General features: G+C 37.0%; 1 protein-coding gene and 1 non-coding gene across 3 annotated transcripts; both read left to right on the plus strand.

The window, feature by feature from the left end:
• Positions 1-28,892: 28,892 nt before the first annotated feature.
• TSC22D2 (TSC22 domain family member 2) lies at positions 28,893-76,791 on the plus strand. Of its 2 annotated transcripts, XM_057739552.1 has the most exons (4): positions 28,893-31,847; positions 43,404-43,475; positions 74,071-74,122; positions 75,066-76,791. In XM_057739552.1, exons 1-4 carry the CDS (start codon positions 29,908-29,910, stop codon positions 75,324-75,326), a joined length of 2,325 nt encoding a protein of 774 aa, XP_057595535.1. In that variant the 5' UTR covers positions 28,893-29,907; the 3' UTR covers positions 75,327-76,791. The 2 variants fall into 2 exon arrangements, with proteins under 2 accessions (XP_057595535.1, XP_057595536.1); XM_057739553.1 differs by lacking the exon at positions 43,404-43,475 and having other exon boundaries at positions 75,066-76,772.
• Positions 76,792-85,014: 8,223 nt separating this feature from the next.
• LOC130856264 (U6 spliceosomal RNA) lies at positions 85,015-85,121 on the plus strand. The gene has a single exon (XR_009054542.1). It is a non-coding gene; the product is annotated as a U6 spliceosomal RNA (small nuclear RNA).
• The last annotated feature ends 51,701 nt before the right edge of the window (positions 85,122-136,822 follow it).

The following is a 136,822-nucleotide window of genomic DNA, read 5'->3' on the forward strand; positions in this document are numbered from 1 at the left end:
GTGCAACATGGCCAAAAAAAGGGAAAGGACAAAAAAAAAAACAAAACAAAAACGAATACATAAATGCATAAATATTTTCATATAGTGACAGGGGCTATGAAAATAATAAAATGGTGTAATGTGCTACAGAGTGAGAAGGGAGGAGAAAGACAGCATAAGGTAAAGTGATCAATCATGGCATTTGAGCAAAAAACTGATGCAGAGCTTGTCATCCCTTGGAATATCAAGGGTAAGATTTTTCCAGACTGAGGGAAGAGTAAGAGCTTGTAAATGTTTATAGAAGGAGGGAAGGGATTGGTTGGGATCTAGTTCAAGGATGTAAAGGATACACAAACTCCTCTCATATAGAGACCAGGATATACTAACTTTTCAGTACAGGAATAAAAGGCAGACAAAAACACCGAAATTATCAGATCTATCTTAGACTTGGGGTTTTTTTTGGGAGGGTGGTAAGGGAGGAGCTGTCAGGAGCTGGCTGAACTGGTGACCTTAGGGTGAAGTAGATTTCTATAAACCAACATTTCCTGAAGAATGTTCCAGAAACATTGGACTAGACCCTGGAGTCACCCTGAAGTCTCAGTTTGGGAAACACTTCTCCTCTTACACTGCTTCTCCCCATCCCCTACGCCCCCACGACCTGAGCACTCACAGAGCCTTATTAAAGACTCTGAATAACTCAGCATTTGGGAAACCTGTTTAACTTTTATTCTTCAAATTAATTTAACCACTGTAGGTGTTTTGTTGTTTTGTTTGGTTTTAACACAATACTACTTAAATCCTGCAGGTGAGTATTTTGTAAAACACATTTTGGAAAGCTCTGGTCTAAATCATTCTCCACAACCCACAAGCCTTGCTGTGGTAATTTCTAGCTTCCAGTTCCATTTTGTTCAGTGGAAGCAGTAAATAAATAAGGGGATATGACTTTTGAAAAGATACAATAGATAGTTCGTTTGCAAGTGTGAAAGTAAAGAATGCAAGAGTCTCAATAAATCTAATTTCACTACATTTATTAACCTTAAAATGATTTCAACATAATTAAAAATGGTTAGTGCATGTAAGGATAAATATGTGTAAATACATACTAATATAAGTTCTACGAAAAATGAGGAGGTTTAATTACTAAACGTTAAAATCCAATTTGAATGCTTTTTTAAGCACTGCAGCTTAGTTAGACTTTAAATTAAAATTAATTTCTGCTCAGCCAAGTGCAAAAAAAATTAAATCTACTCATCACAAACCCATCTCACTTATTTTGATTACAAACGTTGAATTAAAAATCAAATACATTAGACTTCATAATAATATAGATATTTAATAGAGGGAAAAATCCATGTCATAAGCTAATTAACAATGCTGACACTCTCCCAGTAGCTAAAAATAAGACTAATAGCAAGTTCCTCCAATACCAGGCTGTATTATAATATATTTAAAGTCCATTTGGCTGAATTTATGTTTCCTGATTAGATTTATTAATAAATCTAATTGTGCAAAATTGTTGTTCCAAACATATGAAAATGTTAAATTTCAATCATAAAGTTCACATACATATCATCAGAATATACAGAACCCACTTCCTAAGTATTACCGCTATCTTTGTCAAATAACTCTTCATAAGTTTCCATTTTCTAATACCTTTAAAATTATGAGTCATCTCAAATAAAGTTTCGACCTCAAAATAAGTCGCTGAGGGAATGAATGCTAATAGCGTAATAACAATAAACATTAGAAGGATAATTTATCCTCAAACCAAGTTTCCTCTGGTAAGTGTCAAATACGTTGTTACTTTCCCAAAACCGGTCTTCAGAATTTAAAAGAGAAGCTTAATTATTCAGCTGATTAAAATACAACTAATTAAAATAAGACTGGTACATTGTGAACTAGAATTAACCCAAGCCCCCTAAAATATTGATTTATACAGGCTTCCAGTCAAAATTCACTTTTTAAAATCTACCTGTTATTTGGCTCATAATAGTCATTTCAGAATTATAACTAAGAGGTTTTTTTCTTTTTCTTTAACCATATTTTAACAAATGCTTGGCTGTTTTCTGTATCTTGATATTTTTTTTTATAGAATATAGTACTGTAGCACTTATTGCAGTAATTCCTTTTGGAAGTCACTCAGGCTAAACATCAAGGAAGAATATGTAAGAAAATGCTCAATTAAAATGCTCTCTCAACTGGTTAAACGGCATATGTACATATGGCAGGCATGAACCCTTGTAAAACTCACATTGTTTAGGGAAGGGCTGGTATCTTCAATAAATGACACTGGGTCTATTAGATACACAGATAAAAAAGGAAAAAAACAGTCTTGATCCTCTACCTCAAACTACACATAAAAATCAACTTTAAATGTATTATAGATCTGAATGTAAAAGGTAGAATAATAAGACTTTTAGAAGACAATATAAGAGAATATCTTCATGACGTTAAAATAGGGCAAGATTTCTTAAACAGAACACAGAAAGCACTAACCATAAAAGAAAATATTGATAAATTGGATTACATTAAAACTAAGAACTTCTATTCCATAAAGAGTCACCTTTAAGAATGAAAAGTTAGGGACTTCCCTGGTGGCGCAGTGGTTAAGAATCCACCTGCCAGTCCAGGGGACACGGGTTCGATCCCTGGGCCAGGAGAATCCCACATGCCGCGGAGCAACTAAGCCCCTGCGCCACAACTGCTGAGCCTGTGCTCTAGAGCCCATGAGCCACAACTACCGAGCCTGCATGCCACAACTACTGAAGCCTGAACACCTAGAGCCCGTGCTCCACAACAAGAGAAGTCACTGCAGTGAGAAGTCCGTATACCACAACAAAGAGTAGCCCCCGCTTGCTGCAACTAGAGAAAGCCCGTGCAGCAATGAAGACCCAACACAGCCAATAAAGAAATAAATTAATTATTTAAAAAAAGACCGAAAAGGTAAGTCACAGTGTAGGAGAAGATATTTGTACGACATATCCAACAAAGGACTCCTCCAAAAATATAAGGAACTCCTATAAGTCAATATGGAAAAACAGACAACTCAAGAGAAAAATAGGCAAAAGACTTGAACAATCATTTCACAAAACAAGATATTCAAATGGCTGGTAGACGTATGCAATGAAAATTAAAACCACAATAAGATACTACTATTCACCCATCCAAGTGACCAAAATTTTCTTGGATTTCTTTAAGTGAACATATCTCCATTGTAATTTAAAAAAAGATGAAAAAGATATTTATTATCCATATGTTTCTGGAGAATTTATACAAAAAGAACAAATACCTGGGCCTATCTCTCTAGGCAAAAGAAGAGTTTCCAGCAATTACCTTCAATGACCTGGACTTTTTACATTGAAGATACCAAGTATTGGCAAGAATACAAAATAAATGGATCTCTTCGACATTATTGGTAAGAGAGTAAAATTGGAAGAGCCACTTTGGAAAACTGTTCGGCATTATCTAGTACAGCTAAACATATGCCTCACCTATAACCCAACAATCCATTTTTTGGAGAGAAAAGATTGCATATGTCAACCGACAGGTATGTACAAAGATGTTCAAAGCAGCACTATTTATAATAGCTTGGGAGGAGCAAACAACACAAATTCCCATAAAAAATTGAATGGTTCAATAAATTGTGGTGTAGGCAGACAATGGAATACTACACAACAATTCAAATGAGCAAAATATAGCCATACAGAAAAATGGAATGAAACTCACAATCATAATGATGAGAAAAGCTAGACAAAAACAAACAAAAAAACTACACACTGCAGTTCTTATAAATACTTTATAATATACCATATATTTTATAAATATACGAGGGTAAGTCAAAAATTATCCACACTCTGGTTATATTAAAACTTCTGTTGGCTGCATTGTCTTATCAGTGCTTTCTGTTCAAGGCTACTGTCTCCCCAGTCACTGCTGTGAAGGTGTGAATGTGTTACATCAGTTCATTTGTAACTGCAGTGCGAGCAAAAATGGATGCCCCACTTGTGATTTGCATGAAAGAAGAGCAGTGTGCAGTGATTCTTTTTTTGTGGTCTGAGGGTGTACCTGTTGCCGTTATTTATGGAAGACTTTGTGCACAGTACGGAGAAAGTATTTTATCGTGAAGAAGTGTGTATGAATGGATAGAGAAGTTCAAGGAAGGTCACACAAGTAGCCATCAAGAAGGAGCCGGATGCCCATCCACATCCATGGCTGATGACAACATTGTGTGTACAAGTGAAATGATTCTGTTGAACAGCTGAGTGACAGTGGATTATGTGGCAAATCATTTGCAAATCAGCCATGGTTCTGCCTATGAAATAATCCACAACAGACTTAGGTTTTGAAAAGTTTGTGCAGAAGCCTAAACTTCGGGTTAAACGCAGAGGGCTTCCATCCAAGGACATTGTGATCTTGCATGACACTGCACATCCTCACACATCTGCCCACACTGTCGACACTCTGCAAAAACTTCATTTTGAGGTGTTAAAGCATCCTCCCTATATGGAGGATCTTCCTCCATCAGACTTTCTCCTGTTTGGTCCCCTGAAAGCAGCCCTACAAGGATGAAGTTTCGCTTCTGATGAAGAAGTGAAGACAGTGGTGCATTTGCGGCTTGCAGCTCAGCATAAAATATTTTTTAATGAGGGAATACAAAAGCTTGTTGACAGATGGACAAAGTGTATTGAAAAGCAAGGAGATTATGTCAAAAAATGATGTATTTGTCTTCTCTAAAAGTTAATTACAATAAATTCTACAGCCAGAGTGCAGATAATTTTGGACTTACTCTCATACCATTTGTATACAGTTCAAAACTGGGCTGGGGTCGGGGGATGGAATCTACCTTTTAGAAGTCAGGTTAGTGGTAGCACTTGAGATGGAGCACAGTACTTGCAAGTGGGGGAGAGGGAGGCTTTGGGGTGCTGGTATGTGTTCTCTTGGTTAGATGGATACATTCACTTCGTGAACATTCATCAATCTGGCCACTTACAATTTGTGCGTTTTCTGGATATTATATTGCAATAAAACTTATACTTTAAAAATCCTGTTGTGTACATAGGAATGGGTCTATCTTACAGTGTTAAATGAAAAGAAGGGTTCAGAGTAGAATGACCACCATGGTCCCTACTGGGGGAGAAAGAGAAAGGAAGAAAATGTATGCGTGGAAAGTGGCTGATTGGATGGATAAGCACCAAATATTAACAGCAATTCTCTTTGAGGGTTGGTCCTTTTTATTTTTGGTACTTTTCTGGATTTGCTTAAGTGAACATATTACCATTGCAATAAAAAAGATAAGTTTATCTATACTTACCTTCCAGGATTTACGCAAAAAGAATAAACCAAATTTATCAACACATAAGCCTTGTCTATATAGGCAAAAGCAGGAATTTTAAGCAATTGCCATTAACGGCCTGGAAAATTGACTCAAAACATCAACCTGATGGGAAATGTGTATTATGTGAAATATATTATTAAGGAGCTGGGAAGTAAACTTGGATAAATATGGTCAACAAATGACTGTCTCTTCAACATCAGGAACTTCTCGCTTTAGGAAGTATCTGAAAAACTGCCTCATTTTGCTCATAAAATCCTAGCATGTCAATAACTCCTCTACCATTTCAAATATCTCATCAGAGGTCCAGTGAAATACATTCTTAATGCAGTAAGGCATAGGATAATCCAGCTCTCTTCTAACAGAAGAACTGGATGAAAGGGTACGTGTCCGCCCCCACCGCACCCCCACCTTCCTCCTCCTCCCCTGCTGCTGTCTCTTCTTCCACGGCTCCCTCTCTCTCCTCTCATCTTCCTAGGAATGCCTTGCTCTGCCCTGGTGCCTCCTCCTTTCCCTCCCGTGCCCAGTTTGGTCTCAGTCCTGGGGGTGCAAATGGTACTGACAGGTCCTAAGCTTAGCTCTCCTAGTGTCCTTGAAACACCGGCTGAGCGGGAGATTTGCCTCTTGTCGCTCTAAAATTGGAAGTGCAAAGAGAGAAGAGAAAGTGAACAATTATCAGTTTCTTCTCTCTCTCCCAGCTCCAGCCCCTCCCCCTCATTTCTCCCACCCAAGCCCAGCTATAGGGCAAGATGAATGCAGCTGCTAGCGCTCCGATGCCAGCAGTTTACACGGCCCAACACTTTTCACGTGGTAGGTCACAGAGCCGTAGGGGAAAGGGAAGTGGTGATGCAATATCGAATGGCCATGCTAAGGGTGGGGGACCAGAAAGTTAAGAAGAACACAAGATGCAGACAGTGGGATGGAGCTTGTACCCAAGTGGCTGAGAGTGACCCTTCTCACTACAGCAACAGAAACTGCAAAGCAGGTGCCCTGCATATTATGAAAAAGAAACCAATAAATGGTTGTACAAGTGAGATTACATATACCTAGGTTACTTGAAAACCCTGAAATTCTCCAAATATCAGGGATTCATTACGAAGATAAATGCTTTAGGGACTTTCAGAGCAACTCATATATTTAAAAAGAGTATAAAAACTCAAGAAAATAAATAGACATCCCAGAAATTCCCCCAACAGAAACTCTGAAAGCTGCATCTAGAATTTCCATTTCACGGAGACAAGGAGGTAGGGTGGTTTCCACTGGGCCTCAGAGAAAGGAACAGAAAGGCCGCTTCCTCCCAATCTGCAAATATCTGAAATACCCCGCACACAGGATTGTGATATGAGGCTGGAAGACACAGAGCACGCAGGATGAGACTTCAGGCCAGAGCCAGGAGATCAAGAATCCGCTCACAAAGGAGCAAGGGAAGCTGCTTTTTTGGCTCTGCTGGCACCCCAGTCCCCCAGAACAGAAAGAGTCCTACAGTAAAGTAGGACTGTGCTGTGGCCAGGCTGCCTGGCAAAACTAGGTGGTGGGGTGAGAAAATGGCCTGAGGGCACTGAGGTTTGAGCATTTGATGTCTGAGGGGGACTTGGGGTGAGGCAGAGAACAAAATGATTTGATAGGAAAACCATGACAAGGTGGAAGAGGGGATGCCAACTGCAGGGAAGTGATGGTTGAAAGGTTGAGAGACAGACTTTGAGGGGTAAAGGAAAAGAGGGGAAGGAGAGAGGGGAAGGAGGAAAGCAGCCCCAGAAGGAGCAGTATTCACTGCAGAACACAATCTGAGGCCCATATCTGACATTGTTCAGGCCCAAGAGTTGTGGTTTGAGATGCCCTTGTTATACCAGGCAGAGTTTTCTTTTCAAATAAGTGAATCAAAAATGATCCAAAGAGTTTTTGTAAACGTTTTGTTATAGGAAATTGAACATGCAAAACAAGCTAGCAGAATATAGTAATGACTTTCATGTACCCATTACTCTGAATCAATAATCATCAAATCCCAGCCAATTGTGCTTCATCTACCTCTATCCACATCCCCCCTTCACATAGTAGGTTTTTTTTAAATTATTGTGGTTAAATATATTTTCATATTAGTTTAAAGCACATTCCATAAATATTGCATTATGTATCTCTAAAAAACAAGGATTCCTTTTAACTGCAATATCAATATTATACCTTAAAAACAATTTCTTAATACCAGGAGATATTTTGGAGGCATTTCTACATGAAAGTCTCTCCTGTTGCTGTATGCAAAAGCACTTGTGCATTTTAGAAGAGCTTAGAAGGGTAAGAATGAATTTTACCATGAGAAGGGGCCAGGAGGTGAAGCTGGAGCGGGAACTCTGGGAACAGCAAAGATCCAGCAAAAGAGACTATATCTGATGGTTTTTCATATAATACTGCCCTTTCTGAGGCTATGAAATGGGGGACAAACATCCTGCAGGACTTCATACATAGCTCTATAAAACTCTGCAGCAAATCTGTAGAAGCAAAACGCCAACATTTGAGCTGTTTTGATGACCATAAAGAATCAAGAGGGACTTCCCTGGTGGCACAGTGGTTAAGAATCCACCTGCCAATGCAGAGGACACGGGTTCAATCCCTGGGCCAGGAAGATCCCAAATGCCGCCGAGCAACTAAGCCCTTGTGCCACAACTATTGAGCCGGCGCTCTAGAGCCCTTAAGCCACAACTACTGAGCCCATGTGCTGCAAGCACTGAGCCCATGCGCCTAGAGCCCGAGCTCCACAACAAGAGAAGCCACTGCAATGAGGAGCCCGAGTACCACGATGAAGAGTAGCCCCCGCTCACCGCAACTAGAGAAAGCCCAAGCACAGCAATAAAGACCCAATTCAGCCAATAAATAAATAAAAATTAATTAATTAATTAATTAAAAAAGAATCAAGAGACCTAAGCAATGGGAAAAAGGGTCTTTTCTATTTTGCCTGTCTCAAAGGTTGTGAAGATTTTGATGATGCATCCCCAACCTAAAAAAAAGTCTATTGTATTAAAATAGCATGTGCATCATAAAATATTTCAAAAACAGATATCATTAGAAGATGAGATTCAAAAATAAAGATAGACATTCTCATATTTTTCCCATAGCCTAACAAATCATCTTAGGCTCCTCCCTCCCATTTAGACCACTGCACTTGACTGTCAGTTTTCCCAAGAGCAGTCCTGAGTGGGTGACAGGGAAGCCAAGTTTAGCAGGTTGAAAATGACCCTGGGGAATACCTGTTCAAAGAACAGTACAGGTCAGTGGTCTCAACCCTATGGTACATTAGAGTGAGCCTGGGAGGTTTTAAGAAAGGTAGACACCCAGGCCCAACCCCATACCAAGCAAATTGGTAATTCTGGAGTGAAGTCTGTGGTTTTCTGTTTGTTTGTGTGTTTCCTTGCTTGATTGTTTTTAAGTACTCCAGGTGATTCTAACGCACAGGCAGAGTTGGAAAAGTCACTGCTATAAGTGTTTAAAAAAATGGTTGCTTAATGTAAGAATATTAGCTCTGATTTTAAAGCATTCTATTTACTATTTCTCATTTAAGACTGGGAAAAATATTTTACTCTACATTAAAGAAAGGGTACAGGATAGTGAGAAGAAGAGAAATGCAGGGAAATTTTTAAGTAAAAAAGCATACCTAGTAAAATAATAGTGAGGTTCTCTCAGAAAAGGATGGTTTCCATTTCCATATCCCAGATTCTAATTTATTACATCCTAAACTGCTCCAATTTTGACAGACCTTATTTTCATTTAACCCAAAACACTCATCCTATTAGATTGATAAAATTATCTAATGACTATTTCAAATTGTAATCATGGTTATTTCATATGTCAAAATAATTAATTCTGGCCACTTAAATCTTCTGTTTAATCAAGTTTCTCTCTCAGTTGGGAAGGAAAAAGAAAAAAGAAAAAAACCTGACCTCAAAAAAATAAAAAGACACTTTCTATCTCCGAGGAACTGACTTCATCAAATTATCCTGGAGGGAAAAGCAAGTACAAAATGTGAACTACAGGCAGCTGGAAAGCAAAATTGTGTACAATGAATGACACACCAAATCCTGCAGGGAAATATGCACCACAATACATTATTTCCTGTGGCTTCCTGCCTGAGGAACACTGAAGAACAGTAAAAATTCTTCCAGAAATTATTTCCTCAGCTGTCTCATCGATGGATTTAGCATGGGTGTTTGGTCAAAATGTTAAATCATGGTCAAATCCAAACGTAAATTTACCAATGTTTATATATCTAGTCACAAGGGCCACTTGGTTCCTTAAAATGAAAGTTAGAAGTAAGTTGCACTGGATTCCATTTTATCAAAAGCCTGGAATGCTGAAAATGCTGTGACAAAGCCATCAATTCATTCATCTGAGTGAAAAGCCTATAACATCACAGGCCTTAATGTTCACATCCTTCAATTTCACCGTTTTAGCAATTCCACAGAAGTTATATAGACATGATCATACGTGCTAGAAGTAAAGTTAATTGTCTTCTGGAGGATACTTAAAATCAAATGGGCAATCTAAGTTTATTTTATGATGTTTAAAGAGATTACAACGAGCCGGTTCCACACATAGCTTCCATGATAAATTCTGGGGAGTCACGAGAGGACTGTTTGATGGTAGCAGGTATCTAACTGTAGATGATATTGTGCATTAGACGGGCCAGAGGAAATCTTCATTTAACTAGGGATAGCTTGTCACAACACACTCCAAGTTAGAACAGATAATCATTCCAATAATTAATATATTTTTCTAATATGACATAGTGCTTCTGATTCCTTACATTCCCCTCCTTGACATGCTGATTGCCACAGCTCAAGAATTCCGTATCTCCCACGTAGACTGCTAGCTACTCTCGTACTTCACTCTAGCCCAGCCTTATCGTTATCCGTGTTTTCCTGACAATCCATCTTGGAGCCTGTCTCTCCTGTTACTTACCTACGGGATGTTTCCTTACCTCCATCACCCTCCCATATTCACTCCTTCTAGCCACATGGAGCCTCATGCCATTCCCCACACTGTTTGGTTCTCAACTCTATTCTTTTACCATATACCATTCTTTTGTCATCCTTCACAAATGTCTTCAATGTCCCTTTGCCTGACTGGCAAGCTCTCACGAGGCTTTCAAGACTAAGTCAAAACCTCACCTCATCTGTGGGAACTTTTCTGAAAAGCCCCAGAGTTAGTCTTACTAGTTTTTGTGCTGTCTTAACCTTGGTACACAGTTTTATTTTCATCTTATCATCATTGTCTATTTCCAAATCTAGGTTCCTCTGTGTCCACCATCATCTCTAAATAGAAAATGAGATCCTCTGGGGACTTCCCTGGTGGTCCAGTGGGTAAGACTCTGCAATCCCAATTCAGGGGGCCCAGGTTTGATCCCTGGTCGGGGACCTAGATCCCACATGCATGCCACAACTAAGAATCTGCATGCCACAGCTAAGAATCTGCATGTCGCAACTAAAGATCTTGCATGCTGTAACAAAGACCCCGCATGCTGCAACTAAGACCCAGCGCAGCCAAAATAAATAATAAAATACATAAATATAAAAAAAAGAAAGAAAGTGAGATCCTCCAGGCCAGCTACCCTGTCATAGTCATATGGTGTCCCCAGATTGCAGCAGGTGCTCAATTCAAGGAACCGATGAATCTAGTTGATAAATTATTGAAAGGATTTTTGTTCCTGTTTGAGGTAGAGAAAAATGGAATAATACAAAGAAGAAACTCAATGCTCTTTCACCTAGATCAAAGATGAGAAATCTATTTTATTGTGAGTGAATTCTGGAAAAATTAAAATAGTTACTGGCTGCATTTTTTAAATTTATATAAGCTGAAAATATTTTTATTGACTGAAAGAATTTCAGTGTGAAAATAAGCACTACTGTCATAGGCAGTGAACTGTTAATATCTGTCAAGAGCGTATTTGATTCAAATTATTAGTGCTCTGCCCTTCACAACAACACAGAGATGGGTGGTGTTGTCGTTTAATCTTTCAACTGGAAATCCATTTCAGGCAGAATCACAAAGCTGAGTAAGTGGCAAGTGGCTCTTCATCAACCAGGATCATTTATTCTTGGCATCTGGATTAGGATGACAATAGGACCACGTGGTCCTTATTCCTTAGGAAGACTTTTCTTCAAAGGCTGACTCTTCTTTGCCATCCTCTCTCTGCAAGGGGCCTCTTCAGCTTCTCTTCCCAAGTGGATTCTTCTCCACCCTTCCACCCCTCCGCCCTTGTGAGGCAGGTGCTAGAGTTAATATTGAACAAGGGAAAAAAAAACAGTTGCTCTTTAGCTACCTCACATAAATAATACCTTAAGGGAAATACCTGTATCTATGAATAGTTGTTTATAAACCATGATTCACAGGGTCTCAAGGGATTATGTAACAATTTGGGAGACTGGTTGGATGGGACATGTTTGACTAGTCCATCACCTACAGACCTTGACCATTTCTGAAGTCTTCTCATGGTACTAGGCCACAAGTAACACATAAACACTCAAGTTATATCTACAAGATATTAAAATAGCTATCTAATTTGAGCAAATCTGTTATTTTCAAAGCATATCCATTTAGAATGGGAGAACTGGTTGTTTTGCATCATTTTAAAGGTAAAACAAACAGGACAAAGCACTGGCTTTGTAAACACACAGACCTAAGGTCAACTCCAGCTCAATCATATGCTATTTATGTGACCTCAGAGAAGTTACCTTACCTCTCTGAACTATAGTTTCCTCATAGCAGTGCTGAGTGAATAGATGAATTATATTTATGAAGCATTTGGCAGATATTCAAAACATATGAGTTCCTTCCCCTCAGAGATAGTAATCTTCTCACAGGTGCAAAGCAATAATAATTTGAATATTTGCATGTGTGTATATATTTATGTATATATAATTTTAATTCTATACTTGATTGTATTAGAGTTGAGTAGATGTCATCATAATATGATTCAAATTATTAGTGCTCTGCCCTTCACACCACTCCTTGGCCAGAGCCCCATACAGCTATAAGGAACCCAGAAGATGAGCCAGGGCGATGCCACTAGGGCCTTACTCCATCACTGCATATAAGTCATGTCAGACTGTTGAGTGTGAATTGTTAGCTCCACGCAGCTCCAGGAAAGGAAACACCTCATTTGTTTAGAAGCTCCTTTAGATCAACCCTTACTAGAACACAGCATTCGCCAAAATCCTGACTTCACAAATACAAGCAGTTAGCTATCACTGTAAGAAAAGACAAATTTCCTCAAATTTGAATATCACTAGGTAACCTCTTAACTATATTTTTTGTAGTTAATTTAACTTCTTTTTTTGTTTGTTTTAATCCAAGTGATATATGCACATAGTTTAAAGAATCCAATTTATACGGTTTGCTGCTAAAAATAGCAGGCCCTTGTACCTCCCATCAGCACCTTTCTCCCTGAGGCAAAGGCAACCATATTCAACGTTTTTAGCTACTTTGTTTTATTTGTTTGATTAATTGGTTGGTTGATGTTTTTGGTGTTTACTCCCACAACTTTAAGTATGCTATATTTGCCTATATTGCTAATTTGATTTCTGAAGTGCAGGCATATGCTAGGACTTCTCGCTGTGGAATATAATACATAGCTTTCTCCCATCACCCCCTCCCTTCCCATCACACACTTCCCCCTCCTCAACTCTACATCATTCAATATCACCAGATCATAATTTTGGCTAGATTAATTATGTGTTTATTAATTATTAAATTATTAAATCTTAGTGTTTATGTTAGAGTTGGTATATAAGTGTTATTTATAGGTAAATTCTGCCATTTGTATACTATAATTCTTCTTCCTTTCTTTTTGGCTCCAACCTGTTTCCTTGGAGTTGGTTTTTGTTTGTTTTGTCAAATATTCTGCGTACTATCATAAACTGAACCTCAAACTTTCCATCAATTTGTTGAACCTTTTCTCTGAAAATGTTCAAATGCATTAGAAATTCTTTCATTTTCACTTTCTTAAAGAAGTCTCTCCTCGAACCTTGTAACCTACATCAACAAAACGGATTGTTCTGGACCAGGTGCACACTGGCCACCCAGGCTGTCCCCTCCCTATCTCCTAGGGACTCCCTTTGCCTGTATCCTGGATCCATTGTCTTCTCCTATCTTGCTTCATCCCCTCATTTTGGTGGAGCACATCTGGAGTAGCTCTGAGAATGGGTGTAAGAGTGGTAAACATTTTTGAGAATTTACATGACTAAAATTCAATTTGTTTTCTGTTTTTACTTTCCCAAATTTTTAACCTTTAATTATTTTCTATATCCTCTGAATCTCATCCCCTTTGTTAAAAATCTCTTCAACTGGTAGGCCCAAGACTCACAGGAGTATTCCAGTAAGAGTCTAGAGAATGTAATGCAAGAAATACTTTGTGATTTCTGAATTTGTACTCTAAACTCCTTTCTGTCACAGTTGCACATTGCAGTTATTGTGCATTTGTCTTTCCTGCCTGCATGTGTTCCTATTTAGGATTAACAAACCTCAATTTTGCCAAGGTCATTTTGAATTCCATTCTTATATTCTGAAGTGTTAATAACCCTGTTACTTAGCATCAGCCATAAACTGAGCTTCATAAAATCATCCAAATTACTAATAAAGTACACATAGTACTTCTAGACCCAAAAACTTGCTGCCATCTCTTCTAATGGCTAATTGCAAAGGATTCCAAACCATTAAACAATAGCAAAGCTTGATACATATGACATAATTGTTTCTTCATAAAGAAAAGAATACTTTGATGGTTGAGTTTTAAATCTGGGAGATTTATCCCAATACTTTTGTAAGGGTGTTCAGCTTCTGCTTTTCGAGGCAATCTCTTGCCTTATTTAAAAAATTAGGGGGTAAATAATTCTTTTTCCAGACCTGAAGCATTCATTCTGTTAATACTAAACAGATATAATTAAAGAGGCAGCAAGGCATAGTAAAAGAGCACTCACTTGAAGATTGAGAGGACTAATATTACTAGTGTTTCTCTATGATCCAATATTTGTTGGAGGTACTGATAATCCAATATCTATTGATCCAACAAATGTGTATTGAACACGCATTATGTGCAGGTACTGTGGTAGGCACTGGGGCTACAGAGCAAAAAGGACAGACGTGGTCCCAGCCTTTGTTAAATCGAATCACAGATACTGAGCAAATAATAACAAGTTGATCATTACAGTAACTTAACCTCTGTGAGGCTCAGTTTCCTCATGAGTAAAATGAAAATAGTACCATCTCATCAGTTCAAATGAGGTAATACAATAGAAAAACTTTATTAGCTCTCTTTTTCTCCAGACAAACTACAAACATGTACTAGCTATGATTTCCTAGGGGCAGGGAGCATACCTTACTCATCTTTGTAACCTCAGCAAGTAGGCAGTGCTTGTCAAAGTTAGCAGGAGCTCAGCATGTGTGAGGAGCAAATGACAACTCCGAAAGAAGATGAATCTATATTTTCACACAATTACAAGTCTTCATTTTCTCACCAAGGTTATCCACCCATTTGTGAATTAATGAAGTTTATGTAGTTCAAACCCAGAAAGTAATTTTATAGCAAAATGTTTCCATTTAGCATGTATTCATCATTAAGGAATATATGTTTGAATAACTGAAATAACATAAGATTTAAATTTTCATCTATTCCATTTCATATAGCAAGCAATTTTCCCTAAAATAATTTCTGATGGTGGAGTGCAGTTTCAGGAGTGTTTGACAAACTTATTTGAGATTTTAAAAGCACCTAAGCAGGACACTCAAAACAAGTCAATTTCTTTACATTTCAAAATGAAATGTTAAAAAAAAAAATTTTTTTTTAATTTGACTCTCAGGCAAAGTTTCAGCCTACAGAAAAAAATTTTAACTCCACTAAAACACATTCAAATAAATGTATGGAAATGTCAACTGACCTCCTTCCCAGCAAGTCTTCAGGATTAATGGACTTTAAATCTTTGGACACCAAAATTTGTATAGCAGACAGAGAGTTTTACCATGGAAGGTAATTCCTTCCATGTTGGCTTTATTCTCCCAAAGGGCCTAAGGGATAAACTGTGATTTCTGTTCTTCTCACGGAATCACACAGCGGAAGGGCTGGAAGGGGGTGTAGGAATTGTCTGGTTCAGCCTACTTATTTTTCAGAGGAGGAAAAACAGAGGCCCAGAGAGGTAAGATGATTTGCCAGTTGCACAGCTGGGGTTAGAACCAAAGTCTCCTCTTCTCTGGGACAGGAAGTAGCAGCAGTCTGCTGAAAACATTGCCTGGTATCCCGGGAATTTGCTTGTCTGCTGTGTGGAGATAGTCTGACCCCGAAGAGTCTAATTCCAAGACAGTTACACATACATTTCAGCTAAAGATGCATCTTCAGTTTAATTGAAATAGAATGACAGACCCAACACCTCCAGTTGTTTTGTTTAAGAATAGAAAAATAAAATTCTTTATCTTGCATCATGAAAGCTCTACTCCTTAATATAACTGTACAGAAAGTTCTCCAGGGAGCCTTACTCAACCACAGCAGAGGTTCTCAACACATCAGCCTGAGTGACTGGCATACCCCAAAGCCTGTGATGGTCCATTACTTCTTTCACATGGCAAGGAACTATCTCCCACCTTCTTCCTTCCGGACTCAAGAACCTCACTAACAGCAACTTTTCTCCTCAAATTCATCCATAACAGGTTTCACCCCTTTCTCTTGCACTCTCCTCCCACTCTCATGAGAGCTCAGAACAAAAACAAAACCCCAGAAAGAAGTTCCTCTTCACGAGTTTGGGAACAGCTAACCTGGTGGTTCGTAAATTATCAGATGGCGTCATGGTGAGAACACGGACCTGGACTCAGATCCAGTTCAAACGTGGCTCTGATTTTTAACTCTTGAGGAAGTCCTCCATCTCTCGCAGGCCCAGCGTCTTCATCGCCAAGCTAGAGGTGATGACGCTTACCCCGCAGCATCGTTGTAGACGTCCAGTGAAGAACATGCCTGGCACGTGTTAAATACTCATTCTTTACCATCTCTCTCTGTTGCTCACTTTTTCTCCCTTTTCAAGGAATCCCGCTGAATATGCAAGTACTGTTATTCGTTATACAATTCACTCTCCATTTATATATATTGGAATTTTTCATTATAAAAGAGTTTTTAACAAAATAATTTAAAATGATCATTTTTAGATGTTAGCCATGTTAGTAAATTCAAAAAATCTTTCAGTCACTTACACTTGGGTAATTACACATTTTACGAAGAACAATAATTTAGCAGCTAGAGAATATTATGTCATTCAAACTGAGACATCTTATAAAATATCCAGTATTCTTAAGGAGGTTTTATTCTAATATGTAAGCTACATGGTAAGGCTATAGTAGCTGACCAAGTTAACTATTAGGCATGAAATATTATTCTGATTATGTATATACATATTTGGAAAATATTATTTTTATCAAAAATTACCTATTTCTCCTTTTAGGTTATGTAATTCAAAATAATTATGGAATTAATTACCCCTAAATGCGTATCTTTTCAAATTGGTTTTGTTATCAGTTGTTGATCAATAACATGAAATCATATTCAGTTTGATACATTTAAATAAAATTAGTAAGTTCATGGTTTAGAATAAATATTTGTTTATATTTTTTGCAAAGTACTTAAGAGGCAATATTTTGCCCTTTGTGATAAAAGCTCATGCTTTGTATCTAAGCTATAAAATATAAACATTTTAATTCCTGGTTCTGTGTGTTTCTTGGGACCAATGTAGTTACATACTTAGGGCCAACTCACTTGGTCTCTCTAAATTTCAATTCCCAAGTTAGAGATATAATAATACCTTACATTTATAATAATACCTTTCTTTTAAAGAGTTCACAATGCATTGGACTACTCTATTATTAATTCTAGAACATTCCTGTAGACTTAGTTAAGGGCATCTATTAAACGCAGTTTACCAAATGGGAATCGTGGCCATGGGCTGAGTGACTTGCCCAAGGTCACACGGACATAGAGTTATAAGGGTCAAATGACATGACATATGGCAAGAGTCTGACAACCATAAAGTGTTACAGGAATGCAAGGTATGATCAGAGATATGAACAGATTCGTAATGAGGTCTTGCAGCTATTGACTGCTATTCTCAATACTCTTTTCCCTTGATTTTCCAGCCAAAACTAAAATAATACTTGCCACCAAAAAAATCTCTAAAATATAGTGAGGAATAAGGAGAAACAGGGAAATACACAGAACCCCTTGGAAATATGGTGCCATGTTATTTTTATGGATATTAACAGTGACCCTGCTATTGAAATAGCTTCCATGTTTCATCTATTTTTTAAGACTAAAACAATTAATATACTTCAATTTTTTTAAAAAAGAATTAAACAATGAAGTTTGGAACTCTGACACACTCTAACTTGGGGCTTGACGTTCAGTACTTCCGAATGTCTCTTGCTGCATCTATTCAATTTCCTAGTTGACTAGAGAATTACTGAGAAAATTTGCACTGCATTTTCAGTATTTGCTACACAATGCTCTCTACACAGCTACAGAATATCAGTGAAACTTGTGTATTATCCTTCCTTTTTCTCAGAACTGTTTCAGAGTATAATGAGCTGCTTCAAAGGGGTCCGAAAGCTTCTAATGAAAGGTGTTTAGGACATGCCAAATACCATGGTTGCTATGAAAATTATCAGCCAACTAGAAACACTAGCTATTTTATGCCAAAAACAGTGTTTTAACAATGATTCCTTTTTGGTTATTAGATGATTATTCTGAATTCTCATTATCTTGAAACTATATTGGCACCAAGAAAAAATACGTTTTCAAATTTGGCTTCTTTCATGTGCTGGTTCCATCTCTCATGTACCAACCATAAACTCTTTGCCTCTGGGACTGCAAATGCTTCGGGATGTAATGGAAAGTTGGTATCACATGGCAAGACATTTGTTCCCATTACAGTGAGGCCAGCTCTGAAATTCAAACCCTAATGAGAACAAGTATGTAAATGAGAGCAGCCAAACCAAACACGAAGAAAACAAAGCCCAAGGAGTCTATAAAAGACATTTTTTTAGCCTAGGTATTCATTAATCCATAGCACTTAGACTCTGTGAATTCAAAACAGAGCCTTTTTTCCAATGTTTGTTACTATAGTGGCATATCTATAAGACCTACATTTTAAAAACCAAATGATAAGGGCTTTTAACCCCTAGAGTGGCTTTATTTATTAAATTTTCCTATGTAAAGGAAGTGCTATTTAAACTAGACTATTATACAGATGTTAAAAATATTTCAATGTGCCTTGAATTAAATATGATTAAGAATGGCTAGTGTCAAAGGAATGTGTATTTGTGATCAAAATTTCAATCTTACAGTTTCTACAGAATACTAAAAGATAGCGTATTCTCAAGGACTTCTGCATATGATCCAACATATAGCTTGCATATTTCCTGAATTTCTGCAAAAAATGAAATTGCTTCAATAATAATGTTTTTTAAAATCTTTGTCTAAAAATTTAAATAATTTCTTTTTCTTTCCTTTTAAAGATACATGTTTTTGCAGGAAATTTCCCTCTGTTTCATGATTTTAGGTATATTTATTATTCTACGTTCATAATATTGAATGAAAATGTAGGATGTTGTAAAAATGGAAAATTCATTTATTTATACAATATCTACTGAGAATCTAATATGTGCCAGGCTCTATTACAGATCTTGAAAATACAAGAATGAACAAGACAGGTAAAAAAATCCTTGCCCTCTTTGGAACAATCCGTTTTAGTGTGGAAGATAGACAAACAAATAAAAGAAGTATAACATATTAGAAGGTAATAAGTACGATAGAGAAAAACAAAGCAGGGAAGAGGGATGGGTGTGGGAGGAGCTTGTAGTTTGAAATAGTGTAGTCAGGGTAGTCACGCTGAAAAGGTGACATTTGGGACTTCCCTGGTGGTGCAGTGGTTAAGAATCCGCCTGCCAATGCAGGGGACACAGGTTCGAGCCCTAGTCCAGGGAGATTCCACATGCCACGGAGCAACTAAGCCCATGCACTACAACTACTGAGCCTGCACTCTAGGGCTTGCAAGCCACAACTACTGAGCCCAAGCACCTAGAGCCCCTGTTCCTCAACAAGAGAAGCCACTGCAGTGAGAAGCCAGCACATCTCAACAAAGAGTAGCCCCTGCTGACCACAACTAGAGAAAGCCCATGAACAGCAATGAAGATCCAACACAGCCAATAAGTAAATAAATAAATAAATAAATAAATTTTTTTTAAAGGTGACATTTGAGCAAAGATTTGAAAAAGATGAGGGAATTAGGCATTCAAATATCTCAGTGAATGGGCAGCAGGTACAGTAAGTGCAAAGGTCCTGAGGTAGGAGGGTACCTTGGGGGAATCAGGCAATAACTAGCCTATCTGAGTCTTACCAAAGCTAAAGCAAAAACATTTTGCAGACCAATTTATATGTTGGCTATTGCACACAGAAAGCCAAGACTCCAATCTTGTCCTTTGGAAATCTAGATTTATAAAATTTTAAAAACAAAAATAGTCATTCAACCTCCTTATTTTATGGATAAAGAATATGAGGCCCAGAGAGCTTATAACCTGTGCAGGGACACATAGCTAGATAGAATGCTGCATTGCCTACAAAAGAACAAAGATTTCCTGACACATCACTTTCTTTCAGCTTTACTTTTCATATTTTCATTATTTTTCTGTTCCTTGTGTCCTTTTAATTCCCTTTTTATTTCATAATTTTATTCTTTACAATGTCTCCACATTAATTTGAGTCAACTGAAAACGCACTAATCATTTCTAATATTATCTTCTGATGGCATTCAAATATATACTGTTCCTGAGGGGCAATTTGTCTTCGGACAGCAATTATTAACTGTCACCTATCATATAACTAAAATTGTAGTCTCATGTGCTGTTATACCTTTAGGAGGTTACTTTTGGTTTACGTGATGTGTGTGAGTACATTTTTAAAATATATTAGTAATGCATTCAGAAAAAAATTATATGTGATCATTATAGAAAGTTTGGAAAATATTTTTAAAAATTAAACAAAAAAAAACCCCTATAATCTCATCACCCAGAGACAGCCACCATTTAAGTGGCTATCTGATATATTTTTCCCCAAATTCCTATCCTATGCTTACATGTAATTTTCTCCCGAAGATGAGATAGAATTTTATTTAATGTTCTTTAACTTCATAGTCTACCATATATAACATTCTTTTTAAATATCATCAAATGATGACAAGTGTTCATCTTTAAAATGGTTTTAATTTTTGAAAACAGAAGCCAATTAGAAGTAAAGTTCATTAATAGAGTAAACTAAAAAGTCTAGGTGATATTTTTCTACCTATAACAAAGTGCTATTATAAAGTAATATGATCAATATTCACAAGCTTTATAATTAAGTTGTGAAATAATTTGAGCTTCAGAATAATTAACAAAAATGCAACACTGAAACATGTAAAACCCTTTTAAAGAATTTACACAATAACTTTGGCATGCTACCCTTTTCTTAGTCTTTTTTTTAGCACTTAAATTTTTTTTAATTTTTAATTTTATTTTTTCAGATTCTTTTCCCTTATAGATTACAAAATATTGACTATAGTTCCCTCTTTCTAGTCTTAATACTTTATAATCATACTTTCTAAAACACCAAATTCTATATGAGATGATGGATGATGACAAAACTTATTGTGGTAATCATTTTATGATGTACGTAAGTCAAATCACTATGCTGTACACCTTAAATTTAAAAAACAAAATAAAAACTGCCATCAAATAAAAACAATATATTTCAAAAGTATTGGATAAGGTAAGTAAACTTTCTTTTACATTTTGTTTGGAATTTATACCAGTCCGTTCACATTCACATAGAGGCCTATAGTACAAGACGTCTAGGTAGTTTTTCTCCCATGTTCAGCTAGGAAGATAGATGAATTTTGTGTGCTCCAGAGAAAGTAATAATGGTCTACGCATCTATCTCTGCTGAAGCTCTCAGACATGATGGCCCTGCTTTGAAGTTTACCTCGGTAAGAACTAATTTAACCTTCGTACACAAAAGCCTGGAATTGGGAGAAGATAAAGAAAGGGGTGAAGAAAGTGGCCAGGCCAGTTGTCGCCACCAGTCCACCAGAGTATAGCCTCAATTAAAGAATGCTATCTTAGCATTCTCTTGCTAACAAAGAAATAGCGCATGAAACTGAGTAGAATTCCCTTAAAGTGAAATGCAAAGTAGTAATCACTAAGAGAAAGTTAACCCACCAACACCAGAATGTATGACCTTACCTCCTACCTCTTCCACAGAGGTTCCTCCTCTGTGGCTGTTTTACGACTCACTGAATGCTTCCAAGTGTCCCCAGATTTATCTATGTATATTTTTATCTCACTGGAAAAATAAGGCTCAGCTCTGAGCCACCCTAAAATTAGCTCTACTTGTTAGAAGTTCTTCTCGACAGGTGGTTCTATCACACTTATCTAATAATTGCATTTAAGCAAAACGGTTTCTTTTTTCACTGTTGTTCAGAGTTGTTTTTTTCTTTCTTTTTTTTTTAAGTGGGGCATTTCCCATTCTTCTTGAATAATCAAAATCACTGCCATTAGGTTAGTTTAGGGTTTCACTGAGAAAAAGATTTCTCTCTTACAGGTATTAAGCTTTTGCTTTGCTATAAAGTTATTAAATATCTATCATGCACATTGTTAGACATCTCTACCACTTTGGCAAAATTACAGCCCTATAAACTTATCTTTGACTATATAATGAGAAGTTTAGATCTGTCTAAACATAATACACAATATATTCTAAACTATGAGAGATTAAGAAAACAAAAAGGTTTCTTTTTAAATGTAAATCAGATCATGTTAATCCTCGGCCTATAACCCTCCTGTGGCTTCCCATCATATTTAAAATAAAATACAATTTTTTTCACTGGGCCTCTGCTCCCTCCAGATGCCTCCAGCTCTCTCCCCACCACATAACTGGTTTCTACCTCAGGGTCATTGTCTCCACCTGTCTCTCCTCCTTAAATGCTGGCTGTTGACAAGGAGCTTGCCCTTGGCTTAAAGAGCCTTTCCTAGGGCCTGCCTGCCACATACCTAGGCCCCCACCTTCTGTGATTGTTTTGTTTCATAACACTTATGAACATTTGAAATTACTTTCTTATTTGGTGTCTGTTTCCCTACTAAAACATAAGACCTTTAGAACAAAGGGGCATAAAAGTGCTTTCCCCAAGTCTAGCGAAGAGGCCAGCATCTAATGGGCTTCTAAATATGTTTTGAATGAAGGAACATGTAGATATTTAAAGCTGTTTGCTCAAAATATAAGGCTGATGCTAGTGGAGATTTTTTTTTCTTTCACCAAAATATAATATTTCAAATGAAATATTAAAAAGCAAAATTCTTTTAAACACAGTAGTTAAGCTGAAGGAAATTCAGTAGAGAGTACTTGGATAATGTGAATGAATCATTACCACATAATGTCTCTTTCTTGAAAATACACATTTTTGTGGAAAGCGTTGATTATTTTTTCCTTCGAGGGTAGAACCATTGTATTGATGGAGTACCTATACAGCAAGTAAGAATGAAATTTTTATAAATGAAAAATCTAGAATTAGATCAGTTGGTGAATAAACATATGCAATATGCAAAAAAAGAAAAATTAGTATCAAAATCCAGAAAAGACAGGGTGAAGATGGAGAAAATATTCTAAATATTTGAAGATGAAAACATACTTGTATCTAGTCAATTTAGGTTAAAAATAGGTAAGTGCCACAAAATGGATGTCACAGTAATACTATGATGATTACTCATTAGGGATTTGATGGCTACAACTGGAACAACCCTATGGTTAATATTTCACCTTTATTTCGCATTTTTCCTTTATTTCCCTTCTTTCCAAAGATCCCAGGCAACAGATGGGGAAGGGAAGTGAGTATTAATTTGCAGAGAAGCAGCTTATTTCACGGACATTTTAAGTAACACGCAAATCCTTGTGCAAACATGGATCGTGAGTTGAGGTTTTAATGAGAATGAAGGCTGTCAAAGTAGGATTTCAAGCATTCTAAAGTTAAATGCTACAAGTGTTTTGTTTCCAGTGACTAAAGATCTAGTTAGTTTTAAATTAAAACATAACTTCAAATAAAAAGTGTGAAGTTCTCTATCTGTGCCTTTCAACCCTTTGTTCCTATGAATTAAAAGTAGTCCAATAGGGCAGGTTAGAATGACCATCAGATTATCAATCAACAATACTTAGACCATGCTTCATGTCCAAATAAAGTTTATACAAGTTTCTACACTCACACTTTTTTAAAACTTTATAAGATGATAATAGTAACATACATAGGGAAATATAACCCAGAAGTCTAGAAATTGGCAATGTCTTTCAATGTTCTTTTATGAGTGTTATAGTTACAACTTAAAAATACAGGTATGTTATCACTTGATACATAATCACATCAGTGCATATACCAAATTCATATACACAAGAAGGACAGAATAGATGGCAACGATTTCACATTACGAATGATACACCATTAAATGTCTAAATGACTAGCTCATCTATGACAGAATATGGCTTCTTCCTAAAATCATGTACACCTTGTAACTTTCTTTTTTAATCAACAAATTGTATTGAAAATATTATGGCCAATAGCATCACATTGAGTTGCTATCTTTCCAAAGACGCCAAAAACACTGCCACATGTGTTATCTTTTTCCATCCATTCTTTCTCCAGGGTTGGTAGTTTAACACCCCTTTACCACAACGTTGCTTCTTTATAGCAATGGGGAAACTGAGGGATTAATATAGACTTGTTAGCAGTCAGAAAACAAGTTGATAGCAAAACTGGAGCTTACTCTTGATCTCAGTTTCTCTCCAATTAGGCAACGTAGATTTCTTTAATTTTATCCCAAGTAGTAACATATAATGTTTAAAAAAAAGGAATATAGTCATTAATAGATTCTCTATTGAAGTTGCCCTACAATGCAGCATTTAAGCTAGATTTCAAAACCACAGAACTAATGTTTTAGATTCTAAGTTAAGTTCCATAATAAAAGAAAAGCTTTAATAGGACATTATACTTATTATCAGTTCAAAATGCACCCTTTTCTTCCATCAAATAGCTATATTTTGCCTGAACTTCAAAGGTCTTTGGAACTCTAGGAAATCTTCACTATTAAAAAACAACATCATTGTTTGATAGTATAGCAAACTCTAGAAGAGTATCTAATAGAACTTTTCTTAAATATGAAAATTTTACACACTTTATTCTCAAAGTTTATACATCTCAGATTATGTTTTTCTTTATAAAAGTATTCATGGAATTTCATTAGCCTTAGTCCTCTTTTGTTACCTTTTCCCCCTCTTTTTGGATAATACTACACAATGGCTTCACTGCAAGGGGTTATTAATAAGATACTGTTCCAGAAATGGAACCCCAAGTAAATCATAGTAATAAATCAAGTACTACTACTTGTTTAGACATCTGATATTTATTTCCAGCAAATGCTTTTTGGAACCTGAAAACTAGTCCTCCACTTTGTATTTTTCTAACAATTTAGTGATAAAAATAAAGAAAAACATGTTATTTCTAAATCCCAGAAAATTTGTTGGCTGGAATACAAGCTGTCCAGTTCCTAATGCACACAAAGGAATGCTCAATAAATGTCACTGTCTTACTTCTCTTAACCTAGGCAGTTGCTTCATTTTTACTGAAAGTATGATTTTCTTTTCTCTATCCCAGACTGTTTAGATTAATGTACCATTACTAATTTAAATATAATACTCGGGACTTCCCTGGTGATGCAGTGGTTAAGAACCCGCCTGCCAACGCAGGGTACACAGGTTTGATCCCTCGTCCAGGAAAATCCCACATGCCGCGGAGCAACTAAGCCAGTGCACCACAGCTACAGAGACTGCCCACAAGCCACAACCACTGAGCGCACATGCTGTAACTACTGAAGCCCATGCGCCTAAGAGCCCGTGCTCCACAACAAGAGAAGCCACCCCAATGAGAAGCCTGCACACAGCAACAAAGAGTAGCCCCCTCTCGCCATAACTAGAGAAAGCGCACACGCAGCATCGGAGACCTGACATAGCCAAAAGTATAAATAAATAAATACGCATTGATTGGGGGGAAAAAGTCAGGTTTCTTGAGTATCTGTGGTTTACATTCCAGGATCTTGTGACTATGAAACAGTTTTCCATCTGGTAACTGATATGGTTAGATGATAACCTAGCAGAATTTGGGGATATCATGCTCTCAAACAACGAAAAGATCTTGCTGCCATAGTTGTTTCTTGCTTTGTTTTGTTTTGTTTTGCTTTTTTTCCAATCAGTGGAAACAGTCCTTAGTTTCTAAGTGATTTTTCTCCCTGCATTGTTCTTCCTAAATGTGCTTCCCATACATTGCTTCAAATTAAGAATTTGAGGGAAGAACCAAGTATAGAACAGTCAGGTTGGAGGTGCTAGAGCAGTAACCAAGGATTCTCCCAGTTTCCACCTACAGTTTCTCGGCGTAGGCAAGAAGTCAGGATAGTTGCATTAAGACCCCTGGTCTTGAGGTTCGGGACTCCAGGGATCTCCCCAGTTCCAGTGTTAGACTATCAAGTTACTTATTATGAACTCTCCACACAGTTACTTGCATGTATATCCTGCTATCATTTTAATTAGTTACATGACAGCTTTTAATTTTTTGTGGACCAACCAGAAATAACATAGCTTTTTGTAGTTTGATCAGTTATATGATTTTTTGTTCTCTATAAAATGATTTCAAACTTATTTGCAACAGCCAGAATTCTTATCATTTCTTAAAAGAAGTTTTATGCGATAAATTCCTTACCATTTTTTTAAGCTCTTTATTGGAATATAATTGCTTTATACTCTTGTACCAGCTTTTGAGGTACACCAAAGTGAGTCAGCTGTATTTATACATATATCCCCATATCCCCTTCCTCCCGCGACTCCCTCCCACCCTCCCTGTCCTGGCCCTCTAATGCATCACCCATCATCGAGTTGATCTCCCTTTGTTATACAGCAACTTCCCACTAGCTATCTATTTTACATTTGGTAGTGTATCTATGCTACTCTCTCACTTCATCCCAGCTTCCCCTTCGCACCCCCCCGCCCCCCCAACCCCATGTCCTCAAGTCCATTCTCTGCATCTGCATCCTTTCTTACATTTTTAAAGAGCAAATCTATGAAAGAAGCTAGGGCCTTTAAAGCTTTTGAAAAATTTACTTTCAAGAGAATTACCTTACTAGTTTAAACACACACAAATCCTTAACCAGATAAATAAAACAATTTAACATTATAAATCTTATTTTTTGCTAGATGTCTTTTAACATCTTTAACCCCATCCTCACCAGAAATATAGCCCATTACTGATGTCTTCTAAATCATCTTTGTCATCACTTTCATTTCACAGTAAATCCTTTATATGTTCTTTAAGGAGCAATGGTCTTACAGATAATTTTAAGATGTTTCTTTTAAATGTGTGATTTAAGAGTATCATAACAAGTCATCAAGAAGTTGATGTAGGGCTTCCTAGGTGGCGCAGTGGTAAAGAATCTGCCTGCCAATGCAGGGGACATGGGTTTGAGCCCTGCCCTGGGAAGATCTCACATGTCACGGAGCAACTAAGCCCATGCACCACAACTACTGACCCTGTGCTCTAGAGCCCGTGAGCCACAACTATTGAGCCCATGTGCCACAACTATTGAAGCCCACGTGCCTAGGGCCCGTGCTCCACAACAAGAGAAGCCACTACAATGAGGAGCCTGCACACCACAATGAAGAGTAGCCCCAGCTCTCAGCAACTATAGAAAGCCCATGTGCAGCAACGAAGACCCAACGCAGACAATAAATAAATAGAAAATAAATTAATAAATTTAAAAAAAGTTGATGTAATAAGATAATGTAATGGGACAAGCAGGCATACAATACTTATTTTTCCAAAAGCCGCACAGTCCACACCACCCAATGGTCACCACTTTTAACAATCTGGTAAATCAATCCAAAATGAAATTAAGTTTTTATAAACTCATATTGGATGTAACCAGTTGATCTAACTTATTGATGGAAAACTGTCTCTAACAATTACTGAAATTACAGACTTAAACATCAAACATTCCATTAGCTATCTCTGCCACAATAACAGCATACTGTTACACTTTGGTCCTTTACTCTCTCTCACCCCCTTAAGAAACAGGGATGTGATCTTATTTCACATCCCAACCTCAGTTGCTTGGGTTTGGAGGACCTGGTTTCTACTAAGGTTAAATGACATATCTCTGTATATTATTTACAACTAAGGACCTAAAAAATTCTCTGTAAATTTTAATTATCAAAACAGCCTTTGGGATAAAAAGTATTTCTATTCTTCAAAGTTTAGAGAACTGAGTACAATGGTTAACTGATTTATGTCAGTCATCATGACATGACTGCTAAAGCTGTAATAGATATGAAATTTTAAATTCCATGAAGACATTTTAGATTTTACCCAAATGATGTATTATTATATCAAAGTTCAAGAGCTGCCTTCTTCTTCCTCTTTTTTTTTTTTTTTTTTTTTTTTTTTTACTGTTTAAAAGAATGGCCTTACCATTTTCTTTTGCCAGAAAGCAACTAAATGATAAGTTCTCCAGTACTTTCATAGCTGCTTTCTGGACAGGAAAGGGTGCTTTCTAACTTGTTCTGATTATTCATGGCCCAATCCAAACCCTCTAACACTCTGGCTCCAACTAAGAGTTTTAGAATAAACAAAAGAAAGAACTACAACTATTTAACGCAGTAGGTTCTACATTTATGGAGCCCATAAGCTGATTTCATGCTGAAAGTAAAAACAGTCTCAAAATGTTTAAATGAACTCTTCGATGCTGCAATCACAACAAACTCAGGAAAATTAGGAATATGTTGGTAACCTTCAATCTTTTTTTAAACTGACCTCACCCTGGGCAAGTAACCATCTCCTGATGCCATTGTTGGAGACAGAATTCCTGTCTGGAAGATCCTTTTTCTGACTCAATCTGGCTTGCTATTCTTGGTTAATCATCCCCATTTCTCTCAACGTTTCACGCCTCTGACTACAGTGGATAACAGTTATTCAGGAAAGACTTTTTTAAGTGATTGGGTTCCTCCAGCCGTCTCCCTCTTTATCCTAGCTAAATCCCCCCAACCCCCATTCCTATCGCCTTGTTTCACTAAGATTTTGCTAAACATTAGACACAGCAAGCACATGACCTCCAGTCTTCCAGTGTCTCGGAATAAACCGATATAAAAACATTCGATTCGTGCGGCTGTTTCTCTAGGCTTGGAATTTAAGAGTCTTTAGTTCTTCAACTCATAAAGACCTACAGCACAAAATTTAAATTTAAAAATTTTAAATAAAAAAAAACCGCTCCCCTTTTTTAACCTTTAGCTCCGCCCATCGCCCCCCCCACGCCCCCTCAGCCTCCACGCGAAACTGCAGGAAACCGGAGGGGGCGGGGCGGTGACGTCACGACGCCGGTGCGTCACGGAACGGCGGCGGCTGCGGCGCTGGCGGTGGCTGCGGCAGCGGCGGCATTTTAGTCGGCAGCGGCGGCAGCAGCGGGGCTGCTGCTCCTCCCAGCATCCCTGGCGCGGCCATTTCAGCCCCATCTTGGCCGAGGGGAGGGAGCTGCAGCCGCCGCTTCAGCAGTTTGAATTTCAGTTTCTCCAGGGCCTGCGAACCGGGCGCACCGAGGAGGAGCCGAAGAAGCTACCGCCGCTAACCTCACACAGCCAGAGCGCCGCCGCCTGCCGGCCCGCCGGCCGCCGCCCCTCACTCTCTCAAGAGCCGCGAGGGGAGGCCGAGACCGCCGCCGCCGCCGCCCGCCCGCGGGGGTGGCTCCCCCTGTAAGGGGAGGACCGAGCCGGCTTTCCCCTCCCCCGGAGCGGGTTTCCGCCAGAGACAGAAGACATGTCCCTGGGGCTGAGCTCCGGCTAGAGCCGGGGGGGGAGGGCCGCCCGCCCGCACCGCAGCTCCGCCGCCCGCCCGCGGTTCCCGTCTGAATCAGGAATCCCCGGCTCCGGACTCGCCACTCCTTCTTCCCTCAGCGTCCGAGAGCCCAGAGCTGACGCCGGCACTGGCTCGGGGAGCCCGAGCGGGGCAGCACCGCCCCTCACGCCGCCGCCGCCGCCGCCTCCTCCCCTTCGCCCTCCCACTCCCACCCCCAGCCAAGGCCTGCTGACCGCACGGAGCGCCGGGCTGGACTGACCACGGCGGCCCGGAGACGCGAGGAGGAAGCAGCCGGCCCGCCCCTGGGATCGCGCTCTCGCCGCCACTGGGGGGATTGAATTGAGGCGCCGCGTCTGCGGGAGGCGAGAAGGAAGGAGGAGCCGCCGCGCGAGTGAGACGGGGGCAGAGCCAAAGAGACCAACACCGAGAAGGAAACCGGAGGAGGATGTCTCACGGAGCGGCCGGCTCCCGGATCAGCCCGTGACTCTTGCGGCGGCGGGCCTGAGACCCCAGCGCGGACTCGGACTTTGTCTTTGGGGGCCCTGCTCTGCCCTTCCTGGTTTCCGGCAAGATCGCAGAGGAGCCGGCGTGCCTCTCTGCCCTCCGGCCTTCCTCACCATGTCCAAGATGCCGGCCAAGAAGAAGAGCTGCTTCCAGATCACCAGTGTCACCACGGCCCAGGTGGCCACTAGCATCACCGAGGACACCGAGAGCCTGGACGACCCGGACGAGTCACGCACAGAGGACGTCTCCTCCGAGATATTCGATGTTTCTCGGGCCACGGATTACGGCCCCGAGGAGGTCTGCGAGCGCAGCTCCTCCGAAGAGACGCTCAACAATGTTGGGGATGCGGAGACTCCCGGGACCGTCTCCCCCAACCTCCTCCTGGACGGGCAGCTGGCGGCCGCAGCGGCCGCTCCCGCCAACGGAGGAGGAGCCGTTTCGGCCCGGAGCGTGGCTGGGGCGCTGGCCAGTACCCTGGCAGCGGCTGCCACCTCGGCCCCCTCCTCGGGGGCCCCCGGTCTCCCCGCGGTCGCGGGCCCCTCCGCCGCGCCAGGGACTGCCGCCCCAGCGCAGCCCCCCACCACTTGTAGTTCCCGTTTTCGCGTGATCAAGCTGGACCACGGCAGCGGGGAGCCCTATAGACGCGGCCGATGGACGTGTATGGAATACTATGAGCGGGATTCCGACAGCAGCGTCTTGACCCGGTCCGGGGATTGCATTAGGCACAGCAATACTTTTGACCAGACTGCGGAGCGGGACAGCGGCCTGGGCGCCACCGGAGGGTCGGTGGTGGTGGTGGTGGCCTCCATGCCGGGAGCGCACGGGCCCGACTCGGGAACTGACAGTTCCTTGACTGCTGTGTCACAGCTACCCCCGTCGGAGAAAATGAGCCAGCCCGCCCCGGCCCCGCCGCAGAGTTTTGGCGTTGGGCAGCCGCAGCCGCAGCCGCCGCCGCCGCCCGTAGGTGGGGCTGTGGCTCCAAGCTCGGCTCCGCTGCCGCTGTTCCCGGGAGCTGCTGCCGGGCCGCCGCAGATGAAGGCAGCCCCGCCGCCCAGCCAGCCCCAGGGCGTCGCGCCCGGCGCCGTCCCCCCGGGACCCAACGGACAGGGCCTGCCGCTGACGAATGTATCCCTGGCGCAGCCCGGCCTGGCCGTGGGCACTTCTGGCGTGCCGCCGCCGCAGCAGTTCGCGTATCCCCAGCCTCAGATTCCGCCGGGCCATCTGCTGCCCGTCCAGTCCTCCGGCCAGAGTGAGTACCTGCAGCCTCACGTGGTCGGCCTGCAGCCGCCCAGCCCCGCGCAGCCGTCGTCCGCGGGCGCCGGAGCGGGCCTTCCCGGGGGCACGGGCCAGAACGCCTCCTCCGCCGGCGCGCAGATGATGGGCGCGCCCTCACTGCCTGGCGAAGCCGTGGCCCCGGGGCCGGGCCCTGTGCAGGGCGGACTGGCTGCGCCGGGTCAGCCGGCCGGAGTGCCCCCGGCTGCCGTGGGAGGCGCGGCGCCGTCTGGCCTGGTTCCCGCCGGGGCCGGGCACCCGCAGCCCGCGCCTCTGCCGCAGATGGGTGGCAGCGGCGCGCCATCGGCCGTGCCCGGCGGCGCTCACGCGGTGGTGCCCGGAGTTCCAAACGTGCCTGCAGCCGCGCCCGCTCCCAGCGTGCCTAGTGTGTCTACCGCTTCTGTTACTATGCCAAATGTACCCGCGCCCCTGGCCCAGGCGCAGCAGCTGAGCAGCCATCCTCCCGTCAGCAGGAGCGGCAGCATCATCCAGCACGTGGGGCTGCCTTTAGCGCCAGGCACGGCCAGTGCACCGACGAGTCTACCGCAGTCTGACCTAAGCCAGTTTCAGACTCAGACCCAGCCTTTAGTCGGGCAAGTTGACGATACTAGAAGAAAATCAGAACCCCTACCTCAGCCACCACTTTCTCTCATTGCTGAAAATAAGCCTGTTGTGAAGCCTGTTGCAGATGCCCTGGCACACCCCCTTCAGTTAACACCTATGAACAGTCTCGCCACCTCTGTATTCAGCATAGCTATTCCTGTTGATGGTGATGAAGACAGGTATGGAAATCTTACTTGAAATATTTGGTGGGAATGCTTGACCGAACATTGTAGTTTAGGATGCAACTGTGGGCGATTCTTTTCTCAATTTGAGGCCCTCAGTATTTCTAATATAAAAGTTAGTGTTTAGTAAAACTGATTTATCGGTTCTTGAAAAGACGTTAGTTTTAGATTACTGAAGTAAAAAAGGTGTGTGATGATGGAATTGGTGTCACAGTTGTTTAAAAGCACTAAATTGGATAGGAGTGCAACATTGTTGATTCAAAGGGTGTATTTTAGTTTAATCCTCTCAATTTAGAAGTGGTAGCTAGTAGGTGGTGCCCCGTAGGATTGTCCCTTTATTAGATATCAATCACACTTTAACACTTAATGGCAGAGTGTTTTGTCAGTGTGAGTTCGGAGACATAAAATTAGATAGACATTTCCCATTCTGGAAAACAGAAGGCCTTCTAGTAGAGAAAGAACCATGTAAGGTATCTCCTCCACTGTATCTGGAAAGGCTGGAGAGATAATGGTGAAATGTCAAATCCGGCTTTGAAGATAGTATCTTCTTCAGCCCCTTAATAAAAGAGGATAGAAGGTCCGGAGGCTTCCCGGTGACTTAAGATGCTTTTTTTTTTTTTTAAGCAAAAAGTGTATTGGAAGGATGTTCCTGTCTTTCATCCATCTTTTTACTATAGGAAAGGGAGGTCGGAGACTCTGACAGTAGTGAGAGCTGTAGTTCTTGAAATTAGAGTAATTTTATAGTAAAAGTATAAATGTTAACAGTTGGCTCCCACTATTTAGGAGGGGTGATCTTTAACAGTTTAAGGGAAAATTGGTGTATTGCCATACCAATTCCACTACAGTTGATGTTTGGTTATGGTTTAATGACAATTTTAAGTGATTTTGAGGAAATGTCACATGAAAATTTGACATAGTAAGTATAATGAAAATTTCTTAAAACTGACTTATTACCAAAAGTTACATTTAAAAATCACAGAGAAAGTTTGGGTACTTTACAGTTAGAAATTTACTTTGGGAGTTTTTTGTTTGGAGAGAGGTTAATTTTAGATGTGTTAAAAGATCAGAACTATTTTTATAGGTTTATAGAATAATTGGTATGTGGAATACGAGATCTGTTAAAGCTTTTCTTCCTATTTTCTTCTGAGTTCCTTCACATTCTTAACTTTTCATTTCGAATTAGCCTTGTATTTTTGTTATATACTTCTGTTGGTTTGAAAAATGCTCACTGAAATTCATCTTCTCTGCCTTTTGTAATTCAAAGTTCATCTTTTTTTGTAGGTGACTTGCTTGTGGGGAGTCTTTCTTCCATTTGAGAACTCTTAGAGAATACCACGTGTCCATAAGTGAGCTCAGCTAGCTAGTCATTGAGAAATTTTATATGGATGGGACTACCAAGTAAAGACACTGATTCCACAAGCCACTCAGAAAAATCCCTCTTTACATTTTCTGCCATATTTCACTTTTCACATATAGGGGCACACCTGATATACCATCTGAGTTTATTTGTTCACCTTTGGTAATAGTCAGCAGGCATCTTTCCTTTTCTAACTGCCAGAAGCCAGTTTTTTTCTGATGGGTTGGTAAATAACCATTTGCTTACCTCTGTGTTCCTGTTATACACTGTAGCTCTTAAATGATGACTGGTTTTCTCAGCGCCTCACCACCTCAAAAACACATGCACATCTATGAATGAAGAATGTATTTCCTCTCCTCTTCACACCTCTCAGTTTACAGCATTTGTAGTTACATTCCCCATAACTTTAATGTCATGATAAGGTATGAAGCAGAGGGATCTGTTGAGAGATCTGGGATGTATTCTTAAGGGTATGAATGCATTTCATTTCTCAAAGATACATTTATTTCTTCTTACTTTATTAAAAGAGTTGATAATTTCAAGAATCTCATTTCCAAACATGTGACTATTTGAACTACAAATACTACTGTATCAGTGTTCTTATCAATTGTAACAGTTAATCCAGTGCAAGGGTTTTCCTGTGTGTATAGTCCTATTTTAAATGTGGCACTTTCCTCCCCCACCCAGTCTTTTAAAATCTTCGTTGCTTATCAAATGTGCATTTTTAATTTTTGTTGTAGTCTTTCATTGGTTTCTAACTTAACATGCTAGTTTCCAAGATGTAATCTTACACATTTGACTATTTTTGGTCACTGGACCAACACACCTGGTGAAGGAATAAATCCATTAAGTAGAAATAGTTTTGGGGTCTTTTAAAATTTGTTTTTTAATAGAAAGCCATTGTAAAAGAGAGGGCATTTTAAAGTTTTATGCTTGAAATTAAATAACACAGTTTTTCGAGGCGTATGTTTACATTACTGAGATGACTACTTTTGAGGAGGTAGTACTAACAAAATTGTAATTTTAATGGGATTTTAGGTTGCCTTCTTAAAATCTTCATACAATATTTGCAGTCATTCAGATGTAAAATAAAACATATTGGAGCGAGAGGTCTTAAGTAATTATTAATAGGTTGACAAATTTCAGATCCTTAGAAAATATTTGTAAAAAAAGATGTTTACCTTTTAAAAAACTGTTAAGACATTAATAAACACAGTCTCTATTTCTTTGAGAAAAGGAAGGAAAATAGAAAATTAACGGAAAGATTCAGGTGGCTTAAGTTGATATGTTAAACACTATTTTGTGATTTTCCTTCCATTACTTAATATAAGGATCTGTATTGGCTGATTTTGAGACCATTTATTTTAGAGAATCAGACCTTATATACTGTTATTCCTTTAAAAGGGCTGATGGTTGTGTATGTCATTCTAGCTTATGGTCTGTTGAGATTCTTCAAGTTGATTTTGTGTAAACTGGAGGATATAAAAATGGTTGAACATACAGTTCATAAAAAATGCATAGACACTTTTGTAGTGAACATTACAAAATTTGTTTAAACTACCTACACACTTAACAGACTACTATTTGGTAAATAGGAGAGGCAAAATATTACTGACTTTTGGAAAAGGAACAGGGTATGGATCGTTTTCCATAGATAGCTGATCAGTGTGAACTCTGTAGGCCACATTCCAGGAACTCATGAATGGCTGCAATTGTGAACTGTCAACTGCAACCAAAAGACTGTTGAAAACCTGATTGTAAGGATCCTCTAGTTGCAAATATCTTTATATCTTGTTAATAGTTTTATTTGTGTAGTTTGCTAATGACTGCTGATAAAATATAAATTGTGAGTGTTAAGTGCTATGTCCTGGTATGTTGCTATAAATACAGATTTTGTTTGTACAGTTATATATATCTATATAGATATATATATATGAGATATACATACACACTATTTTTTAATGGAGTTTTTTTTTTAACTTGATGTTTAAGAGAGGATAATGTAAATGTATATCAGAAGGCAGAACTTCACTTTTACCTTTGTTTTAAAAATCTATAGGGAAATTCTTAGAGCTCTGAAAAATCTTACTGCATTTAGTCTTTTAAAATGAAAGCTCCTTACTTGAATCTGTATTTCTTTGGGAGCTTATGGTTCTTTATCAGTATTGAATCATGGAGGTAATTTTGCCTTGTGGATTTACAATTGGTGTTTAAATCACACGCTAGATACCATCTTATACCTATCTAAGTAAGTACTCTTACTAAGGATTTTATAATTAAAGTGTAGTATCCTGGGTATGAGTGACATCATTATTTAGTATAAAAACTGATATTGATGTGTTCATTAGAGTGCCATGCTGATGTGCTTTAGTGATAAACCTGGCTCTAAGTTAAGGAAATTATCATAAATTTCCAAAAAGGCCAGTGATCCAAAAGTGCCTGAAATTCCTAAAACCAAGAGTTGTATCAGCAGGAGTGTGGCCTTTTTTATTCACAGTGACACACATATTTTGTAAAATTTTGTGTGAACTAAATTGTATAGGCTAAACATTGATTAATTTTTTAGAAAGTATAAGGGCTTTTATGTGTGTGGATAAGACACACTCCAAGCAACTAATTTATTAACATTGTCTTTCTCTTGCAAGGGATGGAGGGTATCTTGAACTAAATTGCTTTTATGAGAAGTCTTTTTTTTTTTTTTACAGTACTGAGAGGGGGATACATGTTTTCTCCTTTATGAGAATAAATGTAATATCCATTCTTCAAGAATTCTGATAGCACTAATTTGGAAATAATGAAATATGATACTGGATTTATGGATCTGGTACTTGGTAATTTAGAATGTAGTTTAATCTTTCTTAGCACCAAAACAGGTTGGAAGCAGTCATGCTCTCTAGAGTTCTCTAGTAGCAAAGAGCAGCCCCACCAATCAGGGGGTAAAGAAACCAAAATGAATCTCTTCCCCAAGGAATGGTTGATAGGGGAGTATAAAAGGATCTTGCCTTTTCTTTCCTAAAGTGGTAGAAGCTGGGGGGTTGTGGGAATAGGGAGTAATGGCAGATAACCAAGACAGAAGTAAATATATGAAATGACTTGAAAGATGGTCTCAGAATGAATAGCAACACATATTACTAGTGAAGAATAGTGATCTAATTCCTTCTTTTAATAATTGTTTTAGGCCAGTATGTATTTCCTTTTCCAAACAGATACTGTTTATTTCTTTAATTGCATTATCCTTTAAATACAAGAGAGGCTTTACAAAAACAGGTATGTCTGGTTAAATATAGCCTGAATGGTGATGTTTCTAAGTAATTTTTTATTAATGGGAAGAGCATATTTTTAATAAGTTGATAGTATTTAAGGGGTATGTGTAACAAAATTCCAAAATTGGAATAAATTCTTTAAGATTGTTTTTTCTTCATACTAAACCAGTAGACTTGTAATTTGAAGCTGTCCTTTTAAATAGTGTAATACGAATTACCGCATCACAAGGAATATGCATACCTGAATCACTGGTATAATTTAGGCCTTTCCCACAGCAATTCTTGAACATACCAGATTACTTAATATTTGTTATAGTGTTAATCTGGCGTTACTTAGGGTAAAAATTGGGACTCCTCCGTAAAGATACAGGAATAGTAACCAATTTGTATCATCCCTATACATCATTACATGATTTTAATAATATATTTTTAGTGTATACACTTCAAATTTGGCTGGTAATATTAAAGGTATATTGATTATCTAATTTACCTCTAAAAAGTATGTGCATAATTTGTACTTTTAAATTCAGTGAATTAAATTTCATCTGTGCTACTCTGGATTGCTTACCTCTCAAATTTAAAGCCCCAAATCAGATTAAAGTATTTAGTTTTATATCTTTGTACTCAAGCTGCCCTTTGTTAAAAAGAATGAACTTACATTCTTTAAGTTGTACATTTATATGTGACAGTTATTGAAAATTCTATAGATGATCAAGTTAATAATTTTAATAGTGTTCACCTCAGACATAGACGATGAGTAAATTCATCAGAGTGGACAAGACAAATAAGTGAAGTCTGAATGTTAAATTACTTAAAGCCTCCTCTCCTACAAGCTCTCACTAAAATTTGACTAAAGTACTTGACATATAGAAGAGAAACTATTATTAATTTGTCAGTTATCATAAATAATGCTCGTGTGTTTCAAATGTTATTTGTAAAGATTTAGGCTATCCATCCTCACTGTTACATAAGTAAATTGTTTAATCTGTGCATGAAGGATACCCAAAACAAAGTTTAAGGCCGACTGGTTTCTAAGGTGCAATCAGAATTCAGTTTTACTAACTGGTTTTTGTAAGTTAAACCAGAACAAATCCATATTATATGGTCTACCTAGCCTTTGAAAACAAAACAAAGACAAAAAAAAGGAGAGGGGGCTGTTGATCAAATAAATCAGTAGTGTGTTTAATTATGTACTATAGCATATCATATGAGTGACCATTATAGACAATGGAGTCTGGCATGCCTGGGCTGAAATTCAACTGTGCCTGCATACTTGAGGCATTTGACCTTGAGCTAGTTATTTAGCCCTCTAAACCTTGTTTTCCCATATAAAAATGGGGATAATACCTACCTTGGAGAGTTTGAGAGGATTAAATGAGGTATGCAAGTGGTTTGTGAACAATCCTGCATAACCTAAGACAGTATGTATGGCAAGCATACATCACAGAAACATCAATGCTTCAGTGTCTAAACTGTTTTCCCAGATCACCTCTTGACATACTACAAATCATACCAATAGTGTTCAGTTTTGATCCAAAAATGTAATTGCATGACATGGACATAATCAGAAAAGGAGACATTGTTTCAGGCCAGCAAAGTCATGATGTAGCTAAGTGGTACAGCAAATTGTGTTCTAATCCTGGCTCTTCCACCATTTAGCTGACTTCTTTGGTCAAGTCATTTAACTTTCTTGGTTTTCCTCATTGGTAAAATTAGAATTTGAGCCTTTGGTCAGATTTTAAGATTCCCTAAGTATGAGTCCGTACTAGACATGTTTCATGAAAGAGCGTCCAACTTAAACTTTTCCCTTGGTCATACCCTTTTCTTGCCCCCAGACTATTATGAGACAAAAAAATGAAGTTTACAAATACTCCTTAAGTAGATTGAATGCCCAGGGAAACATATAAAGTGGTAATATGTCAATCACTCAACTTTCTTTGTGCTCTTTGAGTAGTAAGTACTAGGATACAGAAATAAGACTATCCTGCCCTCTAAGATCTCAGACTATATGAAAATAATTATCAGTTGTATGCTTTGAGATACATTATAGGCTTTGATGGAATAAATTTAAGTTATTAATGGGAACAGTTTAGGACATCAAGTCAGATTTGCGTGGGGAGGAAGTAGGCTGGTTTCTGTTTAAAATTAACTTACTCTCTGCATAGGCAATGTATTTATACAGTTCAAAATTCAAAATATATGAGTATAAATTGAAAGCCTTTCTGCCACCTCTGTCCTCCAGCCACCCAATTTCTGTCCTCAGAAGCAACCCATTATTACTTATGCATTCTTCTGAAGCTGACTCTTGACTTGAATCTTGAGTCATTCAGATTAGGTCACTGATGAGAGAAGCGGGAGGATTTTTCCAAGTAGAAGGGGAAGGCAGTTTTGTCTAACAATGTGGAAGAGTGAGAATATGTCAGATTTGAAACATGTTTGTGATTAACTTGACAGTAACCAGAGTGAAGGGCTTAAATGTCACAGAAAGAAATTGAAATTTTTATCACTTAAGTTTATGGTTGCTGTTAAAGTGTTTTTTGAAGCTTTTATTGTTAAAGTAGTATGTATCTTGGAACCATTTCAATACCCTTTTTAGTGATTATTGTATTTTTAATTAAAATCTGTGATAAAGTTGTGTGTAAGGAAGTCTTGGGGGAGCTCTGAATACCAGAGGTGGAATTCTCCAGTGGAATGTACTAAATAGATTGGTATACCTGGCTCTAAGTTTATGTGTTCTGTTTGCCTTGTATTCTGTTTGCCTCAATAGCACCTTAATAATGATGAAATATTTGGTATAAGTTAAGATACTCTACCAAAAGTTGATTTTTATACAGCATATTTGGAAGTGATAACCCTAAATTAAACACAGACTAGGCTTGTTTCAGACCCTGTGTATACATAATCTCATTTTATCTTTTCGGCAACTGTAATGAGTGTTTTTCTCCCCTTTTTTATGGCTTAAGGAAGCTGAGGCTCTGAGGATTTGAGTCACACAGCTATTAAGTCACACAAGGCATAGGGTCAGATTCAGGCCTTCTGACTCGAAAGCCAGTGCTCCTGGATATTCCCAGAGTTAGTTTTGTTTTATTACTTTCCTGACTGTAAGATAGGATGAAGGAAAAGTTTCTGTAGCCCTCATCTGTTGTGTTGTAACCCTTTACCTAAAGGATGTTTTTTAAATCATTTAAAATCCTAGGTGATAATGTTGGAGATGGCCCTTGTTCCTCTGCTTACTGTATTTCCCCGGTTTCTATTTAGAGATTTATGAAGTTAAGTTTTGACATAAGAGAAGGAGACAGTATTTGCTGAGTACAGGGCTCATGTACTTCATCCCTTAAGCTTAAACCATTTTTTAGCTTAATTTTGAGGTACAACATATATGTGTATTTTTCCTCACTATTACAGTTAGTTACCCTATCTTAGTTTAGCAGATAGGCATATGTCACATTTAAGTTACTTTCTCATGTACTACTTTCATGTACTTGGTAATTATCATGACAGACTATTCAGTATATAAAGTCAGAGAGAAAAGAATGTATTTTGTTCGTTGGTTTTGAAAATTTTCTACAAATAGGAAAACAGTATTTTCCTTTAGGTGCTCAAAATAAATTCAGAATAAGCCACAGCTCAGTCTTCATAAGAAGTGCTTCGTTAGCTTTATGTTTAGATTAGTGGTTTACATTGACATCAAATATGTTGTTAGAAAACTGGCTTCAAATTTTATATCTTGAGCAGAAGAGAATTTGTGACCAAAGCTGCATAAAATTCAATATTTCTAACAGATTTTTAGTATTTCTTGCCTCTTGGTGCCTTCAGATTTCATAGACTGTAAACTTGAAATGATCCCCATTAACAGTTTTTCCATGGACTTAATTTCCTCAAGTTTATGCAGTTCCAAAACAGAAGTCTTTGATGATCAGGCCTGTCAGTATTTACAAATGGCTCTTTTCAAGTTCTTGATCGCTAGTTTTCACAGACTTGACTCCTTTAATCTGTGCCTGCTAAGCAATGTTTTGAGATTAATTGTTGCTGTTTGCTAAAACTCTCTGTTTATGGATAACATCTCAGCTTAAGTATTCCAGAGGCCAAAAATTTCATATTTTGTAATAAGACTATCTTAATGTTTATCCTTGTAATCTCAACTATTTAAAATTTTTTATACTCCGTAGATTGTATAATTCCATATGGCTTCTTCATTTTGAATATATATGTAAAAAGGAATTGTTAACTGCCAGCTTTTGCAACCTAAGTGTATTTGTTGACATGTTCAAAAGACTTCAAGTCCGTTTATAGTACTGTATTTTATTTCACAGATCTTTTTCTCACCCCCAAGATATATGACTAACTGCAGATATATTCTTTTTCACTACTACATTTGACTTATGGGAAACATTTCATCATTAGTATCTATGCTGTAAAAATGCTGGAATTTCATAACTAAAGTCACATGACTTTAAAACCAATTTATTTGGCATTTGAATTTGATTCAAATTAAATATATATGTATATATTTTTCCAAAATCAGGGGATCCGAAGTTCTTCTTAAGGATATCATCCTTAAAAATATATTGTAAGTGTTCTTTAATGAATTTTGAATTCCAGACTTAAAAATAACTTCCAAGTTTACTTTTTGTTATTTTCTTATATTTACTGCCTTCCTCTTTGTGTCATTCTGTTTATTTTAAACCCAAGGTCTCCAAACAGACCTGTGTGAGTAGCAGACTTGTTCCCATATGGTCTTGGGTAAGCCTGGTAAAAAAGCCAAATTGAGTTTTCAGTTGGTTTAGTTGGCTTTCATTTAATTTGGCAGACTGATTTTCTTAGTACAGTGAAAAAAGGGCCCTGGCAAATATATCTTGATAGAATACAAGCTGTTAAACAGTAGTTAGCAATCTCTTAATTCTTTCTTGATATTAGTAGGTCCTATCAGTGCCTTTAATTGCCTTAGACCTAGTCAAGAGAAAAGTAGCAAAACAGTTGAAAGAATAGAAAGGAGTTGAAGTAGGGGAAGCAAAAAGAAGTACATATACTGAAGACTCCTCATTAATCAAACAGTTGCTTTGGTGACATGCTGGCATCTAGAGTCTCTCTGCCTTTCCCAGATTTGGATCATCTAAAAGGTGCCCTACTGGTATGCCTTCTAGAAAAAAAAATTTTTAATTCAATAGATAATATGTCTTAATCTGAGTTTTGAAATAAATTATGGAGTTCTGTTGAGCGAGTATTTTATTTGATGATCATTAATAAATTGATTGCTACTCCAGTAAAACTTGGAAATAGTTTTCTTATTGTACTGATAGTACTGCAGACTCTCCTAAGGCACTAGTTCGGGGCTCAGAATTGCCATGTTATATATGAACCTCATTTTGATGATAAAGATAATAACTCATTTATTGAGCATTGACTAAACGCCAGAAGCTTTATATATGGTCTCAGTTCTTGAACCACCGTGCAAGGCTGGATGGTAATATCACCATTTAACTGATAGAGACAGACGGAGAGAGGTTAAAATTTAACTCTGTTACATGCTTAGCTAGTGGTTTAAAAGCATAAACTCTGGGACCAGATTGCCACTTAACTAGCTCTGTGACATCAGGCAAGTTACTTCTGTCTGACCCAGTTTCCTTATCTGTTAATGGGAATAATAACAGCACTTACCTCTTAGGGCTGTTGTAGTATTGAGTTAATAAATATCACTTAGAATAGTGTTCGGTATATAATAAGCACTTATATTCTTAGCTTGCTGCTGTTTTTCTGCTACAGCATGGGTCAAGAATTTTAGAAGTGACGTGGCAAGTTTGTGTTAGCTCCCTATTGTACAGGTTGGGAGTGGGAGAGACCATGGTAATATGCTGAGATGGAGGCAGAACTGTTAGCAGCTTTGTCAAAAGGTTAGTCCCCTGAGAAACAACTTCTGAGATGTGAGGTGAATCTAGCCTGCTGAGAGCTTGCCCGATTAAGATTCTATAGTTATAACCCTAGGTAATGTGTCTCCAAGGAATAGTAGAAATGGATGGTGATAAAAGTGTATAAGCTTTTACTCCTTAAAGGGGCACTGTACGAATGCAAGAAATTAGAAAGCTGCCCTCCAGTTGCAGCACCATTTTTTGCCTTAACTCAGAGAAACGACACATAAATAAATGGATTTCTGAAGGTGGAAATTGGACCAAGTCCAACCCAGAAAAGGACTTGTTGGTCACCATCAAATCCTATCAAGTAGGTCCCATGAAGAATTTTCATACTGTGAAGGTATGGTTTAACTTATTTTACATGAATACCTGAGAACAGCTTTGTTAACCTGTTAAGTGTGTAGGGATTTATAAAGGCATCTATCTGATATAGAGTAGTTGTTGATTTAGTCTATGAACTGGTCACATTCATATGTATATAAACATATATACACACACAACTGGAAGCTAGTTAGTATTTAATTTTATCAGTATAACCTCTTTCTTTTAGAACTGTGATTCTGAATTGTTGTTGGGGTCTGCTGGATTTTGTCCAGTTTTAAATTTCTTTCGAAATGTTTTTAATCAAGTTTATGTGGGCTTTTTTTTTCTTTTTATTACAGCCATTGCACTGTATTAGAACTCTAAACTCTTCCACCTTTTTTTTTGAGGGGGGGAATGAGTTTAGTTTATTTTATTATTAATTTTTATGGGATTATAGTTGCTTTACAATGTTCTATTAGTTTCTACTATACAGCAAAGTGAATCAGCTATACGTGTGTGTGTGTGTGTGTGTGTGTGTGTGTATATATATATATATCCCCTCTTTTTTGGATTTCCTTCCCATTTAGGTCACCACAGAGCACTGAGTAGAGTTCCCGGTGCTATACAGTAGGTTCTCATTAGTTTTCCATCTTTTTTTGAAAAGTAGTGATTTTACTGTACTTTCTCAACTTCATTTCCATTTGATTCTTGGATCTCACAGGAATCCTTCAACAGCTTTCTACCAAGCGTTCCATTTGAACACGATTCAGGAATCAAAGAACCTCTGGGATAGGTATGAATACTTACATATGGAATGCATACATGCAAATGTGTATGCATGAATTGCTTTGCACTGTAGTGGTTTTGCATCATTAAAACTGATCTCTATTATTTTAGGAGGGGAGGGAATCACATGGTCTCTAGCATGGGACAAAGCAGCAAAATAAACCAAAAGGACAATCTATATTTTAAATAGAATACAAACATACTTTGCTTTTTACTGCACTTGGAAGTGTATTTTTTTTGAAGGACTTATTCTGTTGGACTTTATTACATGAAATATCCCCTTACCCATGTGTATTTAATGTAAAAACATTCTATAAACTACCTACAATTATTTTAATTTTGTGATATTTGATATGATTTCTCTGTAAAAGCCTTAGTGACTGAAAGCAAAATGTTATTTCATATTAAGAAATTGGAGGAGGGAAAAGACTAAAGTATCAAAGTAGTAGTCATTGTTTAATTCTTGGGAAGAAACTTTAACCTTATGCTTGTTTGCTGAAATTCACTAGATCTGCATTACTGTTTTATAAACCCCTAAAACAGTTTGTTTTCTCACAGAAATGTATACATTTTATTTTTAACTTTTTAAAATATAGACTGAAGTCTTGGGAGTTCATGTATGGCAACAGATACTTTGGTTTATCTTTCTGCTTAATACACATTTTAAGTAGTATATGCTATGTTCACTTATTTTGCTGAATATTTATTAGCACTGCATCATTCTGTGTCTAATTAATAGCAGTTGAGTGCAAACAGTGTTTTTAAAATTCGCACAGAGCTTGTTAGATTCTTTTAACTGCCTGGCAGCGCATTTGTGTCCTTTGGCATAGTTTGGATAACACTCATAGACTCAACTCCATCTCTTTCATTAGAATAGAGTATTGCTAAGTGCATGTACATGTCATGTTAAGACATGGTCTACGTTGCCTAGAAGTAACAGTCTTTTAATTCTTAGGCTCGATTTACGGTATCACTTAAGAAATTTTCTAACAAACTGTCTTTTTGGGGATGTGTTCCTTACTTAACTAAAAATGTTTTTAAATGGTTACTTGTAGAACAAGAAGTTTTTAAATGTGTAGTGCTATGTTTATAAATTCAATTTTTAAATTGTATAGCTATAGCAATATAAATTGACATAAATTAAATTGTGGCATGAAACAAGCATAAAGTTTTAATCATTCAGTGGCTTACCATATGTAGCTAGGGTGAGTACTTTGGGGTGTACTTTATACAATTCCCTTAGAAAAAGGAAAAATAGCACTCTTTAGAAATGTTATAAAATAGTTTTTAGGTATGTGTAATTGATTTCAAATAGCTAACTTTCATGGGCTGCCATGACATCAATATAAATAATACTTATTATTTTAATCAAAACAATGTAGAAAGGTTGGAGCTTTATTTTTATAATTTGGATCTAATTAAAAGGTTTCATTATAAAGCAGCCATAGAAGTTGCCTATTCATCATTTGTTACAGCTAAATACTCCTTATCTGTTTTCTTTTTTAGATACCAGAAACATTTAAGGTATCAGAAATGAGGCACGCTGCTTATGTCTAAAGTTTCTCAGGGGTTGAAAATATTTTCTCCTTGGAGCCTCTTGTCCAGAGCCAAAGAATTTTAACGGATACTTGGATACTTGTCTATAGTGTGTTAGTGCCAAAATATAATCAGAATTTATATTCTAGATCAGCCATCCTTCACTGTAAGTTGGCATGTTGGTACCAAGATGACAAGCCCAACCCAGTGGAAACTGACTAGTGACTTCCTTTTAGCTTTTCAACTAGCTTAATTAAGTTTTAATTGAAAATAGCAGTAGTGGCTGGCCTTACTAGTTCTAACCATCTACAACTTCAGTTGGCAGATGTCTACAAACTTTTTATAGGTTATTAGCTAATAAAGTATCGTGGGACTGTCATTGCAGGCAGGGGTTAAAGATTAATGTGTGTTAAGCTTTGAAAAATATCTCACCAAGTTGCCTTGTTCATTTTTGAGTATTATAAATTTAAGATTTTTTTTAATATTACTAATAATTTGGTAAATCACTGTTTTTCAAGAATGATTCTATTAAATAGAGCCATTCAGGGATTTAAGAGACTATAAATTCTTTACATTATCTACTTACTTAGAGGTATAAATTTGCCTATCAGTGTGAATATGTACTGTACTTCAGGCTCCTGTTTATGAAATCTTGGAAACCATTTTCAGTAGGGGCAGCTTTTAAGCCCTGTGCCAATTTTTATTAAACCTGCCCAAGATATCTGAAGATTCTTGGTTTTGCCTTACTTGAAAGACTGGGATCTTTTTTTCCCAGAATTCTTTTAGCAGACTATGTTTTAATCAGAATAGAAATAACTAATATACCTTTCTCACATTGACTTAGCTCTCTAATGGCTTTTTTGTTTTCTCCACTATTTAAATTAGAATTAGCAAGTTGAGAAGCTTTCCCTCAGTCTATCTCTGCCTATATTTAGATATTCTCTTTCCATTGTTATCCAGTGCTTTATTCAATTATACTAAAGTCGAAGCTCCTGTCAAGCCTTCCTTTCTCTTTTCCTGTAGGTGCCATCATTTTCTGTCTCCCCCATTTGTCATTTGCAGAGTCTTCAGGGAATCAGTCAACTGAAACCACCAAATATAAGAACAATAGATACTGATACCTAAAATAATACAGTACAACTTTTTCTTAGGAAGCCCAAATTATTTATATTGACTGTTTATTAAAATGAGTAATGTAGCTTCCAGAATTAGCTTTCTGAAGATTATATTACTCTCCAGAAAGCTTTTAAGCCCTGTGCCAATTTTTAGTGATAGGCTAGACTATTAGCATTTCAGAATAGTGACTTGAAAATTTGACTTCCTATTTTTCTTCTTTAAGAAACAGCTTTCCAAACTTAATTATTGGCATTGCTTTGTTAAATAAAATTAGTTTAGCAATCTATCCTGATGATCACTGGGGAGCAGGCTCTCATTGGGAGTCCTTTGTCTGCAAAAGCTAAGGATAAAAATTTATAGCAAACAGCTTTACCCTCTTGTAAATATCAGGTCAGTAAGGTAAAGGAGTACTAGAGGGAAGAAACTTTACCTCAAGTAGACTAAAAGAAGAAATCGGGTAGCTTGTAAGGATTTATCCTTATTGATAAACACTTCAAAGTGTTTCTGCCTTAATGAAGAAAATACTTAAATGTAGTTAACAAATGAGAGTAACAGTTGCTAGGTGCACCATCCCCTTGAGTCAGCATGTCCTTTCTTATGATAACACCAGTATTTTTTTTTTTTTTTTTTTTGGATAATACCAGTATTTAAAGAGAAATGAATAAGGAGAGTGGTACACATGAATTATAAACTTAAAGTGAATAAGTTTACATCTTTTACTAGATACTTGATGATTTCAGTTAAATTAAGTCTCTTTATAGTGATTACTTACATCTGTTTATATCTGGTTTCAAAATTGTTTCATTAAAATGTTCTTGTTAAATAACCTCAACTATTTTGTGTTAGAAAAGGTATCCAATATTTCCTATCATTGTTAGATTTCATTTTTGAAGTTAGGAGGAAATCAGAACTAAACTACTCCTATGAGACAATTTGTTTTGTTTCACTCATCCTTCAAGAAGCTTGGATACATCATTAACACCCACTTGTTAACTCAGGTGGTAAAAAAATCAGGCTTCAGAATTTGGCTAATATAGTTTTTGAATCCTCAGTGATAATGACTTTTTAAAAATCTTTTTATTGAAGTATAATTTGTATCAGAAGAGTCCACCATTCATAAATGTACAGCTCAAACTGAACACATCTGCATGACTAGCATCCAGATCAAGATACAGTAGTATAAGCTCTTCAACCTGTTAGTGCCCCCTTCCTATTATTTTCCCTCCTCTATCTTAACTTCCAATAAGTGTAATCATACAGTATGTATTTTGTGTTTGTCCTCTTTTATCCTCTTTTATATTATGTTTGAGATTCATCTGTATGTTTCTGCATAGCTGTGGATCTGAACTACATAATTTTAAAGAATCACCATGGTGGGTTACTTGTTAGAGATTGTTGCTGGCTAAATATTCTCTTCTAATAATTAAGTACCTTGAGGATATGAGCCCAAACTGTTATGTAACCACCCCAAGTATATTTCCTAATAATTTGTACCTAGTACTTACATAATTTATTATCTGATTATATTTTGATCAAATCCAGTTAAGGGTATCTAGTAAAGCATAATCAGAGATGCTAAAAGTTAGAGGAAAAGTTTTTAATGGCCTGTCATCTTTTTAGGACTGGATCTCAGATTTAGATGAAAACCTAAGAACATGTTTATAAAAATGTTCAGATGACCTTAAAGAAGGAAGTCATAGCTATTATTGGATGATAGAATTTGTGAATTTAACCGTCTAAAGTATGTGCAGAAATTGAGAAAGTGAAAGAACATGTATGTAAATTCAGGGAGGTTGAAACTTAAGTTGAATAGGTAGAGTAAAAAGTACCTAGATATACTGGTTGGCTGCATTTTATAGCTATTGGTTAGCAAGTGACAAGCCTGCCACAAAAGCTAATATAATTTGAGGCAATATTTATATAACTAGAATGAATAGGAAAAGATGGTGACAGACCTATTGTACTCCATTTCTATAAAAGAGTTACTCTAAATACAAAGCTAACTAGAAAATCTACTTTCTTTATGTTCTACCTGGACAGCCCAGGCAGGTGTTACAACAGACAGGCTTGAGCTTACTTTCTGAAAGGAGGTGGGCCCCCTGGAAAATAGTCTTGCCAATGACTGGAAATAATAAAGCTATCATCCTAACTATTAATCAGGAATGTTTGACTTTGAGAGCCAGTTACTTCCAAGATCCCTACTGTGTGGAGTTTTATTGCCCCACCACTTAATTCTAAAGGAAAAAAGAGCTAAGAAAAGTTTTGAAAATGATCTGCTTTACTTCTGTTTTGTCTTTGTTGCCCATGATTTTCAGAAAACCTCAAAGAGCTGTGTATTTGCTTAAGGAATGGAAGGCTAACAAACTGTTCTCTCTTAGGAAAGAATTCCCATGTCAGAGGCATTTAAATGGTGGCCGCAAATTGGGAAACCAATGATTGGGTAGAATTTGGTCATGCAGAGTGAAAGGACTGGGGGAAAAGGCACATTACAGTTAGAGGAAATACTGTGAACCAGTGGAAATACAGGGCATTTGTGATAAGGATGGTTAAATATGATTGGTGCATAAAACATTTGAAGACAACAGAGAGGAGGGTGGTGGTTTGGATAGAGACCAAAGATTTTAGAAAGGTTCATGAAGGGCTGAATTAGGCAGTGGAGATGAGGAAAGAGTGGTTATCAGACGGTTAGAATTAAAGGACTTTGCTACTAATTGGATATGATAGGGAAGCAGTCAGATTTGACTACAATGTGTCAGACCTAATTGAGGGAATGGTGGTACCATTAGGAAGTATTAGTGAAATAATTGGTTTGGGAAGGAGAGAAAATAGTGATGAGAAGAATATTATTTCCTAACCAAAAAGAAGGGGAAATCTTTGAATCTCTATTTTTAAAAAATTTCAAATTTACAGAAAAATAACAAGAATACTACAGTTGAACCTTGAACAGTATGGGGATAAGTGAGGTGGCAACCTTCTCTGCAGTTGAATATCCCCTTATAACTTACAGACAACTCTCCATATCCACAGAGTTCCTCCGTATCCATGGTTTTATATGTGTGGATTCAACCAACCTGAGTGTATAGTGCTGTAGCATTGACTATTGGAAAAATCCTTGTGTAAGAACCCACTGTTCAAACCCATGTTGTTCAAGAGTCAGCTGTACAAAAGAGTTTCAGCAATCTTACCAAGATTCAACATTTGTTAACATTCAGTCATACTTGCTTTATCATCCTAACATACTGTTTAGGAACCATTTAAGAGTAACTTGCAGATATCATGTCCATTAACCTCAGAATACTTTAGCATATGTTTCCTATTATAATATAGGAATATACTATATATAAAAATATACTATACATAAAAATAGTATAATTACCAGATTCAGATGTTAGACTGTTATTGAATGTAACATACAGTTCATATTCACATTTTGCCCAGTTGTCCCAATAATGTCCTTCATGACCATTTTTTACCTGATCCAAGAACCTAAACAAGATCACAGATTACTTTTAATTAGGAAACACCTTTTTTCTTCATGTCTTATATAAATATTTCACCTGTAATAGTCTCCTTTAAGATTGTTTAAATATTCACCAAAAAAAGAAGCACTAATGTTCTGGGTAAAATCCCCGGAGAAAATGCATCTGCTTAACTAGTCTGTATCATAGGGGTTGGGGAGAAGAGGAGGGAAAAGGGAGTGCTGCCTAAAATCCAGCTAAAACAACTGCTGGGATTGGAGAAGTTTTTAAGAGGAGTCTTTTATTTCTCAAAGTTTAGTAGGCGGTGGCAAGAGAAGAACATGTGGATATTAATGTGGGTATATCCCTTAGAACAGAAATTGAAATATATTCTTGTACCAGTTTTTCCTGTACTGTGATTTTTATACATATGTATTAAGTTGGGATTTTAATTATATTGAGAAAAGTAGTGTAATTTGAAGACATTTTTACTCACCACTTGAGTTTACAAATTATGTGATTGCTATCCTTTATGGTCTGTCGTATCCTCCTAGTTTTATTGTGATGTTTGCCTAAGGTGGATTGTCTGCTGCCAGATTTTTAACCATATAGATCTGTATCTCAGTGTTTGAAGTGGTGTTTCAGTTTTAAGCATTTCTTCTCCTTTTAGCTTTTCTGTGGCTAGCTGAAATGGGACTACCTGACATGCTGATATTATTTTCAGCACATGACTAGACTTCAGAATCAGTGATAAGAAATTATTAACTGCTCGTCTATTATTATATGCCTCTGTTCATGTGCTTACCACCTTCCTCTTCAGTTAGTGAATTTTCTCCACATAAGTCACCACAGCCTACCTACTCTGAGAGGTCATGATAATTATTTTCAGGATGAAATTTGAGAAACAGTTTAAAAACGTGGAAATAGTTGGAAGGTCTCTTTATTGTTGTTATTATTAATTTATTTTAACTTTTCACCAAATGGGTTTTATGTAAACCAAGCCTTTAACAGAACAGAAATATTTGTGTATAATTTACTAAACCCATCTCATTTTTTTCTACAGAATCTAGAACTCTGTAGCAAAGCTTTTTAAGAAAAGACTCTTACTGAACTTGTTCAGATGAGAAGGAAATTTAAATATAGCCTGAAATTACTGAACCAGAACCAACATATAACATCTGTTTGGGGTTTTTTTCCATTCTAGGTCTTAATTTAAAAATATGAACTCATGCCTCTTCTATTTAAACCTGCAGATAGTTTTGGCAGCCTATTGAGAAGAAAGAAATATTAAGTGGAATTATTTTAATATTTTTTCATTAAGATTTGAGTTGGTAGGTAGTTAAATGAGGGAAATGACTGACTCTATTCTAGCTGACATTCTTTGTGTGGGTACATGCACTTGTAGTATATTCTAAATCACGCAAATCAGGAAATGTATTAGATTTTTGTGATTGATATAGAGCATTCAGATGCATTTGCTTACCAGAAATTAACTTCTGTGTTTAGGTTTCACTTGACAACTTCTAAAATATTTTCCACATTTGACAAGTAAATTTAAATAGGTGGTAATAATTTAGAATTGATAAATATCCTCAAGAAATAGCATTTTTATGCTGTTTTGTTTCCTGGTTATTGTCAAAGTTTGAAGATCCTTGGTTATAAATGCTAAAAGATTTGAAAGGTGCTCATTGTATTTTTTTCAGTTTTTAATTGTGATATTTGGCCCAGAAATAGTGGTGGTGTGACCTGTGTCCTGGAAGCAAGAAACATATTTTTATTGATACATGTCTACCTGGTGGTAATATCAAGATAAAGAAGGTATTCTCTTTCTAGACCTACACACTATTAGAAGGAGGACAAGAAGGGGAAAAAGAGTTGTTGTGTCTGACTAATCCCACTCCTGTTCACAGATACTGTTAACCATTGATCTTCAGAAAATTTCTGTCTTTATTTACAGCAGCTGTTTTCTTACATATTGCTTAGTCCAAAAAATGTTGCTAAATGTATGTCTGGGATGGTCATAACATAGTTTGTTTCAAGAAATTAGATGTTAACTCTTAAGCCTAACGTGATGATATTTTAAATTTTAAGAACAGTTATATTTCTTTTATGTTAACTGTTATTAACAAGAGCTCAAAGCCTGTTGGACCTTATTGCATATATTTGAGTAACACATAACTTGTTTCCACTTACTTTGTTTTCCCATTTTTATCTTCTCCCACCCCCAATTTCAATTTCCTTTTTTTTTTTTTTTTTTTTTTGGTATCCTTTTTATAAGCTGTTTCTATTCCTTTTGAAAGGAAGAGGACTATAAATCATTTGTGAATAAACACAATTAAAGATACCAAGTATCTTGTTACCTTGTTAGAGCTTTTTTCAAAGCTGTATTAATGAAATCCTTTAAGCTATATATTTTGCATATCTTCCACCATTAAGTGCGTTTGATTCAATGCATAAAGTGCTAAACATCTTTTTTTAACTTTTTAACATAACTGACCATTGTATTAAATTATTTCTTGGCTCAACCACAGATACAAGGTTTCCTATAATTGTGTATGTCTTTTTATATGTGGATTTCTTGGAACACTCTTTCCAGTATTCTTATTCTATTAGGTACGTTTGGACTAATTTTTTTTCATAAGTTTATTTTTGATATTTCTAGCCTTATTTCTCCAATACGTGTGGAAAGACTGTATGTAATTATCAGGAGCATGCAGGATTGCTCCTTTTCCCCCTTTTCTCCATTAAAAAATAAGCATTTCTGACTTTTAGAAAAGCAGGCAGTGATTTACATAATGTCTAGGAATTCTCAAAACAGTGTAGTGAACTTTTTAAAGAAATGTGGTTTACACTTTGAAAGTGAAATTTAGTACCAAAAGATGCTAAGCAGGTTCATTCAAATAGCAGGTTCCTTCAGGAACTCTTATATATAGGTTTGTCTGATTTCACATACCAGTTTTCAGATAATGACTTGAAAATTGCAAATCATCTACCTCTTTGCCCCTATGCTCACTCTTTTATTCTGTTAATATGTTTGCCATAAAATAAGCTGAATAGTGGTAAACTTAAGCCTAGTTCTTGCTGGACCATACTATAAGAACTTTTAATAGCACATTCTCAGTTAAATGGAATTTTTTTTTCCTCATAAATTAAATAAGAATGAAATGATAACTATAGGAAATGTTCAAGATTTGTTTTTGATAGCAGTCTTGCCAGAGATTCAAGATTATGATTGATGTATTAGAACAGCTTTCTAAATAAATATTCATTTTTAGGAGTATTCTAATTTTAAGTTAAATTTTAAAGGATATCTAATTAATCTTAACTCTATTCATCCACAAGCACTTCAGTTACAATTTTATTTCAGATTTTTAATAAGGATTTCTAGCATGTTGGAATTTTGTGATTGAAACTCTTCAATTGTGAGCCTTTTACTTGGTAGCAACTAATTTTGAAAATGTATGTGCGGGAAAAATTTGATACAGAAGTGTTGTATACTTTTAATGTATACAGCTCTTCTATCCTAAATTTCCCATACATTTGTGTGGTGCACACACCCTTATAATTATCTTTTTTATAAGCTTCATAATAAAGTAACTAAATCTGCTTTATATGGCTGGTTTAATTCTATCTTCCAGAGATTTTTTGCCAGGCATTTACCATAACAGTGCTTGTTGTTGGCAGGTCCTTTAACAAAGGACCAAGTAGTCTGCCCTTTAAATGACCAGATCATCAAAGCCTTGCAGAAAAGAAAATTACCAGCATTACAGATACATGTATTTCAGGAAGCATTTAGTTTGCTAAATATGGCTGGGTATTGTATCTTCTCGTGAGACTTGTCCCTCAAAAGCATAAATCATTAAAGTAACTTCTTTTGTTTTCTAAATTATGGTAGTATTTTGGTTGATAGGAGATTAGAGTTGCATAAAAACTTTCTAAAAACATTTTGGTAATAATGTTGATGAAATGACCACAACCTTAAACTATTATTTATCCTAATAAATATGGATTTTTGCCTTCACCAGGTGATTACAGTATAAGGCTGTGCTTTGAAAAGACAGTAGCTGTGTGATTTTATTGAAGTCAAATGTGTTGTGAGATTACATTTGGAAAGATCATATTTGTAAATTGGAAAAATTCTAATAGTTCTTCAGATTGTATAGAAGACTTTTAAATGACCTGTGTATTTAATAGAAATTTTTCATTAAATTTAAAATCTATAGCAACATAATTCCAAACCCCCTATATGTGGATCAAGTATCTCTGGAGATGGCTGCAGAGTTTCCTTTACAATGCTGTCTTTGAGTTTTCTATACGTTTACACATATTGGTCTTCCAGAATAAGGGCCTCCTTTTCCTCTCCCCTTTCCCCATTATGCCATTTTATTTAGGGGGTTAATGTAGGCAAAAATATGCCCATAAATATGTGGGTTGCCTTTTCGGTGGATTACTGGCAACTAAAAATATAAATCAGCATTCTTATCAAACAGAACATGTTATTAGTATTACCTTCCAGTGATTAAAATAGGTACCCAATTGAAAGCTTTTTTATAAAAATTTAATAAATTTAAGATTATATTCTTAATGAAGTAATTTTTACCATTATTAAATGTTCCTACCCCCAGTTTTCTTCCATGCCCATACACAGATGAACAGTAGGATTACTTCTGAATAGAATACATTGTTATATGTATTATATAAAACACATAATAAAATTTCATTTTTTCCATCATGTTGTCTAATTTTAAAATTGGGGATGATAGATGTAGACTAGGACTTAGGTATAAAAATTTGAGTGCTGTCTTGAGCATTTAAATGAATGATATAAATTATTACTGATCCAGCCACCTGTGCTGTATAAGTCTAGAAACTCATGTATGGATGTGGACCAGCAATAGAACTCAAGTGCCATTCTGCAGGAATACAAAGCTGTCTATACCAGGTTGTGGTGTTAAATCATAATTTCTGGATCATGATCTTAAACCTTTGATTGGTTCCATTTCTACTTGACTCTTTACTAAGAAGTATTCTGATGGCCTGAAAGTCCATGTTATTTAAAGTTTGAAGTATCCAGATCAAATATGAAATTATTTTACATTAAAAAAATACTTAAGTACAAAATATCAGTTGTGTAATCATGGTAAAACAAAACTTTGCTATAAAAGATTTTTAAAGGCTATTTGATTAAAACATTTATTTACTTAAACTCTTTGCTAGAATTTTTTTTAGAATTCAGCATCGGAGGAGGAATGTGACATAATAATGATCGAAAGCCGAAAGTTTAAAAGTTGTGATGCCCTCACATGGTTGGAGGGTTATTCTAGCTTCTAAGGACTGAATGTTGTCCACAAGAGTGTCTCATCAGGTCATAAATTGGTAAGACTTAATGGATTAGATTTTATGTGTTATACCTGATGTTATTGTATTGAGATGAATATTTATGAACAAACTGAGCACATTGTATAACTTGAGTATAGTATTAAATATATAAGTTAAAACATGGCATTTTAAATACTTGGAGTATGTAATCCTTTCAGTCTCATGAGGCTCAAAGCCCTATCTTTGCAGTGGTGTTTAAAAATCATTTTAAAAAATAAAGTGACATCCTATGTTATAGTAAGATTATTTAAATATTGCTATTGCATCTGCTGTAGATGCTTACAATATAGCTAGGGACCCCATATACCTTCTAGTTGATATCCCAAGAGATATTTGAGAAATAATATATTAATTTTTATTAAAAATTTTTCATCCATTTTCTCCATAAAATATAATTTAAATTAGCTTTATTACTTGTGGAATTTCATTTTTCTTAATAAACCAGTTTTCCTGCTGTCTCTAAAAATAAAGGGCGAAGAAATTTTCTCAGTTCTTAGTTGAGAATACCTAAGATGACAGTATCAAATGAAAATGATATATTAGGAGTCAATATACATTTTTTTGTATGCCCTGAAAAAACATTTCCTTTCAGAATTGTATTCTGCTTAGAAAGCAAAAAAATTTTAACTTGTTTTGTATACCTTCTTATTTTGCTTTGTTTTACACAGCTGTATTTTGTAGGGGAACTCTCAGAATAATACAGTTTAGATTAGGATAATACTGTTTAGATTAGGATATCTTAATCTTCAATCTGATGATCATCATTTTTGCATATGAAGAAAAAGAATCTAGGTTAAGTTATATTTCCAAGGTTATACAGAAAATATTAGAATTAATATTTTCATTAAAATATGGTGTACATATCCTGCAAGTCTATCAAAGATACTTGAAAGTATCATCCAAATAGGCTACAATATCAATTTCTGGCCTTATTCTTAACCAGAGATATGTTACTCTCTCACACACACACATAGCCATTCTATCCTTTGAATAATATTCTAAATTGTTTCGGATAACTATTCCTGACTTCACATTGATCACATTCTGTATATAAACTTAAGTTTCATAAACCATTAATAACAATAGATGGTAGTCTGGAAGGAAATACAACAAACTAACTGTTGTCCCTTACTCTATATATTTCATTTTTATTTTTTTATTTTCTACAATATATCTATATAACTTTAGTAATTAGGAAAATAAGTTCTGATTTCTTTAGTAGGATATCCATATTTAGTAGTCAGTGGGTGGGCTTCAAGGGATGATGAAGCTTGTGGAATTTTGAATAGAACTTTTTATGTATGTTTTCAGTGAAAAGTTCAGAGCATTTGCCAGGTTTTCAGAAACAGCTGAGTAACATTGTTAGTGAATGTTTGTGTCTAAGAACAAGCCTTGTTAGACACCCAAGTATGTGACTTATGAAAGAAATTTTTAATGAGTAAACTGATCTGTAACTCCTGATATTTATCCAAGGCTAGTTTATGGTAAGTGACCATTAGCGGTATAGAACAAATCGGAGCCTAACTGCTTTTAGTTTAGAAATTGCATCCTGTCTGTGTCTGTGCTCAAGTGTTGATTGGATTTCTCTACAGAGTAGTTTTTTTTTTTGCTACTTCCTGGTTAGTATGTGTCAGGGACTGCTAAGTAAAAATATTTTGACATGTTATCTCATTTAATGTTCACAGCAGTCATATAGATACTATCAATAGCCTCAATTTATAGAGAAGGAAATTGAAAGCTTGGATTAAGTAACTTTCTCAGGTCACATAGCCATTAAGTGGTGGAACTAGGATTCACATCTAGCTTTCTAAGTGGAACCTGGGACCTCAATTGGTATACAGGTATAGAGAGTAATCCTGGAAAACTTGAAGGATAAGATAAGGGAAAATTTCATATTGTATGAAGATGTGAGTACATAAATTTAATTTCCTTTGAACTTAAGTATTAATAGCAATGGGTCGTCCTCATTATAAAACCATCTTTTAAAGCACTTGCCAAAAAATAAATTTGGCAAGTTGCTTACTATCTAAAATTATTTATTGCATTGTAAAATAATCTCCGTTCAAATTTAACGCTTATAATTATAAGCAAGTATATATGTATTGGAAAAGTTTTAGTACTTATTAGAATCATATTGTACTAAGTGTAACCGTTAAGGAATTAACCCTTTAATGTTTAGGACTTATAAATAGCAAACACCGGAAGCAGTTTAAAAAGCTACTTCAAGCTGCAAATGTTTCTTGGGATGGGGACATGAAACACATGTAAAACCCCTGCTAAGCTACATCACATTTCCCTTTAGTTGTGAATAATTCTATAAAGAAACCTATTTTATGTCAACTTTTAAAACATTTATGCAGCAAAATTTATTTTGGAGGGAAATGGATGTGTTTTATTGAGCACCTACTTTGTGCAGATCCTTTTCGTTGGTTTAATTTTATCCTCAGGTGAGCTCCAAACCTTATAACTTTTTCCCTATTTTTAAGTGTTTATGATAAAGTTCCTGTGTATAAGTATAGCTCAAAGTTAAATCTACAATAATAGTACTGCTTAAAACAAAAACAAGGAAAACTATAAGAATTTTTTTTCTTCAGTTAAATTGAAATAGTTTGCAGATGAAGTATAAACTTGATTGGAAATATACAAACATTATAATAGGTCGTCAAAATATGAGAATCCTGTATTAAAAGTCTTCTTTCAGATAATATATTTGTACCCCAGCTTTTTTAGTAGTAATATATTTACCCTTTCAGAATTAAACTGTGGAAGTTTGGGAAATAGAATAAAAACAGTTACACCTAATCCATGTTTTAACACAATTGCTGTCTCAGTGTTTATATATTCCCGTCTAGACTTTGAGCACAGATGCATGGATATTAAGAGTTGCAATTATGGTTAAGTAGCTTTTAAATAGTATTTTTAGTGTTCCAAATATTTTTTCGTTTGTACAAAGCTAATACTGATAAATATAAGTTTTGAATTTTGGACTGGTATTTCGACATTGTCCTTTCCAGTTTTTCTTCCTACCTCTCTGGTTGTTTCTTCTCAGTCCCCTTGGCAGGCATTTCCTTTCTTTTTGTGCTTTTAAATATTATTGGTGTCCTCAGGATGGTGTCCAGACCTACTTCTCACATTCTTCATTATGCTAAGAGCATATAGATAGCTTTGGATGTCATCTATATGCTGTAGGAAACCATGTATATACACTCAGCACTCTAACTCATTACCTGTGCAATTGTGCTTACGTTCAGATTTCCCTGATTTTTCCTAGTCAGCTTTAATAGCTATCTGATCTTTCATAAACAGTTAATGACAAAGTACTGCCATGTCTACGTCCTGAGTATTTCTTAGCCTGTTCATCTCTCTCATCATCTACGCAGGGCACAATCCTTTCTTAACTGGAATTGCAACAACCTTGTAACCGGCCTTCATTATTTGAGTTTTCTAACATGGCTGACTATACCTCCTGTTCTTTTTACTTGGAACATTTTTGTGTGTGTGTCCTTTTCTTTTCCACCTAACTGTGGCACTTCCTCTACTAAACATTTTTTCCTGACCCTGGATCTTGATTATGTGCTCCCAAAATACTCTCTGTAATCTTGCCCTGCCATAGCATTTATCACACCTCTAACTTGTCTCTCTCTTTCATTAAATTCTAAACTTTGGGATTATGTTTATTTGACAGTGTATTCCCTTAAAACGCATCTGGTAAATGTTGCAGTACATTACAATTGCTTTGGAATGTAGCATCACAAAATTTGGTATCTGGAAAGAATTTTTAAAAAGTATTGTATACAGTTAAAGAGAACAGTCAGATGTTAAAAGCAAATCACCTAACTCCAAAGTCAATATTCTGTGAGTATTTCATGACGTTTAGATTTAGGCTGCTATACTTTACTAATACAAATTATGTAGTTAACGTATTAAGTGTTTACCATGTGTCAGACACTAATGCGTTATCTCACTGAATCCTAGCATCTGGTCCTATTATTATCCTTTGGAGAGGCTGAATAACTTGTGCAAAGTTATATCATAAAAGTGATGGAGTTGGGATTCAAACTTGGGTATAACTCCAGAGCCAAAGCCCTTTTATTTGAAAGCACCTCCGAGTTTATCTTCTGAGTCTAGAATTATAAATCTGCGTCAGAGGGGAATTTAGTGGTCAGTTATTCCAACCACTTGTCTCATACTTGAATCATGTCTACAACATACCTTCCAAGTTGTCATCTAGCCTTTGAACACCTCCAGTGATGTTTATCTTAGCATCCTGGTCTTGTTTCTTTTTCCATTTCATATTTAAACCTTTTATAAACCCTTTCTGTACAGCAGAGAATCTAAAATGTGAAGCAGAAAAATACCTTGCCATCACTTAAAGATTTAGTAAAGAAATTAAGTTCATGTAAAATGTAAGCTGCATTACAGATTCCATGGAAACATTGAACCAAGAATATTCTCTACTTAGTTCTGTTAGTTTTCATAGCTGCTATAATCAAGAATATGGGTTCTAGTTCATGGCCTTAAGTCACTGGTTTTAGTTGTAAAGTTCTTTTTCAAAATGGATAAGGAGGCATTGTTTAACATCTTAGAGATCACAAAGATGCTTCCTCTCTTCATAATTATTGATTCTAGTGATGGTGTAAGGGCTTCATGGGACTCATATGTGCTTTGATCCACCAGTGTAAAAAGAGTGAAGTACATCTGAATTTCTTCAGCATCTGGATCTAGTTCACTTAGAACCTTTACCTATTCATGACACGTGCTTAAAGCCATGACAGTTTGAGTTGTCTTCTTTCTCTGGCCCAACCAAGCCAACAAGCCTTTGGCCTCCTCTTTCCACTTTCAGGATAGCTTTTGGTTTCTTTTACTTCCTCCCTTTAGATTCAGTTTTGCCTATAGAGAATGATATTGGGGAATACCCCATAGATGGATATTTATGAGGTATAATTATACAATTAAATCTTCACTAGACTTACAAAAATATTTTCCCCTAAATCCATGATTCTGATGTAAAATGATCTTTGTCAAGATTTTTATCCAAAAGATCATTGAGTTTTTAAAGTTCACTTTATTTTCCACAAAGTCTACTATGACTTTGTCATCACCATGATCCATACATAGAACTGCTAACTTTCACTGGCATAATTTTGTCAGAAGTAACCTGAAACTCCATAGAGCTCTAACTTTTCTTTTCCTTAAACTTAAACAGTTTCTCTACTGACTTCAGTTGCCTGTGTTGTATAGAAAGTGTTATACTGTCTTCCTTCCCAGTGAGAAACAGCCAGATGAAAGGAACATCCCAGAAGGGTTTATTGGCTTTTTTAAGCCGAGTTTGTCAGGGAGGAAAAAAAAAATTCTAAGGTGGTCTTCCCATTTTCACTGTGTTCCAGTGATACCCTTATTTAGTTTCTAATAGTTTAAGTAGCCGGTTAATTTCTGAACTCTTTTTCCTGGCATAGTAAGCTCAACTTAACGTAAGTTCATGTTGAACTTACAAAATATGATTAGATAATATATTAAATACTGTATGTTTTATCTCATCTTTTTCTTCAATTAAATGTTCAATATCAGTTACATGCAGAGTGTTGCAGTCAGTAGACCCTTGAGATGGACACTGTTCCTGCCCTTTAAGGTTTAATTCACAGGAGAAGAACGTTCAGTGAAAACAACAAAAATAGAATTATTTATGGAAGAGTCAAAGGGATGGGGCCTGTTGGCAAGAAAAGAAGAGAGCAAAGATTGTTGGTAAAGCATCCCATTTCATTTCATTCTTATCTCTAGAGTCTGAATTGATTTAACAAATTTTAAATCATGATGTAAGTCTAGGAGTCATCATAAAAAGGTTTATATAAATTGATGTGTACACACTATTGTAAAGTTCTGTCATTAACCACGTCTATCTTATAGAATTGTTATTGCCTGGAATAATTCAAGGACGTGGATCGAGACTGAAATAAAAAAAAGTAGGGAATTCCCTGGCAGTCCAGTGGTTAGGACTTGGTGCTTTCACTGCTGGGGCCTGGGTTCAGTCCCTGGTTAGGGAACTAAGATCCCGTAAGCCATGTGGCCAAAAAAAAAGAGAGGAGAAAGAAATGAGAAAAAGTAGTTAGCTGTTAAAAACTTTTTGTTACTGAAAATGTGCATATTTGAGTACAATTCTCCTTGAGTTAAAAAAAAACAAAACAAAACACCTTATAACCCTTTAGATTTTATAATACTGCTACTTTATACCTTTCTTTATTGTCCTACACTAGAATTCCTTTTTGAGTTAGGTAATTCTAAAGCAGTGATTCTCAACTAGAGTAAATGTGGTTTAGAAGCAAAACAGCTTTATCCCACTCTTTTGAGTTGGTTTTAGTAACACTTATTGTTGAAATGTGATATAACACTGAAGAAAGGCATGAGATATTTTTAGTTAAACAGTTTTTTGGAAGTTTATATGTTAAACCAATTCATTTATATCTCAGTGGCCTTTGGAAAAATTTCTCACAGTAAGTTAAGATTATATTCTAAACAATGAAATTTCAATATCCTATTGAGGATCAATAAGAATTTTACTAATGTTCAATCCAGAGGAATGCTGTGCTTGATTAATATTGATATAAGTTTAAATTTCACGTTAAACAATTTTATTAGCATATATTTTGCAACTGCATTGAATCTTTACCATTTGATTGAGTACAAGGAAATGAAATAAATTTAAAGCATAACTAGGATTATTTCTTTCTTTGGGTGAGACAAATACAAAGATTGTATACTTACAAAGATGTATGTATACTAATCATAATTTTTATTTGTACCTCAGTGCTTCATTTATAATCCGATACACTGTGATAGTAGACCTTATACAGTGTCAAAATCCAAATTGATCCAAACAATAGAAAGAACAAAAATCTTTTAAGTGTCTGCTATTGTATAATGTCTCACGTAATCCCACAGCAATCCTTTAAGGTAGGTACAACTATGACCCCATTTTACAGATGAGGAAACTGGTTTCGGTTTGTTAATTTGGTAGGATCATCTCATTAGTGGAGTTGGGATTTTAAAACCAGCTCGTCTAATTCTAAAGCCTGTGTTCTTGAACCACTTTATTACTCTTTGAGAATTTAGCCTTTTGCTTAGGCAGTTGCTGAAAGATAAGCTGTCTTACCTCCAGGATGAAGTAGAGAGCAAAAGAGAGTTAAGCCACATGATAGTAAAGTGATAACCTAGACAATTTTAACTTTTTAGGGCATGTCTTCACAACACTTTTCTTATATTTGTTGAAGATGAGCAATTTAATTCTTTGCTCAGTCCCAAACCAACCTAAATTTTTAAAACATCTCAAACGAAAAACATTCATTGATTTCACTGAAAGTAAAATAGACCAGATTTTTTTCCCTGATAGGATATTCTCTTCATTTTATTGAAGAGTAGTGGCCATGCTTGGTGCTGTTCCTTAACAAAGTAACTATCTCTTTTAAAAAAAAAAAACTTCATGATACTTTTACTTTTATTCTTCTGGGTTTATCCCTGTTTTGAAACAGTTCCTTGATAACCTCCATTTTCATTTATTACTCTCCCTGGACTTTGGGGATTAGGAAGGGACATAAAGTGGCAAAGAAAGATTAATTGTTAACCTAGGAACAAAAGCTGGGTTTTAGATAACCCTAATGGCTAATTTTGCTTTGTCAGATACATTGTCGATGAAATTATGTTTTTTCTGTAAAGCTATCTTAAATAATATCACTGCATTTTCAAGAAATGGACATAAACGAAGAGCTTAGCTATAAGATAGAGCAAAAGTTTATCTGTGTGCTCTTCACTGGTATTTGGCATCTGATATTTAAGGGGATAGTCTCATTTTGACTCATTTGGTTAGGCCTCAGGGTGGAAATAGGATGGAGAGGATTTGTTCAACAATAGCTGCTTAGTTAAAAAAAATAGTATGTGGAATGCTTGAGAAAGAAGAGGCAAATGTGAGACCATTCAGCGAAAGAAATAATTAGCTTTCCCAAGAAAGGGTAGTTTCTTCCCATGCCATCTTCTATAACTCTTTACTTGCTAGTCTTCTCCAGTGTTTTGGCCCTTACTTGTCTTCATTCTTTAACCAAGCTCATCTGTCACAATTTGAGCTACCTGCCACATTCTGACAACTCTCAAATCTAGACTCCTCACCAGAAATTACTCTAGAGTTCTAGGTGCCTATTTCTAACAACATTTCCTTATTTCTCAATCTTCTTTATTTCTCCACCATGATCTGTATCCCAGATGTCTCAAAATGCAACAGTCCCAGATGTATCTTAAAATTTCTCATTTTCATCCCAGGTTTCTCTGCCACTCACTCCCCACCCCTCAAAAAATCTAACCATCTTCCTGTGACACATTAACCATCTCCCCACTCCTTGGTTGCTCCGTGCTAACAACTGCAGTCATCCTTGGCATTTTCTTTGTTATAGGTGAGTCTCTTTCATTTATCATCCTTCTGATTTTTCACAGAATCTCTGTGCTTCAGTTATAAAAACTCATTTTCCCTTGCTTAATCCCTGTGACCAGGCATTTGGCAGTGTCCAGCTATCCCTTCTTCCTCTTTACTTGCTTAGGTAACTTTTTTAAGACCTGTCTTGAATGTTACTATCCTCCCTTCTCACTAACCACACCCCTCCGCACACACACAAATGAAACACCACATTTGAGTGGTTACGCTAAGTTTCATAAAAGTCTCCAAAACTAAATGATGAAGGAAAAAAGCCCAGTGAGAATAGCTTGCCTCAGGACACAGCAAATCTGAGGTGAGGCCAAGTTGTAATGTGTATTTGCTAATTCCACATCTCATGATCTTCCCAGTGATGGACACTTTCCAGCTTCTTGTTCTTCCAACCTGTGTTTGTTGAGTAATCCACATGTGCAGAGGAGACAGATTGGAATTTTTTTTTTTCAAGTGTCATCTAGAAAGGTAAATGTTACTGAGATTTAGCTATTAGGAAATGAGAGGCAAAAAGTTTTGTTCAGGATTTATGACCCATTACCTCCGAAGGAATTTGGATTACCTAGCTATATGGATTAGATGTTAATACTAGGCAGCAAGAACATATGGCTAGTTTAGTTTCAGACTGAAAATGAAGAATGAAATTAAGAAATGTTTCCCTAATTGTTTGAGTTTGGTTAAAACAATAGCATTCCAAGTGGGGAAAGCGGGGAGGGTTGGGGGGGAATGAATTGGGAGATTGGGACACCAAATTGTATACTCTAAATATATGCTGTTTATTGTCTGTTAACTGTATCTCAATAAAAGTTCTTAAAAAAAAAAAACAATAGCATTACCCATGCTTATTAAATACCAAGGAATGCTTGGAAAAAAGTCAGTTTTGCCATTAAGCGTAGAGAGTGGCAGTAACTTTGAAGGAACAAAACAAAACAAAAAACCCCAGAGTCAGCGTAGCAGGTGATATATTTAGGACTCAAATTCCACATATACAGTTTTTGAGTCCAAGTATCTATAGCATTCTTTGTTAAATGGCTGCCAGCTTCATGGTAGATTTTTTTGTACAGCCATTAGAACTTTGTCTGGTAGGAGATAGATGCAACTGTTAAAACATAGCCTATGTGGTTAGTGCCATAATTGTAGTGTGGGGCATGACTTACTTCTAACCTCTGGAAGGGTTAGAGAAGGCTTTACAGAAGAGAAAGTATTTGAGCTGAAGTCTGTAAAAGAATGGTAGAGTTCCCACAGAAGTATTTAGAGAGTGAGAAACAGTATGAACAGAGAGAGTAAAGGGTCTTCAAGGAGCTTAGGCTATCCAGTTCAAAAGTTGAGCAGGCATTTGGAATTGAGGGGAGCTGGGCTGGAATAATGTAAAGGTTAGCATTAGAAATCTATTAGTAAACTCGTTCCTGATTTTTTACCCCCACTTTTGCCCACTTGTATGTCATTGCTGAAGAATTCTGAGTTACTTTAGAAATGTTAGATGAATTTAGCTACATAGGTTGTTTTTATAGTAGGCCCACTGCTAAGTGAAAATTTACTCCATGCTTGTTGGTCTCTGAAATGAATTGGAAATTTTAAGAGCTTTAAGTTTTTGTTTTTATTTCCCTTGACATTCTTTTTTATTATGTTTTTCCAGTTTTTTTCATTTTCATACACTTACACCATGAAAATTTCCTTAGGTGGTGAAAGTGCCATTATTTCCTCATGGTGAAAGGGAAAGAATGCCATATTGTTAACCTTTTAAAGGAGAACTGATCTTAACTACAAAATGGCTGTTAAACCTAGTCCTTTCCCTGAAAGGCTTTTTCTTAATCTTTACCCTTTTTCTAACACAGCTGGAGAAATTTGAACTCGTGTTTTTAATGTCTTCGTTCATATGTCTTTGTTCATATTAAGAATTTTTATTAAATTTTTCTCTTCTATTAAAATTTTGTGCTTTGTAGGAAAGATAGTCCTTAAAATCAGTATTGAAAACCATAGATCTTTTACTAAGATTAAAGTATACAGTACCTTAATTACTAAACTGTTTTTTTGTTGTTGTTTTTTTTTTGTTTGTTTTTTAATTTTATTTTTTGTCCACACCGTGTAGCATGTGAGAGCTTAGTTCCCCAACCAGGGATCGAACCCACACACCCTGCATTGGAAGGACAGCGTCTTAACCACTGGACCACCAGGAAAGTGCCATAAATTCTGATGTTTTTAGAAGCTGGTTTACCATCAGCTTCTATCCCAGCAGACTAAAGGAATGGTTTTAGAATATCTAGAAAGAATTTATGGAACTATCAATACATCTACTATATTACTTTTCGGTATAACTATGTTATTAGGTTTTTGTCAGTTATTCTGAACTAGATATCAGTTGGCAAAATTCCTTTCTAATCCCTCTACTTTTTTTTTACTCTCAGGTACCAGTGTACAATCATACACTGTTTAACCAGTCTCCAGAAAGTAAATTAGCCAGGACTATAGTGTCAGATTTTTAATTTGGGCTTAAGCCCCTTGGTTATGTATCCTTCACCCCCTGTAATCATGCTATCATCAATAATTACCTGTTGCTGCTATGTAAACAGTAAAATGAAATCTCATTCAGGAGAGTCTGCTCTAAATGTAATAAGCACTCCAACATTGGGGAAGATGCCACCCTCCTTCTACCCCTTTCTCACACCCTATCTTTTTTCAGTCTGACTCAGAGGAAGGAAATAACTTTTTGTGTTAAACCTTGCCTAATGTTAGTCTAATAAGAAATAACTAGCTAGTGCATAAGCTCATTTATCTTAAGTAGATATGATTCCATGTTCTTATTACATTTAAGTATTTAACTTGAAATAATAGAATATTAAACTTTTTTAGTTTATTACAATGTTTGGACTGTAATGGTAAAATTGCTGTGCTATTTTATTTTCGTATTAGTCTCCAGTTTTTCCAGACTAAATTTTTACATCTTCCATCTTTTTCTGTTTTAACAGAAAAAATTTTTAGTTTGGCTAGATTTTAAGTTGTTTCCTTAGAGTAGCTCTTCAATTAAAAAAACAAACAAAAAACCCTATAATTATATTAGAATTTTACTACCAAATACTAAAATAATTCTGCCAAAATATCATAACTTTGAAGTGTAAAGAGATCTGGAAGTAGAAGGTAAAGTTAATATTAATCTTATCTATACCTTCTTTGAAATTCATTTTTAATGCAACATTGCATAAGTTTATATATAGCCTATTGTATCTTAGATATTTATCAGAGAGACTTTTACTATTTACTTATCAGCATCACTTTGAACAGAAATAACTGTACTGGGAGTTATAAACATTATTTACACCATATTTTTAAGTGTTTTAATTTACCCTAAGCCAAGGAAATAAATTTTATACATCAGAAATATCATTTATATTGATTGTTGTTTTGGATGTTAAATGTAGTACCTAATCTTTCAGAAAGAAATAATTCCAAAAGCAAATGGAGCTGTTGATCTTCTTTCCTCCTTTCTTCCTTTCTTGTTTCCTGTCTGCCATTTCTTCATGTATTGAGTTCACACTGTACAGGGTAATAACTCCTTCATGAGTCATTTTCATTTTGGAATGTGCTTTTCAGTATTCTTCAAAGTGCAGAGAAAGTACTCTTCTATCCCTGTTCCCCTTCTGCCTGCCTTCCCAAACAGATAACCACTTTGTGTGTGTGTCCTTCGAGTCTCTTTATTGTATATACAAGCAAATATAATATATAGTATCTCCCTCTTCACACAAATGATAACATACACACATCTGTAACTTTGAGGATCTTCAACAGAAAAGCATCTTCAGAGGTTTTTTTAGTAGATGGTTAGTATTAAATTGAATGGATGGCTGTACCGTGATTTATTTAACACCTTTCCTATTGCTAATCAGAAGCCTTGCTGTTATAAACAGTGTTGTAATGCGTAGCTTTGTAAATACATTATTTCCTATGTATGTAAAAATATCTACAGGATAAATTCCCACTTGTAGGATTGCTGGCTTGAAGAGTGAATGTGTGTGTGTGTGTCTGTGTGTAAAATTTATTAAATATTTAACCAGGTTGCTCTCTATAAGGGTTATACCATTATAGCACTTTGCACCAGCCCTGTAAGAGAAGGCCCATTTTCCCACAGCCTCACTAACTGTGTATTAAATTTTAATACGTTTGCCAGTCTGTTTTGGGAAATAATGTCACATTATAGTTTTAATCTATATTTTTATTATGAATGAGATGTTGAGTATTTTTTCATGTCTTGTGAATGTTCATGTGAATTCTACCCATTTTTCTGTTTGGGCTTCTTGTCTTACAGATTTCTAGAAGTACTTTATATTTTAGGGAGATTATTAAAGAAGCTTTTTTAAAAAAATAATATTTTATGGCATATAGTTAGAAAGTCCTCTCCCACTCCAAAACAGTAAAGATATTCTTCCTAAATAGGCTTTTTTAAGGTCATTAATAGAGATGAAATGGTTGACTCTGGACAAAGGGGGTCTGAGGTAGGAGAGGGACTTTGATTGGTGCTATACTTTTTTGTGTATACTCTCTGAATTTATTCTTTACCATGTACGTGTATCTTTTTAACAACCTTTATTTTGAGTAATTATACATTAATAAGTTGCAAAAAAAAAAAGTGCAGGGAGGTCTCATGTACCTCTTCACCCACTTCTCCCCCAGTGATGATAACTTGGATGGCTACAGTATAACACCTGAGGCAGGAAATTGACATTGGTACAACCCACAGCTGTGTCCTTTTTTCCTCTTTTTAAATATTCTTTTCTGGTCAGGATTTTGACCTGAAATTAATTAGATGAATGTAAAATATGCTGAGAACATTGGTGAGCAAAGTTTATAGATGCTAAAAACAATTATCAATCTTTATATAAATATTTAGCTGCGTTTTTAGTAGTTCCTTGGTGAAAGCTTTTTTCACAGTAAGATTGGTTACTTAAGAAAATAATAACATTTAGTTTTGAGAGTAGCCATTTTCCCTTTTATCTACAAAAATCATTTATTTTGTGTTACTGATAATAAAAATATCCATGGAGCCTTTTTGTGAGTTTTTTCAATCATGAAATTAAACAGATCATTTTTACATTGGTAGAACTTACGGTTTTATAATTAGAATACATACAGTTTTGAGTTCTTAGCTTAATTTACTGTTAACTTTGTCTAATAGTTTTATTCTTAACCACAGAGCTTTGCATTTGGCCAGAGATTGTCTACATGAATTTTATGTGTTTAGGCTCTTTTGAAAGGAAGATTGTTACTTGCTCTTAAATTGTGTTAAAATGTAAATATTTTTTAAATTCCTCTTACAGAAGGGTGATGGATTTTTTTTTTCTTTTTAACCTTGATAGGCTTGCTGAGCTGTAGATTCATTAGATTTATTTTTTTTGCAATCAGCGACTTACTAATTTCTTTCTTTTAAAAAATAAAACATTCTTAGAGAAGAGGCAAAATGTTGTTACCCAGGTTAAAATTAAAGCGTTTTTAGTACTAATGGTGTTATAGAACTTATTTCAGGGAGGCAAGGGGATGAAGGTTGTAGATGATTTACTGGAAACAGTACTTGATTCCTGAGGACTGGCCTCCAAGAAAGAATATAGCTTCTACTTGTAAGTTTAAGGAGAACTGATTTTACCAGGTTTGGGTAAGGGGGCTTGAACACAGGTATTGATATATGAGATTTGCCAACTCAATCAAATAAGTTCTTATCACAGAACATTTTATTTTGTAATTTGGGGGGTTCCTGTAGTGGATTCTTAAGATATCTTCAGCTTTCTAACAAATCAAAAGAGCATTTTAGTCCTTAGGAGCAGATAGGTAAACTATACTGGTTGCCTGAAGATCACTGAGCAAGTCCCTTTTCCAAGAAGTTACCTCCCTTGTTTTCAGAACTGAACCTCTTCTAGGAAGATGCTAGATAAGATAAATGGCATATTATGAACATAGTTTAATCTTTGGATCCACGCTTATAGTTTGACAACTAACATTTGGTGCTTAGCTAAAGCATTTTTCACTACGTACACAACTCTGTCTTTTAGGTCATTTTAGATAGTTGCTTTCTTGCTTTCATGTTCTTACTGTTATGATAGGAAAAGCATGTGTTTTGACATTGATCAGGTTATGTTTTAATCCTCTCCCTAGGGTTATGTCTGAGTAAGTTACTTGGCTTCAGTTTCCTCAACTGTAAAACGAGAGTGTTGCTCAGGCTTGTAGTAAGAACTCACTAGAGTCATGTGCTGCCATGAAGTGGGCAATCATATGTGTTCTCTTCCTCTACCTTGTTGCTTTGTTAATAAGCATTATTTTTATTTTAAACAGTGGCCATGAGGGCTCTGTCCACATTAATAAAGAAAAAAGTTCGTTTCTCATAAACTTTTCTTAAATGTGACATCAGGTTAGCCTAACTTTGCCCCCACTGGTTTTCATTTTTAGAGAGGAAGGATGGGATGATTTGCAGAGTCACTGAGCTGAGAGCATGAATGAAACAGTTAGCCTGTTAAGAAGGATGCAGAGTGAGAAACTTGTGATGGCACCACAGAGGTTCCTGCCTGGCCTCTTGTCTTCTCAGTGAGCTTGCACGGACTCCAGTGTGATAGGTTGTGATAAGCGTAAGCAGGCCTGGGAAGGAAAGCTGGTGGGGAGCCAGCTGGGAGGAACTAAAACAGGAGCTGTGGAAATCCAGGCTATCTTGCTATACCATGGATACTTTGTTTTACTTTTCTTATCAATGTGGTTGTAATTAACTTTATTTAAACACTAAATTCAAGCTCATTTGGTTCTTTTGGGAACCGCAGTTCCAGTAAGTGAAAATTCATTATGTAAAAAAGTAATATAGTCATTCTTGTCATCTAGTAAATGCTAATCCAGTTATGATTTTATTCTAAAAGAGCGACCCATAATAAACAAAAAGCTTCTTTCTTTTAAAAAATTATCCCGTCTGTAGTTTACCAGAATAGTTACAAAGTCTTAGGAAGCCTTCCCTTAAGGAAGTTCAGTTTGGAAACTGGTTAATCATCCAGTTATGGTGCGGTGAGTGCAGTAAGAAGAAAGGAAATGAGGCCTAATACTGTAGCATTAGGTCAGGGGAGCACATGAAAGAAAATTATTCATTCTCCTTCGGCTGGTCATGCTCATTTTAAAAGAGTGAAAAGCCCAAACCACTATGGTGACTTCGAACATAATAGAAAACGACTTGTTTCCCTCATTGAAACAATATTCTTAAACAATGTTCTGGGATCTTGAAATAGAATACCCTCTTATTTGTTTATATTTAAAACTACCATATTGGTGTATTTATTAAAAATCAGGCTTTTTAAGGCAGTGGTTCTCAAACTTTAGTTTCTTTCAAATCACCTGGAGGAGTTATTAAAATAGACTTTTTGCCTCTCACCTCAAAAATATCTAATTCAATGGGTCTGAGTGGGCCTGAATATTTACATTTCTAACAAGTTCCCGGATGATGCTGATGCTCCTGGTCCTGGGACCACACATTGAGAACTACAGATGTATTCAAACTCAGAAAATTTTAATGGCTACCTAATATGAACCAGTAGTTATTTCTAATCTAATTACTATCATATTGACTCAGTATACATTTGAGCTGCTGTGTGCCAGGCACTGTTCACTTCTTCACAGAGGTGAAGGAGGTAATGCACCTCCCTCAGGGATCTCAGTCTGATAGAGTTAGCAGTGGTAGTATTATTTAAACTCAATCCTCACAGGAGTTTTGTGAATTGGCGTATATAATCCTTATTTTAGGTTAAAAAAGAAAAAAAAAACTGAGTTCTAGAAAGGTTAAATAATTTTCTAGAATTTACAGTGAGTATATGGAGGAGCCAGAATTGCCTGGTTATGCACTATAAAAAGTTTGTGGTGATTTTAGTGGACCACAAAAGGGATGGAATATTTGGTTCTACCTGAGGAAATCAGAAGGCATTGCCGAAGAGATGGCACCAAGCATCTTAAGGAACAAGTAAGAGATAACCAGATGAATTGGAACTGAGCATTTCCAGCTGAGGGAGCAGTTTCTGCAAAGCCATGGAAACCTGAGAGGACATATGTTCCACAGACTGCAAATAGCTATATAAGACCATGACACAATATGCCAGATGGAGTATGAGAGGAAAGGAGACCATAGAAGGCAGAGGTCAAGGTCGTAAATGGTTTTGTATACCAGGCTAAGAAATTTTTAAAGTAGAGTTAGGTTTTTTTTTATTACTCTTCTTTCATCTCTGTAAGCCAGTGGTTCTCAAAAGTATGGTTTGTCAGGCAGCAGAATCAGCATCACCTGGAAATTTATTAGAACTGCAGATTTCTGGGCCCCACCCCAGACCTACTGAATCTGAAACTGAGGTGGAGCCCAGCAATCTGTTTTAACAAAACATCTAGATGATTCTGGTGCATGCTAAAGTTTGAGAACCTCTGCAGCAGATTATAGTATTCTTGATAACAGCCTTCAAAGTGGCCAAAGGTGACTATAGTGATAGTAATTTTATCTGTGACTGATTCGATTCTGTTAAAGTACAATGTTTAACAAAACTGGAATAGTAATACCTTTTAAGGGACACATATCTTCAACATGATTCGTTTATACGTTGCAAACCTGTTCCTCCTTAGCAGTAAAAGAGATCTGAGTCAGGACTAGAGGTTATTATATCAGCAAAGAATAGGATGCTAATTATTGTTCCTTGACTGAGGAAATGGTTTGGAAACTGACTAGGTTTTATTTTAATTATCAAAAAAGAAGAAGAAGAAGAAATCTTATTTTAAGGGTTTGAGATTTATTTGGGTTTTTTTTTGTTTTGTTTGCTCATTAATATGTAAAACTGGTGTTAAGGTTAGCATTTAAGATATTCTATTTAAAACTGATGTGTTAAAAGAATTGAATGTATTTGTCATGAAATGACTAAAACTATTTGTTTTTCCTTGACATAGAAGTAAAAAAATTAAGTATAATCTAGGATTCTCAGGCAAATTCTAATCTAAATGCCTATCGCTATTTTTTTTGCCAAATTATGACCAATATTTGGTAATTTATCCATATGGTGTCTGAGCTTAACTTTACACTAAAGTTTGTATAGTTCTGTAGTTTACAGTTACATGAAGCATACCTTGCTCTCTACAAGCATTTGAAGCCTAACATATATAAGTATTTATTAATGATCTATATATCTTTTCCAGTTATTAGGTGTACAGAAGCCCCTTTTCATCTTACAGCATCTTAACAGCAGCAGCAAGAAGTAAAGTAGATGCTGTAGTTAATGTGGTTAATGCTCAGATAAACAAGCTTCAAGTTTCCATGCATTGATTCAGAGTTTAAAGGGTTTAAAAGTTCAAAGTCCATTGAGGCATTGACACCAACCCCTTCATTTTACAGATGAGAAAACTGAGGTCCAAGGAAGTTAAATAGTTGATTTACTGATGGTCACATAGGTAGTGAGTAGCAGAACCAGGATTATAACCAGATCTACTTAGATTACAATATAAAAGGCACTACTATATCAGACAGGATATTTCTGACCTCAATCTGATAGAACATTGAGGGTCCTCATCATCTAAAGTAAAATAGTCTTCAGATATTTTAGAACCTAAATTTAGCACTAAATAGTAAATGAAGAGTATGCAGTAAAGTTTTGTATAAAGACCTCGTTTTGTATTGATTCAGTAGATTAACGTATCAGATTTATATTTACAAGAAAATCTAATAACTATTCCTTAAAATTTACAAAAACATCAAGAAAAGGATATAGATCCTCACTACATACATGGGAAAATATAAACTGCCAAAGAGGACAATTTTCAGTCCTCTGTGTCATTATCATATAAATGCTAAGGTGATATTTGAACTTGGGATGTACTTATCAGCAAGACTGTTTCCAATTATTTCTAGGAATAATTGGTCTAAACCACATACTTTAGTAGGTGATTTTTGCCAGCTAGTAAACTACAGTCAAAGCATGCAAGCCTGCCAGAATGTTGAGTTCCTTGTTAACCAACCCTGCAAGTACTGTTTGCCCCAAAGCCCTCTGAATCATTTTTACAAGCCAGTTTTTAAAATTTAAAAACCAAATATTAAAATATAAAATCTCGGGGGGGGGGGGAGTCAAGGAAGGGAGGGAATACGGGGATATGTGTATAAAAACAGATGATTGAACCTGGTGTACCCCCAAAAAAATTTAAAAAAATAAAAAAAATAAAAATATATATATAAAATCTATAGAAGAAAAATCTTCATCTGAATTTAATGCAATAAGCAACCACTGGAATTTCTACATGAAAGACAGTTGGAATATATAGGTGGTACATGAAGAGATGTGGAGAGGGTACTACTCATTCAAAACGTATCTTAAGTTCACCAAATTGAGAACTGAGTAGAATTGAGAGAGTTCCTTTTTAAAGTAGCATTTGTATGTCATAGGCAAATTAGAAACATTGAAACTACAAAGGATTTTTGGCAGTCATCTGTTGACTGAGACCCTCATTTTCAAAATGAGAGCTCTGAGTATGAAATTGTGTGAATAGACTAATAATCTGTTTTAAATTACTGGGTTTTTTTTTTGGTTTTAAGTAAAACAGAAGTGTTTTTAATTATTTTAAGACTTGGAGCTTACATTTTTTAGAATAATTTAATGAAATATTCTAATTTTTTCCAGTGCATCTGGGGGAGGTGGTGTAGCCATTGACAACAAAATAGAACAAGCAATGGTAAGTAGAAATTTATAGTCCTCTCATTTCATAGATTGTTGGGTTTTACCAGTTCTAAAAAACAAATACCTAATTCTTTAAACCAAGATGACCAAAGTGTATTTTTTGATAATGAGATTTGGTTGAAAATGCTTGAACTTTGAGAATTTTTAGTCTAGAAATATCAGTGGGACAGATATTTCCCCTACTTGAACATCTTACATTTCATGCCATTTTAGGGGATATACATAATCAACATGGATTTGATCCCCTAAATATCTCAGCATGAAAAATAGAGACAAAGGAGTATTAAAATGAAAACTTCAGCTGGAAATCTTTTCCATCCTTTGGTTATTTACAGTGACTGTTTTACTCAGCTTTAATAAATAGACTTGTTTCTGTTGATTCTGATTCTGATTTCTGCTATTACTATCAATTTTTTGGTTTTCTTAAAGATGATTCTACTCATTATTAAAAATATTTTGATTCAAGTTATTAAAACCATAGGTTATAAATAAAGGCCATTGGTCTCAAGCTTTTTTTTAATTCTAAGGTTTTAAAGTTGGAAATTGCAGGTCACTTTATCTCTTAAAGCAGCACTATAACTAGTTTAATATCAGACAGTTTAATATCCTTTGTTCTCTTTGACATCTGAATATATAGTTTTAAACTTTTTTTTTTAATTCCAAGCTTATGTTAATTGACAATGTAAGGACTAGTATTTTTTTAAATCACTCCAACTTTGAAAAGAAAATCCTGGGCTTGCTGCCCTAGTTGGGAAGTAGACTTTTTCCACCTCATCTTCCTTAGGGTCAGTGAAGAAACAGTGGAAACATTAAAAGCAGGAGCAGGAAAACTAATATAAAACTGCCTTATGTTTATAAGGCACCAGGTAGGCTGAAACCAAATAGCAGCTCCTTTCCCTTTCACTCTTTTTTGACATTCCTAATTTTGTTTTTCACAGGATCTGGTGAAAAGCCATTTGATGTATGCAGTAAGAGAAGAAGTGGAAGTTCTAAAGGAACAAATAAAAGAATTAGTTGAAAGAAACTCTTTACTTGAACGAGAAAATGCACTGTTAAAATCTCTTTCAAACAATGATCAATTATCCCAACTCCCAGCCCAACAGGCCAATCCTGGTAGCACTTCTCAACAGCAAGCAGTGATAGCACAGCCTTCGCAGCCAACGCAACCTCCACAGCAGCCGAATGTCTCCTCAGCATAAAGCTTTCTTGCCTCATTAAGAAAAAAACTGAAAGCAATCTATCCTTGTGTGCCACTGGTGTTCTTTCCACTTTATACGAAAGCAAGTAGCCATGCTTCGGTTGTGTGTTTGGCCTTTTCAGTATTAGACAATCATTCTACAAGAGCTTTTCCTCTCTTTGAGATGTCATACAGCGCTGTTGATGTCCAGTTTATGTCATCAGTACACAAGGAAAATAATAGATGGGGTGTATTAAAGCAAGCAAGGTTTGCATTTTACCTGGTGCGCACGAGTGGGGTCTTTTAAGAGCTTTGGTGGCTCTCTCATGTTTCTTATTACCTATGGGTTTACCCTGAGCCTTCCTATCACATTGTAAATAACAGTTCATCTAAAGAGCCACTTTTCTTTCAATATCAGTAACATTTGCCTACATAAGTTTTCATTTATTTGTGTTTTATTTATTACAGGGCTGCTATTTTCATAATGTACATGAACAATGTCACAGAACTTTTTTAATTTTTTTGAATAATTATAAGTATCGGTAAAGGAATTGAAAGACAGGATTGCATTTAATAGGTAAAACGTTTAGGCAATAATTGAACAAAAGAATCCTGGCATATTTCTAACACTAATGGCAATTTACCTTCGGTATTTATTTTCAGTAGTAAAGACCCAGCTTGAATGTAAATTTTGTATAGTGTAAGTATGAAGAACATAGTGCAACTGTACAGGTAGTCACCAGTTATTGTGATATAATAAATAATTGGGCTATTTTGATGAAGAAAACTTTGTTCATTTGTTTCTACTTTCTAATAGAGAAATTGCCACGATTCCTCTGCTTTTTGACATTTCGTATGACTTTTTTTTCGGGTGGGAATAAAAAGCTGTGAAATTGTTCAACCTACTTTGTAACCAAAGAAGCAAAGCTGTGTAATGGAGTTTTTTTGTTTTTGTTTTTTTTTTATAATGCACATTCTTTATGTATTTTTATTTAGTGTTTTCTCGGTCACAATTTTCTTTGCTGTCTAGCATGATCTGCATGACCTATAATCTTTGAACCACTTTCGTACCTCATGTTTTTATCCAGCACTCTTATTGTAATATGTACTAGTCTGTGAACAATGTCAAATAAAAAAGAACGAACAGGTAGTATGGTGGAGCTGAGCTAGTGTACTATACACTAGTTGTAAAAAAAAAAAAAAAAAAGAAGTGAGCCATCTTTTGTTCATTTAAAATGGTGTTTTGAATTTCGTATGCAGAAAACGTTTTGTTACATTGCAGATTTTAATGTATTTAATAAATGCAACATGCAGATTAAGTGCAGTGTATACTGAGTATTTAAATTAAAATGTACATTTCATAAATACAGTTTCAAGAGAAAGCATCATTTTGTGTATACTAACACATTAAGTGTATGTCAGAAATTGATGTATAAATATATATTTTAACACATTTTCTGAAATTAAACTGCAGTTTTGTTGAAATATTTGGCTCTATATGTGTTCAAAATTTAATTTGATTAGATTTGTATTTTCACAGTTCCAAACATTCCTTTAACGAAAACCTATGTTATTAATGACTTGATGGTTCTTAAACTTTCAAAGTAAAATTAAAGAATGCAAGAATGGTGAGCAATATTTGTACTCAATATTCATATTATGTCAATGACATTTAAGTAGGAAATCCTTGTCTACCAAAACTTTTACTTGAATTCAGAAAGGTGCCTGTAGAAATTAACATGCTCTGTATCTGTAGCCAACTAGCTAATCAGGAGTTAATGGGAATCAATAGTCAGCTCTTTGCATTAAAAGATGTGTTCTTTATCTAAAATAAAAACTTAAGCCACAAACTAAATGCATAAAATCAGACTATACATGGGATTTCCATTTACTTTATATTCTAGTTATGCTGCAGGATGTATTCACTAAAAACACAATTTTAATGTTAATAGAAATAACTAAAAGAACTAAGTACTTCGATGTGAATAAGCAACCTAGAGATATGGAGTAAGATTTTTTAAGTAGAGCCATCGCAGATGAGCTAGAAAGTGAAACTTCCATGTTGGAATGTTAACCAAAAAGCTCACTTGGGTGTGCCCCCACCGAGTGCAAACAGTAATGTATTTAATACAGGTGGAGAAAAACTAGTATTAGAAAAGGTTGGGGTTTTTGTGAAACTATGTTTGGGTGTTGGGAGTAGAAAAACACTATAAATGCTAAAATAATAGTTACAGAGGAAATGATTAATATGTTTTAAGTGATAATTAAAAGCAATTATTACTACTTTTTCATTTTAAAAAAATCACAATTGAAGAAAGACCGTGAGTAGTTCACAGAAGAAGTAAAGGGCAGTTTCTAAAGATTCAAGCTCTAGTAACCTAAGAAATACAAATTAATATTTCACAAATTATTTGTCTTTTAAATAGCGGGACCTAATGGAGAAAGGCAAGCTTTCCTGTGAACTTCTAGAAAGTAGGCAAAATGTATTGAGCCTTAAATATTAATAAACTTCAATTTAATGACATGAGAAGATACTCAACTAATGGTGCCATGTTAAAAAAATGCAAAACTATAGTAGTGCCTGTCCTCTGCTTTCCCAACTCCCCCCTTCTCTTTGGACCCATCCCCCTAAACAACCCCAAAAATAGCTGTAAAAGGAAGCCTATACATACAAACTTACTCTCATGAGGCACGCCCCCACTTCAAAGTCAAGGACAAAAACTTAAGAGTGGGAAAGCTATGTGCTTTTCAGCATCAGATATACTGTATTTGAAAACATCAAGTATTCCTCCAAATTATTAGTTTAGGATCTTAAGTAAATTTCAGTTTTACCTCAGATATTTAGGGTCCCTGGTTACACATAACTGGAGTATTAATTGAGATGCCATTTTGGGAGCACAGTCTTGTATGAATGCCATCTATAGTTTTCTCAGTGAAATGCTCGTAGACGAAGATGCCACTTAAGTGTTCTGTTGGTTTACCTCAGCCAACCACAAAATCATAGGTAGAAAATATTGTTTCTGATATGGCAATGTGTCTTCAGTACAAACCTAAATTTCCCCAAAGAAGAAAAATTTCAGGTAGCTACAATGTGATTTTATAGCTTGCTGTACAACCCCTCTCCCCCCAAGAAAGAGAAGGGTTGTGAGATATTAAATACATGGTTACTTTAACTCATAATTTTTTGTCCAAAAATAGCTGGGTATTTCCAATTCTGTTTCCAATATTCTGAGCTAAGCATAATAAGTATAATGCTTTACCATCAAGCCCTCAGTGATGGATAATTAAAACTGCCACTATTCACAAAGAACTGTCACATGTCAGAGATTAGGGTATTTCTCCAAGTTCCAATCCCTAGTCACTTATGGACCTTTAAAAAAGAAACAGCAGGGAGGGGGGCACAGTGTCCTTAAGATTAGAGTAACCAAAATACCTGTTTGTGAAAATTCATCTTTGTAGAACCAGAAATAAAATATCACCTAATATTCTGGAAACAAACTTTTAAGATGATCTAACGTCATCTTAAAAATTTAAATATTTTTTTAAAGGAAGATTTACAGCTCAGTGGCAGGCACCTTGTGACATGACAGTTCTCTCCAACTATGCTTTAAAAGGACAAAGCCCAGCCCTCAAGATTCAGAGTTTGATTAAGGGTATAGACAAACTAATAGATACAATGCAATAATAATACACAGTCAAGGATAGCTTTGTTAGGGAAGTTTTCCTCAAAGAGGTGACACCTGAGTCTTGAAGGTCCCAAAAGTAAAACAGTGCTTAAGGGCTTAAAGGAGAGCATAAGCAAAGCTCCTTGAGAAGCCACAGAACTGTTTCACAGGATGCAGGCAGGCAATGACTGTCTCACTCACCTGAGTAGCTTGGCATCAATTCAGAAAGCCGAAATGACTTACTGAGTGATTTTAAGCAATGGGATTGTAATCAGAATTGCCTTTCAGAAAAATTAATCATTCCAGTGGCGCATGAGAGGTAGTTGGGAGCTAAAACTAGAAGCTGAGAAATAATTTAGGAGGGACAGTAATAATCCGGAAAAGAAATAGTGGGTACGCAAAATTACATAGGCAATCTTGTGATGTTTGGGAAGGACATTTGTCTTGCGTACTACTGTACCATTTTTCTCCTCACGGTGAACATTCCATTCCCAGCATCAGGTGCCTGTTATTTCTTGCTCCAGGGAAAGATCAGAGAGCCCCAAGTCTCAGAACATTTGAGTGAGACTTTTCCATCCAACAGCTTTATATCTATCTCTGTGAAATGAAAGCCTTCATTTCCTGTTAAAGGAATTTCAAGAATTTACCAAAAGGGTAGGGGGGACTAGAGGAGGCTTGGCTGTCCCTTTATGCCTGTGTATAAATCCAGCCCTAAAGGTTAACCAAGTTTAGTCCTTTTATAGTGACTAGGATTAGAGTGGCCCAAAAGCATGAATTCAAAGTCTGTCCTTCAGAGCTATCACTTCCTACCCAGAAAAGATAATATGGGTTTTAGCCCCATAACAGATACTAACAGATACTAACAGTCCAAGTCAGAACAAGTTTTGCTAAGCTTTAACCTTTCATTCTTTGACACAGTTTGATTCAGAAGGCTTCTTTCTGTCCTATAAGCCCCCTGCGTAAGCAAAACTGGACCTTTTCTCCCACCTCCTCCTGTCTAGTAATCCATGTTTTTATTTTCTAGCAATACTAAAAGTTCATTATTTACTGATGTGTGCTTGCATCCTATTTTTCCCTTTTTGACATTCCAGAATGCATTCCTGTTTCATATATTTTTATACCAGGTCATAGAATTTTTATGTTACGATCTGTTCTTTAAATGCAAGTATTCCTTTCGTCAGTAGAGAGATTACCGTACAAGTGCTATTTAACGATTTCCTTAGTGGTCTACAATTGGGCTGACATGCTGTGCTCACAAATAAAAATGCTAAGTGAGGCACTTTACAAAGTAAGTTAAAGGTCATAGACATACTTTTTTTTTTTTAAACAATCATCAAAAATAAAAGACAGCCTGAGATTGGTAATGGTAGAGTAAGAAAGCTGGCATTTTGCACTGGCACGATTTACTTGGTCATAGAATTTGTTCAACATACTTGGGTGGTGAGTTAGCTTTATTTTTCCTTCTCACCAGGGGAGCTGATAGATTAAGCAGTTTGGGGAATTTTCCCATGGTCTGATGTCTTGCGTTGAGCTATAAAATAGAGGATTGACGTTTATGGGCTAAGGCATTACCCATGTAAGCCAAAGTTAGCCCTTTGAAAGAAGGAAGGAAAAGGTGTGCTAATGCAGATCATAAAAATAACTGAATTTTAAAATATGGCAAACGTCACGCTTCTACTTTCCTGTAAAAAAATTTGAGTTTACCTTCTTATTTCATTCTTTTGCATGCCTGAGATAGTTCTATGTAACTACCGTAAAGTATGCTTGCCCACTGCAATCCAGAATGTTTTCCAGATCACAGTTCTTACTGTCATTTAACAGGCAAGCAACCTATCTATGCATAGATCATACCTGAGGAAGTCCACCGACAGCAAGGGAACATTTTTGTCACACTTGGTCATGAACTATCAGGTCAGTGTCTAATTCTAGCTTTCCTACTTTTAAGAAAGAAAAAATATATATGTATAATTTAATCAGATGGCAGATGGAGAGAAAAAAATAAATATGTATAATTTTGTGATGCCCCTAAAGTAAAGGTTTTGCTTTTGAGAAGCTTGAGGTTTATGTTTTATTTTATAGAAATATTGTTGAAATGCAATTCAATTCTATTTCAATTCAGGTGCTGCACCCTGAACTGGATGTTTGGGGATAGAAAGATGAATGAGACATGATTTGTGCACTCCAGGAGCTCATTGTCCAATTAAAAGTAAAAGCTAGAGTGTCACATTGTTTTTTTCAAAGTATATGTCACAATTTGTAGATGTCATATCATTTGTTGACTGAAGGGTACTTGAAATGAACAGTAATATTGCCATGCCACATGAAACCCTTTGACATTGCCAGGAAACAACTTTAAATAACCAAAAAACTTGAACATCAAATACTTCCAGAAAGAGGGGACCTGGTGAAAAGCCTTCCATCTCTATACTTAGCCTGTGAGGTGTCCCCTAAAAAAAGGAACTAATCTGAAAGAGAAGTTTACACATTTCTAAATACTCTAAAGTTTGTAGATAACAGAACTGATTTAAATAAAAAGAATAGAATTTGTGTATCATAAGTTATATCATCTATTGTCTCATAAGGAATACATTCATCGTCTTGGCTAACAAAATCAGCTACCATTCAATGCACCAAGTTAAGAATAACTCAGGTACCTAATGCAAAAATTAAATCTGATAGAGTTGAGAATCCAGAAACAAACACAAATATGTATTGAGTTAATGATAAAAGTGACACTTCAAATCAGTATGGGAAGAATGGATTATTTAACAAATAGTATTAAGACAGTATAACCATTTGGGAAAAAAATAATTTTAGATCTCTAACTCACAAAAATTAACTCCAGCTAGACTAGCAGTGAGTCTTATGCTTTTTGATCACATACTCCTTTTAGAAATATTCCTGTGAAAATGCACGTAAGCAAAAAGTTTTACAAATAGGTTATGAAGAGATGCCTAACTTTAGCAAAATAAGGGAAATGCACGTTAAAACACAAGAGACTATCTCAGATCCAATTGGCAAATATTTAAAATAAATATAAATCAAGATTGTGGGGAAACAGGAATCCTACATTGCTGGTGAGCATATAAATTAGCATGGCCACTCTTAAAGTCAACTGAGTGGTATCTGTTACAATTTTAAATTTACATGCCCTGTGACCCAATAATTCCAATTTTTAATGAAACACACATTACACACTTTTGTTCACAAGGTGGCTTGTACAATAATGTCTGTTGTACCTTTGGTTGTAATAATATAAAATTGGAAAAACCAAAATACGCATCAAGGGGATGGAGCATGGTACGCATTATAAAATACTAGGCATCAATGAAAGAGTCCTACATACACTGACATGGAAAGATCTCTAAGATACAATGTTAAGTTTTTTAAAAGTTTAGGGAACAACGGAAGGATGGTACATGAAATACACAAGATACCGCTGATGTTAAAACACATACCACACCCATTCACGCACACAAATACTGTACAGTGTACATCTTAAGTACCTAACTATGTATTATAAAAATGTATAGAGAAAGGTCTGGAAGGGTACTAACCAAACTGTTCACAGTAGTTTGGTGGAGTGCATTAGCTTTACCTGTAATGTTTGATGTTTTGGGGTATGCATTCATGTATCGTTTGTTGTAATGACAAATTAATAAATTAGAAATAAAATCAAATACAAGGTGTTTTCTTCTTGTCTGCTGCTAAAGTCTCCCACAGTGCTCTGGATCTTATCATCTTCAGCCTTCCCTCCTCCCCAGGGATGTTTCTCCCTCTCCCATTTCTTCTGTTTGTCTCTCTCCTCTGGCTTCGTCACATCAGTATTTACACAGGCTGGGAACATGCCCCCTCCACTTGCTTTTTCTGTTCCTTCTGCCTTTTTACTTCTTTCTCTTCTGCTCACCACGTGTCGCAGGCAATCTTGTTAGGGCCCCCACTGTGACCCCAAACCATTCTGGTCACAGTCACCAGTGGTCACTTTGCTACTACAGTAATTCCATTCAATACCCTTCATTCTCATCTTATTGAACAATTTTACCCAATTTCATTTTCTTATCGTTTGTTTAGTCTAGGAGTTTTCTATCGCTTCGTCTTCCTCCTTTTTATTTTTTTAGGGGTTTCTCTTGTAAAATATATGTACATGGTTGAATTTTTTAACCCAAGCTATATTGGCGGTGGGGGGGTGTCCACGTGCAGCCTGCAGGATCTTAGTTCCCCTCCCGGGGATCAGACTTGGGCCCCTGCAGTGAAAGTGCAGAATCCTAACCCCTGGACCACCAGGGAAGTCCTCAATCTTCTTTTAATAGATGAATGATCTGTTTCCATCTATTAGCATTACTGGCACAGTTGGATATATTTCTGCCATCTTGTTTTGTGTTTTCTCCTTGAAATTCTTGGTTGATTTCCCCCCTTTTTTTCCTTTCTCTTGGCTTTTAATTGATTGTTTTCTTATTCACTTTTTATCTCCTCTAATGGTTGGGAAGCTATATAGTCCATGTCCATTCTTCCAGTGGTTTATCTTACATTTTTTCTTTATCATTTTGTTGTGGAAATTGTCAATTATGTACAAAAGTAAACAGTAAAATGAATTCCTATGTATCTGTCACCCAGCTTAAACAATTATGTGATCTTATTATTTACACTTGCACCCATTTCACCCATGATCCTCTGGATTATATTGAAAGAAATTCAAGATATCATAACGCAACATATTTTTAAAATATAACATCTCTAAAATATAAGGTTTATTTTTAAAAAGAAATAACCATACTACTATTATCCCACTACAAAATTAACAATTTGCTAATATCATTAAAAATAGTCAAGGCCTACGTTTCCCTGCTTGTCTTAAATTTTTCATACTGCATTTGTTTGAATTCAAATCAAAATAATGTCCCTACATTGCAATTGGTTGGCATGCCTCAAATCTCTTTTAACCTACAGACTCCTCATTCCCCTCTTTTTCCCTTGAAATTCTTTAACAATCAGAATTGTTTGTCCACTAGCTTCCCCCAAGTGGGAGTTTTGCTGACTGCATCCTTGTAGAGTATCTACCCCTGTATTTCCTGTAAGTTCGTTAGATCTAGGAGCTTAATCAGATTAGGGTTCATATTTTGTCGAGATTAACTCATAAGTGGTGGTGAATACCTCCATCACATAATGGCTGGCTGTCTCTATTTTGTGATTTGGGGCAGCATTGATAAGCATTACCTAGACCCACTCTCATTCTCAGTCATTAGCAAAACGCTTCTCTGAAGAGAAAAGTGCCCTTTTCAGTGACTTTGAGGTACAGTTCATATAAGGAAGGCAAGAACTTAATTCTTTCCTTTTATTTCTCAGTTTTCAAAATAATGAGTACCTAGAAAGGAATAAAAATGCATAAGGAGTGATTTAGGAAGATTTACTCGGATTTTTTATTCTGAGTAGAAGGACGAGAGAATACAGTGAGTTGATTTGGGATGGTATATTTCAGGTGTTGGTAGGGAGAAGCCAGGAAATAATAACCTGCAAAAAGCTGAGAAACGGAAATGGCAACCTGAAGATGTGTCTGTTCACTGCGGAGTCTGGGAGTAACATCTGAGTCAAGAGTGCCTTGAGGGAATGTGGGAAAGAAGCCCACATCTGGGCAGAGTGAGGGCCGGTTCAGAAGCAGCATCCGTGGCCAGAAAAAGCAGATCAGGATGCCCTGAGGATCCAGGGAGTGAAGAGTTACACAAGTGAGCAGTGGATTATTGTGTGCTTCGTCTCTGCCAAATGGAGACTGGAGATACTCTCCTTACAAGCTGACAGCAAGCCAGGAAGTTTCCTAAGAAACACAGCATGGAATGGGTAACATTTAGCTTATGCAGCACTATTTCTAAGCAAGGCTATAAAGATCAGCAACACTGGTACCCATCTGTTCTATTTATCGCCTCTGTGAACCATGTCTTGACTCTTCATGAGGATCAGTTTCTTTATCATTTTTATGCTCTTGCCCTGGACACAGGAAGAGGCTTCAGGAAGGACTTCCATGGTGGCACAGTGGTTAAGAATCCGCCTGTGGTGCTCGCTTCGGCAGCACATATACTAAAATTGGAACGATACAGAGAAGATTAGCATGGCCCCTGCGCAAGGATGACACGCAAATTCGTGAAGCGGTCCATATTTTTGAGTCAAGGAAGGGAGGGAATATGGGGTATGTGTATTAAAACAGATGATTGAACTTGGTGTACCCCCCAAAAAAAATTAAAAAAATATATATATATGTAAATATTAAAAAAAAAAAAATCTCACATGCCACGGAGCAGCTAAGCCCGTGCACCACAACTTCCGAGCCCACGTGCCACAACTACTGAAGCCCGTGTGCCTGGAGCCTGTGCTCCACAACAAGAGAAGCCACCACAATGAGAAGGCCGCTCACCACAACAAAGTGTAGCCCCCACTTTCCACAACTAGAGAATGCCCATGCGCAGCATCCAAGACCCAATGCAGCCAAAAACAAATTAATTAATTCATTTTAAAACAAAGAACCTCCTAGTGACCCCTCCTCTCATCCACCTGTCTCCAGCCCACCCTCTCTCCCGTTCCTCTCCCTTCTCCCCACCCCACCCTGCCCCACTGACTATCCTTGGTAAACATTCATCGCGAAAGATTGAGAAGGAACCTCTTCCCAGGAACATCAACCTTTTTTTTATCTGGACTCTTGAAAACTACCCTGTCCTGCTCTCCAGAGAAAATGAACAAGTGAAAACGGCACCAGCTGCAGAAGCACGGCCAACCCCTGGCTTCGAGTGACCTTGAGTTCCAAACCTGTGAGTCTTGGCTTTTTCCCTGCCTTCAGCTTCCTGAACCCGCCCCATTCAGCATTAGGTAACAGCTGTGATGACAGCTGACTCATCTGGGAATGCAGTTTTCCTGGAGGTTTCCTCTGCTCAGATAACCACACCCCGCGAGAAAAAACTGGTTAACAGAAGCTTCTAGCCCTGGATATTCAACAATGTCGGCACAGCCTGGGGCGTCTCAGGGAGAGGAGGAGAAAGAACATCAGGGTTCTGGGACCAAAAATGTGGGGCGGGACGGTGCCAATGCTTAGAGCCGGAAGCTGAGTGGTATCAAACTGAGTGAGAATCCCTCCTTTGCCTTTGATAGCTGGGGACCTTCCAACCAGCTTGCCCTCAAAGGTAAGATCTGTGAGAGCTGGGACTTCCACTTTTTTATTCACAGTTGTACTCCTGGTACCTACTGCTATTACTAAACCGATGAATGAATGAGGGTTCGCCCTTAGGTTGCTCATTCTCTGTTCTTGAGTTTTCCAATCTGATCTGTAAATGTAGCCTGAGATAGCAAGGCATAGGCGCATCTTGAGGATAAAACCAGGTGAAATAATGTACATTGCCTAACTGAGACCTGGCCCATAGTGAGCACACACACAGTAAATGCTCACTCTTGCTTTCCTTTGTACCACTTTCTAGGCCATGCTCTCTTTCTTCATCGCTTCTTGACCAAAAGCTTTAGGAAAAGATTGGATGATTTTTAGGAGCGGAGAATAGGACCTATGATAATAGAGGTCACCTAGATAAGTTAAACCACCTACTCCAAAATCCTTTTCCCCCTTTGTCTCATTAGATCCTCACACTATCCTTGTAAGGCTTGGGAAAGCAAATATTGTGCTCATTTGACAGAGAGGGAAACAGGTTTAGAGAATCCAGAGAGCTTGTAATCTGTCCAAGATCTCAGTGGTAGAACTAGATTCCAGACTGTAGGAAAAAATCATATCCCATGTTTTTCTCCCCACTGTACTCAAGCGAGTTAGAGGTCACAGGAAGGAAAAACTCCTTTTGTAGAATGAATTACCTTGAAGCTATACACAAATTATTCCTATTCATTGATTCATCTGTTAGATTTCATTGAGGCAGCTCTGTGATTCAAAAAATGGCCATGTGAGATGGATAAAATGAACAAAATATGACAATATATCCTCCATGGAATGAAGAAAGGCAAGTCGCCATCAATAGAATATCAGCCACTCTGCAATCAGCTTACTGATGGCTGACTTCTGCAGCCCCATTGCAGCAGAGGGGAGCTATTGTTTATTTGCTTGAAATGTGTATTTTCTTAAGTAGCATATGCTCATTAAAAAATTCCAGTGAAGAAGCTTACTTTAAAAAAAAAAAAGCCAAAACCTCCTCTCCCTACTCATCCTCAATCCACGCTGCAGAGTTAATCTCTGCTAACAGTTTTCTCTGCATGTAACTAAGATACATATGCATACACACATTTTGTGGATTTTTTTTTTAATGTAAATGGGATCATACTAAATATACTCTTCTTCAACTTGCTTTCTACAAATCTACAGTAATCATGGACATCCTTCCATAACAGCACAGAGATCATATTTATTCTTTTAAGTGATTGAATAGCATAGTATAATAAGGCATGCCGGGGCATTCCCCTATTAATGGACCATTAGATGGCACTCAATTTTTTCCTGTAACCAGAACTGTTTCTCCATATATCTTTGTCCAGTTGCATGAGAATTTCTTCAGAATAAGAATGGCCTTGGCCAATATTTCTTGAGTCCTTTGCCTTCACATCATGTGGATAAGAGGTTGTCTGGGCTGTGGGTATAAAATCATTTCACTGTAAAAAAAAAAGAAAGCAGGAAACAAAGGTTCAAAAAGGGTCAAAAGTGGAGTTTTGTTTTTGTTTTACAACCAAGTAAGTATATACTTGTGCTACTCCACATTTCTTGACTTCTGAGGAATTTTCTGCTATGTTACCTTCAAAAAAGTCTGTTGAAATACTTGCCTGGGACTTATTACAGGCTTATAAAGAGAGAAGATTGCCATTTGCTCTGATTTCTTCTTGTTTGGTTTGTACGTATTCGTGCTACACATAATCATGCAGAATTAAACAATAAGATAAAATTTTAACCTATGAAATTAGCAAAGATTTTATAAGCAGTAACTTTCAAACCTAGCACAGTTATGGGAAATAATCACCTCCATTTATTTATGGTGGGAGTCAAACATGATAAAGTAGTTTTCTATGTGATTATTTTTATTCTTTTTTAATTGAGCTGTAATTGACATATAACATATTTCAGTGATTCGATGTTTGTATGCATTGCAAAATGATGACCGTAATAAGTCTAGTTAACACCCATCACTGTACATAGTTACAAAACTTTCATCCTTGTGATGATAACTCTTAACTTCCAAATATGCGATACAGTATTATTAACTATAGCTATTTGATGTGTTATTAGAACAGAAACTCAGTTCCCTAACTCCGAAGCCCAGATTTCCTTTATGCTCCAAATATACAGATATACTAATGATAAGATATCAAAAGGCTGTATTTCTTTTATTTGAACTCCTTCCCCTCTTTTCCACTTAGCTACACAACCACCTGCCACCATGGGAAAAAAACTGAGTGGATAAAAAAGCAAAAATGGTGAGAATCTAGGTGTTCCCGGGAGACTACTCAAAAGAGAGAAACATTTCAAATAGTTCCAACTTGAACACCTTTTAAACAACTATACGGAGGTATAACCTATACAGTAACCTATACACCACTTAAATAAACAGTTTGATGAATTTTGACAAGCGTACATAGTCATGTAACCACAACCACAGTCAAGATGAAGAGTAGTTCTCCCATCACAAAAATTCCCTCCTGCCCCATTGCAGTTGAGTCCTATCCATCTCCTGACCCTAGGCTGTTTTTTGCTGTTTGGGTTTTGGGGAGATTGGTTTTGGTTTTTGTTTGTTTGTTTGTTTGCTTTTGGTGGGTTTTTTGTTTGTTTTGGGGGTTGGTTTTTGAAATTTTAGATTTCCCTTATCTTAAACTTCATGTAAATGGAATTATGCAGAATTAATCTCTTGAACCTGGCTTCTTTTGCTCATTGCAATATTTTGGGAAATTCATATATGTTGCTCTATGAGTGATTCATTTCTTTGTATTGCTGAGGGGCATTCCATTGTCGAGATGCACCACAGTGCATCCGTTCAGTGTTAATGAATAATTGGACTGCTTCCTATTTGAAACTGTTATGAATAAAGCTGCATGAACATTTATGTACAAGTTTTTGTATGGATATAGTGTTTCCGCTTCTCTTGGATAAATACCCAGGAGTGATTCATGTGGTAAATATATAGTTCATTTGATTTTTAAAACTGCAAAATGTTTTCCAAAGTGTTTACATGTTTTATTTTCTCACTGAGAGTTCCAGTTGCTCCACATCCTTGCCAGGACTTAGTATTGTCACTCTTTAATTTTAGACTTCAAAAGAAGTATGTAGTGGTATTTCATTGTGATTTTAATTTGCATTTCCCTTATAACAATGATGCTGAGCATCTTTTCATGTGTTTATTGGCCATGAACATATCTTCTTTTGTGAAGTATCTCTGCAAATCTTTTGCCCATGTTTATTAGCTTGTTTGACTTATTATTACTTAAGCTGTAAGATGTCTTTGTACATTCCGTACACAATCTTTTGTTAGATATAGGTATTGCAAATATTTTCTCCCAGGCTGTGACTTTTCATTTTGAGCAGAACATTTTAATTTGATGAAGTACAGTTTATCAAAACTTTCTTTTATGTTTCATGTTCTTTCAGTCAAATCTAAGAAATCTTTGCCTACCCCAAAGTCATGAAGATTTTCTCCTTTGTTCTCTTCTAGAATTTTTGTATATTTAGCTTTTATATTTAGGTGTGTGATCCATTTTGAATTAATTTTTGTATACAGTATGAGGTAACAGCTTGAATTTATCCTTTTGCATATGGATTCCAATTCAAAATACTATCCTTTCCCTATTGAATCTTGGCATCTTAGTCAAAATTGGTTGACTATAGATGTAAAAACCTTACAGTGTAAATGTAACCCCTAATTCTGCCAGTTCTGTTCCTAATTCTGCCGATCTTGTATGTCTAACTTTGTGAAAATACTATATGCTCGATTTCTGTAAGCTTATATATAGCAAGTTTTTTTTTGAAAGTCCATCCTTGTTTTTTTTAATTGAAGTATTGTTAATTTACAATGTTGTGTTAATTACTGCTGTACAGCAAAGTGATTCAATTATGCATATGTGTACATTCTTTTTATATTTTTTTTCCATTATGGTTTATCATAGGATATTGAATATAATTCTCTGTGCTATAAAATAGGACCTTGTTGTTTGCAAGTTTTAAAATAAGATAGTTTAAGTTCTCAAATTTCTTTCTTTTTTTTTTTTTCCCAAAATTTTTTTGGCTATTCTGAGTTATTTATATTTCCATTTAAAATTCAGAATCAATTTGTCAATTTCTTCCCCCCCAAAAAAATTCTGATGAGATTTTGATGAGATTTATTAAACATGTAGATCAATTTGGGGAGAAATACCATCTTAATACAGAGTCTTCTAATCCATGAACATGGAATTCCTCTCCATTTATTTAAATCTTTATCTTGCCAATATTTTGTAATTCTCAGTGTACAGTTCTTATGCTTCTCTTGATAAATGTATTCCTAATTACTGTATTCTTTCTGAGGCTTTCATGAATGTAATTTTTTTCAAGGTCATTTTCAGATTACTCTCTGCTATATAGAAATAATACAATTAATTTTTGTTTATTGATCTTATACCTTGTAACCTTGCTGAACTCATTTATTAGTTTTAGCAGTGTGTGTGTGTGTGTGTATGTGGATGGATTTCTTAGGATTTTCTGCATACAGGCCTATGTCAACTGCAAATACAGTTTTACTTCTTTTGTAATCTGAATGCCATTAATTACTTAATTAATTAATTAATATTATCTCATTTATTGCACTGACCAGAACATCTAGTAAAATGTTGATGAGAAGAGGATATCTTTGTCTTGTTTCTGATTCTAGGAGGGAAACTTTGTCTTTCACAATTAAGTATATTGTTAGCTGCGACTTTTTTTGTAGATGTCTGTTTTTTTAAAGCCCTGTATATTTTCTCTTTCTCCTCTTCATTCTATCAACATTCTCTCAAATCCTTGTGCACATTCGTAAGAGCTATTTTAAAGGGCTTGCCTGCTATTTCCATTGTTCATCATTTCTGGGTTTGTTTCTATTTCCTTATTTTTCTCCTAATTAAGGGTCACGTTTTCCTCCTTTTTCACATCTAGTAATATTTGATTGGATGCTAGACATTGTAAATTTTACATTCTTGATTACTAAATTTTGTTGACTTCCTTAAAAGAGCGTCAGACTTTATTCTGACTGTCAATTAAGCAAGTTGAAAATAAGCTCAATCTTGCTGAGGCTGATCTTTAAGCTTTGGAAAGGGCAGCCCTAGAGCAACTTTTCCTCTGGAGCTAGTTTAGCCCCCACTTCTAAGGTGTGACTCCTCTCTGAACTCTACAGAAGGCCTGGCTGTTTGATGAGGGTTTCAAGGTCTGGCTGATTGGAATTCAAATAAGTTCTGAGACGGCCATCTTTCAGTTCTCTGGTGCTTCCTTGCCTAGTCTCATATAATTCTGCCCTACACATGTACAATTGGGTATGGAGAGGTATACTCACTGGGACCACTAATGCAATTTTCTTGGACTATGTCTCCATTCAGCTCCTTCCTCTGCAGCACTCTGCCCTGTAACTTCCAACCACCTCGGCTTTCCCAAACTCCCATCTCAGTTTTCTCAGTTCGGTGGCACTGCTGTGCCCTATTTGAGTTTTCCCCCGCTGCACAGTGGACTAGAAATTACCTCTATGCAGAAATCTAGGGTGACCACAGGGCTCGTCTCATTTGTTTTCCTCCTGTCAGTGATCACGGTTTTGCATTGTTTTTTTGACCAGTGTTTGGAAATAGTCGTTTCATGATCCGGTCTCAGTTACTCCATCATTGCCATTGGTAGAAATCCAATTTTTTTAATTTTGAAAATTTTACAAGCTTATCCAAAACTAAAACCTGTATAAGCCCGTTACTCAAATTTCTCACTTGTCAAGATGAATAAGTTCTGAGAATCTAACGTACAGAATGGTGACTATAGTTCACAATACAGTATTATATACCTTAACATTGAAAATTGATGAGAGTAGATCTTTAGCATCCTCTCCACAAAAAAGAAATAGGAAAAAGAGTTAACTATGTGAAGTGAAGGACGTGTTCATTTTCTTCATCTTGTAATCATTCCACAATGTACAGGTATATCAAATCATCATGTTCTACACTTTATATTTGTCAATTCTTCCTCAATAAAGTTGGATAAGTAAATTTAAAAAATTTAGTGACTATCAAGATTTTGTTGTCTGAATGGTGGCCCTCCAAAAGATATGTCCTCATTCTAATATCCTTGACTTACTCACATCTTTTGCCATAAAAGATAATATTGCCTTACATGATGAAGGAGTGAATATTATCTTATACGGAAAAAGATGTAAGTTAAGGATGTTGAGAGTAGGTACTTATCCTGAATTGTCCAGGCGGACTCTGCAATCGCTTGTAGCCTTATAAGAAAGAGATACAGGGAGTTTTGACATAGAAGACCAGGAGGTAACATGAATGTTGAGGCAGAGATTGGAGAGATGCAGCCACAAGCCAAGGAAATGCTGGAGTCAATGGAGGCTGGAAGGGGCAGGGAACCACATCTCCCTGTGAGCCTTTGGAGGGAGTGCAGCTTTCCCAACACCTTGATTTTGGACTTTGGGCCTCCAGAACTGACAGAGAATTCACCTTGGTATTTTGGGGTTTTTTGGGTTTGTTTTTTCATTTTGGTTTTGGAGGGTTTTTTTTTTTTTGGCTGCTTTGGGGCTTTTTGTTGCTGTGCGTGGGCTTTCTCTAGCTCCAGAGGGAGCAGGGGCTACTCTTCGTTACAGTGCGTGGGCTTCTTATTGTGGTGGCTTCTCTTGTTGCAGAGCTCGGGCTCTAGGTACATGGACTTCAGTAGTTGTGTCTTGCAGGCTCTAGAGCGCAGGCTCAGTAGTTGTGGCTCATGGGTTTAGTTGCTCCACAGCATGTGGGATCTTCCCGGGCCAGGGTTTGAACCCATGTCCCCTGCATTGGCAGGTGGATTCTTAACCACTGCACCACCAGGGAAGCCCCCATCTCTGTTATTTTAAGGCAGCAAGTTTGTGGTAAGTTGTTATGGTAGCCACAGGAAACTAATGCACATTCCTTTCACCTCTTTTTCCTTACTGAAGTATTTTACAGCAAATGTCAGCTCAAATGTTATCATTTACCTTTTCTTTTCTCCTGCCTCCCCCATTTCCTGTAAACAGGAGTGCACCTCTAGAGGCCTCCTTATATTCAAGTCTACATTACTGGCTAGAAGCTTGCTACGTGGTTCTCTGTGCCTCAAACTGCATCACATTAGCAGACACACAGTATCTGATTGTTCCTTAATGCATTTTTAATGAAGCCCAGCTTTTAAAATAACTTATGCAATCCCTGCTTAAAGACAATTTCCAAACTAATTTTAAACTCACATTTAAAATGTGACTTCCAATCCACGCATAAAAACAGTGTTTCAAATAATATTTGATCTGAAAATATTCCACTCTTCCCATTGACACTTAACAAAATTGTCCCTGCCTTTCTTGCTTCTAACTCTAGATTAAATGCCTCAAAGCTTGTCTCCAGTTGTTGCTGAATCACCCATGCAGCAGTTCCCCAGAATGACCAAACAAAACAGGAATAAAATAGACAGCTATCAAATAACTGCAGTTTTCCAAGAGGCCTACATTTTGCAGTTTTCCAGTATGATCTTCACTTTTCCTCCTTAACTGCACTGTAATGAGACCATATTTATTCTTTCTGGCCACTGTCTCTCTCTCCTCAGCTCTTTACTTTTGCTTCAAAACTCCCTGATGTCCCCCTGGAAACTCAACCATCCAAGAGATTCTTCTTTTTCTGTCCTTCAGCCCAGAATGTTTCCCTACCCACCACCAACCTAACAGAGGGCAGCAGGCTCACAGTTTATTCCCCGGTCCAATACCTAAGGACCAGGTGTTATTATTATTTCAAAATAAATATCCTTTGTGTTACAAGGAAAATGTGCTGGACCGAGTCAAAGGGCTGAGTTCAAGCCCTGGCTCCGGCTCTGTTATGCCTTAAATCTTTTTTAGGAAAGTTAACATGTCGTAGCATATGGTTTCCCACCCTGTGCGATGACCCTGTGTAGACATTTATCCAGCAAAAAATTACATTGATTCACATAGCAAGTTGTGAGTTCAAATTTCAATTAATGTCCAATTTTTGTGATTGTCACCTCAATTTTGTGTTATTGTACCTTTAACACCTCTCTTAACAATATTCTTTTTTTCTTGTTAATTCTGGCAAAATACACACTATAAAATTTGCCATTTTAACTGTTTTTTAAGTGTATGGTTCGTTCACGTTGGCATTAAGTACATTCACGTTGTTGTGCTACCATTACCACCATCGATCCACAGAATTCTTTTCATATTGAAAAACTAAAACTCCATACCCGAAGCAATAACTCCACATTCTTCTTTCCCCCAACCCCTGGGCAACCACCATTCTACTGTCTCCATGCATTTGACTACTCTGAGTACCTCTTATGGAATCATTTACAGTATTTTCTTTTGGTGACTGGCTTATTTCACTTAGCATAATGTCCTCCGGGTTCATCCATGTTGTAGCATGTGTCAGAATTTCCTTCCTTTTAATGTATGAATAATACTCCATTGTGTGTATACACCATAATTTGTTTGTTCATTCATTCATCAATGGACACTTGGGTTACTTCCACATTTTGTCTATTGCCAAAAATGCTGCTATGAACATGAGTGTAACATTGGCTGTTCTTCCTTTTAATAAAGAGATGGTGAGGCTCAAGGCTGTCCTTAGTACATTCCTAAGCATCTAGCTGGAATTTAATAACATTTAAGAGCATTGTCTTGTTTTTATTATATTTGTTTTTATGGTTTTATTTTTATGGCAAGTATATTAGTTTACAAGGGCTGCCGTAACAGAGGACCACAAGCTGGATGACTTAAAAAAAAATTACCTCCTTATAGTTTTGGAGGCTACCAGTCCAAAATCAAGGTGTGGGCAGGGCCGTGCTCCCTCTGGGACTCTGGCTAGAACCCTTTCTTGCCTCTTGCTAGCTTCCTGTGGGGACCAGCAATCCCTCACGTTTTCTGATTTGCAGCAGCATCAGTGCAGTCACTGCCTTCATCGTCATGTGGTCGTCTCCGCATTGTCTTCCTTTTGTGCATGTCTGTGTCTGTGTCCAAATTCCCCCTTTTTATAAGGACACCAGTTGGGCTGGATTAGGACCCACCCTGATAACCCCCATTTTAACTTGATTATCTCTTTAACTTGATTATCTCTGTAATGACTCTATTTCCAATTAGCGTCATATTTTGGGGTGGCAGGAACTAGAATTTCAATATGTCTTTTGGGGGGACACAATTCAACCCATAACAGCAAAAAAAAACCACTGGTTTTCCATTCCTATGGTGACGTGGAACAGTAGAATCAAAATCCCGTAGTGACTAGACATACATTATCAACTCAAAATGAACAGGCTCTTCTTTAACAAGCAGAAATTGCACGATTCCTTTTCTCCTTAAATTTCCATTTTTCTATTTAACTCCCCCACAAAATTATAATCTAATGTAGTGGTTCTCAACTGCAGGTGATTTTGCCCCACAAGGGACTTTTGGCAATATCTAGATCATTTTGGTTGTCATAACTTGGGGGAGGAGGGAAGTGTGCTACTGGCATCTAGTTGGCAGAAGCCAGGAATGCTACTAATTATTCTTAAGAACACAGGAAAGCACTCCCCCAAACCACAACAGAGAATTAACTGCCCCATAATATATTGGGGTTAAGAAACCCTGACCCCATGTAATACATTCTTAAGCCTGAAAGCCTTTATAACCCTATTCTACCTACTGCAATAAAAACATACTTTTGAGAACCAACATACTTTTTTGCTATAGACTGAATGTTTTTATCACCCCAAAATTCCTATGTTGAAATCCTAACTTCCAATGTGATGGTATTAGGGGGTGAAGCCTGTGGGAAGTGATTAGGTCATGAGAGTGGAGCCTCATGTTCATATAAAAGAGACTTCAGGGAGATCCCTCGCTCCTTCCATGTCCTTCCATGTAAGGACACAGCAAGGAGGTGGCCCTCTATGAACCAGGAAGTGGGTCTTCACTAGACTCCGAATCTGCCAGCACACTGATCTTGGATTTCCCAGCCTCCGGGACTGTGGGAAATAAATTTCTGTTGTTTGTAAGCCATCTAGTCTAAGATATTTTTGTTATAGCAGCCTAAACAGACTAAGGCAATTTTCATTACCCATGACCATAAAGTTCTAAGTGTTAATTTTTTTTCCTCAGTTAAGTTATAAATACATCATTATATCAGTACACATTGATCAAAAAACCTAAATATATTAAAAATCTTGAATACTGTATGCTAATTCATACATACAGAATCTAAAAAAAAAAATGGTACTGATGAACCCAGTGACAGGGCAAGAATAAGGATGCAGATGCAGAGAATGGACTGGAGGACACGGGGTTGGGGGCGGGGAGGGGTGCGAAGGGGAAGCTGGGACGAAGTCAGAGAGTGGCATAGACATAGATACACTACCAACTGTAAAACAGATAGCTAGTGGGACGTTGCTGTATAACAAAGGGAGATCAACTCGATGATGGGTGATGCCTTAAAGGGCCAGGACAGGGCGGGTGGCAGGGAGTCGCGGGAGGGAGGGGATATGGGGATATATGTCTAAATACAGCTGATTCACTTTGGTGTACCTCAAAAGCTGGTTAAAAAGTGTAAAGCAATTATATTCCAATAAAGAGCTTAAAAAAATAAAAAAAATAAAAAAAATCATGATGCATTTCAGACTTAAAATGAGAAGCTGCACTGAAAACATGCATCTTGATAAGATGAATACAGCTGATAATTTTTTAAGTTAATCGATGCATCTGTGGGTGAATATTACCAGTTGAATAAGACAGATTTAGCTTCAACTCTATTTCTGTTTTTCATTTTTATAGATGTCAGCTCTGAAAATCCTTGTTGCCCTAAATAGGTGGTAATGGGAGTTTTGTTACAGCAACATCAATCTTTGAATTCGTATGAGTTCTACCGCAAAATCCACAGAGTGATCTTTCCTCAGATATTATTCTTATTGATCAATAAGCTGAAAACACCATCAAGGACTTTCTTTAATTTTGCTGAAATAAAACATTGAGAAACTCCTACTTTGCTGAAGGACTTGTAACCCAGGCAACACCTAAGGTTATATTTCAACTTGTCTGCTTGTTTGGACCCCACAGATTTTTACCCTCCAGGGTAAGGCCAACCAGTAAGAACAGTAAAGGAGAGGGGAGAAGGGAAGGGCTTGTTCTCAGGCAGAGTAAAGAGGACCTGTGGAAGTTGAGGATCCGAAAACTAATTGCCTTAAAACTATCCTTGCCTGGTTCCTTTCGTAAAGTCTTCATTCCCCACTTTGAAGATCACCATTATAAAAGTTCCTTTTACAATATGCTGATGTAAAAAAAAAAAAAAAACCAAAATGAGTCAATTTTAAAATATATCGTAAGAAATAAAGCAGCAGTACATGGGGCAAATATATTAATGGTGGGTAAATGACTAAAGCATTGGGAATCCTGCCATGGTAGATAAAACATAAAACTTTGACACCAAAGACAAATTTGGTTTCTAGGGACCTTGCACAACTCACTTTACCACTCTGAGCCTCAGTTTCTTCTTCTGTAAAATGGCAATAATACCTGTTTCACAGTGCGTTCTCTAAGGTCTAAATGAAATAATCTATAGACAATGCTTCTCGAGACTATAAAAGAAAGTTAGAAAGCCTCAATGAAAGTGATGGAAGACTGTTTCCTTTCCTCCTCACCCTCAATATTAGTTGAATTGATGGCAGATGTCTCAGTAGAGGAATATCCTCCCTTAGGCCTAAGTTCCAAGCTGAAGAATCTGGATTCAAGAGTTTTATTCTGATATTAGAAAAAAATGACCCCAAAGTTAAATCTATAACATCTTATCAGCATTTATTTACTCCCTTGCTAACAAGGGATAATAACAAATATAACAACTGTGTCCTAAACCATAAAGCTTCAGCAAATACTAAGGTTGCTTCCTACCCCAGAATGCTAGGAAATTGCAGGAGAGAAATGCCTAGTGTATAAGTCTATGCCTGGGAAGCTCATTCCTCTGACTGCCTCATTGCACATCCTCCTAAGATGATGACTGCTTTTCATGCCGTGTCTTATCTCATAACTGCCACAACACATTTGAGGCTATTATTTGATGTTTATGGTTTTATTAAACACATAATATACACACTTGCTTCTCATAGACTAAAGCCTGAAAGAAAAAGGTTTCCAATGAAAAACAGTCCTGTTCAAAAGCGTTGTGCAAATTAAAAGAGCAGAATTGTTGAACAAGCCAACATAAAAATGAATGAGCCTACCCATCACTTTCCAAAAAAGTCAGCAGAGAGCTATCAAACAGGATACAAGTGAGGATTTTTAGAGGATCTAGGTCAAGAATACATCAAGACCATAAAATGTTTGTATGGTTTGTGTACTTCTTTCTTTTGTTACAGTGTTCTTGTATTAAAAATGAGATTTTTAAAAAATACTATGCTATGAGACAACATGTAGCAACAGATCTGATATTTTACCAAATATGAGATTATTTTCAAGAATTCCCTGGTTGTCCAGTGGTTAGAACTCCGTGCTTTCATTTGCCAAGGGAGCAGGTTCGATCCCTGGTCAAGGAACTAAGCTCCCACAAACCACATAGCCAAGGAAAAAAAAAAAAGATTTTTACCCCCAAAACAGTATTGCAGCTATTAAGCTATGTGATAAAATAACCCCAAAATGCTGTTTTTATTTTGAGTTTGTTTTCATGTCATGTTTTATAACAAAATATAAAATGAAAACATTTTACTTAATCTCAGCATAATTTGCTCTTTGTAAAATACAATCATTTAAATTTTCAATCTTATTCTTCCTGTTATAAAGATTTTAAATTGCAGTAAATTAAATTTATATTATTTCTTGCAGTATATGGTGTTCAGGAGACATTGTTTTGCCATCTTCCTTAATTCAATCACATATTGTCTGCCTTGAGTACTTGTGGATATTCAATCAAAATGCATTTGAATTTTGAGTGTCCTGAGGTCAAATAAGTTTCATAAAAATTAAACATATAAAATCTACTGATGGAAATAAATGAAATAGAAACAAAGAAAACAATAGCAAAAATCAATAAAACTAAAAGCTAGTTCTTTGAGAAGATAACTAAAATTGATAAACTTCTAGCAAGACTCATCAAGAAAAAGAGGGAGAGGACTCAAATCAATAAAATTAGAAATGAAACAGGAGAAGTTACAACAGTCACCACAGAAATAAAAAGCACCATAAGCGACTACTACAAGCAAATATATGCCAATAAAATGGACAACCTGGAGGAAATGGACAGATTCTTGGAAAGGTATAACCCTCCAAGACTGAATCAGGAAGAAATAGAAAATATGAACAGACCAATCACAAGTAATGAAATTGAAACTGTGATTAAAAATCTCCCAACAATCCGGGTGCCCCCTCCAAAAAAAAAAAAAATCTCCCAACAAACAAAAGTCCAGGACCAGATGGATTCACAGGTGAATTTTATCAAACATTTAGAGAAGAGCTAACACCCATCCTTCTCAAGCTCTTCCAAAAAATTGCAGAGGAAGGAATACTCCCAAACTCATTTTATGTGGCCACTATCACCTTGATACCAAAACTAGACAAAGATACTACAAGAAAAGAATATTACAGACCAATATCACTGATGAATTCAGATGCAAAAATCCTCAACAAAATACTAAACAACAGAATCCAACAACACATTAAAAGGATCATACACCATGATCAAGTGGGGTTTATTCCTGGAATGCAAGGATTCTTCAATATATGCAAATCAATCAATGTGATACATCATATTAATAAATTGAAGGATAAAAACCACATGATCATCTCAATAGATGCAGAAAAAGCTTTTGACAAAATTCAACACCCATTTATGATAAAAACTCTGCAGAAGGTGGGCGTAGAGGGAAACTACCTCAACATAATAAAGGCCATATATGACAAACCCACAGCAAACATCATTCTCAATGGTGAAAAACTGAAAGCATTCCCTCTAAGATCAGGAACAAGACAAGGATGTCCACTCTCACCACTACTATTCAACATAGTTTTGGAAGTCCTTGCCATAGCAATCAGGGAAGAAAAACAAATAAAAGGAATCCAGATTGGAAAAGAAGAAGTAAAACTGTCACTGTTTTCAGATGACATGATACTATACATAGAAAATCCTAAAGATGCCACCAGAAAACTACTTGAGCTAATCAATGAATTTGGTAAAGTTGCAGGATACAAAATTAACACACAGAAATCTCCTGCATTTCTATACACTAACAATGAAAGATCAAAAAGAGAAATGAAGGAAACAATCTCATTCACCATTGCAACAAAAAGAATAAAATACCTAGGAATAAACCTAACCAAGGAGGTAAAAGACCTGTACTCAAAAAACTATAAGACACTAATGAAACAAATCAAAGAAGACACAAACAGATGGAGGGACACACCATGTTCTTGGATTGGAAGAATCAACATTGTGAAAATGACTATACTACCCAAAGCAATATACATATTCAATGCAATCCCCATCAAATTACCAATGGCATTTTTCACAGAACGAGAACAAGAAATTTTACGATTTGTATGGAAACGCGAAAGACCCCGAATAGCCAAAGCAATCTTGAGAAGGAAAGACAGAGTTGGCAGAATCAGGCTTCCTGACTTCAGGCTATACTACAAGGCTACAGTGATCAAGACAGTATGGTACTGGCACAGAAACAGGAATATAGATCAATGGAACAGGATAGAAAGCCCAGAGATAAACTACGGTCAACTAATCTATGGCAAAGGAAGCAAGGATATACAATGGAGAAAAGGCAGCCTCTTCAATAAATGGTGCTGGGAAAACTGGACAGCTACGTATAAAAGAATGAAATTAGAACACTCCCTAACACCATACACAAAAATAAACTCAAAATGGATTAAAGACCTAAATGTAAGGCCAGACACTATAAAACTCCTAGAGGAAAACATAGAAAGAACACTCTTTGACATAAATCACAGCGAGATCTTTTTTGATCCACTCCCTAGAGTAATGGAAATAAAAACAAAAATAAATAAGTGGGACCTAATGAAACTTCAAAGCTTCTGCACAGCAAAGGAAACTATTAGCAAGACGAAAAGACAACCCTCAGAATGGGAGAAAATATTTGCAAACGAATCAACAGACAAAGGATTAATCTCCAGCTCAATATCAAAAAAACAAGCAACCCAATCAGAAAATGGGCAGAAGACCTAACTAGGCATTTCTCCAAAGAAGACATACGGATGGCCAAGAGGCACATGAAAAGTTGCTCAACATCACTAATTATTAGAGAAATGCAAATCAAAACTACAATGAGATATCACCTCACACCGGTCAGAATGGGCATCATCAGAAAATCTACAAATAGTAAATGCTGGAGAGGGTGTGGAGAAAAAGGAACACTCTTGCATTGCTGGTGGGAATGTAAATTGATACAGCCACTATGGAAAACAGTATGGAGGTTCCTTGCAAAACTAAAAATGGAATTACCATATGACCCAGCAATCCCACTCCTGGGCATATACCCAGAGAACACCATAATTCAAAAAGACACATGCACTCCAGTGTTCATTGCAGCGCTATTTACAATAGCCAGGACATGGAAGCAACCTAAATGTCCATCAACAGATGACTGGATAAAAAAGATGTGGTACATATATGCAATGGAATATTACTCAGCTGTAAAAAGCAATGAAACTGGGACATTTGTAGAGATATGGATGGACCTAGAGACTGTCATATAGAGTGAAGTGAGTCAGAAAGAGAAAAACAAATATCGTATATTAACACATATATGTGGAATATAGAAAAATGGTACAAATCAACCGGTTTGCAAGGCAGAAATAGAGACACAGATGTAGAGAACAAACACATGGACACCAAGTGGGGAAAGCGGGGAGGATTGGCGGGGAATGAACTGGGAGATTGGGATACCAAATTGTACACTCTAAATATATGCAGTTTATTGTCTGTCAAAAAAAATATTTGCTGATGTTCAAAAGAATTGGCTGGATATACGACACAGAAAAATATCCATGATCTACTCCCTACTGAAAAATTACAGAATAACATCAATAATAATGTTGTTGTTTAATGTTTACATGTATGTATATCAAAAAGCAGGTATGTATATCAGAAAGAAAATAGCCTTCAGATTGTTAGTACTGATGACCTGAGGGTTTGGGACTGAGAGTGGGAGGGGGTGTCAGAAGATTTTCAGATTTTTATATACATTTTTATTAAATATACTTATAATATGCATGCATTATTTTCCTAACTCATAAAGATTTTCTTTTTAATTACAATCAACTGGGAATGTAGTTTCAGCAGTAACAAAACTAAGTTGATTTTGTTAGTTACGTTTTGAAAGTGGAGTCTCTACCTGACCAACGTATTTGAAATTGGCCTGGTTCAGCTGTGAACGAGTTTGAGAACATCTCCTCCAACATCTGCCGCAAACTCCCTGAATCCAGGAGCTGCCTTTCCACCCCCCACCCCAGGACTAAATATTGTAGGCCTACAAGGCTCATTAAGTTAGCACTTCCTGAGCATCTGCTGTGTGCTAGAGCTGAAGTGCTGTGCAGGACTGCAGAGCTGGGTTTTCAGAGGAGAATCAATCTCCGCTGACTCAAAATGAAAGGAAGGTCATTTCATTCAGTTTAGGAATGTTTAAATATTTTTAGCTTTTTGGATTCTGGTTTGAATGGCTTATTTCCCTGCTTTAGACTTGGTTTCTCTATAACACTGTTTCTGCTCAGTAAAATAGTCACATTCTCCAGTTGCATTCTCCAGACTGTTTCTAATATCCATATCTCTTGGTAAAGTAGCTCCCAAACTTGTCTGATCACAAGAATCACCAGAGATGTTTGTTAAAAATAAGATTCCAAGACTCCACTCTAGACCTGCTTACTTAGGATCTCTGAGGTACTTTTAAATCACCAGGTGAGGGACTTGCTTGGTGGCGGAGTGGTTAAGAATGCGCCTGCCAATGCAGGGGTCACGGGTTTGATCCATGGTGTGGGAAGATCCCACGTGCCACAGAGCAACAAAGCCGCATCACCACAACTACTGAGCCTGCGCTCTAGAGCCCATGGGCCTAGAGCCCAGCGCTCTGCAACAGGAGAAGCCACCACAATGAGAAGCCGGCACAGCGCAACAAAGAGTAGCCTCCGCTCGCCCCAACAAGAGAAAGCCCGCGCACAGCAAAGAAGAGCCGAGCACAGCAACAAAGTCCCAACGCAGCCAAAAATAAAAAATAAATTAAAAAATTCTTAAAATCTCCAGGTGAGTCTTATGACCTGGTAAGTTTGAAAAACATTATCTTAGTTAAATGAATATCTAACAGAGTCTTAAAGTTTTGTAACCAGATGAGTCCTACAGATGGTCTAGGCCAGTTGGTCTAAACTCTAGCATTCAGCAGAGTCACCTAGAATGTTCATTAAACCTCAATTGCCCGGCTCCACCCCCACTTTCTGATACAGTAAATCTGAGGTGGGATTGAAGAATTTGTCTTTCTAATAAGTTCTCATATGATGCTGCTTTTAGTCCGAGGATGACACATTAGTTCTCTAGTCCAGTTGCTTTCAATTTTCTTTTAACCACAAGCCACACAGCAGGAGATACATTTTACATCAGAACCCAGCATTCACACATGTGTTCTTCTGAAGAATTTCATGGAACAATACTTAATTCTTACTATGGGCAAGGCACTCTGATATTTTATGCTTTATTTTCTTTTTCTTCTTTGAAATTCCCTAAATGGAATTGTTGCACAATCCAACAACAGGTTGCAACCAGGAATTTGAAAAGACACTGAATGTAGCCTAATCTTGGAAAGGTGTAGATCAGTAATCTCCACACGTTTTTGATCATATGCTATTGAGTGAAATATTTTTGAGCATATGCACTCCCAACTTTTGTACATTTATAAATTATATACTTATATTCTCTTGATCCATATATCAAATATTAGTAAAGCTTCACATTTTTTTCCCACATTTCAGATGGAACAATGTAAATAAAACTTCTAACATTTCTTCCAGCCCCTAGTGGGTCATCTTCATCCAGGCTCCAGGAGGCCATGCTCTGCCTTCAAGACTTAAACACCCAGAGAGGTTGAATGAGTAGCCCAAGGTCACACAGCTGGCTTCCGGTAAGGCAATTTCAGGTTTGTTTCAAAGTTCTTCAAACGTAAGTAGGTACTTGTTAAATAACAAGACAGCATTAGCTTTCTTTTTGCCCCACTTTTTTTTTTCTTTTTCTTTTTTTTCTTTTTTTTTTTTTGCCATGCTGCACAGCTTGCGGGATCTCAGTTCCCTGACCAGGGATTGAATCCGGACCTTTGGCAGTGAAAGCATGGAGTTCCAACCACTGGACCACCAGGGAATTCCCCTGCCCCACCTTTTAAATCCCCAAGTGGTATAGGAAGAAATATGAATACTGTCACATTTTTGTCAGAAGGCTACCAAGTTTCCAATGATGTAATTTCACAGAAGCCTCAAAAACAGTGGTGATTCACAGTACCTATGAGATGGGCTTTTCTTGAACAATGAAACTGGTTCCAATACCCCCATGACTTTCTAGTTACAACGGCAACTATGCCAGACAGTCTGCTCAACAAGAGCATCAGGGAGAAGTTCTGCTGCAAATTTCATTGTGTCCAGTTCCTGGTAAATAAGGAGAAGTGAGCTACAGACACAGGGCCATTTCCCCCTCTTTGTGGTGAGCTGCAGTGACTGAAATTTTTGGATCCCTGAAGAGACAGAAAACAGGGTCTGCTGTTCCCCAGAGGGCAATTTTGTCTCTATTCCTACAGTAGAACATCTCCACAAGGCTCAATTAGACATCAGGCCTGTGACCCACTATGGCTCTCACACACACGTAGACAAGAAGTTTGATTGGCAGCAAGGTTCAGAACAATTATATGGCCACTAGAATGATTATAATTTCCAAATATTATGGGATGAGAAACCCCTAGCTTAAAGAAAAAGACATATGCCTACCCGACTGTTTCTGAAGAGCAAATATCTCGCCCCCAAAGACAGCACTTGTAAAATTACGAAAAGGAAACTTTGAGAACACAAGTGATTGATTTACATTGGGTGGGAAAATTTCTCAAGTTGGGTGGAAAAAAGAAATCTTTGTTTTAACATTAAACTTGGAAGTTTGCAAATAAAAGCAGACTCAGTTCCTAGTTCAGAAAGCAGGATGCTTGGAGGTTAATCAGCCTTGGAAACAGCTCTGTGGGACTGCTGGCCTCGGGGCATAGGGACAAGGAGGAGGATCAAAACGGTGCTGGCCCCAGGACAGACAATCAGACTAGACTCTCTCTCTCTGTGTTCTCTCTCACACTCCAGCCCAACCTTCAACCGCTGGTGTTTCACTCTGTGTAGGCCTGTCTGTGTCTGCTTTTTCTTTCTTCCTCTTTTTTTTTTTCCTGCTATTTTTCTCTAGTTCATCTCACTCACCCTCTAACTGGCCATAAGGTAACACAAAAATATATTTACTTTTGTTAAGCTTATTTAAAATATTCAGGTTTTGGGACTTCCCTGGCAGTCTAGTGGTTAAGACTCTGAGCTTCCACTTCAGGGGACATGGGTTCCATCCCTGGTCAGGGAACTAAAATCCTGCATGCAGTGCAGTGCAGTCAAAATAAAATAAAATAAAATATACAGGTTTCCCAATTTTAAAAGTCATTGATTTAAACACAGTAGGTTCTCTTAGGAAAATTGTGTTTGTTTTGAATTTGCATGTGGTCTTTGATCTATGGTTTTATTCCTCAGGAGGTCAGTGGTTTACTCACAAGAGAAAAAAAAATTCTCCATGCCCCTGATTGAGCTTAAGGAATTGTGCAAATTCAGTATACAACAGACTTAGGGACTGCCTTAATTAGTTTTGTGTGGTCTCCACCTGGTGGTTGGAAAGCAGAACACAAGCCCTTAATGGAACTGGGAAAAAGTGCTCATTTCAGTTCCTCCCTGCAAATACAGAATCTGCAAATAATAAGCACTGACTATTTCTTTAATGTTGGTCTCCCTGTGAACTGTAAGCTACGTGAGGACAAGAACTGCGGCTCTGCTTGTTCACTGCTGTTTCCTCAGGGCACAGTGCCTTACCTATAGTAAATCCTCAATAAATAGATCACTAACAAACCAATAAGTGAAAAGCACTTCATATAGTTTAACTTCAAATGTCTCTACTTGTCCTCCTATTGCTCTTGTTCTTTTAATGTACCATAATTATGCTTTTTATGTATTCTTTTGCCATATTTTAATATGGCAGAGAAATCCAAGTGAGTGATGCAACCTGATGGTGTCCCGTGTTCACTGTCACCCAGGAGGCAGCTGAGACACGACTGTCATTGCCTATGCTTTCGTGTACTTGGTTATGGCTGTCCGTATGATCTTCTCTTCTGTTGAGTTGTATGCATTCTCCTGTTGGATGTGTTAAGCTTTATTGACCTTTAAAATGTCTTCAAAATGTTTACACCGTGATTTAATATGGAAACAAAAAGTCACTGTATACAAAGAAAGCCCTCATAGCAAAGGTGTGATATTTGTAAAGCAAATACATGTTGTTACAGGAGTTATTGCAACTCTATGATTTTTTGCAAAGCAGCAAGGAAGAGCTTTAGGAGACCTAAAGAAACAAGTTAGCCAAGAGCAGATGAAGGGGAATTATATTTTGTAAAGAAGATATGTGTAAAAGATTGCCTGTCACTTTGCTGCTCAAGAAGTTATGTGCAACCAGCAGCAGCATCTGGAAGCTTATTAGAAATGTAGAATGTTAGCCCCTCCCAGACCTACTGAATCAGACTCTACATTTTAATGATTCATGGGCCCAGTCAGGTTTGAGAAGCACTGCCTACCACATCACACACCAAAAATTGAACATGAATGAATTTGGAGACCTTGCCAAATCCTTCAGAAGAGATGAAAGAATTGTCAAAGACATGAGAGATTAGTGTGACCAATTATTGCACAAGGACTTCAGCTGAGAAACTGTGTCGTCATTTAATTGGCAGCGTCCTTTTTCATTGTTGGTGATACATAGTGTGATGGTTCTTCCTACATTTAGGGGCATCTTGGACTTGATGAAATACAGTTGTGTTGGTTCAAGACCTTTCTTTTGCTCTAAAGTATCATGGTCACAGGTGTGGAGACCCAAGAGGAGAGAATTTGTCACAATTTACAGTCATTCAAGCAGCAAGCTCTCAAATCAATAAAGTTTTTCAGTTTCAGCTCTGGGAAAGCCCGGATTAAAGCATCAGTGGAACAGAGAGAGCGGGAGACAACAGGCCCTTCTTCGGGGAGAAAAGTAATAAGCCACATCTTCACAGGTGATCGAAGTGAGTGAAAAAATATTACAATGGCTGAAGATTGATGCGGCAATTCGAAAGGAAGGGAGCTAGAAGAGAATGTGCAAGAATCCTCTTCATTTTGAGAGGTAAATCTTCCTTACATTCTTCAGTCAGAACTTTTTGATATTCCTCATTCTTCATCATTCTGGTCCACAATGGGGACAGTATGTAAAAATGAATAGAACTTGGGAGAAATGCAACAGTTGACTCAGTGTTAACGACAATTGCTTTTCTTAAGCGTCTCTGAGCTTTTATAGGTTCATCCGTAAGTAAATGCAAAATGCATGCCAACAGACTCATTTCAAGCCATTAAATACATTACTTGCTGTTATAGAGGTTAAACACATGGGCTCTGAAACTATCAAGGTTCATAGACCAGCACCAGCACTTACTCTCAGTGTGACTTGGGGAAAGATAGTTAATTTCTCTGTGACTCAGTTTCCTCATTGGAAAATAGGAAAAACAAAAGCCGCTTTACAGACAAAATGAGTGAAGCACTGAGCATACTGTCTTGTTGGGTATAATCGTGGCCAGTAACTATGAGATGTGGTTCTGACATTAATATTATTACCATTGAGCTTTAATTCTCATAGTCCCTAGACCAGCAGCAATGGCCTCACCTGGGAATTTGTTAGAAATGCAAATTCTAAGCCCAACTCAGACCTACTTAATCAGAAACTCTGGGAGTCACGCCTGCAATCATTTGTTTCAACATACCCTTCAGGTGATTTGACATGGGCTGCAGTTTGAGAACACCTGCCCTTTAGGAGCAGCGATCTGAAGTTTGGGTTCCTGACTCTGTAGCTATTATGGAAAGAGTCTATGGAGGCTCCAAGTCAGTTTATAATCTTGTGCAGGCCCACTCTGAAGGCTTGTAACACTGTACTTAAATTGGAATGAGCAAGTGTTTGAAGAACAGGTTGTAGTAGAATCAGGCTACACAAAGAAGAGAAGCCAAATGAACAGGAAAGCAAAGTCCTAGACAAGGTACTCAAAGCGCAGCTAGAGGAGAAGCATGGATGGCAAGATTCTAACAACAGGTGAATAGAGGGCACCTACTACAGCGAATAATCAGTTAGGAACAAGAAGGCAAAATGAGCCAGAGAAAAGATGAAACAGCCAGAGATGACAAGGTGGCGGAGCTGCAAAATACCACCTCCACTCGGGCGCTGTGAGACACCGGGCGCTACTGTGGATTCTGTTTAGTTATTCCTTGTAGATGGATGCCTTTAAAATCTAGGTTACTGACAATCAAGATATTGACAATGTCTGTAGCTAACTGCTAAGGCCTCTGCGTTTATTACCCTCTGGGGTTAAATTCCCTCCTGGAAATTTGGAGCTAGTTTTCTTGGCTGTTTGACCAGGGATGCCTAGGACTTCGCTGCCATTCTTTTGATGCACCTGATCTTTATTTGCTCCTCTTGGCAATGATGACGCATGCCCACTAAAAGTGCTTAAAAGTAGTAAAGTATGGTTTACTGACCTTTAGACATTTCTGAGGAGTAGATTAGGAACTCAAAGTCACATGTCCAAATACTGCTTTTTCATTTTTTGTAGTCTTATCTTAGAGAAAATTTTGCTTTGTAGCATGTCAGATTCACTAAAAGGAGTTGAAAAGCCTCTCCCACCCCTTTTCATTCTTCCCCTCCCACTGCCCCCAGGCCAGGAATAACCCTCTTTCTTTATCTCCTATGAGATCTGGAGATTTCACTGATGAAAACATAAATCCCAGAGGACTGTTAAAATGCTTGCTTGATTAAATTGATCACACATTACTTTGCAAACGTGTTCCATAAAATCTCAACTAGAAAGAAATTGTATGTCTAAGTGGCTATATTTGATGCTACCCCATAACCCCTTACTCTGTTCTCAACTGAATTGTCCCAGACTAGCCAAGCGATTCATATTGAGTTCGGTAGTAGGCACAGAAGGACTGGGGACCATACAAGGAGGGTAATGCAAGTGATCAGAGGGTCACAAAATCTAACTCAAAGTACTGGGAAAGACTTTCTTCTAAGACTGTATAGCTGCTTAGAATAAATGCACAAATACCTGAAGTAGCCCATAATCCCTTTTCTGTTTACTTTTCCTTCAAAATATATGTTGTCCTCAAGTCACAAAAATATTTATTATAGCAAAAATAATCCAAAGAGTCAAAAGGTGGAAACAACCCAAATGTCTACCAATGGATGAATGGAGAAACAAAATGTGGTAGAGTTACACAATGGAATATTATTCATCCTTAAAGAGGAAGGAAATTCTGGCACAAGCTATAACGTGGATGAACATTGAGGACATTAAGTGAAATAAACCAGTCACAAAAAGACAAATGCTATAATGATTCCACTTATATGAGGTATCTAAATTTGTCAAATTTATAAAAAAAGAAAAGTAGAAGGGTGGTTGCCAGGACATGGGGGGAGAGGGAAATGAGGAGTTATTTAATAGGATAGATTTTCAATTTTGCAAGATGAAAAATTTTCACAACAATATGAATATACTTACTACTAAACTGTACACTTAAATGGTAAAGATGGTTAGTTTATGGTAAATGGCTAAATGGTAAATTATGTTATCTGTATTTTACCACAATTAAAAATAAAAAACAAAATGCAAAAAATAATAGAAACAACCAAGAGTCTAAAGTGCCACTCACATAAGAACCCTACATTTTTTTCTTTATAACTGGAGCCTAAAACAAGTTGGACAGTGGCTATGAATGAAACAATGTTTTAATTTTGCTGAGTAAAAACTGAAGCCCAGAAAGAGTAGCTGACCTGCCTGAGATTGTTACCAAATCAAATTTGGGTCTGCTCGCCCGCACATGGAAAGCCAATCTACTAACACTGGGTTGTAGTGAAGGAAATGTGCAGCGTTTATTGTAAAGCTGCAATCCAAGGAGAACTGGTAGCTCATGCTCTAAAAACCCCAAAATCCCTGAGGGGTTTCAGCAAAGCATTTTAAAGGCCAGGTGAAGGGGGTAGGGTCTCAGGGTGTGTGATCAGCTCCTGGACAATTCTCTGATTGGTTGATGGTGAGGTAACAAGGTGGTGTCTTAGGGGTTATCAGTCCTTAGGCTCCAGGAGGCCTGCGGGCCGTGTGCTCATGGTCATCAAGTAGTTAACCTCTTCCATTTGATGGGGGTTTTCACATCTATAAAACAACTCAGGAAATGTGCATCAGTTATATTATCTAGGTACTTCAGAGAGGAGCTGAAGCAGAGGGTATGGGGAAGAGGTCTGTCCTGGGAAGGAAGCCCCTGTAGGTTTTGCTCCGTTACAAGATCACCCAAAATGCAAACTAGGTAGCCTGCCTCAGCATCTGCCTTCGTAAATACTGAACTAAACAACTCTCTTTATTTTTTTTTTACATTTTATTTATCTTTTACAATAAACTGCATATATTTAGAGTGTACAATTTGGTATCCCAGTCTCCCAATTCGTTCCCACCCCCCCAACCCTCTCTGCTTCCCCCTTTGGTGTCCATATGTTTGTTCTCTACATCTGTGTCTCTATTTCTGTCTTGCAGACTGGTTGATTTGTACCATTTTTCTATAGTCCACATATATGTGTTAATATACAATATTTGTTTTTCTCTTTCTGTAAACAGCTCTCTTTTGACAGAAAGAGAGAGGAATTTAAGAAGAAAAATCTCCTTGTCGATCCAGGGACACCACTGCTGTCCTGCAGATCAAGAGAGACACTGCCACTGTCCCCATGAGCACAGCTAATGTCTGGACGTGTGAGTGAGGTGATCCCATGAGACATGGTAAGCAGCTGCTGCCTCTTAGATCTGACAAGTGGACAAGGAGGAATGGGCTTGAATTTCATCAGATGGATTTGGGGTAAATACAAGAACTTTCTGTCTTCCGAATTACAAGTAAAGGGTTCTGGAAGGAGATGGTAGAACTCTCTGGAATAGTTTTTCTGAAATGTTGTTGGCACATTCCTGTGCAAGGTAAAAGGATGAGGGGGAAATCATTCATCCAGGTCTCCTTTAACTAGGTGATTCTTTTGTTAACTAAGATTATTCATATTCTCAGGAAGTTAAGCTGAGTTCAAGAGGAACCCCTATGGTTACCAACGCACCTGAGAACAGGGAAGAGGTGAAACTGCGGTCAAGAAAAGCTACCACAGTGTGTGTGTGTGTGTGTGTGTAACACACAGGAGTGAAGCCAGGCCTGAGACTAACCTAGAGTAAAGGTGAATATAATTCCCCCATTTTAACTTTAGGTTTTAGATGTGTCTGTGGTTCCAAATTTCCCACAATGAACAAGTATTAATGAACCAGCAGGGAAGGGGGCAGGGCACAACCTTTGAAAGAATGACAGAGCCTAAGAATATGACATAAACTGGTTAGAAGCAAATGGGTCCAAGATGGCAGACTTCCACTAGACCTTGAGCTCACTGTAGCACATCAGCAAGCTAAATGACATACCCACAGGCATCGTGACAGTTCCAAGGCCAGACCAAAAGGATCAAAATTCCTGGGAAATCCCAACCTTTCCCCAAAATAGCTGGAATACTCTTCCCACTCATTAGTCTATGAAATTACCCACCTCATTTAAAACTGACAGCCCCATGCCTTTCTCACCTGAGATGGCCCACACTGTGTCTGTGGAGTGTTTTCTCTCTAAATAAATCCACTTCTTACCTATCACTTTCTCACTGAATTCTTTCTGCAATGAGACATCAAGAACCTGAGTTTCATTAAGTCTTGAAACCAGATGTGTGACCTCAGTTGGAAGACGTTGGATTTTGGCTGGGTTTGAGTCCTGGCCACATGGGTTCAAGTCCCAATCTGAGGTGCATGGCTTCAGCACCACCTTAATCAGGAAAGAAAAAAATTCTTCCAAATAATCTTATAATTAATAACAGAGCAGAGATTAACATGGTCCCTGTCAAAGTGGGTGAAGAGTCACAGAGTTGTATAGTCTTTCCCTTGTCAAAATGTATTTTATTTTAGCACCGTATTTGAAGAAAAATAAAATTAAGTCTCCACACCACACATGAAAATCAATTTCAGTTACATTAAAGAAAAAAAAGTTTAAAAAACACGGAGAGGAATACCAGGAAAAACATAGAATATTTGTATACCTCTAGATGAGAAAGGCCATTCTTAACATGACACCAATGTCCCATATAAAAACAACTGGCAGCTCTACATCCGTAAAAATGAAAAACCACCAAGATAAATCACGATTCTGGAAAATTTTTGAAAAACCATATATCTGATAAGGGACCTATACATAGACTATTAAAGGAACTATTACAACTCAATAATAAAAAGACAATTCACGTTTTTAAAATAGGCAAAGGATCTGAATATACATTTCTGCAAAAAAGATACACAAATGACCAACCAGTACATGAAAAAATGCTCAGCATTTTTAGCCATCAGGGAAATGCCAGTTAAAACCAGAATGAGATACAATTTCACACCCACCAGGTTGGCTAGAATCAAAAAGACAAATAATAACAAGAGTTGGTGAAGATGTGGAGAAATTAGAACACTCGTACACTGCTGGCAGGAATGTAAAATGGTGCAGCTGCTTTGGAAAATAGTCTGCAAATTTTTCAAACAGTTAAATGTAGAGTTACCATATGATCCAGTAATTCCACTCCTAGATATATGCCCAAGAAAAATGAAAACTTATGTCCACTGTTCATACAAAACTTGTAAAAAAATGTTCATAGCAATGTTATTCACAATGGCCAAAAGATAGAAATAACCCAATGTCTATCAACTGATGAATGGAAAAATAAAATGTGGTATATCGATACAATAGAATACTTTTCAGCAATAAAAAGAAATGAACTATTGATATACACTACAACATGGATGAACTTTGAAAACATGAAAGAAACTAGTCACAAAGGACTACATATTGTGTGATTTCATTTATATAAAATGTTTGAAATAGGCAAATCTATAGAGACAGAAATTACATTAGTGGTTTCCTAATGCTAGGAGAATGGAGAGACTGAGGGTGGTGGCCGAGAGATCAAGGTTTCTTTTTGGGATAATGAAAATGTTCTAAATTGATTGTGGTGCTATAAGCACAACTCTGTGAACATACTAAAAACCATTGCATTGTATACTTTAAATATGATATGTGAATTATATCTCAATAAAACTGTTTCTTTAAAAAGAATGTTCATAGCAACTTTATTCATAATAGCAAAAAACTGGAAACAACCCAAGTGTATACTGACAGTAGAATGGATAAGTAGAAATTGTACTATACTCACACAGTAGAATAATACATAACAATGAAAAAGAATAAACTCTTGCTATATGCAACAATGTAGGTGAATTTAACAGACATAAAGTTGAGTGAAAGAAGCCAAACACAGGGTGAAGGGGATCAATGTATAGTGAAGGATGGTAACTAGACTTCTGGTGATGATCACCTTGTAATAAACACAAGATGTTGAATCATAATGTTGTATACCCGAAATGTATGTGATGTTACATACCAATTTTACTGGAATAAAATTTTTAAAATGTATTTTCCTTAATTGAAGTATAGTTGGTGTACAGTAATATTATATAAGTAACAGGTATACAATATAGTGATTCACAATTTTTAAAGATTATATTCCGTTTATACTTATTATAAAATATTGGCTATATCCCCCGTATTGTTCAATATATCCTTGTAGCTTATTTTATAACAAATAGTTTATCTCTTAATCTCATACCCCTTTTATTGCCCCCCCCTTCCCTCTCCCTACTGGCAACCACTAGTTTGTTTTGGCTGTTCTCTATATCTGTAAGTCTGCTTCTCTTTTGTTATATTCACTAGTTTGTTGTACATTTTAGAATCCACATATAAGTGATATCATACAGTATTTGTCTTTCTCTGTCTGACTTATTTTACTTTAAGTAATGCCCTCCAAGTCCATCCATGTTGCAGCAAGTGGCAAAATTTTGTTCTTTTTTATGGCTGAGTAGTATTCCATTGGATATACATACCACAGCTTCTTTATCCATTCACCTGTTGATGGACACTTAGGTTGTTTCCATGTCTTGGCTATTGTAAATAATGCTGATGTGAACATTGGGGTGCATGTATTTTTTTGAATTAATATTTCTCTTTTTTGGGGGGTACATACCCAGGAATGGAATTGCTGGGTCACATGATAGTTCTATTTTTAGTTTTTTGAGAAACCTCCATACTGTTTTCCATAGTGGCTGCACCAATTTACATTAGCACCAATGGTGTATAAGGGTTCCCTTTTCTCCACATTCTTGCCAACATTTGTTACTTGTGTTCTTTTTGAAAAGACCCATTCTAACTGGTGTGAGGTGAAATCTCATTGTGGTTTTGATTTGCATTTGCCTGACAATTATCAATGTTTAGCATCTTCCTATGTGCCTATTGACCACCTGCATTTCCTCTTTGGAAAAATGTCTGTTCAAATATTCTGCCCATTTTTTAATCAGGCTGTTTTTATCTTTGATGTTGTATCATTTGAGTTTTTATATGTTGGATATTAACCCTTTATCAGTCATATCATTTGCAAATATTTTCTCCCAGCCCATCATTTTCTTTTTGTTTTGTTTATGGTTTCCTTTGCTATGCAAAACTTTGAAGTTTAATTAGGTCCCATTTGTTTATTTTTGCTTTTATTTCCTTTGTTTTAGGAAACAGATCAACATATATATCTATATATATTGCTACAATTTATGTCAAATAGTGTTCTGCTTATGTTTTCCTGTAGGAGTTTTATCATTTCCAGTCTTACATTTAGGTCTCTAATCCATTCTGAGTCTATTTTTGTATATGGTGTTAGAGAATACTTTCTGTTACAGGTAGCTAGCCAGTTTTCCCAGCACTGCTTATTGAAGAGACTGTATTTTCTCCATTGTTATTCTTACCTCCTTTGTCATAGATTAATTGACCATAAGTGTTTGTGTTTATTTCTGGGCTCTCTATTCTATTCCATTGATCTCTATATCTGTTTTTTTGTGCCATATTGCTTTGATGACTGTAGATTTGTAGTTTAGTCTAAAGCCAGGCAGCATGATTCTTCAAGCTCTGTTCTTTTTCAAGATTCTTTTGGCTATTTACAGTCTTTTGTGTTTCTATGTGTTTCCATGTGTTTTGTGTTTCCAAATTTTAAGATTATTTATTCTAGTTCTGTGAAAAATGCCATTGGTATTTTGATAGGGATTACACTGAATGTGTAGATTGCCTTGGGTACTATGGTCATTTTAATGATATTAATTCTTCCAACTCAACAACATGGTGTATCTTTCCATCTATTTGTGTCATCTTCAATTGTTTTCATCAGTGTCATAGTTTTCCAAGTACAGGTATTTTACCTCCTTAGGTAGTTTTATTCCTAGGTATTTTATTCTTTTTGATACAAGGGCAAATGGGATTGTTTCCTTAATTTCTCTTTCTGATAGTTTGTTGTTAATGTATAGAAATGCAACAGGCTTCTGTATATTAATTTTGTATCCTGAAACTTTACTGAATTCATTGATGAGCTCTAGTAGTTTTCAGGTGACATCTTTAGGATTTTCTAGGTATAGTATCATGTCATCTGCAAACAGTAACAGTTGTACTTCTTCCTTTCCAATTTGGATTCCTTTTATTTCTTTTTCTTCTGATTGCTGTGGCTAAAGCTTCCAAAACTATGTTGAATAAAAGTGGCAAGAGTGGGCATCCTTGTCTTGTTCCTGATCTTAGAGGAAATGCTTTCAGCTTTTTGACATTGAGTATGATAGCTTTGGGTTTGTTATATGTGGCCTTTATTATGCTGAGGTATGTAAACTCTACACCCACTTTCTGGAGAGTTTTTATCATAAATGGATGTTGAATTTTGTCAAAAGCTTTATCTGCATCTACTGAGATGATCTTATGGTTGTTATTCTTCAATTTGTCAATATGGTGTATCACACTGATTGATTTTTGGATATTGAAATATTCTTACATCTCTGGGATAAATCCCACTTGATCATGGTGTATGATCCTTTTGATATATTGTTGGATTTGGTTTGTTAACATTTTGTTGAGGATTTTTCTTTCTGTGTTCATCAGTGATATTAGCCTGTAATTTCCTTTTTTTGTAGTATCTTTGGTTTTTGTATCAGGGTGATGATGACCTCATAGACTGAGCTTGGGAGTGTTCCTTCCTCTGAAATTGTTTGGAATAGTTTCAGAAAGATAGATGTTAACTCTTCTCTAAATTTGATAGAATTTGCCTATGAAGCCATCTGGTCATGGACTTTTGTTTGTTGGAAGTTTTTTTTAATCACAATTTCAATTTCTGTGATTGGTCTGTTCATATTTTCTATTTCTTCCTGGTTCAGTCTTGGGAGAGTGTACCTTTCTAAGAATTTGTCCATTTCTTCTAGGCTGTCCATTTTATTGGCATATAGTTGCTTGTAGTAGTTTCTTATGATCCTTTGTATTTCTGTGGTATCCATTTTTAACTTCTTTTTCATTTCTAATTTTATTGACTTGAGCCCTCTCCCTTTTTTCTTGATGAGTCTGGCTAAAGGTTTATCAATTTTGTTTGTCTTTTCAAAGAACCAGCTTTTAGTTTCACTGGTCTTTTCTATTGTTTTCTTCATCTCTATTTCATTTATTTCTGCTCTGCTCTTTACAATTTCTATCCTTCTACTAACTTTGTGTTTTGTTTGTTCTTCTTCCTCTAGTTGCTTTAGGTGTAAAGTTAGATTATTTATTTGAGATTTTTCTTGCTTCCTGAGATAAGATTTATTGCTATAAACTTCCCTCTTAGAACTGCTTTTGCTGCGTACCATAGATTTTGGATCATTATGCTTTCATTTTCACTTGTCTCTAGGTATTTTTTTGATTTCCTTTTTGATTTCTTCAGTGATCCATTGGTTGTTTAGTAGCATATTGTTTAGCCTCTATGTATTTGTGTTTTTTCAGTTTTTTTCCTGTAGTCAATTTCTAGTCTTATAACACTGTTATCAGAAAAGATGATTTCAATTTTCTTATATTTACCAAGGCTTGTTTTGTGGCCTAGCATGTCATCAGTCCTGGAGAATGTCCTGTGTGTGCTTGAAAAGAATGTGTATTCTGGGATTTTCAAATCGAATGGTCTGTATATATCAGTTAAGTGCATCTGATCTAATGTGTCATTTAAGGCCAATGTTTCCTTATTGATTTTCTGTCTGGATGGTCTGAGCATTGATGTCAGTGGGGTATTAAATTCCCCTACTCTTACTGTGTTACTGTCAATCTCTCCTTTTATGTCCATTAATATTTGTCTTATATATTGAGGTGCTCCTATGTTGGGTACCTACATTGATGTATTTACAATTGTCTTATCTTCTTCTTGGATTGATCCCTTGATTATTATTTAGTGTCCTTCTTTGTCTCTTGTAACAGTTTGTATTTTAAAGTCTATTTTGGGGAATTCCCTGGCAGTCTAGTGGTTAGGACTCAGCGCTTCCACTGCAGGGGGCATGGGTTCAATTGCTGACTGGGGAAATAATATCCCACAAGCCTCATGGCATGGCTGGAAAAATATTTTTTTAATAAATAAGTAAATAAATAAAGTCTATTTTGTCTGATATAAGTATTGCTACTCTGGCTTTCTTTTGATTTCCATTTTCATGGAATATCTTTTTCTATCCCATCACTTTCAATCTTTGTGTGTTTCTAGATCTTCAGTCTCTTACAGGCAGCATACATACGGATCTCATTTTTGTATCCATTCAGCCACTCTGTGTCTTTTGGTTGGAGCATTCGGTTCATTTACATTTAAGGTGATTATTAATATGTATGTTCTTATTGCCATTTTGTTAATTGTTTTGGATTTGTTTTTGTTGGGTTTTTTTCCACTTCTTTTGTTCTTTTGTGATGTGATGACTATATTTAGTGTTATGCTTGGATTTCTTTTTCTTTTTTGTGTGTATATCTACTACAGATTTTTGATTTGTGGTTACCGTGAGGTTTCTGTATAGCAGTCTATATATAAACATGATTGTTTTAAGTTGCTGATCTCTTAATTTCAAATGCATTTTAAAACCTTGCACATATACTCTCTTCCACTCATAATTACTATTTTTGATATCATATTTTATAGCTAATTGCTTTGTGTATTCCTTAGCTGTTTATTGTGGATATAAATAGATGATTTTACTACTTTTGTCTTTTAACTTCCCTACCAACTTTGTGTGTGGATGATTTCCTATGTTTACTGTATGTTTGCCTTTACTGCTGAGTTTTTCATTTGTAATTTTCTTTTTTCTAGTTGTGGCCTTTTCTATTTCACCTAGAGAAATTCCTTTAACATTTTTTGTAAAGCTGGTTTGGTGGTGCTGAACTCTTTTAGCTTTTGATTGTCTGTTAAGCTTTTGATCTCTCCAACAAATCTGAACAAGAGCCTTGCTAGTAGAGTATTCTTGGTTGTAGGTTTTTCCCATTCATCATTTTAAATATATTGTGGAGTCTAGATTCAGGACCTAGGTATCCCAAAGCTGATTTCAGATTTCTGGGGGGAGGGAGGGAGGAGAGGGATGACAGATCCTGACACCATAGCGTATGGGGTCCAGGGTGTCCTGAAGCTTTGTTGGCCTGCTAGTGGGCAGGACTGGGACCCAGCTGGTCCCAAGGTAGGGTCTGGCCTACTATGGGCTGTGTGGGTCTGCAGGCTGCAAGATTGTGGTTTTCTTGCATCTGGTGTCTGCCCCCTGGTGGGAGAGGCTGGTCTGGAGTCTAGTGCAGACTTCCTGGAGGGCCAGGCCAGTGCCTGCCCACTGGTAGGTAAAGCTTGTTCTTGGCCCTCTGGTGGGCATGGCTGTACCTAGAGGGCCCAGGAAGTCTTTAGGCAGCCATTGTGCTGATGGGTGGGGCTTTGTCCCCATCTAGTTAGTTGTTTGGCCTTAAGTTCCCAGCACTGCTGTTGGATGGGTCCAGGTCTTGGCACTAATGAGCTAGAGGAAGGATTCCAAGATGCTAGCAGCAGTGTCCACACAGCAGAATGATCCCAAATATGGCTGCTGCCAGTGTCTATGTCCCCAGGGTGAACTTTAGCCACCCCCTTGCCCCCACCTCTCTGGGAGGCTCTCCAAGACCAGCAGGTAGGTCTGACCAAGGCTCCTATTAAATTATTAGTGCGCATGAGATTTTGTGTGTGCCCTGTAAGAGTAAAGTCTCTGTTTCCCATAGTCCTTTGGGACTCCTGAAATTAAGCCCTGCTGGCCTTCAAAGCCAAATGCTCTGAGGGCTAATCTTCCCAGTGCAGGACCCACAGGCTGGGGAACCCAATGTGGGGCTCAGAACTCTCATTCCTATGGGAGAACCTCTGCACTTTAATTATTTTCCAGTTAGTGAGTGACCCACTCTAGGGGCACAGAACTGAATTATATCATGAGTCTGCCCCTCCTACCCATCTCATTGTAGTTCCTTCTTTATGTCTTTGATTGTAGAAGATCTTTTCAGGTAGGTTCCAGTCTTTTTCATCAATGATCGTTCTGCAGATTGTTGGGATTTTGATGTGCTCGTGGGAAGAGGTGAGCTCAGAGTCTTTCTAATCTGCCATCTTGGCAGATCAAACTCATCCATAAATTTTTTTAAAAAAAGAAACCCGATGGACTTCCCTGGTGGTCCAGTGGTTAAGACTCCAATACAGGGGGCACTGTTTGATCCCTGGTCAGGGAAGATCCTTCATGCTGCATGGTACAGTCAAGAAAAGAAGAAGAAGGAGAAGAAACCAAACAAAAAATAGTACATATTATATGATTTCATTCAGTGGCAATAGAAGTCAGCAGTGGTTGCCTTTGGGGCTATTTCCTGGGAGCAGGCATGAGGCAGCCTTTTGGGATATTGGAAGTGCTCTATATCTTGATCTGAAAGATGGGTACAAGAGTGTGTGTGGAAGGATATATAATGTGAAATCTCATTCAACTGTACAACAAATATTTGTTCACTTTATGTAAGTTAAACTACAAGTTTAAAAAGCTATAAAGAATAGATAAATAAAATTAAAAGCACAATCCCACTAGTCAAAACTTTCCCATCACTAAAGCAAACTGGGTCATAATGCTTCCCTCCTCTGTGTATTTTTTACTTTTCCCTCTTTAAGGCTGCCTTCAATTATCAGTTATAACTGATTTCAAGTAGATAAAATAGAGGTGATAGGGAGAAGGAGGAAGGGAAGAGAAAGGAGGGAAGGAGGGGAGAAGGAAGAAGAGACCCTGAAAGTTGAAATATCTCTATGCCCCAAGCCCAGCTACTCTCTAGTCACCAGTTTTGTTTGTTTGTCTTTCATTCCTTTCAAGTCATTTCTCTTCATATTTCAGAGCTCAGACAGCACATGAAATTTTAGAAGTGCCTTCTCCTGAGGCTGAGACATGCTGTTTCCTTTCAGTCAAATCTCAACTTTTTCACATTTCCTGGCCCACATTTCCCCACATATGCTCTTTTCCTCCCCTTGCAGAGACGGCCAAACATTGTATGTTTTTACCCATTTCAGGACTACAGTGTAGGGTTCTGATTCTACCGCCCCTCAAGCTGGTAAGGAGGCAAAAATTAAGCTATGAGAGAGACCTGTGGCAGGAAATAGGGTACACTGTGGCCTCAGGGAGTGCTCTGCATTATAGAAATAGTGGTGGGCCCCACTCAGTTTTGGAATATGGTCCTTTATGTGTCAACTTAGCTAAAAAACTTTTCCTCTATGGCTGAGGCCTCCTCTTTCCACTTGAAGGCTTATTGGGAAGGAGTGTGGGAGCAGACAAGCTTTTGTACATGAGGATTCATTGCAGAGTCACATGAGTAAAATCCCTTTGCTGTTTTGGGGTTTTCCCCTCATTATTGCCTGATCACACCCCTTTCTAACATCATAGGTGTTACACCTACACAGACCTGCTAGGAGGCAGTGTGGAGTTAATCCCAATTCTGTGACTAACAACAGAAGAAATATCCCTGTTTACCTCACAGGACTGCTGCTAAAAGATCCAAAGGCACATTTTTGAATATTTATATTAAGAAAAATATCCTGATCAGATAATGTATGTGAAAACTTTATAAACTGATAGAGATTACACAAATGATCCTTTTACTTCTATTATGGAAATCTCTGAAAAAATTATAGTCTTCTATAAAGTAAGTGAAAGCATTGGGACAGCTTCTGCCTAAGGGGCCTTTGAAATGAGTCTAACAGACTCCAAAGGCTCCATTCCTAAATCTGAAAATAAATGAAGCCAAAGTCAAGGGGACAGTAATGCTGGTGAAACTGACATCACACCACATTAGGTAGCAGCAGCCATCAAGCCACTCAACAACTAAGTAGCTCAAAAACACATTAGGACTTCCGTGGTGGTGCAGTGGTTAAGAATCCGCCTGCCAATGCAGGGGACATGGGTTCAATCCCTGGTCCGGGAAGATTCCACATTCTGCAGAGCAACTAAGCCCGTGTGGCACAACAACTGAGCCTGTGCTCTAGAGCCCACGTGCCACGACTACTGAGCTCACGTGCTGCAACTACTAAAGCCTCTACACCTAGAGCCCGTGCTCCACAACAACAGAAGCCACCACAATGAGAAGCCCACACACCGCAATGAAGAGTAGCCCCCATTTGCCGCAACTAGAGAAAGCCCGTGCACAGCAATGAAGACAAATGCTGCCAAAAAAATAAATAAAATTTTTTTAAAAATCCACCAAGTTAATATTACCCATATTCCTTTTTCATTTTAGAATGCATGTATCAGTACGCCTATTATTTTATACCTTGTGTTTCTCACTTATTAAGAACTTCCATGTTACTATATAAACTTTATTAAATTAGTATATAGGGGCTGCATGAAACTGATTAAAATATGCCTAAATCCTTTAATCCAGTAATTCCACTCCTCAGAATTCTGCATAACACAAGTGTTCAGAGCAAACTTATCAATCTTTTCTTCCTCGTAAATTTCTCATTCCTCCCTACATTTAATAAAATAGAATGCTTCCACATTTTACTCCATCCCTTTAATCTCTTCTACATGAAACAGCAACTGTCTCAGTCAAGTGCCTCTGTGTAGGACCCTGTTGTTGCCTCACAGACAAAGGCAAAACAATCAGTGACAAGCAGAGCCAGCTGCTTGCCCATTGCTGGAGGAAGAGGTCATCTTTCCTGCCTTTTATCCCACCCGAAGAAGGCTTTTCATCTCTGTAACTCCCTTAGAGTTCCCAGGGCTGGATATGCAGGGCCGTCCCCAAAGTGCTTTCAGCCCTATGATAATATTAAACAAAATCTGCTTAATCTTCTTTCCTAGAAACAAAAGGGATAAGGTGCAACCCTGAAATCTAAAGGAAAATCCTGAATGCAACTTCACCTTTCAAATTCCTGTAGTGGTTTTTAAAATATGCTTCACGGGTAGTGGTTTGGAGTACTAGGCGGAGGGAGAACGGATTTTCTGTCCCTAGAATCTAAAGCATTTTTACCCTGTTCATATTCCACAAATCAACAACGGGTCCTGCTACCCATCACCCACTCCTCCATCAGTAAAGAATCTGATAGACTAAAGTCCCAAGGGAGACTAGGATCAAATGTTCGTTTATGGCCCCTCATATTTTCTCAAAAATAAGGAGGAAATGGGGGAGATGATACTAAAATAATTCCTTTTCTTTCTTTATGCCATACTCACACCCCCAAATTAGGCTCCCTTAACTGAGCAAAAGATAGAAGAGAAAATTCTGGGTTTTTTCCATCATGAAGATAAAGAAATCATTACGAAGGTAAGTCTTCACCGAAAAAATACTAAAAAAAATCCAAGGTTGTGTTAAAAAAATTTATTCATGACACTAGTGGAAGAATGGTAAGGCAGACTTCAAAACCATTGCTGTATGCGCATGAACCACTGCAAGAGGGTTTGGCAGTGGGAGAGAGAGCCTGGGTTCCTCTTCAAATGCAATAAGGAAAAGTGGGAATTTGAAGCCAAGGAACAGGGTGGGGATCAGTGAATGGAAAGTGACTAAGAGGAAACATCAGCAGTCAGGGGGATTCTGGCTAAACTGAGCTGACAGGATTCTTGCTGAAAGCAAGCCAGGGTGATCAGGTATCATCTGGAGGATAACAGAGGAAAAGAAATCTGATCAGATACTGAGAATGGGGGAGTCTGGTTAAACTAACTTAGCAAGATTCTTGCTGAAACTGGACAATGAAGGGCAAATGCAGAAGCCCAAAAGGCAAGGCCTAGTTGAGAAGAGATGTCCTAGTCAGTTTGGACAACAACAATATAGACTAGGTGGTTTAAACAAGCATTTATTTCCCAAGGATCTGAAACCTAAGAAGTCCAAGTTTGGTGAGGGATCATTTCCTGGTTCATAAAAGGCTATCTTCTGGCTGTGTCTTCAGGTGGTGAAAAGGTGAGGGAGCTCCCTGGGGTCTCTTTTACAAGGACACTAATCCCATTTCTGAGAGCTCCACCCTTGTGTCCTAATCACCTCCCACAAGCCCCACCTCCTAATACTGTCATGATGGGGATTAGAATTTCAACATATGAATTTGAAGGGGACATAAATATTTAGTCCACAAGAGAGTTCAGAGGGGCCTGACTAGAGTTTGGTTAAAGAGAGACTCAAAGAATATTTGGAAATAGCAGAAAAGATTATTGGGAGTCTCCAATGAAAAATTGGCACTATTTAGAGCCTGCCTTTTCAGGTTACCTGATTCTAGACTTTAATTGCTTTTTAGCTATTTTACAACTTTGTAAATTATGGATAAATGATAGCAATGCAAGGAAAGTCTTGTCTATACACATACAAATATATTCTGTCTGATGGATGTTCAGCTGACTTATCTCCTCCCCATGGAAGAAGCCAGTTTCCCTATTCATTTGTAAGTTCATTTCAACATTCCTTTATTCCATATTAGTTTGTGTTTCTTGACTTCCCGTTTGAACTGGTTAACATCTTACAGGCTCCTTCATTAATCATGTATTAAATAAAACTTTAACACATGTTCATCTTCTATCTAAATAAGAGCTATGATTTTAGCCTTTTTTGAAAATCATCCTTTAACAAGGTCAAGCCTCCCAATTCCAATAAGCGTACTAGAAAAGTGTAGCTTTCCACCAAAGAATTGCTGAATAAATATAACAATAATCTCCTTTTATAGGAGATTATAAAGGAGAATCCACAAGTGCCAGAGTAAAGAAGGAATGGAAAACCAAGGTGGTAAGCCCAGGAGACAATGCTGTGGTGGTCCTAGAAGTGACACAGGGACTAGAGACAACCTTGGTTCCATGAGGGTTAGAGGAGGTGGAGGTGAATAAATTGATCTCTTTGGAGGTCTGTGCCCCCAGTGACAAAGTGAATTAGAATGAAATGTGTCCACCAAATCAGGGAGATGTCAGGGAAGCTTATCTGTCTCTGTTCTAGACTCTGGTTAAAAACATGTTTGGTTTTTTGTTTGTTTTTGTTTATTTAGACTTTTTAAACCCTGGGCCTAATACCTCACTCAGTTTCGGTATAAGAATTTCGTGATTCAGGAACTCCGTCCCCACCCCCCCAGCTGAGAAATTAATATAAAATACTGTGAGATTGGTGATATCTCCCAGTTCCATGAAAAATCCAATGCTCTTCTGTGCAAGAATGTTTCCACAGCTGAGGTCACTGACTATTTTCACAGAAAACACAACCCCCACAAAAGATGAGTTAACTCTAGAAAATTGTTAAAGCATTCCATCGTAAGTGATTCAGTGAACACAAGTACCAGAACTTGAGGTCATCAAAAAGATAAACTGGGGACTTCCCTAGTGGCACAGTAGTTAAGAATCTGCTTGCCAATGCAGGGGACACGGGTTCGATCCCTGGTCCAGGAAGATCCCACATGCCTCGGAGCAACTTAGTCCATACACCACAACTATGGAAGCCCCAGTACCCTAGAGCCAGTGTGCTACAACTTCTGAGTCTGTGTGCTGCAACTACTGAAGCCCACATGCCTAGAGCCCATGATTCGCAACAAGAAAAGCCATTGCGCTGAGAAGCCCGAGTACTGTAACAAAGTGTAGCCCCTGCTCGCCACAACTAGAGAAAGCCCACGCACAACAAAGACCCAAAGCAGCCAAAAATTACAAAAAAAAATTTAAAAGATAAACTGAAGGAGTAAAATAATTATCTTTAAAATTATTTAAAATATTTTCTAAAATAATCAAAACCAACCAAAGAAAACCATAAGACCCTGTTTTTATTTTTTTATTTTATTTTTTTCAATAATTTTTTTATATTTATTATTTTTCGGGGGGGTACACCAAGTTCAATCATCTGTTTTTATACACATATCCCCGTATTCCCTCCCTCCCTTGACTCCCCCCCCCACCCTCCCTCGAGTCCCCCCCACCCTCCCCGTCCCAGTCCTCTAAGGCATCTTCCATCCTCGAGTTGGACTCCCTTTGTTATACAACAACTTCCCACTGACTATCTATTTTACAGTTGGTAGTATATATATGTCTGTGCTACTCTCTCGCTTCCTCTCAGTTTCCCCTTCACCCCCCGCCCCCTCCCAAACCTCGAGTGAAAATTTGAAAAAGAATTACATAGAAATTTTAGAAGTAAAAAGTCATTGAAATTAAAAAGCACACACACACAATAGATGAGTCAAAACCCATTAAACAAAACTGAAGGGGCTCCCCAGGTAGTGCAGTGGTTAAGAATCCACCTGCCAATGCAAGGGACACGGGTTCAGCCCCTGTCCCTTGGGAAGATCCCACATGCCACGGAGCAACTAAGCCCGTGAGCCACAACTACTGAGCCTGTGCTCTAGAGCCCACAAGCCACAACTATTAAGCCCATGTGCCACAACTACTGAACCCTGCACACCTAGAGCCTGTGCTCCACGACAAGAGAAGCCACTGCAATGAGAAGACCATGCACCTCAACGAAGAGTAGCCCCTGCTCTCCGCAACCAGAGAAAGCCTGCGAGCAGCAACCAAGACCCAACACAGACAAAACAAATAAATAAACAAATTTATTAAAAAAAAAACTGAAGATAATTATCAGGCTAGTAGATATGAGAAAACAACCCAAAATAGTACAGAGAGATAAAGAGAAAGCATTATGACCAAGAGGTTAGGAGACATAGAAGGCAGTATGAGAAGGTTAGCCATGCTTAGGATAGAAATTCTGACAGGAAAGAGTGAAGGGAGAGAAATTTGAAGGAATAACTGGCAGAAAATTTTTCAATCTTGGTGAAAAACATACATCCCCAGATTCAATGATTACTGTGATCTGGAAATCAGGAAAAGTAAAGATACACCCACTGTCCCAAACACCTTAGTGAAACTGAAAAACACCAAAAACAAAGAGAAAATCTTTTAAGACTTAAGAACTCTGAGAGAAAATACATGTAACACACAAAGAAAGGACAACAAATTGATAGCTGACTTTATAACAGTGATAATAAAGAAACCAGGAGGTAGTAGAATAATATCTGATTGCTGAGGGGAAATAACCATCCATTGGGAAATCAATACCCAAGCCATTCAAGAGAGAAGACAAGATAAAAACATCTTCATACAAACAAACAAAAAGACTGAGGGCATTTATCACTCACTGTTAGTTGCTGAAAGAAGTACTAAGGGATGTACTTCAGGAAGAAGGAAATGGAACCCAGAAGGAATGAGATGTAAGAAGAAATAGTGAACAAATAAACTGGTAAACATGAGCATTGTAAAAACAACACATGCTCATAAAAAACAACAATAGTAGCTAATTTGGGCAAAGAAAAATACTAGACAACATTAACATACATTATGGAAGGAGATGATTGAAATCAAAGCATGTTAAAGTCTTGTTCAAGAAGGCAGAAATAAACCCTAATTTTAGACTTCATCAAATATACCTGGTTAAGTTCTAAAAGTGTTCATTGAGAGAGTAGGTATAGAATGTATAACTATGAAAAAGGAGGGGGGTGGAATAAGGAAGGTTCAGTTGGATGCTCTCCCACACAGGGCACCCAGCCTCCTAGGACTGCTGTGTCCCATGTACCAGGGAGGGAGATAGAAACCCAGATCCCAGGACTTCCCTGGTGGCACAGTGGTCAAGAATCCACCTGCCAAAGCAGGGGACACAGGTTCGAGCCCTAGTCCAGGAAGATCCCACTTGCCTCAGAGCAACTAAGCCTGTGCACCACAACTGCTGAGCCTGAGTGCTACAACTGTTGAAGCTCATGCACCTAGAGCCTGTGCTCTGCAACAAGCTACTGCAATGAGAAGCCCATGTACCACAATGAAGAGTAGCCCCCGCTCCCCACAAATAAACACCCACATAAAAAAACCAGATGGAGATGATGATGAAGACACTGAGGATATCTAACTTGAACTCAACATTTTACACCCTGATTTTTCTGAGGATTCTTGCACAATTTGGATCATAGCCACAATCCATCATTAGCATGAGTGGAGTTTATTAAAGTAGATTGATTTTTGATGTTTGCTTAAAATATTATATTTCTTTAAAAATGTATGATACTGAATTATCTTGTCAAATATTAAATCTACTTTGTTCTTTTGTTGTAATGGAATTCACTTTGGTTTAAAATAAAATCTGCTGTTTAGAAAAAAAGAGAAAAAAAACTACTAGTTTTCCACTATGACAGCTACACTCCAGTATATGGATGTTCTGAATAATAAATTTTATGCCCTGTAATTATGATGGATTATGTGTAAATCAGTAGTTTTCACTAGTCTGTGCACTAATCAGAGGCTTCTTGTAATGCTCTAGCTACTTTGATGTCCTCTCGAGGTTTTGATAAAATTCAAGGTAGGCCGAAATCTGCATTTGATATCACAATGCATGGATCTGTTTTTCATATTTAATGGATTTTTTTTTACTAATTTTGATTACATACATTATTTTTATAGTCTTATGTTGCCAGCATAAAGAAATAAACAAAAAGCCATTTCCAAATACAGTTGGGTTTAAATCTGTAAGATTAGCAGTTGCAGAAATTGAACACTGGGTGGCACCCAATCATCATCAAAAGTATTAATGTATTCAGTGCTTTTAATGTGAATGGAAATTTTCACACACAAAAAGAAACTTTCTTTTAAATATTTTGCTAAGTATAGTGTTTAAAATTTTTTCTTTGGGAATAATTTCAAACTTATAACACATTACAAATATTAAAAAAGTACCAAAACTGTCATATACCCTTTACCCTGATTTACCTATTGTGAACATTTTATACCATTCAATTTTATCATTTTCTCTCTCTTTATTTCTAATAATTCTATCTAACTATAATTATTTTCCTGAGCCATTTGTGAAACAGTTACATGCATAAGGAATCTTTACCCCTAAATATTTTAGAGTGTATTTCCTGATAATAGGGATATTCAAAAGAGGCTCTCTTTTGATGGTATTTAGAAAATATTTGTACAGTACAAAAGATTAAGATAAAATTTTTTCCAAAAGCTTCATACATTGTAAGCTACAATTTTGTGTGTTTTACATGTACTTAACTTGTGATTTAGAAATAAAAATAATTTCATGCTACCTTCTACAAAATAAGCCCTTCTCAAGTTATCCCTAAGCTGGAAAGGGAGGAAGAAACGAAACTTAATGGAAAGATGGTCTCCAATTTCTAAAGAAAAAAAAAGATCCACAGGTAAAAATTATAGTAAACAAAATGCCATGCTGCTGAGATAGATTCTGCCCATAAAAAAGCCCAGAAATCCCAAATCCCAGCAATCCAGGAGGCAGGAATAGAATAAACAAATAAAATGTTTTAAAAAAAAGATACAAGTTAAAATACATGGTAAACAGAAAACCTTAAATATGATAGTAGAAATAAATCCCAAAGCATCACTAATGATATATACAAATGAACTAAACTCAGATTTTTTAAACTACATAAAAACATATTCAAATTTCAGGTATATACTATTTAAAGTAGGTACTTAAAACATAATATAAAAAGATTGAACATAGATAGAAAAAGACACCACACAAACAGCACCCAAAAAAAGGTGAATATATATATATGAATATATATTCCACATGAAATATAATAAAGTCAGGAAGCATTATTAGAGATTAGAATACATACTACATAGTGAAAAAAAAGCTATCAAAAAGGTATGATTTGGGTCTTCGCTGGTGGCTCAGTGGTTAAGAATCTGCCTGCCAATGCAGGGGACACGGATTCGCACCCTGAGCCGGGAAGATCCCACATGCCTTGGAGCAATTAGGCACATGCGTCACAACTACTGAGCCTGCCTCTCTAGAGCCCATGCGCCACAACTACTGAGCCCACATGCCTAGAGCCCGTGCTCTGCAACAAGAGAAACCACTGCAATGAGAAGCCCAAGCACCACGATGAAGAGCAGCCCCCGCTCTCCACAACTAGAGAAAGCCCGTGTGCAGCAACAAAGACCCAATGCAGCCAAAAATAAATAAATAAATAATAAAGTAAATCTAAAAAAAAAAAATTAAAAAAAGCATGATGTGAACACTCCTAACAGTCTCAAAATATTTAAAGCAAAAACATGCAGAAATATAAGAAGAAACTTACAAATCCCATAAACTTCTATCAAGAAGTTTAAAAATTAATAAGAACCTAGATTTAAACAACATAATTAACAATTTGATCAAAGTAACAAAAGCAGAACTGGCACCACAAACTAGAAAATACACATTTTTAAAAAATCATATATAGTACATTATAAAAAGTAACCATACATGGATACTGGCTGGGAATATAAAGTAGAGCATCGTCAATGGAAAGGAATTTGAGAAGACTGCATTTATCCTTTGACCCAGAAATCTTAGTTCCAAGAATTTACCTCAAAAATACATGTGCAAAAATATGAAAAGATAGGGAATTCCCTGGCCGTCCAGTGGTTAGGACTCAGTGCTTTCACTGTCAAGACCTGGGTTTGATCCCTGGTCAGGGAACTAAGATCCCTATAAACCGTTTGGCATAGCCAAAATTAAACAAACAAACAAACAAGTATATATATAAATATGAAAAGATATATACATAAGGCAATTTATTCCAGTTCAATTTGTAACATCAAGAGACTGTAAAACAACCTAAATGTCCATGAATAGGGTGCTGGTTGAATGGTACATCCTGATTATACAACTGTAAAAAGAAGTGAGGAATATCTGTATACTGATATGGACCAATACCCAGCACATAAAATTTTTATTTTGTTTTGCAGGTTATATTTTAAGTGAAAAAAAAAACAAAGAGAAGAAAAAAAAATATGTGTGCAGTGCTATCCTTTGCCTAAGAAAGTGATGATATCTGTATAATATTTATACCTCTATCTCTGTCTATGGAAGAATGAAACAAAACAAAAACGTGTTTTGAAAGGTTATCTATAACCCAACAATTTCACTCCTAGACGTATATCCAAAAGAAAAATAAACACATATGTCCACACAGAAACTTCAACGTGAATGTTCATAGCAGCACTGTTCATAACAACAAAGAAATGGAAACAACCCAAATGCCCATCAACTGATGAATGAGTGAACAAATTGTGTTACACCCAAGCAATGGAATATTATTTAGTCATTAAAGAGAATGACATATTGATTCATACTACAAAATAAATGAAACTTGAATACATTGTGCTAAGTGAGAGAAGTCACAAAAGGCCATATATTATATTATTCCATTGATATGAAGAGTCTAGAATAGGCAAATCAAGAGAGAAAGAAGATTAGTGTTTGCCAGGGTGAGGAGGAAGGGGAAATGGGGAGTGACTGCTAACTGGTATGGGATTTCTTTGGGGGAATATCAAATATTCTGAAATTAGACAATGATATAGTTGTCAACTTTGTAAATATACTAAAAACCACTGAACTGTACACTTTAAAGGGTGAATGTTATGGTGTATTAATTATACCTAATTTTTAAAAATGTTTTAAGCTTATCAATAGGAAGAGGTAGCAGTAGAAAGGATAGGAATAAAAACTGGATTTCTGTGAATATATTGATACATTGTTTGTTTAATAGATTTGACTTTAGAATCATGTAAATGTATCACATAGAAAATCACATTAAAAAATTAAAAAGCAATCCCCAGGGTACTGTGAGAATCTTCATGGTCCCATTCCACAGTAAAACTGGTGAAAATCACTTTAAAATACTCAGTTCTCTAGAAATGGTCTTTAGGCCATATAGTAAATGAGAAAACATTTATTCAGGAAAACTTACTAAAACTTGGTAAGAGCCATGAGAATCTGAGCCTCTGAACCCACTCCCTCCCTTCTCCCAACTCAGGGTGATGGAAACTTCACTCCAGATGGATGCTGCCAAGACACAGGGCTGCCATCTTCCATCTGCCTCCCACACATGGCACAGAGACTCTGCCTTGGGACTGGCACACTGAGAATATTAAAGTCTGATTCCCCTCACCCCAGCTCAATCATAAGGTGAAAAATTCCATGCTCAGACAAGCAAGCTGATAATATCAGTGACTATAGAGTAGAAATAAAAGAAATAGAAAATAAAATTTTAAAAAATAGAAAACAATAAAAAAGGAATTAAAAACAAAAAATAGAAAAACAATAGTGAAAATAAACTTGAAAGCTGGTTTTTTGAAAAGAACAATAATAAAGTTGTCCAACCTTTAGCTAGATTGATCAAGAAAGAGAGAAGTTCCTCTCTGTGATTATGCCACTAATTTGTTACATAGATAGGTTCATTTGTTCCATTTGATTTTGATTTTCAGCTCTTTCTTTCTTTTTTTCTTTTTCCTCTTTCTTTCTCTTTCTTTCTTTTTCTTTCTTTCTTTCTTTCTCTCTCTTTCTTTCTTTCTTTCTTTCTTTCTTTCTTTCTTTCTTTCTTTTTCTTCTTTCTTTCAACAGCTTTATTGAGATATAATTTACATACCATACAGTTCACCCATTTTATTAAAGTGAAAAATTAAATGGTTTATAGGATATTCAAAATTGTGTGACCATCACCAGAATCACAACATTTTTATCACCTCAAAAAGAAACCTAGTACCCTTTGGCAATTACCACTCAATTATTCCCCCTCACTTCATAGCCTAAGCAATCATTAATTTACTTTCTGTTTCTATATATTTGCCTATTGTGGACCTTTCATATAAATGGAATCATTTGACATATGGTACTTTGTAACTGGCTTCATCCATGTTGTAGCATGTGTAAACACTTCATTCCTTTTTATGGCTGAATAATACTCCATTATATGGATATACCACATTTGTGAATCCACTCATGAACAGATGGAGATTTGGGTTATTTCTACCTTTGACTATTGTGAATAATGCTGCTGTAAACATTTGTGTACAACTTTTTCTGTGGATGTATGTTTCCATTTCTCTTAGGTATATACCTAGGAGTAGAATTGCTTGGTCAAATTGTAAGTCTTTGTTTAACTTTTTTGAGGACTGTCAAAAGTGGCTGCACCACTTTACATCCTTACCTGTGTACGAGGGTTCCAATTTCTTTACATCTTTGTCAACATTTGTTACTATTGTCTTTTTGATTCCAGCCATCCTAGTGGGTGTGAAGTTGTATCTCATTGTGGTTTTAATTTGCATTTCCCTGATGGCAAATGATTTTTTTTGTGCTTATTGGCTGGGTATGTATCTTCTTTGGTGAAATAGCTATGCAGAGCCTGTGCTCATTTTTATTTTCTTTTACTTTATTTTAGTAAAAACATTTAAAAAAATTGAGGTATAATTGACATACATTATATTAGTTTCAGGTGTGCAACATAGTGATTCCATATTTGTATATATGTTGCAAAATGATTACCTCAATAATTCTAGTTAACATCCATCCCCATACATAGTTACAGATTTTTTTTTCTTATGGTGGGTACATTTAAGATTTACTCTCTTAGCAACTTTCAAATATGCAATAGAGTATTATTAACTATAGTCACCATGCTGTGCATTACACCCCCACGACTAATCTATTTTATAATTGGAAGTTTGTACTTTTTGACGCCCTTCACCCATTTCCCCCACCCCCTACCCCTTAACTCTGGTAACCATCAGTCAAAGAACACAATACTAGATCTCTTTAGCCCATTAAAAATTAGTTATTTATTTCTTATTGATTTATGAGAGATCTTTATATAATTCTAGATACAAGTCCTTTATCAGATATATGATTTGCAAGTATTTTCTCCCATCTATGGGTCATCTCTTTAACTTTCTTAATAGTTTCTTTGGAAGCACAGAAGTTTTAAATTTAGACAAAGTTCAATTAGTCTACTTCTTTTGTTGCTTGTGCTTTTGGTGCCATATCTAAGAATTCATTGCCAAATTCAAGGTTATGAAGATTTACTCCCTTCTAAGGTTTTGTTTTTGTTTGTTTGTTTTTGGCTGTGCCAGGTCTTAGTTGCAGCACACAGGATCTTCGTTGCAGTGTGCAGACTTAGTTGCAGCATGCATGCGGGATCTAGTTCCCCGACGAGGGAACGAACCCAGGCCCCTTGCATTGGGAGCATGGAGTCTTACCCACTGGACCACCAGGGAAGTCCCACTTCTAAGGGTTTTATAGTTTGGGCTCTTACATTTAGGTCTTTATCAATTTAGAGTTTATTTTTGTATGTAATATAAGGCAAGGGTCCAATTTTATTTCTTTGTTTGTGGCTATTGTTATTCCAGCACCATTTGTTGAAAAGACTATTGTTTTCCTATTGAATTGCCTTGGCATCTTTGTTGAAAACTCAATTGACTATATATAGAAATATATAAAACATATTGACTCTACCTCCCTCATGAACTGTTGCCCAAGGACAAAAAGAACTGCAAAGACATTTTTTATTCTTTTTTTGTTTTGTTTTGTTTTTTCTTTTTAAAATTTTTTTGCAAAGAAGTTTTTTAAAACACTGTTTTCAGTAATCATAGTGTTAATAAAATTGTTACTGTATTTCAAAGCTAGTGTATATTTAGTGGGTAAAATAGCTAAATGATTACATTAATGTTCTCAAGAGCCAAGGTTTTCAATTTAAGAAAAAAAGGATACAAACATAAAATTCAAGAAATATGTGAAAGCCTGTAATCTTAAATTTGAGTTATACAATTTAATTCATGTTGTATTTTCTTTTTAAAGTACATATTTTCTATTTTTGTTCAGTAAAAGTCTTAGAAGCGATGAGAACACAGGTGCAATGAGCGTCCATAGACTTCAGGTTGTGACTTCTCAATACCATATCCTAGTACAAAGAACCACAGGGTCTTTGAGAAAATGGCCAATTTCATATCTAGGGCAGGAAATATCTCAGGTGACTCTGGGGCATCTTGTTATGCCAGTTTCTTTCTTTCTTTTTAATTGTTTTTAAATGTATTTATTTATTTATTGGCTATGTTGGGTTTTTGTTGCTGTGAGCAGGCTTTCTCTAGTTGCGGTGAATGCGGGCTATTCTTTGCTGTGGTGCGCAAGCTTCTCAACTCAGTGGCTTCTCTTGTTGCAGAGCACGGGCTCTAGGAATGCAGGCTTCCGTAGTTGTGGCACGTGCGCTCAGTCGTTGTGGCTTGCAGGCTCTAGAGCTCAGGCTAAATAGCTGTGGCACACGGGCTTCGTTGCTCCGCAGCATGTGGTATCTTCCTGGGGCAGGAATCGAACCTGTGTCCCCGGCATTGGCAGGCGGCGTCTTAACCACTGTGCCACCAGGGAAGTCCAACCAGTTTCTTTTCTATGTGCTTTGCATGTGTTCGGCCGCACCCGCCGACCTACATGGCTTGTGCTTGCCCAGCTTCAAGACCGAAGAAAGAGCCCAGAGTCAGCAACAGACATCAATGGTTTAATGGGTGGGTGGGGGAGCTTACACCTCCAAAACAGGACCCTGGAGCGACACCCCACTGTGTGTGGTGCATGGCGGGCAGGACATGGTGGCAGTCTTTCCTGGGGTGGGGGTGAGGGGTGCATCACCAGTGATAGGGGAATCGACATCAGGTGGGATCATTAGTTGCCAGGGAAACCAGTAGAGGGACAGGCCCCTCACTGCACCTTTGATAAGCTATCCCTGGGAATTCCCTAGCGGTCCAGTGGTTAGCACTCTGATAAGCTATCACTAGCTGCGGCCTGGGGCAAGCCCTAAGAAGGTCTGTCGTACGAGTAGGGCACAGGTGAAGCAGGCACTGGTCCGGCAGGGGATGTACAAAGAGCAAGAGAACAGCCACCCTGAGGGCCCTGACCATACAACATGCATTAGCTCATTTAACTTCATTTTATAGTTGAGAAAACTGAGACTTAAATAGATTGCCCAAGGTTACATAGATACAAAGTGATAAAAAATAGTTACCAACCCAGGCTTCAGAGCCAGCATTTGAAAAGTTGCTCAATCTTGCTAGGAGTTAGAGAAATGCATATTACAATAGCACTGAGACAACTTTATTTTCTTACTAGAAGAGCAAAAGTTAATGTCACATAAAATGACATTTTAGTGAGCACTTGAGGATATAGAGCTCTTACACACTGCTGGTGTAAGTTTAATTTTTTAGAACCTTTTTGGATAATGATTTCACCATACTGAATACATGTGAAGATGCACATACCCCTACCCAGAAGTTCCCCTTCTAGACGAGAGAAATTATATATACATCTGCACACGGAGACAATGTATAAACATCTGGGTTCTTTACAGCCCTACAAGTTTTGAGAAAAAGAAAGCTGGTGACTTCCTGCCACGTTAAATACGGAAGCTGCCTTCCTTTTTGTTTTCGATGAGGAAGGCCCCTCACCATATCAGAGATCTCTTCGTTTTTGCGGTTCACGAAGTAGGGGAATGTTATTTGCATAGAGTATTTTTAACTTTTCAAAGCGCTTTTACCATCATTAGGTTTCATAACATTTGCATGTGACAGAAGGGTAAGTGTTTCCTTTTCCTTAGCCCAAGAAGCTTAAGGGGATTTAAGGCCATAGATCGAGAACTCAGAGCCCTGTTCAAAACTACTCAAAGTTTAATTTGCATACAGATCACCTGGGAATCCTGTGAAAATGCAAATTATGATTCAGTAAGCCTTGGGTGAGGCCTGAGATTCTGCATTCCTAACAGGTTTCCAGGTTACTGTGGGTCCCCTGGCCACACCCTCGAATAGTGGGAGATTAGACCATTGACACAGGCGGGGTATTAAACTCCACTGGTCTGCTTTCTCTGTGTGTACTTGGCAGCGCAGATGGATTTAAACGTAATGTTTAGCAAAAGAAAGGGATCTCGCCTTGAAAAAATCCTGATATTGTTCTCAAGCAAGCAGAAATGACTAAGATTTCGTGTTTTCATTCTCTGTGGCACCTTCCTTCTTCATGAAATCCATTTGTAATTTACAGGTGGGCCGTGTACGGGTAACCAAGGCTGGAGCGAGGCAGAAATATGCTTGGGTACTTCCAGTGTTTATTTATCTTATGACTCAGTCTTT

The sequence above is a fragment of the Hippopotamus amphibius genome, chromosome 6 (assembly GCF_030028045.1).
Source record: "Hippopotamus amphibius kiboko isolate mHipAmp2 chromosome 6, mHipAmp2.hap2, whole genome shotgun sequence".
NCBI lineage: Eukaryota > Metazoa > Chordata > Mammalia > Artiodactyla > Hippopotamidae > Hippopotamus > Hippopotamus amphibius.

What these genes read in the sequence shown, in the direction of transcription:
- TSC22D2 (XM_057739552.1), top strand. Translation starts at nt 29,908, where the DNA reads ATGTCCAAGATGCCGGCCAAGAAGAAGAGCTGCTTCCAGATCACCAGT. An exon ending in GTTGATGGTGATGAAGACAG is followed by an intron (nt 31,848 to 43,403) that starts GTATGGAAATCT and finishes TGGATCTCACAG; the next exon opens with GAATCCTTCAACAGCTTTCT. An exon ending in ACAAAATAGAACAAGCAATG is followed by an intron (nt 74,123 to 75,065) that starts GTAAGTAGAAAT and finishes TGTTTTTCACAG; the next exon opens with GATCTGGTGAAAAGCCATTT.